This window comes from Myotis yumanensis, unplaced genomic scaffold (assembly GCF_028538775.1).
Source record: "Myotis yumanensis isolate MYYU_CA2020_CCGP unplaced genomic scaffold, mMyoYum1.0.hap1 SCAF_13, whole genome shotgun sequence".
Taxonomy (NCBI): domain Eukaryota; kingdom Metazoa; phylum Chordata; class Mammalia; order Chiroptera; family Vespertilionidae; genus Myotis; species Myotis yumanensis.
Genome location: NW_027223764.1, coordinates 32473151 through 32604573, shown reverse-complemented (window position 1 = coordinate 32604573; position 131423 = coordinate 32473151). Strand labels below are relative to the sequence as shown.

Sequence of the window (131423 nt, the reverse complement as noted above, 5' to 3'; positions counted from 1 at the left end):
GGGGTAGTAAATGAGCTCATAAAGCGCTCGCAGGAATTTGTAATGGGCTGCAGCTGATCTTGTTATTCTTACAGACTCCATTCTCTTCTCAAATATGCGAATTTCTCATCCTCCGCACGTGCACGGATTCACCCCTACTCAGTTCCTATTGCAAAAGGCGCTTTCCTCTATCCAATGCTGACCTCGCATGTCTGCTCCTCCTTGGAACTCCGAATTCCGAGCCTCGCCTTCACCATCGGATCCCTCCCTTGCGTTGACAATCCGTGTCCGAGGCAGTCTGCCCACACTGCTCAGTCCTTCATTCTCAGGAACGTGTGTGCAGATTAAAACTCGGCTTCTGCTTTCTGCACGAGCAGAATCGGTTTTCACCAATGTCACGCTTGAGCTTTTCTAATTACCAAACCCAATCCGCTCCTTATCCTCCGTGAGGTTTTAGAACCCTTTGATTGTGGGCCACCTTGTGCTTTTCACGAACACGCGCCGCCTCTGGCTTCCATGGCCCCCTGGTAGTTGGGTCTTCCCCATCACCACCTTCTCTTTTCAAGGGCTGGAGTGCCCCAGAATTCCAAGCCCGGGTCCCTCATCAGCAGTGTCTTCCTGCAGATAATAGAAATTGAATGGAGGGAAGCATTTCCATTAGAACAGGAATAGAAGAAGAATTTTCTAACTGAAGGAAATGGAAATTAGCATGAAATCTTCCACAGGGGGCTAAGTTTCCTATTGGGAACTAACAAGGAATACAGCTAGTATTGGGATCAAATAAAGACATTGACTGCTAGGTCTAGAAATATGAAGTTAAGCCTAAATGCAATTAGAGGAGGTTTCATCATGAAAGTAGTAGCGTGACAATGATATATTGATTAACAAATTAGTCTAGTAGAGGGACATAGGATGGTAGATGAAGAGAAAATAGAGAAAGGGAAACAAGTTTTTAGGGCCAAGATGACAAGGGTCTGTACAAAGATGACAGGGTTAGAAACACAAAGAAAAATCTTTTGAAAAAAGAAGCAAGGGAACTCAACTACAATTAGATAAAGAAATTGAAAAAAGAGGAGTAAGTTTGAACTGCAAATTTATGAGAGAGAGTGACTGGGATAAAGGCTAATATTGATGATCTTTTGGAGAGGAGATGGTAAATTGAGTTTAGGACATATACAGTTTGAGGTTATCAAACAAATAACATTTCAAAATTAACTCAAAATGGATTAAAGACCTACTGGTAGAGACATGGGCATGGAAATACAGATTTGAGAGCAAGTATATGAGAAGATGAACTTGAAACTATAAAATATAAATAACTCCCCAAAGGACTAGAGGGAAAACAGAGAAATGAAACACACTAGAAATTGAATTCTGGGAAATAGCTATAGTAAATGAGTAAGAGGAAAAAGAAGGGTTAGTGGTGGAAAAGTAGGTAGAAAACCAAGAAAGTATTGTGTGGTGGGAGCCAAGGGAAGCAAACAAGAAGTCAGCTGGCTGCTCCAGAAAGGCTCAGGAAATGAAGCTCTGGTTCCTCGGAAGAAGACAGTGGGAACTGAGAAGAAGGAGATGAAAGTGTGTATAAAAGTCTGTATAAAAAGGGTCTATATAGCCCTGGCCAGTGTAGCCCTGCCCAGTGTTGCTCAGTGATTAGAGCATCAGCTCACACCAAAGGGTCACAGGTTTGATTCCTGGTCAAGGGCATGTACCTGGGTTGCAGGTTCATTCCCCAGCCCTGGTTGGGGCAAGTGTAGGAGGCAACCAATTGATGTGTCTCTCACGTGCATATTTCTCTCTCCCCACCCTCCCTCCTTTCCACTTTCTCTAAAAATTAATGGGAAAATATCCTCAGGTGAGGATTAACAACAACGAAAAGGGGTCTATATAGACCCTTACTTGACACCATACACAAAAATTAACTCCAAATGGATTAAAGACCTAAACATAAGACCAGAAACTATACAACTACAACTCCTGGAAGAAACACAGGGGAAAAGCTTCATAACACTGGATTTGGCAATGATTTCTTGGATATGACACGAAGGGTACAGGCAACAAAAGAAAAAAAATAGACAAATGGTATTATATCAAACTTAAAAAACTTTTGTGCAGGAAAGAAAACCATCAACAGAGTGAAAACACAACCTATTAAATGAGAGAAAATATTCACAAACTTTGTATATGATAAGAGGTTAATATCCATAACATATAAAGAATTCCTCAACTCAACAACAAAAAGCAAATAACCAAATTTTTTAAATGGGCAAAGGACTTGAATAGAAATTCTGTATAAAAAGGGTCTATATAGCCCTGGCCAGTGTAGCCCTGCCCAGTGTTGCTCAGTGATTAGAGCATCAGCTTACACCAAAGGGTCACAGGTTCGATTCCTGGTCAAGGGCATGTACCTGGGTTGCAGGTTCATTCCCCAGCCCTGGTTGGGGCAAGTGTAAGAGGCAACCAATTGATGTGTCTCTCACATGCATACCTCTAAAGAAGCTATACTGATGGTCAACAAACATGAAGAGATTATTAACATCACTAATCATCAGGGAAATGCAAATCAAAACCAAATGAGATATTGCCTCATCTATGAGGATGGTCTCTATAAACAAATAAACAAACAAACAAACAGAAAATAACAAGTGTTGGTAAGCATGTGCAGAAAAGGGAACCCTTTGCACTGTTGGTGGGAATGTAAATTGGCACCACCACTATAGAAAACAGAATGGAAATTCCTCAAAAAACGGGGAAAAAAAGAACTACCATATTATCAAGCAAACTCACTTCTAGTTACATATCCAAAGGAAATGAAAACAGGATATTGAATACATATCTTACTCCCATGTCCATTGCAGCATTATTTACAATAGCCAATATATGGAAACAATCTAGGTAGTCATCAATGAATAAATGTATAAAGAATATGTGGTTATATATCATATATGGAATATTACAATGAAATGTATATATTACAATGGAATATTATTTGGCCATGAGAAAGAAGAAAATCCTGCCATTTGTGACAACATGGATGGAATTTGAGGCATTTTGCTAAGTGAAATAAGCCAGACAGAAAAAGGCAAATACTGTATAATCTCACTTATATGTGGAATCTAAAAAAAAAAAATAGAAACAGAGTAGAAAGGTGGTTGCCAGGGACTACGGGTGGGGGAAACAGGGAGAGGTTGGTAACAGGGTACAAACTTTCAAGTATAATTTGAATAACTTCAAAGGATCTAAATGAACAGCACAGTGACTATTGTTGATAATTTTGTGTTGTATAACTGAAATTTGCTAAGAGAGTAGACTTAAATATTCTCACATAAATCTATATATATAAAAGGCTAATACGCAAAGTGTGCCCACGGGAGTTCAAATGGGAGACTGGGAGTCCTATCAATCATTATGACATGTGCTGACCACCAGGGGGCGGCACGGAACAAAGGGAGGCCCTGGCGGCAGCCAGAAGGCCCCGATTGCCAGCCAGGCCAAGGGACCCTACCCATCCATGAATTTTGTGCACTGGGCCTCTAGTAAATAAATATAAATAAATAAAAGAGAGATAGTGGATTAACTAGATGGGGGAATCCTATCACAATGTATACATATATCAAATCACCACGATGTATACTTTAAATATTTTAGAATTTTATTTGTCAATTATACCTCAATAAAGCTGGGGGGAGGAAAGGCATAAATCAAATGGAGTTAACCATTTTGGAAAAGTTTGCTGGTGAGAGAGAAAGGGGCATGAAATAGGAACCAGAAGAAGCCTGGTGTTTTTTCCAAACAAGATCTCTTTATGTTTGAAGGTAGACATGAAAAAAGTTAGGTCTCTTGTTTATTGCAAAAAAATGATAATTTAACACAGCCGCTTAGGTCAGCAATCATTTATTATCTTGTAGTTTCTGTGGGTCAGGAATTTGGGAGCCACTTAGCTGAGTGGTTCTAACGTAAGGTCTCTCATAAGATTGTTGTCAAAATGTCAGCTGGGGTTTCAGTCATCTGAAGGCTCTAACTAGAGGTAGAGGATGGTTCATCCATAATGGCTCACTCACATGGAATGCAGCATCATCTTTGGTTTTTTTTGGCCTAAGAAAGGGTTTGGTGAAAAGATTCAGGCATTCCTGGCTGAGTGTGATATGGTGGAGCACAGCGTATGCCAGGAGTCCTGCGTTTGCAGTCCATGAACTTGGCCCTGGCCCAGTGAAGCCAGCTGAAGGTGGCTGCCCTGCCAGAACACCACCAGCTCTGCTCTCTCTGGAATGGATGTTACCTGATTTCTTAGGTACTGCTGGGGACAGGCTGCTGATTGCCATTTTGCTTCTCTTCCACCTGTTTTCCACATGAATACGTTTGTCTTTGCAAATGTAAGAAAAGCTGCTTTTGTTTTTTTTCTTTGTGCGTTTGTCTGTGCTCTCCACAGTCCTTGTCTGCCCCTCAATAATCCTTGTCTGCATAGGGCCTCCCTACCCAAGAACGCCCAGGTCTTTTGAACTGTGAGTGCTTTTTTGGGGGGCTAATGAGAACTCTTACTTGTCCTGGGAAAATTCTGGGCATGTAGGCCATACAATCTTCAGATACAACAGGCCGCTTCCCCCCTGTGACTATATTGTCCCATAACTATAAAACCAGAATGGCCAAGAGATGGAGCTCAGTCAAGAGCATTGGGATGGCACAGAACAGGTATTTGGCACACATATGTAGTTCAAGATTTCTTCATTGTGTAGTATTTCCAGAATAGCTGTCTAGGTTGTTGGCTTGTAGATTGTCCTTATCCCCACCCCTACTAACCCTGTCCAGCTACAGGCCATAAGACTTCAGGGGGGCCATTCCCCGGCTGGGGCCTGTGGTTAATGCAGGAACTTCCTTATCCCCAAGTAAATATCCATAGGGTTAGGACCCAGTGTTGAGTGTGCTTTTGCCTGAAACTGGGCTAGACCCATGGTTTGAGAAAGGCACACTGGAAAGAGCCTCAATGGTTGTGAAGGCAACCATAAACTTTTCAGAAGCAACAGACAGGTGCTTCCTTCAAGGGTGTTTCTATTATGTGTAACCTTCTATGACATACATTTCCTTCCAGGCTGTTTCTGTTCATATAATAGCCTATTTTTTGTCATTGTTAATAAAAACCAGTTATGAGCATTGAACAGCTAGCAGAAGAATGCTCAAACATTTTTTGTTTGTTTATTTGACAAGTTATGAGAAGAAAAAGCCTTCTGTGGTTCTACTCATAATCTATTTGAATAAAGTTCTGAGTAGCCCTGGTGTGTATTAGTGAGGGTTCACCAGAGAAACAGACCAATAGGATATACACAGATATGTAAAAGGAGATTTATTATGGGAATTGGCTCATGTGATTATGGTCAAGGGCACATACCTGGATTGTAGGATTGCTCCCTGCCCCTGCTCAGGGTGCATGTGGGAGGCAACCAATCAATGTCTGTCTGTCTGTCTGTCTCTCTCTCTCTCTCCTTCCTTCCCTCCCTCCCGTTCACTCTCCCTCTGAAAAGCAATGGAAAAATTATCCTTGGGTGAGGATTAACAACAACAAAAGAGATAAAAATGTTCTGGAGATTGGTTGCACAATGTGAATGTACTTAATGCTAGTGAACTGTACACTTAGAAATGAATAAGATGGTAAGTTTTCCATGGGGTTTTTTTACATCACAATTTTTAAAAATAAATGTCTTATTAAGGACAAACAAGTGCAGGAGAGGATGTGGACAAACCAGAAGTCTTATACACTGCTGGTGAGAATATAAAATAGTATAGCCAGTTTGGGAAAATATTTTGGTGGTTTCTTAACAAAAACATAAACTTTACCATATGACCCAGCAATTTCATACGTATAAATCTACCCAGGAAAAACAAAACATATGTTTGCAAAAAAGATATGTACATAAATGTTCATCGCAGCATTATTCATAATGGCCCCAAATTGGACACAACCTAAATGTCCATCAACTGGTGATAGATAAACTGAGTGTGGTATGTCCATACAATAAAATATTAAAGCAATAAAAAGGAACAAAGTATTGGCACATGCTACAACATGGTTGAACATCAAAAACATTAGGTTAATTGGAAAAAGCTAGATTCAAAAGACCTGCATATCATATGATTCCATTTATATAAAATGTCAAGCAAAGCTAAATTTATAAAGACCAAAATAAAGCAGATCAGCGGTTGCTTAGGCTTGGGAATGCAATTAAAGATTAACTGTAAGCAAGCACAAATGAACTTTTTGGGGGTGATGAAAATGTTCTAAAACTGGATGGTGGTGATGATTGTACTCTATAAATTCACTAAAAACCTTTGATATGTACATTTTAAGTTGGTGAATTTTATAGTATGTAATTTTTACCTCAGTAAAATAAATATTGCCCAACTGGTGTAGCTCAGTGGTTGAGCATGGACCTATGAACCAGGAGACCACAGTCTGATTCTCGGTCAGGACGCATGCCCAGGTTGCAGACTTGATCCCCAGTGGGCAACGTGCAGGAGGCAGCCGATCAATGATTCTCTCTCATCACTGATGTTTCTGTTTCTCTCTCCCTCTCTCCTCTCTGAAATCAATAAAAAATATTTTTTAAAAAAATAATAAATAAATAAATATTGAAAACAATGCCATGCCCCACCTATGGGAGCCATCTAGGAAGCAGATCCCCCAGCCCTATTCAAGCTGCTATCTTAGCTGAGCTCTGCCCAACAGGAAGATTTGTGAGTAAAATAAAACCACGCACATACACAAACCCACATCCCCAAAAAGTAGCAATAAAATCTCATGTTGCCACAGATTCTAACATGCCTCCTCTACCTTCTTGAAGAGACAGTGTCTATCATGAAAGAATTCCCGCCAGTGAAGTGCACTTTACACACACAATCACCTTTCATCCCCATAGCAACCCTAGGAGGTACGTACCAGTGTACATGTAATATAAAACAGCACAGATGGTCAACTATCCCAACTTCATAAACACTGAAATACAAAAACATCAGCCTTTCAATTAAGGAAACACAGTTGACCCTTGAACAACACGGGTTTGAACTGCGCAGGTCCACGTCTACGCAGATTTTATTTTTTCAATAAATGCACACAATATTGTAAATGTACTTCCCCTTCCTTGTGATTTTCTTAATAACATTTTCTTTTCTCTAGCTTACTGTATTGTAAGAACACAGTACATAATACTTATAATATACAAAATATGTGTTCATTGACTTATTGGCAAGGTCCATAGGTTATTAGTAATTAAGTTTCTGGAGAATCAAAGTTATATGGGATTGATTTTCAAGTGCCCAGCAGGTGGTACCCCTAACCCTCATGTTGTTTAAGGGTCAACTCTACTTATTATCCCCATTTTACATATATAGAGACTGAGATTTAAAGAGAAAAAAATAATTCCACGAGGTCACATGGCCTGTATATGACCGAGTTAATAGCCATGCTATTAGCTATGGTACTTTACTGCCTTCTACCACACTATCATATGCTTTTCCTAAATATATATATACATACATATACATATACATATACATATACATATACATATACATATACAGACAGATATAGATATATAGATATATAGATATAATGATATATAGATATATAGATACATAGATATATAGATATATAGATATATATACACACTCCCCCAACAAATAACCCCCTCTCTTGAAAATAGTCGATCTCTAAGAGGGTAGGATTTGACAATCGCTCTGCCCTGGACAGTCAGGCCAAGAACGCTTGCTCAGCGCTTCTATTACAGAGAGAGCAGATGGGTGACTCTCAACTCTGAGCCAGTCCCTTTGAAAGCCTGTCTCTCTGGCTTTTACTTGTCAAAGAACTCCATCCGTTGCTGTCCTGGGGGAAAGGGACACACTTTTAGATGATCAGGAAATAGAAGGAATGAGAAGAGATGGAAAATGAGGGGGACAATCCACTTGTAAAACTTGAAAGTGAAAAGAGTACAGCTGCCTGGGAATGGTGAAGAGAAAGTACATTTGACCAGGAGAAAAAGCAGGAGACTTCGGGCGTAAGACCTTTGCAAGGGGATAACTGTGCTGTTTTGATGCTTGCCTGTTGGGCAATGGAGAGAGGGCAAGTGAATAGAAAAGGTAAAGAAAGTCACAGTTTCTAAGTTTTGACAAAAACATCCCATCAACGGTGCACTTACATAGGTGACTGCCATGTTGTTAATTTCTTAAGTCTCTCCAGCCCACCACCACCCTGGTGGGGAAGGGAAACAACTGAGTCACCCCTTAACATTAACATCCCAGCCACCTTAAAACAAAGCCAATCTGGGTGTCTGGACTGAAGTTTCTCTTGCCTTTGCAGGAAAAGACGGTAGAATTAGTGTGAATGTAGATGTTGTAGCTACACAGCTGCTGTAGACTTCATACCTTAAAAAAGAAAAATCACCTTATTCTGTTGGTGTTAAAAAAGTCTCAGGCAACTGACAAGTTTAAGAACATTAAGCTTCTTGGAATAATTTGCAGATATTTCTAACACAGAATGCTGGGACGGGGAAAGGGAGAGAGGGAGACAGAGCGAGAGAAAACAGACAGAGGAAATGCAACAAAGACAATTCAGTATCAGAGGCAGGGGAACTGTGAAGTCATCTCTGAGTAGATCATTTAATGCTGGATTCCACCGTCCTCTGGATGACTGTGTGGTTTAGCATCTAGGCACCATAAAATAGCTGCCCCTGCGTGTAGAGCCTGAAAGAATAAAATGTAGTAACAATAACATTGCATAGAATTATAGACACACAGATGGATCCAGTGGTGAGCTAAGGGTGCTGTTTGCCCTGGGTACAAACTATATGGGGCTCATTGGAGAGAACTGAAGAATGATATAAAACTGCCAGTAATTCTAAACAATGTTTGTGATAAAACACTCCTACCCCCAAATCTTTCATTGATTTAAGTTCTAAACTATCCCTGCAGTTCCTCTTAAGTTTTTTTTTTTTACACCTTTATTGTGATATAATTCACCTACCATAAAATTCACCTATTTGAAGTATACGATTCTTTGGCTTTTAGTATATTCACAGAATTGCACAGCCATCACCACAACCTAAATTTAGAACATTTCTATCACCTGTCGGGTTTTAGTAATACACATATAAACTTCTAATTAGCACATTTTCATTACTAATCCTTTAATAGCTTTGCATGCTACATGGAAGTTAATTTGGAGAATTTCCACTTATACTGTTGGCCTCTGACCCAACAGAATTAAGCTACATGCCATTTGTTTTGAAAATAAGTTCATAATGATCTAGAATTATTTTAGGTCATTGAGCAGTTTTTGCCTCCAAGTGCTATAATTTACATATTTCTGTCTTTAACCAATAGATTCAAAATAAACAATGATAGATGTAAACACTTTTCTTTTTAGTTACCTTTTTTTCCTTGTATGAAATTTTTATATGAGGTTAATTAAATACAAAAATATTTACAAAGAGCTAGAATCAGACTTGAATAATATCTGGTGAAACACCAAACTTTAAAATTGTTCCCTGAAGATCTGTACATAGAAATTGAGGAGAAGGTTATACAACAACAAAAGGTAAGGAAATGGGACTTTTACATTACAAAGGAACAATAAAAGTTCAAAGAACAATGCCAAGAGGAAAAAATGAAAGGTGCAGACCTTACCTTGCTAGAGGGAATCAAAAGTCAATGTCTGAACTTCAAACAATGGACACCTATTTTATTTATTTAATTTTAATATTTACTTTTAGGGAGAGGGATAGAGAGATAGAAACATCGATGAGAGAGGAACATCATTGATTGGCTGCCTTCTGTAAGGCCCCTACTGGCGATTTAGCCTGCAACCGAGGTACATGCCCTTGACCAGAATCGAACCTGGGACCCTTCAGAATGAACACCTATTTTAAAGCAAGGATCAAAATATGCCAATATTTATTATTGTTCAGTCATTTTCTCAGATTTTTTTTTTAATAAAATGAAAAGCTAAGAAAGTTTTTATTAAATTACAGAAAAAGTAATTTCTGTTAAAATTAACATCTTGATGGAATTTTTTTATTGTGGAGACATTTGAAAGTCCAAAGTCAATCATGACGATAGACATGAAAAGTATTGCAATTTCTGGAATTCTTGTTAAATCCAATTTTTATGACTGCCAAATTTATCTTCATGTTTAAAACTTTCCCTAACTCTTTATTGTCTATTGGTTTTGTGTGAAAGGAACCTTTCCAAGTTAAAATTATTAAAACATGTTGCTTGCTCTGAGATATAGTGATAAATCTGGCTACACAATCTATTGAATGTGAAGATATGAACAAGGTCAAATTTGATTAAGTCATTGACAAATTTTTCAAAGTAACACTCAGAAACGGAAAACATAATGTTATTCATTTCTGTCACAGACTAATATGTAGGTATTTTCCCCTTCTTTCAAAAAATACATAAAAAAGCATTGGTGCTTTCCTTTATCCTTTATTTTATTGAAATATTTAACTTTTTATTTTTATCAGCATGCTTATATATATAAAGTTAAATAAAAGAAGATTTTCTCCATCTGCATTTTTATACTGGCCATAATTATTATTTATTCACTTTTCTGATATTACTGAAACGAATTTTGTCTTACAGAAGGGGGTTGGGGTGGCTTTTTAAAACAACAAAATAATCTGCTCTATGTGTCAGATATGCAAGATATCTGACCACTACATTGGTCATCTTTGAAAATTACTTTTATGTTTGATTTCCTTTTTTTTCATTTTTAAATCATTTTTTATTTTCAATTACAGTTGACATACATTATTAAATTAGTTTCAGGTGTATACCCCAGTGATTAGAGATTTCATAACTTACTAAGTGATCATCCTGATAAATCTTGCACCCATCCCTGACACCATACATAGCTCTTAGAATATTATTAACTATATTCCCTATGCCGTACTTTTATATCCCCATGGCTATTCTGTAACAACCAATTTGTGATTCTTAATCCCTTCACATTTTTAACTCATCCTGCCAACCCCCACCCCATCAAGCAACTGTCAAAACATTCTCTGTATGTATGAGTCTCTGTTCTACTTGTTTATTTATTTTGTTTTTCAGATTCAATTGTTGATAGATATGTATTTATTGCCATTTTGTTGTTCATATTTTAAATCTTTTTTTCTTCTTATTTCACGTAATACTGATTTGGTGGTGATGAACTACTTCTTGTCTGGCAAGCTCTTTATATGTCCTTCGATTCTAAATTATAGCTTTGCTGGGTAGAGTTATCTTGGTTGCCTTTTCATCATTTTGAGTATTTCTTGCCAATCCCTTCTGTACTGCAAAGTTTCTGTTGACAAATCAGCTGATGTTCTTATGGGAGCTTCCTTGTGGGTAATTAATTGCTTTTCTCTTGCTGCTTTTAAGATTCTTTCTTTGTCTTTAACCTTTTGAATTTTAATTATGATGTATCTTGGTGTGGACCTCTTTGGGTTCATCTTGTTTGGGACTATCTGCAAGTTCTGGATTTGTATGTCTATTTCCTTCACCATCCATGTTAAGAAAATTTTCCATCACTTAAAAAAATATTTTTTTAATGATTTCAGGGAGGAAGGGAGAGGTAAAGAGAGATAGAAACATCAATAATAAGACAGAATCATTGATCAGCTGTCTCCTGCACACCCACTATGGGGATTGAGCCCTGACTGGGAATCAAACCATGACCTCCTGGCTCATAGGTACATACTCAACCACTGTGCCACACTAGTGGGGCTGTCAGTTTTTTACACAGGTTTTCAATTCCTTGCTCTCCTCTTCTTCTTCTGGCACCCCCATGATACAAATGTTAGTATGCTTAAAAATGTCCCAGAAGCTCCTTACACTACCCTCATTTTGGGGGGTTCTTTTTCTTTCTGCTGCTTTGATTGGATGTTTTTTGCTTCCTTATATTCCAAACTAGAGGCCTGGTGCACATTTGTGCACTTGCAGGGGGCGGGGGGGGGGGGGTCCCTCAGCCCGGCCAGCACCCTCTCGTAGTCTGGAAGCCCTTGGGGGATGTCCAACTGACAGCTTAGGCCTGCTCCCTGGCCTAAGACTCCCTCAGTGCTGCTGCAAAGGTGGGAGAGCCTCCCGCCACTGCCGCTGCACTCGCCAGCCGTGAGCCCGGCTTCTGGCTGAGTAGCGCTCCCTCCTGCATTGAGCACCTGCCCCCGGTGGTCAGTGCACATCATAGCGACTGGTTGTTCCGCTGTTCGGTTGATTTGCATATTAGCCTTTTATTAGGATTGCTGATTTGAATTTTGGTTTCATCTAGTCTACTGTTGATTCCCTGTTAACTATTCTTCATTTCATTTAGTGTAGCCTTCATTTCTGCCTGATCCTTTTTGTATGGCTTCTATGTCCTTTTTTTTATGCTGTTGGAGTTCTCACTAAGTTCATTGAGTGTCCTTATAATCAGTGTTTTGAATTCTGCTTCTAGTAGATTGGTTGTTTCCATTTAGTTCTTTTTCTGGAATTTTGTTTTGTTCTTTCATGTGGTGCATGTTTGTTTGTCTCCTCATTTTGGCAGCCTTTCTGTGTTTGTTTCGATGTATAGAGTAGAGCTGCTACTTCTCCCAGGTTTGGTAGAGTGGCCTAATGTAGTAGATGTTCTGTAGGGTCCAGTGGCACAGCCTCCCTGATCACTCAAGCTGGGCACTTGAGGTGTGCCTCCCATGTGGGCATTTTACAGATGAGGTTTAGCAAAGTGTCAGGGCTAGGGAAACTTTCTCCTTACCCTTTTAGTTCTTCTGGTTTGTCTAACAAGTCAAATGACATACAGCGGATTAACAGCAAACCAAATTCTAATATGTGCACATGGGGAAATCACCTAAGCATGGAAATTCCAAAAACAGAGAGGCAAACCAAGGTATATATGTCATTTTGGACTAAGGAGAGGGAGATAAGCAATTCACAGATAGATGAGAAAGAGCAAACATTTGGTAAACAAAATCTTGCAGGCCCACTCAGAAACAATGGGATACAGAGAGAAATCTAGTGAACAGATTTTTTACTTGGATTCTTTCTGTCTGCCAGTTAATTCATGTATACTAGGAAGCAGGTTTTTCTATCTAAATCTCTTTAGTCAGGAAAAGGGGAGGAAAAAAACCACACACCTCTTCCTTTTTTTTCTTTTTTTTTTTTTTCTCTGTTTGATCCAAAGACAGAGAAACAGCGATCAGACTATTAATCCCCAGAGGGAAAGTAGGGGAGGGAGGGGGCAAGGGGAAGAGATCAACCAAAGGACTTGTATGCATGCATATAAGCCAAACCAATGGACATGGACAACAGGGGGATGAGAGCATGAGTGGGGCGGGGGGGGTGGGGGGGGGGAGGATGGGGATTTAATGGGGGGGGATGAGGACACATTTGTAATACCTCTTCCTTTGTTTTCAACTAGAAATAATCTGCATGGTAGGGTGGTACATTCTGGAGAGACTCTCCTGACCCGCACAGTTCCCTCCACTGAAAGTTGCCTGGAAGTTTCCCACATCAAAATCTGAGCTGGTGGCTGTGGAGAGAAGCAATGAGTTAGTAGCTGAGTGGTAAGAGATTGTAAAAAGAGAGAAGAACATAGGTTAGCATGAGGATAGACAAACCAAAAAAAAAAAAAAAAAATCAGAGCATATCCCCACATTCCATTTAAACCAGTTTCCCATTCTTGGGAATAAGTCAGCCTGATAAAATGCCTTTCCTTCATTTATCAGATGGAAAATAGTAGTCCTTTCTTTTAACAGAATTAAGTTAGATACTACTTATCCTGTTTGGTTTATATAGAGACAACACTTCACCAATGATTGCGCAAGTTCCTCCTTGTTGGGCAGTCTGTGTTTCTAGGACACAATGATTCTGGAGAACCACAGAGGCTAAGCTGTTAACTTCTGAATAGAGTATCTTCAAAGTTTACATAGTGGTATTGAACTCTTGTTCCTTTACCATAGAGACATTTAAGATTGCTTTTTCCAATTTGTAGTCTTCAACGCTTGGGACTAAGACCCCTAATGCTGAAAAAACACACACAAAACACAACCCTTGGATTTGTGATACACAAGCGGATTCTTTTTTAAAATATATATATTTTTATTGAAATTTAGAGAAGAAGGGAGAGGGAGAGAGAGATAGAAACATCAATAATGAGAGAGAATCATTGATCGGCTGCCTCCTGCACATCCCCTACTGGGGATCGAGCCTGCAACCCAGGCATGTGCCCTTGATTGGAATCGAACTTGGAACCCTTCAGTCCACAAGCCGAGGCTCTATACCCTAAGCCAAACCAGCTAGGGCCACAAGCGGATTCTTTACAGTTTCTCACCTAGAACGTTTATGTGGCACAACTTGATGAGCAAAGAAGTTTGTTATTGGCTGCCATTTAGGATGGAGTGTTTGGTGACAGAAGGAGTGAGGTATGCAAATCCACATCGTCCTGACTATTTAGGTGAGAACCTTTGTACACCGTGTCACCACATAAGATGAAAAGGCCAGTGTGGTTCACACACAGGGTGAAAGTAGAATCTGTAATTCCTAGGCTCTGAAGTATTCCCTGGCCTTTGCCACTGGTACTGTTAGCATTCACACACCTCTGTTTTCCATGTGCTCCTGTCAATCTGTGAGTGCAAAACAGATTGTGAAATAGCTGGTACAGGAGGGCTGTAGTCTGGTTTTGGCAGTTGTAAAGCTTGGTTCTGTCACTTAGCCAAGTAAGTCCAGGTTTTTGGTCCACCCATATATAGTTTGCGGTATTGGACAACTTAACCAGGGGACAGCTGCAATACCCTAAGTTGTACAAGGGTGGCTTGTGAGCCATCCAGGACATTTTTTTGGCAGGTATTTGTGCTCAAAAAAGCAGTGCTGGAGTCACTTATAATTTCCTTGAGAGGTTTAAAAATACCTTCTGTGGAGTCTCACTGCAGAGTTTGATTGCAATATTGCCCTGATATGTCACCCAGGAAGGTCCAATGTCGTGTCTGTTTTCAATGTAAAGGACTGTCCCTTGTCTTTATGAGCTTTTTTTTTTAAAAATATATTTTTATTGATTTCTGAGAGGAAGGGAGAAGGAGTGAGAGATAGGAATCATTGATGATGAGAGAGAATCATTAATCAGCTGCCTCCTGTATGCCCCCTTCTAGGAATTGAGGCCACAATCTTGGCAAGTGCCTGACCAGGAATTGAACTGTGACCCCTTGGTTCATAGGTTGATGCTCAACCACTGAGCCACGCCGCTGGAGCTTCTGTAGAGGTTTTCTGGGGCCCAGATGACTCACCAGAAGAAGTGGACTGATGTTTGTCTTCTCATGGATACATGGATACCATACTCCTTTGTTCATTCATCTTCCATACTCAGTTCACTAGGTGTTCACATTGACCCGAGTAAAGACTACTTCAGGCTCTTTTGCACTATCCAGATGTTGTCATAACCAATAGTCAGATTGATTAGTTAACATAACCAGGGTTTGGTAAACTGGCATAAGGGGGTGTTTGGTCTGTGCCATACCTATTGAAAAAGAGAGAATTAGTAAGAGCAAGATACAGGTTGAAATGGAATCCATAGTGGAAGCTGAGAGACAGCGAGAGAGAGAGAGAGAGAGAGAGAGAGAGAGAGAGAGAGGAGATAGAGACGACCACTGTCCAGTCAGCTTTCTAAAAAATTGTTCATTAATAAGAGGAGGTGTGTGGGTGTTTTTTTTGTTTTGTTTTGTTTTTTTAATGTCTGTATTTAGGGAGTTTTAAAAGCAGGGGCTGGGTTGGGGAGAGGTAGGTGATCATGATCTTGGAAAAAAGCTGTCTACTTTGCAGTGCTGTCTGCTTCTGGGGCCTGAGAATTAACTCTGGAAATCCTTAGTTTAAGGTCACCTATAGGGACTACCTTCCAGTTGTCTTGAGAGCTATCATGTGGGTCTACTCTGACATAGCTTGCATGGATCCAAGAGGACTTTAAAAAATTTTTTGGATGGCAAGGTAGGTGGTTAGCAGTGCCTCCCAAGGTCCTTCCCATCAAGGAGACAGCACATGTTCTCTTCTGAAGACCTTAATGTATACTTGGTCTCCTGGTCAAAAGGGACGACAAGACTTGCCAGTTGATGGAGGCCATGCCTTTTTTACCTGATGGTGATATGCTTCAAACATACTAGTTAGTTCCTGTATGTAGCCAGTCATAGTATCAAGTTGTTTATTTAAATTGTCATAATGTTTGCTTAATCCAGTAATGGAAGGTTTAGAGAAGCTAGAAGGCATTGGGTGTTCAAAAACTATTTCAAAAGGAGTTAACCCAATGCCTGCTATCTGGAGTATTCTGGATCTTTATAAGGGCCAAGGGCAAAGCTTCTGGTATTTAAAGTCCAGTTTCTTGACATCTTTTCTAAAGTCCTTCTTATGTCTAGATTTTTACATTCCACCTTTCCTAATGATTGAGGATGATATGGGGTATGAAATTTTAAGGAGTACCCCAGAATTTTTGAAAGCAGGTTATCTATCTCTGTTATAAAATGATTGCCTCAGTCTGATTCAATCCATAAAGGAATGGCAAAATGAGGAGTATCTCAGTTATTGGTTTCTTTATACCATGGCATCATCATGTCTAACTGGATGGCATTACCCCACCCATTAAACATGCAGACAATACCAGTGAGAATAGCCTAGTTGAAGGTAACTGTATAAAATCCATTTGGGGTGATAGGACAGTATTGGCTTAGGAGAATTTCCTGAGCTACATTTATTTCTTCCAGAAAGTGCCATTCTCCTTTCCCCATGTTCAGTTACCCCAATTCCTGACTATCTGTAGAAGTCTATTTTTTGTTTTAATATTTATATTGAGATTTTAAAACAATTTTTATTAATATAGAAAAGTTAACAAATAACATCATATATGACTGTAATACTTGCACATATACCCTCATCCCCAGGTTCTTGTTAGTCTTTTGATATTATTTATTGGTATTGGTCACGCAGAGTTTTTTGATTTTTTAAAAAGAAGTCAAAAGTGCCTTCTGTTTTTTGAGTTATAAAAGTCTTTCTTACTTCAAGAGTTAAACGATATTGTCCTGCCCAGCTGGTGTGACTCAGTGGATTGAGTGTCATCCCATGCACCAAGAGGTCATGGGTTTAATTCCCGGTCAGAGCATATGCCCGAGTTACAGGCTACATCCCCAATAGGGGGTGTACAGGAGGCAGCCAATCAATGTTTCTCTCTCATCGATGTTTCTATCTTTCCCTTCCTCTTTCTTTAAAAAATCAGTAAAATATATATATATATATATATATATATATATATATATATATATATATATATGGTTGTTGTTGTTAATGCTCACCCGAGGATATCTTCCCACTGATTTTTAGGGAGAGTGGAAGAGAGAAGGAAAGACAGTGAGCTCATGCCAGACCAGGGCCCGGGCCAAGGAGGAGCCTGCAACCAAGGTTTGTGTCCTTGACCAGAATCAAACCTGGGACTCTTTGGTCCGCTGGCCAATTCTCTATCCATTGAGCCAAACTGGCTAGTGCAAAAGATATTTTTTTAAAAAGATATTGTCCTGCCTTTTCTTCCAGAAATTTACAATCTCTCACTATCTTTATACTTTTGGGGAGGATTACTAATTATCAGGTAGTAATAGATATTTGACATTGTTCTTTCTTTCCAGTTGGCTATTTAGTTTCAGCACAATACTTTGAATGATTTATCCTTTTTTATGATTAAAAATGCCACTTTTATTTCTCATTCTTATTTGTTTTAAGGCCCTTTCTAAGCTTCAATTCTTTTTCAAGGTTTTTTTTTTCTGTGTGTGTGCAAATTCATGCTCCATTATCACATCATTTCAATTATTGTAGTTTAATAATAGGTTTAACTCTCTGAGGTTGCTAATTTGGGGTTTAATAACAGGTTTTGCTATCCTCCTACAGCAATCTGGAGAACATCTCAGTAAATGCTCAGGTCAAAAGCCTTGCAATAATTCTCTTTATCTCACATACTACATCCAATCCATCGCAAATCCTACCCCTTCTACCTTCAAAACATATTCTGGCCCTGGCCAGGTGGCTCAGTTGGTTGGAACATGGTCCCACACACCAAAACGTGGTGGGTTGGATTCCTATCAGGGCACATACCCAGGTTGCAAGTTCCATCCCCATTCAGGGCACGTACAGGTGGCAACCAACTGATGTTTCTCTCTCACACTCATCTCTCTCTCTTCCTCCTCCTCCTCGTCCTCCTCTTCTCCTTCCTCCTCCTCCTCCTCTCTAAAAATCAATAAACATATACTCAGGTGAGGATTTAAAAAATTTAAAACAAAACAAAAATACCCATATTCTGAATCTGAACAATCTTCTCTCACTCCATCCTAGATGAAGCTGCCATCATTATGCATTACTGCAATAGCCTCCCATGGTTTTCTTGCTTCTGTGCTTGGTGTCCCTACATTTAATCTTTGTACAGAAGCCTATGTTATGTGTAAGTCAGATACCAGCCTCCTGCTCAAAGACCCTCCAGTAGCATTAGATCTTAGATTAAAAAGCAACCTCTAGCCAGTTTGGCTCAGTGGATAGAGCATGGGCCTGTGGTTTGATTCCAGTCAAGAGCATATACCTGGGTTGCAGGCTCCTCGCCAGCCCAGGCCCTGGTCAGGGCTTGTGCAGGAGGCAACCAATTGATGTGTTTCTTTGACATTGATGTTTCTTTCTGTCTTTCTCTCTCTCTCTAAAAATCAATGGAAAAATATCCTCAAGTGAAGATTAAAAAAAAAAAAAAGCAAATACACAGCCCCAATGACTTCTCTGACCTTCACCTTCCACTTCCTCCTCCAGCCCCAGGGGCTTCCTTGCTAACATATTAATTGATTTCAGAGAGAAAGGAAGAGGGAGCTAGAAACATCAATGATGAGAGAGAATCATTGATCAACTGCCTCCTGCATGCCATCCCTGGGGATCGAGCCCATAGCCCAAGCATGTGCTCTGACTGGGAATCAAACTGTGACCTCCTGGTTCACAGGTTGATACTCAACCACTGAGCCACATCAGCCAGGCCTCTTTGCTTTTCTTGAAACAGACACATAAAAAACAACAACAACTTACCATAATTTACCCCAAGTCGCACACTTGCTGTTCTGCCACCTACCACTTGCTTCCCTCTGATATCTATTTAGGTTGGTGGTAGAAAGGGCAGAAAGGAAGAAAGAAGTACAAATACACTGTTATAATTTCTGAATAGATAGTAATTAGACACTATCTAAACAAATAGAAAATAGAGCATATTTCATAACAAAGATAAAACAAAAACAAAATGCAGCCCTAGCTGGTTTGGCTCAGCAGATAGAGCATTAGCCTGAGGACTGAAGGATCGTGGGTTCAATTCCGGTCAAGGGCACATGCCTGGGTTAAAAAAAAAAAGCAAGCTTCCCAAATTGTCAGCAGAAACATATACTGACACAAAACAAGCATAAAAGACATAGTGAAAATTTATTTTAAAAAATCTAAAAATAAGAAATCATTTAAAATTAATAGAATCAAAACATCTAACTATGATATCCACAAATGTAAATATACTAAAACCTATCTATTAAAAAAAGGATTCTGCACAGAGAAAAGACAGATGGTTGCCAGAGGGGAGGATGGTTGGGGGATGGAAGAAGAGATTAACAAGCACAAATTGGTAGTTACAGAATAGTCACAGTGATATAAAGTTCAGCATAAGGAATATGGTCAATAATCCTATTAATAAAGAGCTAATATGATAATTAGACCAAACAGCAGAATGACCATCTGGATGACCATCCAGACGATCTTCTGGATGAAGCCAGGGCTGTGAGGGGCTGCAAGGGGCTTCGAGAGCCGAGTCCCTTGCATGAATTTCATGCATCGGGCCTCTAGTATTGTAATAACTATGTACAGTGCCAGGTGGGTACTGGAAATATTGGGAGGCTATTGGAGTCAAACCACTATGCTGTACACCTGAAACTAATACAAAATAATATTTAATGTGAGCTATAATTAAAAAATAAAAATTTTAAAAGAAATAAACAAGAGCCCTAACCGGTTTGGCTCAGTGGATAGAGCGTCGGCCTGAGGACTGAAAGGTTCCAGGTTCGATTCCAGTCAAGGGCATGTACCTTGGTTGCAGGCACGTCCTCAGTAGGAGGTATGTAGGAGGCAGCTGATCAATGTTTCTCTCTCATAGATGTTTCTAACTCTCTATCCCTCTCCTTTCCTCTCTGTAAAAAAATCAATAAAATATATTTTTTTAAAAAGAAAGAAACAAGAAATGAATACATAAAGGATTCTGGTTGAATTATAAAACAAAGAACATTCTACACTGTATATTGCATACATTAAAAAGAGCACTAGCTGAACCGGTTTGGCTCAGTGGATAAAGCATCAGCCTGCGGACTCAAGGGTCCCAGGTTCGATTCCGGGCAAGGGCATGTACCTTGGTTGCAGGCATATCCCCACTGGGGGGGCGTGCAGGAGGCAGCTGTTTGATGTTTCTCTCTCATCGATGTTTCTAACTCTCTATCCCTCTCCCTTCTTCTCTGTAAAAAATCAATAAAATATATTAAAAAAATAAAAAGAGCACTAAATTTAAATTACTTAATTTTTGAAAATAGAAGGATAAATATATTCTGGGAAAATATAAATACAAGAAAGTAGAGGTTGTGATATTAATATCAGATGAGATTAAATTCTGGAAAATAATTACCAAGATAATATTTTATAAAGGATACAGTATCACATGAAAGTCTTACAGATATGTCTAACTTATATGTACAATTTGACCCGAACTGTTGGAAGTCACAGGTGAGGATGGAGCTGGGGAGTGGTAGAGAATCTGGAGGTCCTTGTGTTGTTTTCTGTGGCCTTGAACCATCATTAAGTACCACCTTCACTTTTTAGGCCATATCCAAGTACTGCCTGTGCAGTTATTTACCTCATGTTTTCCTTTAAAGTGATTTATTTTTTAACTGAAATATGTTTGTTTAATATAAAACTTGGTAAATGCAAAAAAAGTTAATGCCTTATCAGAAAAAGACAGCTGTTCCTCAGTTCTGAGAATGCAGTTCTTTTTTAAAAATATATTTGTATTGACTTTAGAGAGGAAGGGAGGGGGAGAGAGAGAAACACCAATGATGAGAGAGAACCTCTGATCAGCTGCCTCCTGCGTGCCTCCCCACTGGGGATCCAGCCGGGCATGTGTCCTCACTGGGAATTGAACCCTGACCTCCTGGTTCATAGATCGATGCTCAACTATTGAGTCATATCAGCCGGGCAGAATGCAATTCTATGTTACCAAATTACTCAAATGAAGCCAGAAATCCATCTTATTATATAAAATCTTCTGATTTTTCAATGTTAGCTGAAAAGGACAAACAAACCTGCCTGTGGCGTTTTTGGCCATGGTCTACCAATTTTCAGTCTTTGTGTCAGTAGGTGCTGGGGACACATAAAAGGAATCTGGTTCCTTGTCAGCTCCCTCCAGTCCAACCAATGGCTCCTACAACTCAATGTCCTCTTCTTCTCCTTCTGTTATCAGGATATACCACTTATGTCTGAGCTGGAATGTAAACTCCTTAAGAGCAAAGATTATGTTTTATTATGCCCCTCCTCCCCCACAGCCTATCAAAGGTTCTGGTACCTAATATTCATTAATTCACTCAACAAATGTTAGATAGCAGGGCAACAGGAAAGACTTCATAGCTTAGGTGAAAAGACTTAAAATAAGGGTAATAAAGACTCAGACAAAAATAAGCAGAGTTCTGTGGGCTGCAAAGAAGGGCCACCTAATTCTAACTAAGGGAGTAAGAACAGCTCCCTGTAGGAGGAATTATTGAATTGATTCAGTGATTCTTGAAGAATTTGAATTTATTCACATACACAGACACACAAAGTTTGGGGAAGCATTTTAACACGAGAGAGTGGCTTGGTATGGATCTAAGTTAGGTTGGAGTAGCTGATTTCTAGACTATAGGTCGGGAATGATGAATGATGGCGACTGTGGGAAGTCAGGCTTGGTCATGAAGAATTGCATTGAATAACTTCATGCAACACTAGCAGGCAACCTAATGCCTCTTCACTTTTTTTTTTTCTCAGTGGGGTTCTCCCTTCCCACCCACCTCCCCAGTCTATAGTTCTTTTTCTTCTTATTTTTTGATTAAGAAAATCTCATTCATCCTTATGTACCAGTTCAAAGCCACCTTCTCTGGAAAGATGGTCTCCCTAGAACCTCCAAGAACAGATTTTGAATTGATGGAACCACTGTACTTTGTACATACTTTTACTTTAGCGCTAATAGTTTGTTTTATAGTTATCACTAGAGGCCCGATGCATGAAATTCATGCAAGGGGCTCGGCCCTTGAAGCTGCGGTGGCTGATTGGCTCTCGCAGCCCCGGCTTCATCCAGAAGGTCGTTTGGAAGAACGTCCGGAAGGTTGTTCGGCTGTCTCGTCTAATTAGCATATTATGCTTTTATTATTATAGATTATTAGTTTTCCAGCTAAGCTGGATTGTTTTAAAGTCAAGGAGTGTTTTAAAGTTCATCTTTATATCAAGAGCATCTGTAAGATATTTCATACTTGTTCCTTGAATGAAGAAAAATATCTGCATATTAGTGCTTTGGGAATGCAAAAGGAACAAGAAATGTCACTGACTTCTCAGAGGAAATAGCATTTGAGATGGATGTTGAGAATTACAAAGTAGAGACAATGAGCGTGAGGGAGAGTATATCATGCAAACAAAATAGGAGGAGCAGAGATACGATTTCTTATGAAATCATTGGGTTAAAATGATTGCCCGTGTTAGTGGGGATAAAGAAAATTTGATGGCATTGGCATGGGAGGAAAGTTGTCAAGAAATTCCACTTTCCACTGGGCTCTTCTTCCATTGCTGTGACCTGTGTTCAAACTTTTTGAGGGGGTGGGGCTATTTGTTTCCCTGCCATAGTTAGTGCAGTTGAACAGGCAACTGTGACAAGTCTGTCTTTCCCTACTGTGTGTGTATTTTAAGACCCAGTCCATAAAGTCTTTCCCAACTATTAAAACCCAAAGGTCTCCTTTCTTTTTTCTGAATCCCTCTGGATTTTTTGCTAATACATCTTCCAATACAAATTATAATCTCCAAGGACGTGTTTACTCCTTTTGTAATTGAATACTTTATACTTTGATTTGTTTGTAAAGTGACTACTTGGCTTGCTGTTGATATGTATATATCTTTATTTTATCCTCCCAAAGAAATAGAAATAGAAGGGATTCTTATTACCAAGAAAATTAAAAACAACCTCATTATTCTTCAGAAAAGTAGATTAAGACTAGAGAAATGTGCTTCACTCAGGAGGTGTATTATTTTAAATATTTCCTATCATTTAAGATGTAATATTTGAAGGCAATGAGAGATCAAAAATTTTATTTAAATTGAGTTTCTTGGAGCTCTTACCCTGCAACTGTGCATTTTTCTGTGTGTACTGATAAAAGAACAGTCTGAGGTTCGCTTGCTTTGAACTTTTTCCTGAGTGGAGTTTGAATCTGCCCTTAGGGTTTACATTCTCTTCTCTCTACCTCCCACCCCCGCCCCCTCCAACACAAATAAAAACAGCTGGTTAAAACTGCTTCTTTGAAGTCAAATGGTACACTCCCATCAGTCAACAGTACTGCAGTTTTTCTAATCTGAAATGTTAATGAAAAACTACAAAAAAAGGGACTTTACCTATTACCTTGCCATAGAAAGGCGTGGCCAGGACTCCCCCTAGTGGGCGTGGTAACAAGTACTTGGGAATCTCCAGAACTTTGCTTTTCTCACTAGGCTTTCATCCTAAGGAGCAGATATTAATAGAAGAAGCCAAAGGAAAAAAGGGGAGAAGAAAAATGTAGGAAAGGCTGGGTTACTTCTCTCAGTTTAAACGTCCAATCTCACCACTTTGTGTGGTGTATTTATTGCTTCTGTTCTTTACCAGTTTCTTCTTCTGGGTCTTTAGACAATGTGGCTAAATAAAGCATATAACAATCAAAGCAACCTTGTACTCAAACCAACTACAATTGATTGATTATAGTTCTGATCCAACTATAGTTTCTGATTAAGGAAAGGGTTTCTTTGAATTGCGATGGTCAGGGCTATGCAGCAGTGAGGATCCCTGTAGCATTCCAGTATGCTGTCAGACAACAATGACTAACTGAGCATACTTACCAGGTGTCGGCACAGTGTAAAGTGCTTCATATGCATTTCTTCTTCCATGAAGTCCTGTGAGACAGCCAGTCCTATTATCCCTGTTTTATAGGGATCACATAGGTTAAGTGATCTGACCGAGGTCACACTGTTGAAAAGGCAGAGTCCTTAGCTCTTGTTTGTTGGGAATCCTCCAGGGTGCTCACTGATGATCAGCGAATACTGAGAATGGTTTTTGTATGTATACTCACTTAATCCCTTTCAAAATTACATTATAAATTAGCTTAAATGAAAACATGACTATGTGTTCTGACCAGTGTGGCTAAGTTGGTTGACCATCGTCCCATACACCAAGAGGTTGCTGGTTCAATTCCTGGTCAGAGCACATGCCCAGGTTTCCAGCTGGATCCCCAGTAGAGGGCATGCAGGAGGCAGCAGATCAATGTTTTTCTCTCCTCCCTTCCGCTCTCTCTAAAAATCAATTAAAACATATTAAAAAACAAAAAAAATCACTACTTGAACTGAGATCATAAGACATTTCCATCCAGATCTGGTATTTCTTCATCAGGCAATGACAATACATGACACCATCGATTTAACTTCTTAGTGTCTCTGGTGACATAATGAAGGTTGAATACAAGATCTTTTAAGTTTTGGCTGAAGCAGTAAGGTCCATCCTCTTCTTCCAGGGTTTAATCCTGACTTTGCTTTGCTTTCACCTGATAGGTAACGGATGATGACTGAATTTCATGTTGCACATTAAAAATCAGGGGAAAGCCCTGGCCGGGGTGGTTCAGTGGCTAGAGCATCGGCCCATGTACCAAAAGGTCTCAGGTTCGATTTTGGCTCCTGTCGAGGCACATGAGGGAAGCAACCAATCAATGTGCCTCTCTCACAATAATGTTTCTCTTTCTCCTCTCTCTTTCTTTCACTCCCTCTCCCCTCCTTTCCACTCTCCAAAAATCAATGGAAAAAATATCCTTAAGTGAGGATTAAAAAAAAAAAGTTGGGAAAAATGCTATTAATGAGATCATTCCACAGGAAGGAGCACTGCAGACCTAAGTGGAAAGACCAATCAGGGCCATTTCAGAGGAGGGGCAAAGTGGGCTGAATTGGTCTCTCAATTCAGAAACTTGGAACTTGCTTGTCCTCCTTCCCCTTCAAACATTTACTCACACTGCAGCTCTTACTGCTCTGACCTCTGGCTCTGGATTTGGGTCCCTTGTGTTCTTCTGCTTATGTACTTATCTCCCTCACCTGATATGTTTAAGCATATTAATAATAGCCTTACTTGTGTCTAACACTAACCTCCCCCACCCCCCTACTAAATTCCCTAAGGGCAGGGGTTGTTTCAGTCTTGCCTGGCAAACAGTAAGTGCTCAATAATTGTTTTTAGAAATTGCTGTAGAAAGACCCTGTGATTTTAAAAACTGGTTCTCCTGCCCCCTCCCCCACAACCCCCTATGCAGAAAAATAAGAGCTATTTCAAGAAAATTGTCTTGGGAATGTTAACAAAATTAATTTGCTAATGTCTGATAATTTGTCGATTATTATTTATGTACAAAACAACTCTGAATCTCTTTCTGTACTGCTTTTAGCAGGGGACATAATATTAGGGTCAGGAACCCAAGCTAGTTTGTATTATATATAAGATTCCATGATAAAAAAAGAAATAAAGTCTATGAATTCAAAATGAGGTCAAAAATAAATAAATAAAATGATTATTTAAACTGCAAAAAAAAAAAAAAGATTCCATGTTAGATGTTTAAATTTACTATCTCTAGCCCTCTCAGTGTACGCATAGTCTTCCTTTTACATGTTTATAAAAATAAAAGGGTCTGCTTTAGTCAGGAATCGCCAGAGCAGCAATAGCACAGTGTGTGTGTGTGTGTGTGTGTGTGTGTGTGCATGTGTTTGTGTGTGTGTGTGTGTGTGTGTGTGTGTGTTGAGAAAGAGAGAGAGAGGGTCCCCGGTTCGATTCCGGACGAGGGTACATGCCTGGGTTGTGGGCTTGGTCCGACGTGCAGGAGGCAGCCAATCAATGATTCCCTTTCATCATTGATGCATCTATCTCTCTCTTCCTCTCCCATCCTCTCTGAAATCAATAAAAATATATTAAAAAAAAAAAAAAAGAGAAAGCCTTCCAGATTGACAAATACCAGAAGTATTTTGGTCTTTTTCATAGCAGCTTCCTCTTCTCCTAAAGCCATGTCCACAGATTTTAAACATCCCAAATGCCACAGTTCCCCTCCCACCCCTGGTATAACACATCATGTGCATACTGCCCTAAAACAAGCTGATCCGGATAGTATTATTATTAGTTTGCTGGCTTTTAAACTATAAGTTTAGGCACAGAAGCATCAGACTAAATTACAGCCACTCTTATCAAGATAAGATAGCTATTGAGTAAATTTTCCTAATAGGCATGTTCAAAAGTCTATAATACTGAATGCAGAGGAACAAACTTGAAAAAAAAAAGATAATCAGGGTTTGGTATAGAACAAGACAGAAATACTTTTTGGGAATTACTTTTGTATTCTTTAAAACTTACATTCAAATCTCGTATGAATTAAAATGAGTACTTATTGAGCACCTGCTGTGTACTTGTAACTGTTCTGGATACTGAATATATTGTAATGATCAAAACTGGCAACATTTTCTTCCTTAGGGTTTAAAAAGAAGTGAGTCCTGTGGCATTACAATGACTTGGCAAACCAGACGCTAAAGGCATGAGGGAGTCACAGAAACTGTAAGCTGTGAGCTGCTGTAAGTGACCAGACTTCTGGGGTTACAAAGGTACTTCAGGATCAGGGCCTTAACTCGAGTGCATACTAATAACTGTAATTTAGAACTTAATACTTTCATTATCAGAGACTGTACACTAGGTGGCGTCCAGGGTCAGGATGGAAGTAGTAACCAGCCAATGTTATTTTAGTTTGTGCTAGAAGCCGCTTCCTGGGGGATCCTAAAAGAGAAAGGATGCAGCTGCTTTAAGTGATGACCAAAATGCTCTTTGTTGGAATGGATGTGGAGGTGAAGAGATAAGAAAAAGGTCCAACTTACAGGGCAGACTGCAAGTTGGAAAGATGAAGGCTAAGAAATTGTAAGTAAACAATCTTAATGGGCTCTAGCCGGTTTTGCTCAGTGGATAAAACATCAGCCTGCGGACTGAAGGGTCCCAGGTTCGATTCCGGCCAAGGGCACATGCCTGGGTTGCGGGCTCTATCCCCTGTGGGGGGTGTGCAGGAGGCAGCCGGTCAATGATTCTCTCTCATCATTGATGTTTCTATCTCTCTATCCTTCTCCCTTCCTCTCTAAAATCAATAAAAGTATATTTTAAAAAATCGTAATGGCATTGAGGTGAACACAACCTCATTGTGTGGAATGATGAGGTGTAGGGGGAGAGGGTAGTGGAAGAAGCCTGTGTCAAGAAAGTCTGTGGTAAAGAGGATTGGATGGAGGACATAAATTGAAGTCTACCTTTCATAGTTGGGAGATTTGAAATAAGTTTAACAGATTTACCTAAGTTTAATGGATGACAGAGCCATAAGAGACATCATCTCTCATATCTATCCTGTAAATGGAGTTAGATGAGCCACTGCTTAAGCCAACAATGAAAGTGTTGATTGGCAGTATTACTAGAAAAAACAAACAATTTACCTTGCCATAATGAGCATGTGGGCAATGTTCAAAATTATTTTAAACATAAAATAAAGCTGGGAATCTAGAAAACTCTGTATACTTACAAATGAAAACAACTTTTGAAATAACACTTGAAGATCCAGATCTTGACAGAAACTGACTTCTGCTTATCTGTGACAGGTTGGAAGAACTAGAAAGAAATTGACTATCCTGAGATATACAGGTCGTTACTGAAAGGGAAGAACATCTAGTTTGCACAATGCCCACTGGACAACATTCTCAGCTTGGCACTTCTGTTTCTCGTTTGTGGTTGAACTGCCCCCCCCCCCCCCACTTTATTTCATTCACAGACCTAAGGAGTGACACCCTATCAATACTTCTACATTATTTATTTATTTAAAATTTTTTGGGGGTTAATCCTCAACAGAGGATATTTTTTCCACTTATTTTTAGAGAGAGTGGAAAGGAAGGGGGAGGAGGTGAGAGAGAGAAACATTGAAGTGAGAGAGACATCAATTGGTTGCCTCCCACCTGAGCCCTTACTGGGGGAGGGGAATCAAACCTGCACCCCAGGTACATACCCTTGACTGGGAATCAAACCGGAGACCCCTTGGTGCGTGGGCCTATGCTCTAACCACTGAGCCACTAACCAGGGCTTAATACTCCTAATTTATAATCTTAATCATATTCTCTCATTTACTGATTACAATCTTATTGCCAGTCTTAACTCTTTGGCAGGATTTCTGGAAACTTCAGTTAACACATGCAATTTTTAAATGAAATACTTCTTTAAAATGCAGGAAAAATACAGACTTTTTTTTTTTTTTTTTTTTTTTTAGAGAGAGAGAGAGAGGAAGGGAGAGGGACAGAAAGCCAGAAACATGGATGAGAGAGAAACACCGATCAGCTGCCTCCTGCACAATCCCTACTGGGGACGTGCCTGCAACCAAGGTACATACCCTTGACCAGAATCGAACCTAGAACCCTTCAGTCTGCAGGCCGACGCTTCATCCAGTGAGCCAAACTGGTTAGGGCAAAATACAGACTTTTCATAGGAAAGGCAGATGTGCAGCTAACAATCATCCTTTGCAAATTTCTGTTAAAGTTATAGGTTGTGAAAGAATTAGGACAGATTGGCACTATCTTAGTGTGGATCCATGATTGAAAAGTGAATTAAAAACCATTTTTTAACATTAATAATTTTGTATGAAGTCTCAATCCATTGTGCTAATAATCTATATAAAAGCTTCTATATTTAAAAATGAAGTATCAAAATCAAACTATGTTGTTTTAATATCATAAAAAATAAGTCTGAAAACTTTATATAGGATCTTGGCTTACTTGTTCCCACACTTAATAATCTTATAAAAATTAAATTTTAGTTGATAACCTTCTATGAGGTGTGTGTGTGTGTGTGTGTGTGTGTGTGCGCTGAAATTTAGTTTTGGCCTAGAATTTGGAAACAATTGCTTAAAATGCCATTTAGTCCAACTACTTCAATTTCAAGGCTGAGAGGTGAGTGGCTTTGCCTGCAATCAGTGTTAAAATCAGGGACAGCATAGTGCCTGACAACTAGTAGGGCAATATGCCCTCACAGATAACCAAGCACTAAACATGTTGCTAATTAGGAACCTTGATTGATGTTTATTTTAAAACAAAAATCAAATGCATAATCAAATAAATCCATCTACTTTGTAGTAGGCTTTGTAGACATGACTGTAGCTGTTATTTGTCAAGGAAAATAACATCAAATTATAAATTATATAACCCAGGTCATAAATGATGTAATCTTAACTGTGAGCTTTTAATTCTCCAAATGTTGAATTCTCAATTACAGTCTACAGTTATATGCTTAATACATGTCTGTTGCATAAACAGACAAATGTCATTCTAAATCACTGCAGAATCAAGTTTCCTCATAACATTAGAAACTTCTCAACCTAGCCCAAAATCTTATTTTGGAAATCACTGGAACATCAATGATATAGAGGATGAAAAGATGGCGGTGGTGTGGTGAAGTTCTACTTCTCTGATTTTCCAATCAATGAAAATTTAGAAGCTTTAGGGTGCTTAAATGAGAACAGTAATTGCACACGACTTTTGTGTGAAAACATCTCACATTACCTTAGCCACACCTACTTGACCTTTTAGGTTAAGTAACACGAAAAGGTTTTAATATCCAAAAAAAATCCTAGTTTAAGAGTATGGACTAGTCCAGCCAGCTCAGTGGTTGAGCATCGACCTATGAACCAGGAGGTCAAGGTTCACTTCCAGGTTGGGGACTCGATCCTGTGCAGGAGGTGGTGTGTGCGGGAGGTAGTTGATGCTATCTGCATTCCACAGGGAGGTAATTATTTCCAACTTCACCATGAACACACACACCCACATTTTCCCTATGCCTTTGAAAAATAATTTTGAGAACTGGTGCTGCTTTTTCCCCTCCACTAACTATGAAAATGTGTAATATAATTTCAAATTCAAGATTAAGGAAAGTTTGGTCTATTAAGAGAATGTCCCTTTATCAGAAACTTTAGGAATTCATGGATTTTTTTTCTTTGAAAGAACCTTTTAAAAGCAAGATGTGCCCAACCGCTGTAGCTCAGTGGATGAGCGTCCACACATGAACCAGGAGCTCAGTTTGATTCCGGGTCAGGGAACACAGGCTGTGGGCTTGATTCCCCATTGGGGGGGGGGTGTAGGAGGCAGATCAATGATTCTCTCTCATCATTGATGTTTCTCTCCCTTCCTCTCTCTGAAATCAATAAAACTATATTAAAAAAAATAAAAGAATGATGCTTTTTGCTGACCCATTCATACTTATTTTAAAAGGGGGGAGGGGCAAAGAAAAAATTTATCCTAAGAAACTGATAGGTAGAATCTGGGTTTGTGATATTTTAGATTTTGTGAGGATGTGCTTTAAAAACATGTCCAAGTAAGTCAAATGGGTTACTTAAAACCAGCACTCACAATTTGGGGATCAACTTTGTCTACCATAATATGCAAAACTGTATATTTTAAAAATATCAGTGATCATACATGAGAACGCTGATGTCTGGTTTCATTGATTTTTGTGACTTCCAAGGTGATTCTGCATTTTAGCAAGTAGGAGCTTGTGACTGACCACTACTGAGAATCCAATGACACTAAGAATGTTTACCTGTTACTTTTGTCAATTTCACATTAGTCTACATTACATATACATCTTGTAATTTTTTTCCTTCTAACCCATAAAACCCAGAATTCTCTTTAAAAAATGTTAACTATGCCTTTCTTCTTTTATTGCTCCTACTTTTCACATTTTCTTTTTTTCTGAATAAGTAATGAATGTAATGCCCTGGACTGTCTTTGAAAAGTATGACATACAGAATGGCTACCATCAACAAATCAACACATGACAAGTGCTGGTGAGGATGTGGAGAAAAGGGAACCCTAGTACACTGCTGGTGGGAATGCAGACTGGTGCAGCCACTATAGAAAACAGTATGGGTTTTCCTCAAAAAAATTAAATATGGAACTGCCATTTGACCTCGTGATCCCACTTATAAGAATATATCCTAAGAAACCCAAAACACCAATCAGAAAAAAATGTATGCACCCACATGTTCATAGTAGCATCTCTATGTTTATAGCTAAGATCTGGAAATAGCCCAAGTGCCCATCAGTAGATGAGTGGACAAAAAAGCTGTGGTACATTTACACCATGGAATACTATGCAGCTGTAAAAAAGAAGGATCTCTTACCCTTTCAGACAGCATGGAGGGACCTGGAGAGTATTATTCTAAGTGAAATGAGCCAGACAGAGAAAGACAAGTATCCCATAATCTCACTCATATGTGGAATCTAAAGAACAAAATAAACTGATGAACAAAATACCAGAGACATGGAAGCATGGAACAGATGGAATCTCAGAGGGAAGGTGGAGGGTGGGTGGGAAGAGATTAACCAAGAAACTTAAATGCATATATGCATGGCCCATGGACACAGACAATAGTGTGGTGAGGGCCTGGGATGGGGAACGGGGGCAAGCTAGAAAGAGTCAATGGGGAAAAAGAGGGGACACCTGTAGTACTTTCAGCAATAAACATGCACTTTTAAAAAAGTGCGACAAAAATATTTGTCTTCAAATTTTGGCTTTTAAGAAAAAGATCATACAATTTAAAAGAGGATGTAATTCTTATTTTTCTCCCCAAAATAGTTTTACTTGAACCAGTCATATGCCTAATTATCAACATGGGAAATAAAAATGTTTTCACACCTTTGATCTGGCCCTGTGATTACTATTTGTCATGGATGTGTGGCTTTGTGTTCAAGAGATTTGATATTACATGCTCCAATTAAATGTCCCCATATCAAGTGCTTGCCACTGCTTGGGCTAGAATCCTGGAACATTTAAGACATTCTTCATGACAACTTGTGTCTATTTTCTCTGTGATCTAAATAGCCACTATTGGCCCTAACCGGTTTGGCTCAGTGGATAGAGCATCAGCCTGTGGACTGAAGGGTCCTGGGTTCGATTCCCGTCAAGGGCATGTACCTTGGTTGCAGGCATATCCCCAGTGGGGGGTGTGCAGGAGGCAGCTGATTGATGTTTCTCATCGATGTTTCTAACTCTCTATCCTTCTCCCTTCCTCTCTGTAAAAATATCAATAAAATATATATTTTTTAAAATAGCCACTATTGGTTACCTTAATGGATCAATATCCATGAAGATGAGTACAAAGAAGTTACCACCCCTTTATTATTTACCTGGCCCATTTCTAAATAAGCAGAATAACATTCAAAGTTCATTTTGATTAAAAACTGGGAAAACACAGCAGCCATATTGTCTCAGTGTCACTATCACTGCCAAGAAGAAAACCAAGGTCATAACAGGTTATTCCTAGATTGCATTAAGTCTTAAGAGACTAATGTAGCTTAACCACACCCAATTTACTTTCTAAGTTAATTAACAAAAGGTGATAATTTTTCTTGAAAATTTTAAGTAAATCTGCACATACACGATTTTGAGAATAATTTAATGTTAACCTGAACATACAACTACATTCTAATGTGATTATATTAAATGCAAAGAAACGGATCCTTACAAAACCAAAATAACCCACAGGCCATGAGGTCAGTTTCACTTTTTCCTTTGTTTAAACAAACGGGCACCACGATGGTTCAACAAGTAAGGCAAATGACATGAATATGAAAGCTGCGGTTTGTAATATACCACATCTAGAACCCAGAGAAGGTGAATTAGACTAAAGTGGCAGTCATTCTAATTAAGCAATCAGGATGACTTGGTTTGCAGCATGGAAACTGTCGATCTAGGTTTCTTTTCTCTTAATGATCAGAGGTCCCACATTATCTCCAGTCTCTTCGTTGTGTTTTGTGTGAGCTCCATCGCAGAACGGAAACTGGGAAGAGAAAAAGAGAATATAAAATGTCTAATCACAAAGTCAATATTATGTTTGGCAGAGTGGGGGTGACGTTCAAGTCACATATATATCATGACGACTGAATATAAAATAGCATTCCTATTTGTGATATTTGAGTATGGATTTTGAAAACCCTTCCATGTTTATATACTAATTATAATTCCTTTTTAGTGAACTGGCTATATCCATTGCCTATTTATTTAAGAGCCTAAGTTCACTTATTTAAGATCAATTTGTATATGATCCCTCTGTTGATCAACTTAATACAATTTTTTCCCCTAAACCTTTTTATTTTGCTTAGTTTTTCATGCCCTTAATTTTCCCATTTTCATACAAATAGGCCTATTTAACATCATACATTTCCTTTCATACATTTCTCTCTTTTTAACATCTTTAATGGAGACTTTTTTCTAGAAATATGGTAGATTCACATTCCGTTTCATGATTTCACATTTTTCATTTTTAAGTAGATTTTTATTGATTTCACAAAGGAAGGAAGAGTGAGAGAGCAATAGAAACATCAATGATGAGACAGAATCATCAATTGGCTGCCTCCTTCATGCTCCACTGGGGATTGAGCTTTCAACCTGGGCATATGCCTTGATCAGGAATTGAACCGTGACCTCCTGGTTCGTTGGTCAATGCTCAACCACTGAGCCAAGCTGGCCGGGCTCATGATTTCACATTTTAGATATAGCTAATCTTTTGGTGTCCAGTGGGAGGGAAAGGACAAAAAATTGTTTAAGTGTTTCCCAGAATATGCTCCAAAGAAGTTAGTGCTGCAATATATTCTAATATGGTTTTATTCTGTGTTTAAAAAACATACAAACGACCCACATACAAAGCTATTTTGATTCACAATATACATTATTATTTTACGAAGGTCCTGCTATAAAAAAACTCTATTTTACCCCAAACTCTTCCAAACTGACTAGATTATGGGCATTTTTAACTTATCCACGATCACAACGTTGTATAGAGTATAGTACACTTTGCAAAATGCTGTTCTAGATCTTGTTGCTTCAATATTTTTAGAGGTTGCATCCTAGATTGTTATACCTTTCTTCATAATTTTATCAAAATGAAATATACAATGCCTAGATACAGGTTTGACATTATTATATTCATCAACCTATTCCACTGGGAAAATAACTGATTAAAATAAGCTTAAAATTGGGCTAGTTTTCCTCTATATTATTACTTTAAAAAATACCTTTCTAATGATTTCAGAGAGGAAGGGGGAGCTAGAAACATGTATGATGAGAAAGAATCATTGATTGGCTGCCTCCTGCATGCCCCCTGGCCAGGAATTGAACCATGACCTTCTGGTTCATAGGTCAATGCTCAACCACTGAGTCATGCTGGCCGAGCCATATTATTCTTTATTAAACCTTTCCTATTTATCCTTTACCTAACTTTATTTAAATTCTATCTATTTATTCTTCCTCATAAACATGAGAATTTTGTTTTTGCCAAATCCTATTTTATTTTTCTTGCAGTTTTCATTCTCAAGTCTCATGTATTTCTGACAAGATTATTCCTCAGGATTTTACACTTAGAAGGCTCAATTATCACTAGATTATTTTGTTTCTCTCTTTCTATATTTATAGCTTCACTTCTATTTCATGTCACACAATGATAGCTAGCACCTGTTCCATTTAATCTAGAGTTTCATGTTTAGTGTAAGGTACACTATTGCATGGAAGGAGCCTGTTTAGAAGAGTATAGTAACAAAAGTCTTGGCCTTACGAGTAAAATCGCCTGATTACTCACTGGGAAGGGGAATATAATTTCAGATACCTGAAACTAGACAATGATGATATATAATCTTAAACTTTGATATTAGCAGTGTCTATTCAAAAAATTAAAATATTTGATGTTAATGAAATTCAATTTTAATTTTACTATCTGTATATAATTCTGAGAGGCAGTAAATTAATTAAAAATTACAGAAAAACTCAAGGTTTTCAGAATACCTTCTATAACCAGGTATAAGTTTCATCTTGGGGCAATATAAATGTAATACATATGAAGCTTGCATTATTTCTTTTTTTAGGTCAATATGATATGGTACACAGTTTATTCATATTAAAAACAAGTCCTTGCAGCAAAAACATGAACCCACGCTTTCAGGTTTTTTGGCATAGATGAGGAAAGAGGCCATAAAAAAAAAAAATCAAACTAAAATGTATTCTACAGCAAAGAACAGCATTTCAAAGTGGCATATGTTTGATAAACACATGATTTTACAGCGAGAATGGAAGTTTACATTGTAAAAGACTCCATTTTTATAAATAGCTCACATAAAACATGTCACTGTAAAGTTTCATCCACACAGATTATAAAACACTAGTGACCCGGTCCACAGATTCAGATTTGTGCACATTGAAAGGAAATCAATTAGAAGGTGGCCGGCAGGGCGGGACTGGGCCAGATGGGCCGGACACGCCCTAGAGCCAACCTCCCACAGGTCCTCCCCAGCCAGCTGCAACATGGGGTGGCCCCATGGCTCGAAAGCCATCTGCAGAGTGAGCGGGGTCCCTCCAGCAGGTGGGGTCCCTCGGCCTGGCCTGAGGGGATAGGGCCGAAACTGTCTCTCCACATCCCCTGAGGGGTCCCAGAGTGCAAGAGGGCACTCTGCAAAGTTGCTGTCATACAGGGTGTGGAACGCAAATGCAAGTGTGCAGTAAACCAGATTCGGGGCCGACAGTGCCCCAGCAACAACATAACCCACAGCCAAAGGTGGAATTGCGCAGTCCCACAAGGAATCGGGCTCCCTCCTCTGGTTTTGGAGTGCATCACCGGAGAACTGCTGCTGTCAAGTCACTGCAGCTCAGGAGCTCCTGCATTGAGTGTCTGCCCCCTGGTGGTCAGTGCATGTAATAGGGACCAGTAGGACGGAGGGAGGGACACTTAGCATATTAGCCTTTTATAAATATAGATATTTCTGGAAAACAAATATCAGTAAGTAAAAAAGCCTCAAATAACTTACTGATGTAGCATGCTTCACTTTTATTTCTTTTTTAATGTCACTGTTAAAAATACTAGAAAATTAATTCATTTTCTCAAATTATTTTTCTCCGTATATAGAATCAAGAACAGGAGAGAAATCTATAGAGAATAAAGAAAATCTTATAAAGATTAAGAAAGCCATACATCAGGATGAGACTATAGTCTGGCTGGAATGGTTCAGTTGGTTGAGTGTTGGCCTGTGCACTGAAAGGTTGTCGGTTTGATTTTGGTCAGGGCATGTATATGCCTGGGTTGCGCTTTGATCCCTGGTTGGGGTTCCTATGGAAGGTAACCAATCTATGTTTTTCTCTCTCTCTCTCCGTTTCTCACTCTAAGCATGTCCTTGGGTAAGGATTTTAAAAAAAGAGAGAGAATATACTTTTTACAATAATCTGTTTCTGCCTAAAAACTGAAATTTACATGTTTCACATGTTCTTAAAAGTAAACAAGTAAAAAATAAATATTTGTTTAAAAATTAGTGAGTAGTAGGACCTATTTGTTAATAAACTTTCATGCTTTTAAAGTGTATAAAAATGCTTTTATGCCTTTAAAATGTAAACTAGGTATTAAAAACCATTTTGTTCAGAGGCACTGATATCTTTTAATACTACTTTCTATTAACACTTAACCACAGGAATTATTGACTTAGGTCAGAATCATCTACCAAACTTCATGTGAAGGTTAAGTATTCCCATCATATTTACACATTAGGGATTTCTTATTTTAAGTTATGAACAACTAAACATTTTCTTTTCAACCAAAGTCATAATGAGCTATTTCAAAATAAGATTAGCAATTTCTTAGGGCTGCTTAGTACATTTCAATAGAATATATTTATTGAAATTACTTCATGATCCTTAATATAGTATAAATGAATGAATGGTAATTACTGGGCATTAAAATTCAAAAAGTAAATTACATAACAATGTTTTTCAGAAAGTGTCTTATTTTATTTTTAACTTTTTTATCCAAGAGAAAGAAAATAAGTGATAGGTAAGTGCTTTCAAACATAATCTAGGAATAGTTTTTTAAAAAATATATTTTTATTGGTTTCAGAGAGGAAAGGAGAGGGAGAGAGAGAGAGAGGTAGAAACATCAATGATGAGAATCATTGATCCGCTGCCTCCTGCATGCCCCCTACTGGGGATCGAGCCCACAACCTGGGCATGTGCCCTTGACTGGAATCGAACCTGGGACCCTTCAGTCCGAAGGCTGACGCTCTATCCACTGAGCCAACCAGTCAGAACAGGTATAGTTTTTGCATTAAATATTAATGTAATGAAAACATGAAAATTTTATTAAGCCTCTTTCTAAAATGTTGAAATTTGTTAAACTTGTCAAGCAAAGAGCTGAAGTTATAAAAACACAAATGGTATATTTAATTCAGTTCATATAGTATCAATACTTAAAGTTAAAACTAAAAAAGATACAATATTTGATGAAAAAAAGGTTAGGTCATAGTTGATTCTAAAGTTTGTTTTAAGATACTAGTCTTTGTTCATTAATATATCCTGGAGAAAAGCTTGTGAATTAAATTGGCTGATTTTCCTGTATGTCCAGAAAATATCCTAGTATGCTTGTTTTTTTTTGTTTTGTTTTTTTTTAATTTTTTTTATTTTTCGCTTAAAGTATTACAAAGGGTATTACATAAGTGTCCTTTCCCCCACCCCCCCCCCCCCGCCCTTGACAAACCCCTACCCTCCCTTACCCCCCAGTGTCTTATGTCCATTAGTTATGCTTATATGCATGCATACAAGTCCTTCGGTTGATCTCTTACTCCCCTCCCTCCTGCCCCCCAACTCTCTCTGGCCTTCCCACTGCAGTTTGACAATCAGTTTGACCTAGTATGCTTGTTAAACCAATCAAAAATCCATTCATCTCAGATATCTTTAGAACAGGGTTGGAGAAAGTATGGAAAAGAGATTGAAAGAAATATCTATAAGAAAAAGAAAAAACACTTGGAAAGCTAACATTACCACGGTCTTCATAAAAAACCTAAGATTTGTTTATTTTTAAGGGCCCCATATCTCAAGTTATGATGTTTCTGTTTTTAGGGTGATTCAAAATGGAAATAAATACATCTCCTCTTTGAATTATCTCTTCTATCTGCAACTGAAGAAAATTTTATCTTCCTTCGCCAAACTTTGTATTTTTAAGGACAGTTTGGATTATATTCCCAAGGAAGTTGCCTGGGGCCATTCTGGCTCATTACCATAAATCACTCAGAGAAACAGGTTTCCTTTGGTTGAGAAAGTAAACAAAAGCAGTGAGTTCTTTGAAACTTCCTGAAAGAATATGACATTTTACACCATTTTTATGTACATCCTTTGGTAAACATAAGATAGTAGATGTAATAGGAAAACATATAAACACAGATTAAGATTTTACAACACTGTCCTTATGTGGATTAACCAACATTCAGAAAATATCCTATTCTGTTTGTTAAATATTCTTTCTATGAAAAAATGGACTCAGTGCAACCCACTTCCAAACCATTAATAGATTGAGACTTTCTATAACACACACACCTCCAAAAACAAAAATAAGCCCACCACTCACCAAAAACCCCAACTCAAACCCTGAAGCTGTAAATAAAAAAATGGTCCTACATAGATCCAAAATGGTCTTCGCATTTCATTTCAATTTCAGTTGGCTTGAAGGACACTTTCTCTTCCTTCTTTTGTATCTGGAGTTAAATTCAGGCTGACTTTGAGCTTTTTGAAATCCTGGAGGTGGAGCTAGGGTTAAGGGTTGAGAGACCCTAGGCCAGTGGTTCTCAACCTTCCTAATGCCGTGACCCTTTAATACAGTTCCCCATGTTGTGGTGACCCCCAACCATAAAATTATTTTTGTTGCTACTTCATAACTGTAATTTTGCTACTGTTATGAATCGTAATGTAAATATCTGATATGCAGGATGTATTTTCATTGTTACAAATTGAACATAATTAAAGCACAGTGATTAATCACAAAAACAATAAGTAATTATATATGTGTTTTCCGATGGTGTTAGGCGACCCCTGTGAAAGGGTCGTTTGACCCCCATAGGGGTCGCGACCCACAGGTTGAGAACCGCTGCTCTAGGCTATAGATAAGGGTCAAGATAACTAAGGACAGGAAAAAAAAGGATGGCTCCTTTTTAACTTTGACTTTTCAATTGGAATTGCTTTCTGAGGTTCTGAACAGGACCATTTTCTGGATAAATGAGAGCCTAGCTCATATGCTTGGGACACCCGGCACTCTCTAATATTCCTAGAAAAGGCTGGCAGGGCCCGAGGTGCTGTCTCGTCTGGTTGGCCAAGACATAGGTCACCAGGAATCTTTGGTACCAACTTCTGTAAGAGCCTCAGGAATGACTTAACAGGGACTCTCCCTTCCCTTTGAGAGGGGTGGCTGCTCTCTCTCCCAGGCCTCTTAAAGGATCAAGGCTTCGGGAACATGAAAAGCAGGCTACAGGTCACTAGCCCAACAATTGGAACCTCAAGGAGATCATTGGGGACCTCAATTTGAGGAATTTACCCAAGTTTATAGGTATTGCAGGAAAACCTGATGGCAACTGGGTGGCTCAGCTTCTTTGCCCTGGGAGACTAATTAAAGCTCAATCATGAAATTCCATCAAAGCAGATTTTAAAGAGCATACATAGCCCTGCAGGTATGGCTCAGTGGTTGAGCTTTGACCCATGAATCAGGAGGTCAGGGTTCAATTCCCAGTCAGGGCACATGCCTGGATTGTGGGCTCAATCCCTAGTAGGGGGTGTATAGAATATAGAAGGCTGCCCATCAATGATTCTCGATCATCATTTAGGATTCTATCTCTCCCTCTTCCTTCCTCCCAGATATCAATAATAATAATAAAAAAATTAAAAATAAAAGAGCCTAGCCCTAGCTGGTTTGTCTCAGTGGATAGAGCGTCGGCCAGCAGACCGAAGGGTCCTGGGTTTGATTCCAGTCAAGGGCACATACCCGGGTTGCAGGCTCGATCCCTGGTAGGGGGCATGCAGGAGGCAGCCAATCAATGATTCTCTCTCATCATTGATGTTTCTATCTCTCCTTTCCTCTCTGAAATCAATAAAAATATATTTTAAAAATAAATAAAAAATTTAAAAAGAGCCTATATAATCAATTGCTATTCTTATTGTGTTTATGCAAATAACCAGGTCAAATTGAAACTAAACTTAATGTAGTAAATAAATTGGTCTTAATTTGGCTCATTAATAAAAATGAGGGTGATTTTAGGGGGAGAATTTGTTTCAGCAGACTCTGTAATACACAGTTGTTAATATTGGTCTCCAATTCAATTAATTGTCTTTAAAGTTTCATTTTTCACTTATGAATTGAACTAAATCCTAAATTTACCTATTTTCTTAAATATTTAGCTAAAACTCTCTAAATTAATGCTTCATTTTCTCCCATCCTTTGACTTGGAATCAGTGGGTACTAAAACACGTTTCTCTCTGCCTACAACATCACAACTCAGCAAATGATGTAACTAACCTACCTGAGGTGAGTGGGGGTGGGGTGGAGTGGGAATCTAGTAAGACTATGTTGCATACTCTTCTCTCTTACATCAAGGTTCCCTCATCTTGTTTCGAAAGTAAGACTATCTTCCTTCTTAAGGCTGAGTTTTACATCTGGGCTTAGTCTCATTTCCTTCCACTCTCTTTCAAGACACCACTGTCTGAAATAGCATTTTCCCCTGTAGTCACTTTAATCATTTCCTTTCTATTGGCTCCTTTCCTTCTCATTGTACATATGGAGAGCCCTTCGGTGAAATATTATGAAATATTATTCAGGCCAGTTTCTGAAACAGCAGAGGGCATACTAATTCTGGGGGGGAGGGGGGGAAGAGGGAGAATGAAATGTGTTAAAAAATGAATTTCTAGCACTAATCGGTTTGGCTCAGTGGATACAGCGTCGGTCTGCGGACTCAAGGGTCCCAGGTTCGATTCTGGTCAAGGGCATGTACCTTGACTGGGGGTATGCAAGAGGCAGCTGATTGATGTTTCTCTCTCATCAATGTTTCTAACTCTCTATCCTTCTCCCTTCCTCTCTGTAAAAAATCAATAAAATACATTTAAAAAAAATGAATTTCTACACGTTACTAACAGATCTGATTCATTAGCTCTGGGAAAACCACTCGTTACATACATACCACAAACCAGCGATTGTACCTTAAGAATGAATTAGGATTATATTCAAGTTTATATTACATATAACTTTTTTGGAAATAGGTAAAAAAGGCATTTAAGTTTTATGATAAAATAATTGGGTTGTATAAGTAAAAAAATTACTGAATGTAACACCTATCTAATCAAAGGTATTAATTACAAGTCTGTGCATTGACATATAAATGTGTGACTTGGCACCTGTGTGTTATGACAACCTTAGGAACCTCAGGAATGTGGGGAGCTTCCAAAGATGCCTGAAGAAGACCATCCATTAACTTGAGTAATATTCAAAGTAATATTTACTTTGGGAATAAAAAGTATCCAAGATTCAGAGAAAATTCCAAAGTGATAAATCCTAGATGCAAAGAGTATCATTAATGGCATAAAAGGTAAACACACAAAAAAGACTGAGAAAGCTGAAAATAAAATGATTGATCTGGCATTCCTTAAAGTCCAGCTATGGGAAATGGTAATCGCTTGTTTATCCATCTGAAAATTCTAAATTGTATGATGCAAGAATAATCCTGGACTGTTATGTTGAACTATAAAGTCTAATAAACATTCAAATCACCACCTTCTGTCTATTTGTGACTCTTCCTGAAATACTTGAGATCTTAGTCCATGAAAGAATATATTTGCTTTATTGACGCTTTACTTTCTGGGAAAACCCAACCAAGGTAAACACACTTTACTTGACCTCAAAGCTAAGCTTTAGAGTCCACTAAAGCTGTCATCTCATTTCTTTTTCTTTCGTTCATTCACATTTACTGAAGATTTGACTTCTAGCATTTTTTATTAAGAATTCATACTTTAAATCACTTGGACACAGCTTCTAATTATTCTGTTGAAATGACACCAAAAGGTCAATTGACTAAGTCTATTCACCGGGTTGACTTTTCACACATGCCGACAACCAAATCTTTGAAACTTTCCTCCTTTCCACTGTGAAGCCCTAATATTCTTAGTTTTCTTCTTAACTCTGGCCCATTTAATCTCCTTTGTTGGCTCTTATTCCTCTTCCCAAAATGCAGAAAATCCCCTAAGAGTTCATACTAAGCCCTTGATTGTTTTTTTAAAAGTATATTTTATTGATTTTTTACAGAGAGGAAGGGAGAGGGATAGAGAGTTAGAAACATCCATGAGAGAAACATCGATCAGCTGCCTCCTGCACACCCCCTACTGGGGATGTGCCCTCAACGAAGGTACATGCCCTTGACTGGAATCGAACCTGGGACCCTTCAGTCCGCAGGCCGACGCTCTATCCACTGAGCCAAACCGGTTAGGGCTAAGCCCTTGATTTTTATCTGTATCCAGGATTGGTTGGTTGCATTCCTATGCCTGGCTCATCAATTTTGCTGATCTCTATCTCTAACCCTGATGTCTCAACTTCAGTCCCACATTTTCAGATTGTCTGCTGTACATTTCCATTCAAACATCACCGTAAGTTCACTCTTTGAAATAAAACTCCTTATTACTGTCCTAGGAAACCAGCTGTTCACCCTGAATTCCTTATTTCTGTTAATGGCACCATCTCTACAAACTCAAAGGCTTAGATACTTCAGTGAGCGTCAGCTGATCTCCCCCAATCTTTGACAAAAATCATCGTTGCATTTGGCTGATCCTTCCCTCCAAATGTTTCATGTATCTATCTGTTCATTGTTTTCCAGTCCCATAGCTAGCATCCTGGTATAAGTCTTTTAACTTTATGTCTGAAATCCCTGACAAGGAGCTCCCCCAAGTCTGGAGGCACAAATTCCTCACATTGGTACACTCAAGACTCTCTTCAATCTGGACTTATTTCTGGCGGCAGACAGTGCAAGGACAAGACTAGATTCTTCATTGATCCCACCTTTGCTCATATGAGTTCTTTCCAGAAGATTTTGATAAAATTTCTAATACTTGCTAGTCTATTCAAATGCCACCAATATTTCTGGGCAATTTAACTTCCATATATATATCACTATACCTTCCCAGAAAATTCTAGCCCACAGTGTAACTCTTCTTTTTATTTAAAGCTCTTGTACTGTATCCACTATACACATCTATGATACCTGCTGTTTTATTACTTTTGCCATGCGTATAGACATTAAATGAACTATTTAAAATCACGGACTAAAGAACTATTACAACTCTGATTTAGAAATGCCCTCATTTCTACAGGTATTACTTTCTATATTTTGATGAGCAATAAAAGAATGAAACTTATTATAGGCATAATTTTTAAAAACAAACCAGATCGCCAAAACCGGTTTGGCTCAGTGGATAGAGCGTCGGCCTGCGGACTGAAAGGTCCCAGGTTCGATTCCGGTCAAGGGCATGTACCTGGGGTTGCGGGCACATCCCCAGTAGGAGATGTGCAGGAGGCAGCTGATCGATGTTTCTCTCTCATCGATGTTTCTAACTCTCTATCTCTCTCCCTTCCTCTCTGTAAAAAATCAATAAAATATATAAAAAACAAAACAAAAACAAACAAAAAAAACAAACCAGATCTAGTCTATAGAATATTATTGAGGATTATTTCCTAGCAACCCCACTGGTACTTCTGAACAATCCCACATTCCAAATGAATAGTGCTCTTAAGATACAACTTGCAATAGCACTATTAATTTTTGGTTCATATTCCATATGTTCATTAAGCATTTTTAGACACTATGACATAATCTAAGCACTGTATCACTGGATTATGCAACATCAATTGTCTTGGGAGAAGGGAGTTAGTGGGATATGCTTTCCAGTGCCTACTATATGATATGTTGATTTGTGATAATGGCTCTGCAGTACAGGAAGAGGTCCCTCACATAATGTGCCTTCAGAAAGTCAGTCAGTGTATGAAGCTTTTCAAGGTGACCTTAGAAGAGTAATTTGCCATCTTTAGATCAGTAGCTGTCATCACTGTCTAAAAGCTGCAGGTATCACAGATGACACTTCCAAATGGAACCTGATGAAATGCAAATCTCACAAAAGAAAGTAAGATTAAAAAAAATACAATGTTAGACATTTAACTATAAAAGCTGCAGCTTAAAGAAAGTTTAGGATACAGGGTTAATATGTTTACCCGATAAAAAATTTCAAGGCAAATTTTCCCAAACTTTCTCTTGAAATTTCTAAAACTTTTCCTAGAATCCAGGAGTTTGAAAACTCAAGAAAACATTTACCTCTTCTGTTTCTTTCTTTTCTTTTTTTTTTTTTTTTTTTACCTCTCCTGTTTCCGTGTTTAGGCTGCATACATCCTTTCGTGGGAGAGCAGAGGCTAAGATCCACTTGAGGAGGAAATCTTTACGACTAAATAAAGAGATTTCTTCCTCTTTTTGGCTAAGAATATGGTTATGTTCACCTGAACTGAAGGAGAATATGATGTAATTTTACTTTATAGTGGTTATACATTTTATTTTAAACCATTCTTGTGTGTGTGTGTGTGTGTGTGTGTGTGTGTGTTTACTGATTTCAGAGAGTAAGGGAGAGGGAGAAAGGAATAGAAACATCAATGATGAGAGAGAATCATTGATGGGCTGCCTCCTGCACGCCCCCTACTGGGGATCAAGCCCGCAACCCAGGCATATGCCCTGTCTGGGAATTGAACCGTGACCTCCTGGTTCTTGGGTTGATGCTCAACTATTGTGCCAAACCAGCAGGGCAGTGGTAATACATTTTAGTAACTATATTCCCGAAGAGTATAAGGAAAACAGAGAAGAACAGGATCCATCAAAAATTTTTTTAAAAGGGCTGGCTATCTTAACATTATCTGGTGATACCTGTTTGATAGAATAGTTTAAAAAAAGAAGTATTTCATTAAAAATGGTACTAATATAAAGGACTTATTTCCTCACCTTTTTGGACCTCCAACAACGGCAGTACACAGCTTTATCTCCCAAATCCTCCATGTCAAAAGCATGTACGACCTTGGGGTCATCTTTCTGAATGTGTAGGTTAACCATATTTTTGTTGCGATGATCTTTAACATAAAATTTTTTGTAAGCTAGATAACCAATTGCGGCTGTTCCAGCAGCAATGGTAACTGCTGCGATCCATTCAACTAGAGCAGAGAAGAAAAACAGGAATAATTATCAAAATTATTGATAAATATGTATAAAATATACACTAATAATCTAATATAATGTTCAGGAAATCCAATTTTTTAAGCATTTAGCATCTCAATAATCAAAGTTGGTTTTTAATATTAACTTTATGGTCAGAACACACTGATGTAAAACTGTTAAGACTTTCCCCAGTCCATAGCAATGATAGCTAAATTACAACAGAAGAGGGAAACTTAAAAATCACTTTATAGATAGAGGAAAAACAAGGCTTAATAATATTTTTAAAGAGTTCATAAAAATTTAAAATAACATGTGAGTCTATAGATACCAATTGCTCTAAAAAATACAGACAAAACCATCCTTAATAGAAAACATTCAAAGGGATAAATCCGACATGATTCTGGGCTCCAAAGTCATTAAAAAGTTGTTTCTTTAAATTTCAAAGTGCCGCCTCATTAAAATAAAAATCAGAATGGACTAGTTTCATATTAAACATGAGTAATATAATTACAGTTATATACTCATTTAATAAATTCCGATTTTTCATTACCCATCAGTGGATGATTATCTAAATTCCCTACAAACTTCATTTTAAATTTAATGACATTTTGGGGGTTGAGGAGCTGGGTGAAAAAGGCGAAGGGATTAAAAAGTACAAATTGGTAGTTATAAAATAGTCACAGGGATATAAGGCACAGGATAGGGGATATAGTCAATAATACTGTCATAACTATGTATGGTGCCAGGTGAGAACTAGAGTTATCATGGGATCACTTTTAAGTTATATAATGTCTAACCACTAAGCTATACACCGGAAACTAATATAAAATAATATGGAATGTCAACTGTAATTGAAAAATAAAAAAAATAAGTTTAATGATATTTTTCTACTCAATTATTTGCTTGACCAACAGGCCATCTATTTATTTTTTTCTACATAGCTTTCTTTTTCAAGGAGCCCTTAGAAACCCAAGCACTTAACAGCTACCCCATATCCAGAGACTGCTGGAGAGGAGAAAGTTCTGCATAGTCTGGTTAGCCTCAGCCTCAGAGGACAGCTGTCTATTCCCAGCACGGAGTGGACTGCAGGAAGAAGTTGAACAGGGGTCAGGATAAACACACTGGACTGCTTCCCAGCACTTCCTGAGTCAGATCTTCATAGTGTTTGAAATAAGTTCCCAGACTATCAAATAAAGCCCTAGAGAGATAAGTATAAAAAACACATTCCAAGGCCAAATAAAAACATATAATGAGTAACTAACTGTATGGCTTAATTTGCACTATTCAGTCAAATGTCTTATTAACCATCGTACCCACCAGTGCCTTACATAAAATTGGAATTAATTCTTACAGAACTCTATGGGAAAAGAATAACTATTCTCACACTTAGTTTCTTTTATCTTGGTCTTCTCTTAGCTTATTTAATAATCTAGTGTTTACCAATGCTTCTAATTTACATGTTCCTCGTATTCTATTTTCAACTACAGTATTTTTCTCTACAAAGTAATTTAGTTTGTTTTCCTTCCCCCAACATTTCCATTCCTCCTGCTATAATCCCATAAAATAAACATTAGTGCTATGTTCTTCCCAGGTGCTGCATGACTGAGAAAACAAGTTAATAAGTCATTTGACAGCTTCAAACCTTTGGCCTCCCTGAAGGATGTGTTTTAACTGAACATTTGGTGTAGGTTTGTCTTGAATTTTAGTGCTGCTTCACAGTATTTCCCCATGGCAATTCCAAGCAGGGCTGAAACTTTGCTCTAATTTCTAGCTTGATTCATGATTTTTTTTTTAATTTTAAAAAATATTTTTATTGACTTTAGAGAGGAAGGATGAGGGAGAGATAGAAACATCAATGATGAGAGAGAATCATTGATTGGCTGCCTCCTGCACGCCCCACACTGGGGATTGAGCCCATAACCGGGCATGTGCCCTGACTGGGAATCACATTGTAACCTCCTGGTTCACAAGTCGACACTTAACCACTCAGCCACACTGTCCAGGTAATGAGCTTTCTTTTTGATGCATTATTTACCTTGGAACCTCTTTAAGAAAATATTCTAAGTCAGGAGCTATGGCAATCCACTTCTTTGCTAATAGAAAGCCACTCTGAATATTAATGTACTTATCACAAAATGGGCTAAAATATTGCTTTATATAGTATATGTTCAGTTATGTTTGCTGAATATTATCTTTAGAAGAAATTTAAAAGGGGGAATATCCTGAAAGACTAACAAAATTCCTTAAATGCTGTTGATCTTAATTGCATTCTACTTTTTAGGTGAATCATGAAGCAATCTCTGATTTATTTTAATGGCGCCTACATATTACAAAAAAGCCTGAGACCCAAAGAACCCCAATTGACTAGTATTAATTTGTCTCACAATATAAAAAGAGAATCTGATAGGATTTTCTACCTGAAACTTATAATAGGCCAAAAGAATCTTTTTTACTCATTAAAACATTCTTCTATTCTCTTATCTTATACTAGAGGCTCAGCGCACAAATTCGTGCACAGGTGGGGGTGGGGTCCCTTGGCTGGCCAGTGATTGGGGACGACTGGGGGGGCTGGCCGGCTAGGGGGAGGGACTGTGGGAGGTTGGCCAGCCAGGGGGAGGGACCTTGGCTGGCTGGGGGAGAGACAGCGGGAGTTTGGCCAGCTGGCCACGCGAAGTTGGCTGTGGGAGCACACCGACCACCAGGGGGCATCTCCTGCGTTGAGCGTCTGCCCCTGGTGGTCAGTGTACGTCATAGCAACTGGTCGACCGATCATTCGGTCGTTCGGTCGCTTAGGCTTTTATATATATATAGATTACCAACTTAATCCATATGGTAACCTTTTTTTTAATAAACATTTTTTTTAAAAACATTTAGTTCCCCTGGATTTTTTGATGGGGAAGAAATGACAGAATAACTGACAAGGAACAGAGGCAATAGTAAATGAAAGAAATGGGAACTGATTCTAGGTATCACCCAAGAGTGACTGTTCCATGAGGAATCAAAACAGGCACTCTGTGACCCTATGTAAATGCCACACACACACAAACACATGCCTGCTAGGAAAATGGCTTTGTAGTTGCTCCAGTGAGTTTTTCTTAGAATTATAGAACTAGAGAAGGTATTAAGAAAAGAATTTCCATTTCTTCTTTTCTTCCTCCCCAAATTCTAATTCTCTAATCTCTTTAGAGACAAATGTAAAATTTCTCAGAATAAGAAAAATGCTGTTTATGATTTTATTACTGCAGCCTCAAACAGCCTTTTCTGGCAAAAAGCTGTGGATGTCACTGGCAACGAGGGAAAAGAAGGAAAAGGAAACTATATGAAGATATATAAGAATGATGATGGATTCAAAAGCTAACAATTAGAATAGAGAAAGAATTGAAAACCAAAGTAACATTTAGTCTTTGTTAGTATATATTAAGAATAAACACAACCTTAGAGGCAACAGGGACTTTACCAAGACCCAATTAAATTTTTTATTGATTGATTGATTTTAGAGAGAGAGGAAGGGAAAGAGAGAAACATCGATTTGCTGTTCCACTTATTTATGCATTCATTGGTTGATTCTTGTATGTGCCCACAACCTTGGTGTACAGGGAGGATGCTCTAACCAACTGAACTACCCAGCCAGGGCCAAGATCTAATTCTTAAAGACATTTCAGTTAACAACTTCCTGACATTATTTCTGTTTCTTCTGGTTTATTTTTATTTTTTTTAAATATATTTTTATTGATTTCAGAGAGCAAGCGAGAAACATTAATGATGAGAGAGAATCATTAACCAGCTGCCTCGTGCACATCCCAAGCCCACAATCCAGGCATGTACCTTGACCAGGAATCAAACATGACCTCCTGGTCCATAAGTCAATGCTTAACCACTGTGCCTCACCGGCCCGGCTGTCTTTTCTTGTTTATGTTCACTTCCATTTTTCTATGGGCATCTCTCAAGGTACAGTATTCCTTATAGTTAGATCAAATCCCAGCTTATCCAACCTTCCTTAACAATGCTTTCTATCTACACAAATACCGTAAGCCAATATAAAGAACAAAATACAGATACATTCCTAAATAATTCCTACCTGTCTTACTCTTCCCTTGGCCTGTTACTGTATAATCTCTGGTTTTATCCGTTAGAATTATTTAGAGATAGAGAAAATATGAACGTGTTCCAAAATCCTACACCGTTATTTATATATAGCCCATTCCTCTGATTTTCTCTAGTGTGAGAATTATTTTGCTTTAATTTACACAGAAATCTCACCCTGCTTCTTTTCCTTTAGTCCCTTTCTGCCCCAAACTGTTCACTCCAGCCGTGTCAACTGCCACAGAATCAAAATGTTCCTTTCCTCTCAGGAGAGGGGGAGGGGAGCTGTGTTTAAATCTTTCCATCCCTTGGTCTCCCACAGATTGGTAGGCTGTTCCTCTCAAGGCCTGGCATACAGGTGGTATTCAATATAAATTGTGTAAGAAGAAATAATAGATTGCTAATTTGATTTTTCGGCTCCATTTGCCTATCAGACCATCACATTGCTCTTACACCAAATAACTTATCTTTGGCCTCATCTTAATCTATTGTTTCAAAGTTTGAAATTTAAACATCTCCTGAGATTAAAAATAAAAACATTTATTATAAAATGTTTCAGACATACACAGAGAATATTCTAACGGACTCTCATTTACTCAGCTCCAAGAAATATCAGCTCACCACAATTTTGTTTCCTCTATCTCACAAACCTCCTAGTTCAGTGATGGCGAACCTTTTGAGCTTGGCGTGTCAGCATTTTGAAAAACCCTAACTTAACTCTGGTGCCGTGTCACATATAGAAATTTTTTGATATTTGCAACCATAATAAGACAAAGACTTATATTTTTGACATTTATTTTATATATTTAAATGCCATTTAACAAAGAAAAATCAACCAAAAAAATGAGTTCGCGTGTCACCTCTGACACAGGTGTCATAGGTTCGCCATCACTGTCCTAGTTACTTGTTTATAATGCATAGGAGCTTCTTTTTTATTGTCAGATCTGGACATTCTTCCTCAAAAAGCCAAACCATTAAACAGTCACTTTAAATGACTCAAGGAATTTATTAAATCCAAATGAATTAGTTTTAGTAAAATAAACAAGGATATAAAAGTTAGAGAGTAAGAATTTATGAAATTTAGTTTTGGTTACACACATTGTAGCATTCAAGGTTTGGGATGAATAATAAAACACAAGGTAGACAGATGAACACCTATTTTGTAATCTGAGGATAAAGCAAAGTATGAAAAAAAGTGATTTGAGGGGACAGGTTAAGGAAGGCCTTTTAAAACATAGGGTGTCCCAAAAAATGTATACACACACACTCTGAATAATTATAAAGGCAGTGTTTATTAAAATCCATATCATTTTCAAAATTGAGCTATCAGCTGTTAAAGTGTGTATACATGTAACACCTGTATTTGGTTAAGTTGGCTCTTTTTTCTTTTTAAAGATGAGGGTGAATTATGAGTTGCTTTGGGCTGACGAAAACCTCTGAGTGACAGGATTTAGATCACTAGATATCATTAGTGAGGCAAGAGTTTAAGAAAGCAGGAGAAAATGGCAACTGGAAGACGTGGAGAATGACCTCAGTTAAGGGGAAGGATTACAGATGAGAGCAGATTCAGTGAGTTTTGGAGGTATCGAGGAGCAAAATATTTAGCAAACTTCGTCTATCAAGTATGTGGAGGAGTCCTTAGTGACTCCTTAGTAGTAAAAGCCATTTAATGATAGAAACTATAATAAACTACAATAAAATATCTGATATGAAATTAAAAGTGAGTTTGGTATAAGCATGTCACTTACACCCCAATAAGGAAATACAAGTTTAGTATAATAGACCAAATGGTCAAGAGCCATTTCAATGAGTGGGATCTTTGGATATCAATTTCAGTCACTCATCCTCATTACTTCTCCCAGATTCATGTCCTGGCCTGAGGCCCATCACTTTTACTTATAACCCACTCATTATTTTCTTTTGAATATAAACAAGAATTTTGTATGCACACACACATACATATACTTATATTGTGGTTACCATTGTCAAATACTATTCTATGCCCTTTATAATTATTAACTAAATTAACTAAGAAGAGGCATGGTCATCTTCCCCAAAATCAAATGATCTAAAATGATTTTCAATCTAGTAAAAACTAATAGGTTTGGTTTAAAACTTGAGAGAACAATGTGAGCTCTTATCATTACAAGGTGGATTCCCAAGACATTCTCTGTCCATACTTTGCCACACAACTATATCTGAGAAAGAAGGTGCTGGTAGAAAAGATTTACAAAGGCGTTGGGCCTTTTCCCAGAATCCTCATAACAACCGTTCTGCTTTTATTTATTTATTTATTTATTTATTTATTTATTTATTTTTTATTTATTATTTCAGAGAGGAAGGGAGAGGGAGAGAGAGATAGAAACGTCAATGATGAGAGAGAATCATTGATCGGCTGCCTCCTACATGCCCCCCACTGGGGACTGAGCCTGCAACCCTGGCATGTGTCCTTGACCAGAACCGGGGACAGTCAGTCCACAGCTACTTCTCATAAAAACCGTACTTTAAGTTAATAACCCTCTTCACCAAGCAATTTCCTACCCCTTAGAAAATTGCAAACTAATGGGAAAGTCACTTTTAGATTCCCTTACGGTTAGATTAAAAAAAAAACAATACAAAAAACAAATCTGTCTTAATTGCAAGAAAGATTAGCCTGTGTAGGTAGTATTAAGAAGCACTATGGCTCACCTATTTCACATTTCAATAGTATGCTACCAAACCAGAGTTTAGAGCCTGTTTATACAAAATGTCCACATTTTAAGGGCACATTTTGGAATCTTTCCACCCATATCACACAGGTGCAAACTGTCTTCCTAAAAAATTACCAGTATCCTATTTTACACAATAGTCTTATTCCTGAGAAAATAACACGTTTGTTTAAAACACACATACAAAAATCAATCCCTACTTTAAATGCACCGAGGTGCCTCTATTTGAGACTCAAGATGAGTCTCCTTTGACATAATTTTTGCAAATAATCACCTCCTATATATACCTCATTAGTAACTTAAATATGTCATAGGTTGTCACCCTCACTCTAACAGTAACTTTGGCAACAGAAGAGGAATTCTCCAATGTATAGAATCTATTACAAAATTAGGTCTCAAACGAGTAGGAATCTTTTACAGACTCTGGCATTCTAGGTGGTCAATATTTACTGAATAAATCAATTGGGCTCGTTTTAATTAACTTCTGGACAATCTCTTTACCTTTACTTAACTACTGTTACAGGTAACCAAACCTTGAGGTGTGGCATTTTATACTGGGCAGAGAGAGAGAGATCACATGTATCGTGTAGCTGGTGCACAGTATTATATTAATAGTTATAAAACCACCAAGAATTGTTACGAAATGAAGTTCACATTAACTGACTTCCAGAAAGTCTCTTAATTTTAATTGGACCTTCTGTGAAGTGACACTTCCAAACGCTAGGTACTAGCACATGGGGAGCAAGGCTGGAAAAAAAAGAAAAAAAAAGAAAAGAAAGGCTCCATGAGCTCGGTTTTCAATCTTCTCTCCTGGACTACAGCCAGGAAGCGCCAGATGCCAGAGGCATAATGAAAAACTGGGAAAACTTAAGATCTCGGATTGGCTTTCTTCCCTTTAAAAAAAAAAAAATGTGCGAAACTAAAATGTGATTAGTCATGCATCCCTTCAGGGTTGCAGGCAATACACGCTCAGACTCCACGGTGATTTAAACGTGAGGAGGGGGAAACAGGTTTTTGTTTTGTTTGTTTTTCCTCTCCTTTTTTTTTTCTTTTTTCTTTTCCCCAAGCCCTATTCCTTCAGAACATAGAGGGGGCTCCAGAGAGAAAAGCTAGCGGCGGGATCATTAGGTTTTAGGGTTTGGCTAGTTAGCGGAAACCTGATCCGGACCTAGGTAGAGAGATGTCTGCCTGGTCCCCACGCCAAAATATGCCCGGGGATACCGCCAATCCACACCGCTTTTCCCCTTCGGCCCAGGGAGCCCGCAAGTCGGCCAAGAGCTTGCCCTTGGGCATCTCAAGGTGACCAGACCGGCGGACGCCCGGAGCAGCGGTAACAGCCAGGAGAGGTGCTGACGAGGCTGCACTCGTGCGCAGGCCGCCAGCCTCACCCGCTCCCAGGCCCCACTTCACCTCGTACGTTGGAAGACAGGCTCATGGCGCCGTCGCTTGCAGGGCGTGTGCAGCGGACACTGAACCCCAACCGGCTAGCGCGGACAGGCCGAGTCAAGGTGCGAAAGGCGTCCTAAGGGCACCGACTCCGGGCAGCGACCGCGGCTACCGCGCAGGCGCCGCGGCAGTCCGTAAGCACGTGCGTATTCTCCACCCCGGCTGCTGCTGAGCATGCGCAGAGCGGCGTCCGGGGCCTCCAGGAAGTCCGCGGTCGGGTTTTGACAGCTGCCGGAGGAGGGGGGAGGAAGGGAGCTAGAGAGGTCGCCACTGAGTTTGCGCAATCTTGCGGGGCGGGGCCCGGAGTCCGGTGGCAGGGCCTCGGGAATAGGGAGTCCAGGCCAGATTTTACGTCTCTCCCAGTGTGAGGGTTTCCCCAGGCACTGGACAGGTGTTAGAGAGACATTTGCCACGATCAGATATCTAAGATCTTACCTAAAAATTTCTTGTCCAGACCGGTACCTGCGAGGCCGGGTCCACCTTTCGTACAGAATGCCAGTGCCAGACACAGAAATCAAGAGCTGAGCCCCATTCCGGAATCTCTCCTCGCTCCCGGTGCACGTCCCTTTCTTCTGCCTTTGACCCAGCTGTTGAGGACCTTGGAACCTGTGCTAAGGGGTCTATTGGGAGAGAGAGAGGAAAGGCTAATTTCCAAAAAAAAATGTGCTTGAATTTTTTTTTCAGTACAACTTGGGAAAAAAAAATGAATTAAGATTATTCTCTCCCATCTACAGTGTGAAATCAGTGTCAGTTCCAAAATTTTTTATAAGAGCCGTTTAGGGGCACCAAATTGCGGGCGAGGGGCTAACAGAGGTTCTCAACCTGTGGGTCGCAACCCCTTTGGCGGTCGAACGACCCTTTCACAGGGGTCGCCTAAGACCATCCTGCATATCAGATATTTACATTACGGTTCATAACAGTAGCAACATTACAGTGATGAAGTAGCAACGAACATAATTTTATGGTTGGGTCACAAACATGAGGAACTGTATTTAAAGGGCCAGAAGGTTGAGAACCACTGGGCTAGGATGAACTTGCAGGGTGTTTTGAAGGCGCGTCTTCTAAGGCGCTGCCTGTCTAGACTATCGTTTCTGTGTGGGGTGGCAGCGGCAGGGAGTGGATGCAGGGAAGGGGTGGCCTCCCGAGCCACCCTGGGCGCGGCAGCGGCTGCTCCTCGCCGCTGGGAGCCCGCGGCGCCTGGGAGCCAACTCCCGGGAGCGCTGAAACGCGCCCCGAATGAATGAAAGCGCCACCGCAGCCACAGCCTCCAAACGCCCACCCGGGAGTGGCGAGTGGGGGACCGTGAGTGTGCGCGCCCCGGCCAGGGGCCCGGCGGCGGCCTCCGGGCATGCTCAGTGGCGGCGGCGGCCGCGGATCGCGCAGTCGGAGGCTCGCGGAGGCGAAGCGGGCGGCGCTGACGCGCGCGCCCCGGCCGCGGGGACTGGAGGACGGCGGAGGGGCGGGGACGCGGGAGGTGGGGCCGCCGTCGCCGTCAGGCCCCAGGGAGCGCGGGGCGCCGCCGCCGCCGCCGCCGCCGCTCCTGCGCTGGGTTCCGTCTCCGGGGCTGGCGTCCGCGGCGGCAGAGCAGCGGGAGCCGGGAGCCGCGCTCCGCCAGCAGTTGGGAGGGCAGCGCCCGCGCCTCCGCGGCGTCATGGGCCCCCTCCCCGGGCCTCAGCGGGCACCCGCCGCGGGAACCCCCGGGCCTCCTCGCGGCCGAGCCTGAGCGACCCCCGGTTCTCCGGCGCCCTCTCCCTCCGCCCTCTCTCTCCCCCTCTGCCCTCGCCGCCGCTGCCGCTTCGGCTTTCCGTGATGGCAACGGAGCCACCGTCCCCCCTTCGGCTCGAGGCGCCCGGCCCCCCAGACGTGCGGACCCCACCGGCCAGCGAGGCGGACTCCGAGAGCACCCCGAAATCGGCGGGCGGCACGCTCCGCTTCCTCAACGGCTGCGTGCCCCTCTCGCATCAGGTGGCCGGGCACATGTACGGGAAGGACAAAGTGGGTAAGTGGGGGCGGCGCGGGGCTGCGGGAGCCCGGGGCCGGGCTGGACGCCCCCCGGGTCCGCGCGCGGGCCTCTTCCGCCCTCCCCCGGAGCCTGGCGACCCGGGCCGCGGGGTCCCGAAAAGTGGGGCGATCCCAGGGCGTGGGGCGCCGGGCTGGCAGCTGGAGGTGGCGGGGGAGAGGGAGGAGTGCCTGGCCTCCTCCCCAGGGAGGGCGCGTGTTGATTGGAGGCGGCGTTGTTGGAGAAAATAAGGAACTTTAATTGGACTGGATGGGGAAGTAAATTCTCCCCCGAGCACGAGGTCTGTTTATTATGAGCGGGTAGCGATTGCTACAGGGAAGGAATGAGATGCAGATGATGCTAATCTAGTGCTTTTTGCAGTGCATAGCTGGAGGGTAGGGGAAAACAGGGGGCAGAGAGAGAGAGAGAGAGAGAGAGAGAGAGGGCGCTTGTCTTATCCGGGATCCCTCCCTGCCCTGGGGAGGTTTTTCTGATAATCTGGTAGATTTCTCCAGGAGGCTTGGTTCCTGGAGCAGAAACTCGGATTCTCGGTAGGAAACAACAGCCCGCTGCTGTGCTAGAATGGCCCACGGATCAGACATTCAGTTATTCTTGATCATCTTTTTATAAGGCTGTATCATGGCATGTGGAATATCTACCGGTTAAAGCACAATACAGGGCCTATCTCCGTTGTTGTTGTTTTCTTCTTCCTCTTGATGATCTCAAGTTCAGTTTAGGAACTCGAACGCACCTAGCTTACTCACACTGGTTTCCTGGGCCACAATGAACTGGGGCGTCTGATGGATGCGTGGGCGAGTAAGGCAGGTCTTAGACCTGGAGGCCACTGGAGACAATTTGGTTTATGCTGGTAAGATGATTTGGGTTTAGGCCGGGCAGGTAATGCTGACATTTTCAGTCAGAATAACTGAGGCTGGTTAGGTCTGGTTAAGTGACAAGCCTAAAGTCACACAGCTGCTGTGTGTTAGGAGGCAGAAACCTAGGGTCCTGCCTCAGGACGGCTTTCCCCACCGTGTATTATTGTGCTTGGAGGTAAAGATGGTGGAAAATGGACGGGCACTCGTTTGAATGTAGGTTATTTCTCGCTGAGCGACACTTCCCACTACGTCTATCTTTACCTCCTTTTCTTTTGTTGAAAGTTGGCATTAATGATAGTGTCGTGTAGTTTGTGTGCCTTTCTCCCCACTCAATTGCGAGTTCCGTGAGGTTGGAGACCAAATCTGCGTATCCCCACAGCCTTGTGCATGGGGCTCAGTTAAACTCCGGGAGGGGAGTGTAATGTGAAAATTGCCCGGTCCTTTAGTACCAGAGAAGGAAATAAGTATCATTCTCAAGGTGTGTATATAGATGTAAGGAAACAGCGTTCTCAAGATGCGTAGCCTATAGTCTCCTGTGCCACTTAAGGTAATGAGAATTTGAGAGTACTTAAGGAGTATTGCTAATAGATGTATACCTATTGATTTATATTGATAATTGTAATGATAATATTCCTAATACACTATTCTAGAGGCCCGAATAAATCATTGTTTCCTAAGGGTACCTAGAGATCTACTTCTGGGTAAAGGAGAAGAGATAAGCAAAAAAACCCCAACATAAGCACAGTCTTCGATGATTGTCACTTAAGACTGTAACCACTGCTTATCAAAGTATATAATAGTGAGCCTATTCAGAGAGTTGTCTCTGACTCATTACAAATGTACCTTGAATGTGACTTACAACTATATTGGGAACAGTGGCTGAAGAATTTGTCACTCAAATTACCTAAGTAAGAGTAATTTAGAATCTAGAGGAAGGAGTCCATTCAACTGAAAATAAACTTTTTTCAATTTTGTAAGACTTTTTTTGTAAGACTAAGGGACTGTCTTTGTATCACCAGTACACAATACCTCAAACATACTATGCTATTTAACAAATGTTTGATGAATTTAATTCTCATTTATTTACACAATCTTGCTTATATTGTTAGTGAAAGAACACTATGACAATCTTCCCTATTCCTAAAATGCATAACAAGATGGTCAGTAATTCAGAGCTCAAGAATTTATGTCTCTCTACTATAACAAACCACGTAAGAGTTGTCAAGTATATCATGTAGGTCATAGTTTGGTTTGGCTGTCAACTGAAATTCTCAGAATAAACTTTCTTAAAAACCTTGTGTGAATATTTGTCTAAAATGTTTGTTACTATCAGTACGTAACCAGAGTTTTCCGATTTAGGGTTGGTATCTTAGTGATTTTCAAAAAGGAGTTGTTGGTGTGAATGAAAAAACTGTTCAGGAAAGTAACCTAACAGTGTGATCTGATCATAAATTCCTAACTGGGCAGGTCATGGTAGGTGTATAACTTTAGCAAGCCCTGTCCATTGTTTTTTTGCTAAGATTAACACATTTTTAAAATAACCACCCTCTAGTCTAGAGAGCACGTAATCTTGTTAACTGTCCTGTAATTCTCTCCTTGCTTTCTTCCTCCTTTTTGTAATCTTCCTTAATTTCAAATACATAAAAGAAACTGAAAATTGCCATTCTTCAGAGTATTTGAAATCTTGCTTCCCAGCAATTGTCATCAGTTTTTGCTTGAATGAAAACATAAAAATTCTCTACCGGTTTGGATGTTTTTTACATCGACATTGCCTTTGTTAAATTAAAAATTAAGAACATGGAACCAATAGCATAACAGTACTTGAACAGAAAAATAGATCTTGGTATAGTTAAGTGACAGTATTTTATAGTTCTGATATCAGTTGTATTTTATGTTCTTCACTCACATCCTATTTCATCAAAGTACATTGAATTTTTCTAAGAACAATAGTTGTTGTTTTTTTTTTAATTGTAAAAGTAGTACATGATCTTTTAGGAAAAAAAAATTCAAGGAGTAAACCAGTATAGTAGTACCCTTCCCCCTATTCTCTCAACTGCAATAGCTGGTAACTATTTCTGGTGTATCCTTTCAAGCCTTTGTTTCTGGGCACATACATAAAACACATAACACATTTCAGACTTTTCTTATAAACATATATAAGCAACTTTTTGTTTTTAGTCTGTATTTTATCATGTAGTATATCCATATTTTTGTACCTAGGATATACTTCATTCTTTTAAAAAATTGTGTTGTATTCTATAGTGTAGATATATCACAATTTATTCCTCTTGTGTTGGATTTTTATCATTTTGTTATTATATTATGTATTAAACATTCTTGTATACATTGCATATTGTATAACTCTTTCTGTAGGAAAGTTTCACAAATGTGTAATTGTTAGCAATTTAAATTCCCAAACTTCACCAAAGTTAGCATAAAGTCCTTTTTGTTTTAATATATAACATGTACCATTAATTTCTTTCAAAAGTCCTTAAAGATTTAAACATATAGTTGATATCTCATATTTGTGCCCTGGTCCACTTTAGGATATAGAATAAGGTAGTCTATAGGGAAAAGGGATTCAAACTGATACTGTTTTTTGGGAAAAACCCACAACTTTTTTAGTTTACTGGTTTATTTTATTAAATATCCTCTGAAACTAATTGACTTAAAATAATTTCAAACTTACAGAAAAGTTGTAAGAATAATACAGAGAACTTAACGTTTTTCTGAATTTTTTACTATGCAATTATTTTTTTCCTGAACTATATACTTAAGTGTATATATCTGTAACTACAGCACATTTATAAAATACTAGAGGCCCAGTCAATGAAATTTGTGCACAGGTAGGGTCCCTAGCCGCTGCTGGCTGCCACTAGCAGGGCCAGAGAGGGGGAGGGGGGGAGTGAGGGGAGGGGCCAGTTGGCCCGGCCCCTGGTCGAACTTCTGGGTCAGGGGACAATTTGCATATTAGGCTTTTATTATATAGGATAGGAAATTTAACAGTGACACAATGCTCTTATCTATCTATAGTCCATATTCCAATTTTTCAGCTGTTCCAATAATGTCTTTCATTGTACTTGTTTTTGTCTTCACAGGATCTAGTTCAGGATCATTTATTGCATTTAGTTGTCATGTCTCTTAGATTCCTCTAATTTGTATCAGTTCCCCAGCCTTTCTTTGTCTTTTATAACATTGTCATTTTTTAAGAATATAGGCTAGTTATTTATGAGATATTCTTTAATTTGGATTTCTGATGGGTTCTCATGATGAAATTCAGGTAATGCATTTCTGGTTGGAATATTATACAAGTGTATCCTATTTATTTTTAAAACATTTTTTATTGATGTTTAGAGAGTGGAAGGGGGAGGGAGAAAGAGAAACATGATGTGAGAGCGAGACATCCATCTGCTGTCTCCTGCATGTCCCCTACGTGGGATTGTGCCCGTAACCAGGGCATGTGTCATTATGGAGAATCAAGCCAGCAACCTTTCTGTGCACAGATCGAGGTCCAACCAACTAAGCCACACCTGCCAGGGCCTAGTGTATCCTCTTTAAGGTATCACATCTGGAGGCTCACAATGTCCATCTGCCCATTATTAAATTTGATCATCTGGCCCAAGTTTGGTCTGGCTTCTCCAGTACATTGTTAATATTTTCCCCCTTTCAACTAATAAGCGTCTGTGGGGAAATGTTTTAATTTTAAGATCATACAGATATCTGGATCCTCATCATACTTTACCCCTAGATTTGGCATCTATTGTTGATTCTTGCCTAATAATTTTTCTAGTGGAAAAATTAGTATTTTCTTCTGGTTCTACCACTCCCTCTATGTTAATAATCAGCATTTCATATTGATACTTTCCCTTGTACCGAGGGTATGTGGTTGGAAACTCTTAAAAAGTTATTTGGATTAGGGCTTTTGGGGGGTTTATTTTTAGCTCCCCCTTCTCTATGGTCATATTCTTTTGAAGTACAGTTGGATTCGTTTGTTTCTGTTTAAACTTAGTTCTTCATGTTTCTGTTTAAACTTAGTTCTTAGTTTATTTAGCTAGATATTTTTGAAAGCCTATTAAAAAAGTCAAACTTTACATAAAGGTATATCAGAAGTGTCATGCCGTTCCTTATCACTGTACCCCATTCCTTAGCATCCCTTGTAGGTAACCAGTTTATTGTGTTTTGATTTTTCATTTCTGTTTTTTGTTACAGAAAGAAGCAGATCTATATAGGTCTTCTCATTTCTCTTTTCAAAACAAAAAACAGGGTGCTATATATATTGTTTTGTATTTTGCTTTTTAAACTTAACAGTATATCCTACAAGTCAGTAATATCAGTTCATGGACAGCTTCCTCATAACTCAGTTGTATTCCATTGTGCACATATACCCCATTCTTTTCAGTCAGTTATCTGGATTTGCTTTTGGACTTTCATGTATTTACTTTCGCTGATTTGTTAATCCTAGAAATAATACCTCACTGTCTTGATTCAAGTTGCTTTAGAATAAGTCTTGATGTACTGAAGAGTAAGCATTCCACTTCGTTTTCAAGGTTATCTTGACTTTTTCTGGACCTTTGCATTTCCTTATAGATTTTAAATCAACATGTCATTTTTCACAAGAAAAGTAGTAAGATTTTGTATCTGCTTTGAATCTACATATTGCTTTTGTATCTGTTTTGAATCTACATATCATTTTCTGTGGTGTATGATAATGATTTTGCAGAACCATTTAAGACTAACTTATAAGCATCATGATTCCTTCCCTCTAAATAACTAAGTGTATGTCTCTTTTAAGAAAATAATGTTTTCTTAATCATGAGAAAATTATCAAGTTCAGAATATTTAACATTTGGCTTTTACCATTATCCTATAATATCCATTTATAGCAATTTTCCCCCATCCAGGATCACACATTGCACTTAGTTGTTATGACTCCATAGGCATTTGGAACAGTTTTTTTATCTTTTCTTTATTTTTCATAACCATGAAATATTTGAACAGTATAGGCATATGGGTTTTTATTTTATTTTTTTAAAATATATTTTATTGATTTTTTTTTTTTTTTGCAGAGAGGAAGGGAGAGGGATAGAGAGTTAGAAACATTGATGAGAGAGAAACATCAATCAGCTGCCTCCTGCACAACCTCACTGGGGATGTACCTGCAACCAAGGTACATGCCCTTGACCAGAATTTAACCCAGGACCCTTGAGTCCGCAGGCTGATTGATGCTCTATCCACTGAGCCAAACTGGTTAGGGCGCATATGGGTTTTTAGAATATCCTTTAAATTAAGTTTGTCAGGCTGTTGTCTCATGATTGGATTCAGATAAATGCATTTTTGATAAAATATATATTAGTTATGTTGTATTCTTGGACCATCATATCATAAGACACAGAATGTCAGTTGCATTACTGGATGTAACTTTGATTTCCTGGGTAAGTGTTGTCTGCCATATTTTCCACTGTAAAGTTTTCATTTTTCCTATTGTAATGAAGTAATTATTTAGAGGAATATTTTGAGACTGTTAAATATCCTGTTCCTAATCAAAGTTTTCACCCAGTGTTAAAAGCATCCATTGACGATATCTGACCAACTTACTTATTGCTATGATAGTTGCAAAATGGTAATATTCAGTCATTCCTGTTACATTTGTTAGTTGGTATTTTCCTTTAGTTTCCCTTCTCTCCTCTTTCTTCTTCCTTCCTTCCTTCCTTCCTTTCCCCCCCCCTCCCTTTTTCATTCATTCATTCATTCATTCATTATTAGGTTTGACTAATAGTCTTTTCAAACTTCCACGGATAGATCTTAGCCATTATTGTTGCTGCTCATTTTGATGCTCATGTTGTCTTAGATTTGGGCAGTGGGAGCTTTTTCAAGCTGGCTCCTGTGTCTTTTAAACATTTCCCTTTTTTTTCTTTGAAAGCATTTTCTCACTTTCTGCCATAATAAGATGTTTGATGTTCATCTTATACTTTCCCTGTCCCAGCCCTGGAATGAGCCAATTTTTCTCCAAGAAATCTGGTTCCTTTAGGGGTAAATGGTATTTAAAACTAAGATCGAGCACTGGGTATACCATTGCTCCTTGTGTGTAGCTGCTGTTTGTCTTCTCAGCAGATTGGACTAAGAAGTACATAATTTTGTATTCTTAAAAATTTGAGTTTATATTTACCTATAATTTAAAGCTAATACTGCAGGGTTCTTCTTTGCTTCTTCTATATTTGTGTCTCTTTTTTTTCTCATTGAGAGCCCTGTCCCCTCAAAACATCAACATACTTACTAATTTTGAAATATTTAAATGAACCTTGCATTACTGGAATAAAGTCCACATGGTCATGATAAATTACCCTGTATATATTGCTGGATTAGGTTTACTAATGTTTTATTAAAGATTTCTGTGACTATGTTCATTTGAGAGAATGGTCTGTAATTTTTTTTAAGCCTTTGTTGGGGTTTTAAAAAATCAAGAATATGTTGGCTTCACAAAATATGTGGGGAATTGTTTACTATTTTTCTGTTTTTCTGAACAAATTTGGTAAGATTGGTATTTTTTTTCTAAATGTTTGATAGAATTTACTAGTGAAGTATTTCAGCTTATGATTGCCTCCGGATATTTAAAATTGTGAATTCAGTGTTTTTTGTAGACATAGGTCAACTCAGATTTTCCATTTCTAATGTGTAAATTTTAATAATTTGTGTCTAAAGGGAAGTATTCATTTTGCCTAAGTTGTTGGGTTTATTGGTGTGAAGTTCATAATTCTCTTATACTTTTAATGTTTGTCGGATTTGTACTGTTATCTTTTATTTATTCCTGGTAATGGTAATTTATGTTTGCTTTTTCTTGATCTGTCTAGCTAGAGGTTTATCAGAGAACTTTTTAGTTTCATTGGCATTTCTCCAGTGTCCATTCTTATTTATTTATTTATTTATTTATTTATTTTTGCTCCTGTCTTTCCAGTTATTTGGGGTCAATATGTTCTTTTTCTAGCATTTTAAGTTGGAACCATTAAAAAAAATTTTTTGTAAAAAATAAATTTTTATTGATTTCAGAGAGAGGAAGGGAGAGGGAGAGAGAGGTAGAAACATTAATGATGAGAGAGAATCATTGATTGGCTGTTTCCTGAATGCCGAGCCTGAAACCCAGGCATGTGCCCCAACCGGGAATCGGGAATCGAACCACAACCGCCTGGTTCATAGGTCAAGGCTCAACCACTGAGTCATGCCGTTCAGGCTGGAACCTTCTTTTTATTTTTCTAATACAAGCATTTAAAATGACACATTTTCCACTAAGCACTAAGCAGTATTTTTTAGCTGCATTCCACAAATTTTGATATGTTTAGTTTTTATTATCATTTAGCAAAAAATATTTTCTAATATTTATCCCTTCTGAACTTTGATTCATGGATTAAATAGAAGTGTATTTACCTTTATTCTATTTGGTATTTTTCCAAATATGTTACTGTTATTTCCATTATGGTCAGAGAATAATCTCTATGTGATTTCAATTCCTTTCGATTTTATCGTCCAGCATGTGGTGTAAGTCTTGGTAGATGTTCCATTTGTCCAGGAAAAAACATTTAATTTGTACTATGTAGCATTCTTTGTCAGTATGGCCAAGTTGCCTGATACTGTTGTTCATGTTTTAGGGAAGAGGGGGTGGTATTCTAATGATAGTTTTCTCAGACTGATATTCCACAGATTTTTTGGGTACTTTCTTCTGATTGTTTGCTATTTTCTTTTTTTTTCCTTCTTGTGTTTCAATTTGAGTAATTTCTGTTAACCTGTCATTAAATTCACTTTCCTCTGCTACTTTGTGTCTACTGATGAGCCCATAGAAAGCATTTTTGTCTCTGTTATGTTTTTTATTACTAATATTCTATTTACTCAAAATTCCTCTTTACTGAAATTCCTTATCTTTTCATGCATTTGTCTACTACCTTTTCTGTTATAACCTTTAACATATTAGTTATGGTTATTTTAAGCGTCTTTGATAATTACAACATCAGTGTCACCTCAAACTGTTCTATTCGTTGCATTATCTTTTGACAGTGATTTTTTACCCTTGCTTTTTCATATGTCTTATAATTTTTTTTATTAAATTCTAGACATTATGTGTAGGATTTAAACAACTTATGCAAACAGTATTTTTGCCTGAAATTAAAATATCTGCTCTGCTAGACTATTAATGTTGATGATTGAACCAGTTTAGTCAGTAGAAACAAGTTTGAATTTTGTAGTTGTTATGGTTACCTTCTGTTATGGACTGAATGTTGTGTTCCCTAAAATTCATATGTTAAAAAAACAACAACCCCCAATATGATTGTATTTGGAGATAGGGCTTTAACGGAGGTAATTAAGATTAATGAGGTCACAAGGGTGGGGGCATGATCCAGTGGGATTCTTGTTCTTATAAAAAGAGACATGAGAGAGTGTTTTCTCTCTCACACTCTCACCCTCTTCCCTGCCCCCCTCCCACTCCTCCTCTCCCTCATTTCCTTCTCCCCTACAATATAAGAACAAAGTGAGAAGGCTACAATCCAGGAATACAGCTCTTACTGGGAGCCAAATTGGTTGGCACCTTGAACTGGGACTTTTAGCCTCTAGAACTGTGAGCAAATAAATATTTGCTCTTTAAACCATATGTCCATGGTATTTTGTTACGGAAGCCCGAGCAGACTAATACACTTTCAGTGCTCCGTGGGCTTGAAATTCCTCTGTTATCCTATACTAGAGGCCCAGTGCACCAATTTGTGCACCAGTGGGGTCCCTTTGCATGGCCTGTAGGATTGGGCTGAAACCAGCTCTCTGACATCCCCCAAGAGGTCCCAGATTGTGAGGGGGCACAGGCCAGGTACACGATCGGGGTTGGGAAGGGACCACAGGAGGGCTCCAGGGCATGTCTGGCCTGCCTCGCTCCGTCCTTACCACAACAGCAAGCTAACCTATACCGGTTGGAGCATCTGCCCCCTGGTGGTCAGTGCACGTCATAACGACCGGTCTTCCCCCTGGTGGTCAGTGCACATGATGGCAAGCGATTGAGTGGCCTTAGCATATCATTAGCATATTACGCTTTGATTGGTTGAACGGACGACTGGACACTTAGCATATTAGGCTTTTATTATTTAGGATAGTAAAAGGCTAATATGCAAATTGACCAATTGGCATATTACGCTTTGATTGGTTAAATGGAACGTCCAGTCGTTATGACACGCACTGACCACCAGCGGGCAGACGCTCAATGTAGGAGGTGCTCCCTGGTGGTCAGTGCACTCCCACAGGGGGAGCGCCGCTCAGCCAGAAGCCCTGAGGCAGGCTCACAGCCTCTCCCACCTCCACGGCAGTGCTAAGGATGTCCGACTGACGGCTTAGGCAGAGAGCGGGCCTAAGCCGTCAGTCGGACATCCCCTGAGGGCTCCTGGACTGTGGACTGTGAGAGGGTGCAGGCTGGGCTGAGGGACACCCCCCCCCACCAAGTGCATGAATTTTGTGCACCGAGTCTCTAGTAATCTTATGTTTAGAGAGGCTGATTTGCCAAAGGATTCCCCCCCCCCCCCCCCCAGTATTCCTGTTTAACTCTCTGCTTTAGATCTTTTTTACAATTTCTGTTTCTCTCCTGAACACAATTAGTGTTTCCCAATAGATGAAATACCTCATCTATTCAGCATTTATAGTCATTTTTTTCTATAACTTTTTTACATGTTTATAATAATTTTAACATCTTTGTTTGCTGATTAAAATTACTTGGTCATCTGTCAACTTCTGTGTTTGTCAGTTGACTTTGTTTTCTCTTGATTATGCATCACGTTTTATTGATTTTTTTTATTGGATTTTTTCACATTTTATTTAAAGAACAGCAGGGAATTTTTTTCCCCACATAGAGTATAAGTCCTTTCCTCTGTTAAGGTAAGAGGCTGATAAGCCATATTCTTCCTAGAATTTAGTTAAGCTGATGCTGGGCTACAGTCTTAGATTTAGTATTTCTGTTATTGGCTCTGTCTCTCCTCTCCCCCCCCCCCCCCCCCTTTTTAAATCTTGATACTTTTTCAGGTGGGAGGGATTTGTCTGCAGTTTAAAATACTGTTGGTTTATTTTTGGATTCTGGAATTCATTCACAGGGCGAATGCCGGGGATTACCATATTCTCTTACATGGCTGCTTTTTCTGAAAAATTAGATGGGGTATGTTGCAGAGTGAGTAGTGTGGGAGAATTGCTGGACCAAGCAATCCGTTAGAACTGTTGTCTCTAATCCATCCTGCTACCACATTGTTGTGTATAGTCAAGCTGATTTTTGCTTGCCTGTCAAAATGTGTTTAATGGCAGGTGCACCTGTATGTAGACTAGGTGCCTGTCCCAAGGAAGAGAAGCTGCCATGGTTCTCTCCTCATTTCTGAATGCTCCATGTTCACCACCTTCTGGAATTGAGTTCATCAAGGTTTCTTTTTATCTTTCACTCTTCATTGGCTCATAGAAAATGTCTCTTAACTATGGGAGTGAAGGTCTTGTTCTACATATCCTAACCTTCAGAATTAGACTTTCTCTTCACTAATTTTTAGTTATTATTAGACTATTTCTTAAAGTCTCCAGGTCCTTTGACTGCTTACCAACCAATGTTATCCACATGGTTTATATTTACCTAGTCTATATCTAGGTATTAAAACAACTTAATTACTGCAATCTTAAATTGAGACTCTCTGCTTCTGTTGATTAATTTTTGCATTTTTATTATGATTAAAAATTCCTGACACTTGGCAACAGCAATAGAAACTAAGTGGCATATTTTATCAAAGTTTTAAATAGATTTATTTGGACTTGTTATTGTGTTCTAACTAACATGATTTCGTGAAAACTCAACATATGAAAATTTAAGATTTTAACATACTTTTGGGAATGAGTCTTCATGGTATGGGGACAGGGCCAGTGCTAGGACATGACTTTAGAAAAAGGCTCCTTCTTTGAGTGGGCTGATTACAAAAAGGTGCCCCTTCCTGCTTCTGACGTGGTGCCCCACTTTCCCGTTGGCTAGATGCCCTCATTCTATCTTTGCAACTGTACACAGTACATCTGAATCAAGAAAAAAAAAATGTGCTTTCTTATAACAGATGAGAGAAACTTATAAGAAATTACAAAGTAGAAGTTTCATATTGGTCCACCGTTAACATTTTTTTCTCTATAAAAGTGAGATCTATTTTTGCTACTGCTTTTAACTTGCTTCTTGTTTAACTATAAATTAACATCTCCTGGAAAGTCTGAAGGAGCTATAAGGGACTAGTTGTGGAGACAATAAAACCAAGCTATTTAGAATTTGTGTTCTGGTGCTTTGCTTAGAACAAGCACTGAAACATGTTGGTTGATTGTTAAAATTTCTGAAATAAGTAAAAGGAAACCCTTAACTTTATGAAAGTCGTTTATCTCTAACTTCAGGAACAAATCTAAATCTATTCTAGGATGCAAGATACACTATTACTAAAGCATTAAAAAATACAGTATCTGATTTTTGTTCTATAGGTATCTTGCAACATCCAGATGGCACAGTTTTGAAACAGCTACAGCCACCTCCAAGGGGCCCAAGAGAGTTAGAATTCTATAATATGGTAAGTGAGGTAAGATTTGTTTGTTGTATTCATAGTGGTTTTCAGTTTTCTGGTGGTGACTTAGTAAGAAATATATTTGATAGCATGTCTTAGTATAATGTGTGTGTGACTGAAACAAAAGCTTAATGAAATATAACGCTTACCTTTACTGATGCAGCTTAGTATTTTCTATTCCGATCCACTAAATTGATTTTTATTAATGGGTTGTGACCTACATTTTGAAAAACACCTGAGAGACTGTTTATATTTCTCAGAAATGCTGAGTTTAAATGTTTTCACGATAGGATTTCTTAGCCTAGTGCTGATGTGCACTGTAAATCTCCAAAGCAGGGTGGTAAGAGACAGACTTAACATCTAATGAACCATATGACTAGGAGCACCTCCTCTGTCTAGTTACAAAACATTCTCATCACCTAAAGAAAACCCTATAACTCTGAAGGCATGATGCTTTGTTCCTCCCTCCTCCCAATCCCTGGCAACCACCAGTCTGTTTATACAATAGGTGACCTTTTGTGTCCAGTTTCTTTTTGGTCTCATATTTTTAAGGTGCACCTATATTATAGTGTGCATTAGTACTTTGTTCCTTTTTATGGCTGAGTAATATTCCATTACACTTACCACATTTTGTGCTTTTGGTGTCATTTATCCATTGATGTACCTTTGGGCTTTTTCTACGTTTTGGTCTTTGTAAGTAGAGCTTCTATGAACATTCATGTACAAATACATGTTTGAGTACCTGTTTCCAATTTTTTTTGGTATATATCTAAGACTGGAATTGCTGGGTCATATGATAATTCTACATTTAGCTTTGTGAGGAACGGTCAAATGTTTAACAAAGTGGCTGCACCATTTGACATTTCCATAGCAATGTATGAGGGTTCTAATTTCTCTACATCCTCACCAGCACTTCTTAGTTTTCTTTCTTAAGGGCCATCCAAGTGAGTGTGAAGTGTTGTTACCTCATTGTGGTATATTTTAATTGCATTTCCTTAATGGCTAATGATGTTGGTCATCTTTTCATGTGCTTACTGACCATGTCTAAATCCTCTCTGGAGTAATGTCTGTTTAGATCCTTTGTTCATTTCTTCATTGGAATGTCTTTTATTTAGTCACTAGAGGCCCGATGTGCAAAATTCGTGCAAGGGGCTTGGCCCTTGCAGCCCCCGCTTCGACCGGAAGGTCTTTTGGCTGTCCAGTCTAATTAGCATATTATGCTTTTATTATTATAAATAGAAGTTCTTTACATATTCTAGATACAAGTCCCTTGTCAGATACATGATTTACAAATATATTCTCCCATTCTTTGGGTTGTCTTTTCACTTTTTTCATAGTATTCTTCGAAGCTTAAAATTTTCAAATATTGAAATTCAGTGTATCTTTTTTCTTTTTTTTGTCTCGTGCTTTTGGTGTCATATCTAAAGTTATATTTTCTTCTAAATGCTATGATGTTAGCTCTTAAGTTTAGGTACAAGTAAAAAGATACACGCTAAAGTTAAAAAACAAGTACTGTTATACATGCTTTACCATTATTAACTCATTTAACCCTCACAACTACCTATGAGATAGGTACTCTTAGCTTCATTTTATACATGTGTACATTAAGGCATGATTAGTTTAAATAATTTGATCATGATCATGCTAAAGTAAATGGTGGTCCCAGGATTTGAATGTAGGCAGTCTAAGCTCTAGAATATATGTTTTTAGCTGTTACATAATGTCTCTTTTTTGAAGAAAGTATTTTATATTTACTCTGTAAAAGTCTTGTACGTAATTTGTTGGATTTATTCTAGGTACCTTATTTTTTCTTTCAGTTGTAAACGGTAGTTCTTGAATTAAGTGTTCCAATGATTGCTAATATATAAGAATAAAATAGATATTTATCTAGTGTTCTTTGTCTAGTAATCTTGCTGAATTCTTTTTAACTCATATTTATCTGAGATTCCCTAACAATTTTAATTGTTTTCTATATAGATAATTATATATTTTGTGATTGGAAGTTTTGTTTGTCCTTTTTGAATCCATATACTTCTGTCAAGGACTTCCATTTCAGGGCTCAATAGAAGCAATGATAGGGGTATCTTCCTCTCATATAACAAAAGGGTTTTTAACATTTCCCTGTTAAAATACGTCTTCTTTCTAAAGTTTTGGTAGATACTTCTTCCTAGGTTAAGGAAATTGCCTTTTGTGGGAGTCAAGGTTCTGACAAGAGATAAATGATGTATTCTGTCAGTTTAATAAAGGGATTGTTTACCTAGGCATGGTCAGAGTTAAGATAATGCTATACCATCCCTGGGCCTCTAAGGGTAAGGAGAGGGAGTGGTTACTGGAACCCAGGGAAGGTAACTTTATGAGAAGGTATGAACTGATAAGGAGGGAACTAGAGAAGTAAATAATCCAACCTCAACTGTCTCCCACTAGTAAGAGAATGACCAGAGGGCAAGGGATCCCACTGATGCAGTTGGTTCAGGTCAGCTTCTTGGGAAGAAAATTGTGGAGGTGGAAAGGGAAAATATATAGCATCCTTTCCATTTTTATTTCAGGAAACAATTTAAAGTATGATATGAATAGGTATTGAATATTTTTTAACTACCTTTTCTGTATCTATTGAAATTAGCATGAGTTTCCTCCTTTAATCTACTAATGTCATAAATGCCGTTATAGCTATCTAATACTATATCACCTTTCATTTTTTGAAATGAAACCTACTAGAATGTCTTTTTTGTTTTTAATAATATGAATTACCGAATATTGTTTGCCAGTGTTTTATTTCAGATTTTTTCCAGCCATGCTCATAAATGAGATTGAATTATTATTTTCTTTAAATTTTGTCTTTGGTTGATATCAAATTCTTTTAGCTTGATAAAATGAGTTGAGGAGCATTTCTTATTGTATTTTGTGGAAGAATTTTTCACATAAAAGATTTTGTTCCTTAAAGGCTTGATAGAACTTATCTATAAATTTATCAGAGCCTTTTGCCTATCTCTGTTTCGTGTGTGTGTGTGTGTGTGTGTGTGTGTGTGTGTGTATCAGAGAAAAAGGGAGAGGGAGAGAGAAACATTAATAATGAGAGAGAGTCATCCGTTGGCTACTTCCTGTACAGCCCCTCCTGGGGATTGAGCCTGAAGCCCAGGCAAGTGCCCTGATTGGGAATCATGGGAATCGAACTGTGACCTCCTGGTTCATAGGTCAATGCTCAATCACTGAGCCACGCCTGCTGGGAATGCCTGTCTCTGTTTCTCTTTCTTCCTTTCTCCTTTCCATCCTTCTTCTTTTTTTAATACTCATCCGAGGATATCTTTTCCCGTTGATTTTTAGAGAGACAGGAAAGGGAGGTGGGGAGAGAGAGAGAGAGAGATGTGAGAGACACGTGCCTGTACGGGAGTGGGGGATTGAACCTGCAACCCCAGTATGTGCCCTTGACCAGGAATCGAACCAGCGTCCTCTTGGTGCATGGTTTGATGGTCATCCACTGAGCCAACACTGGCCAGGCATTTTCCATCCTTCTTTTTCCCTTTTATTCTTTTCTTTGTTCCTGGAAAGAGGCATTTAAAAAAAGTATTTTATTCATTTTTTTACAGAGAGGAAGGGAGAGGGATAGAGAGTTAGAAACATCGATGAGAGAGAAACATCAAACAGCTGCCTCCTGTACACCCCCTAGTGGGGATGTGCCTGCAACCCAGGTACATGCCCCTGACCTGAATCGAACCTGGGACCCTTCAGTCCGCAGGCTGACGCTCTATCCACTGAGCCAAACCAGTTAGGGCAAGGGGCATATTTTTAACCATAGTGGAGTTTTTCTCTGAGCTCTGTTTGGCTCTCAGTAAAGCAGACCCATATCTCTTTCCCTCCTCTATGGGGAGGACAATGTGGATTAAGCTGAAAAATTACCCACTAAAAGTGAGAAAGGGATTAGACTACTGCTTGAGAACTGTGGAATTATTTTGAATGTTTTACAAATAGTTGCCTCATCAACAACAAAAAAAGTACTTACAAAGTGTGTACACCACAACATACTTGTAAAAACACTTTGCATTGTGCTCACATTCCCTTAAATGTTCCCAAAGATGCTCAGCTACTAAGGAGAGGCAGCGACAGCTTGGCGGAAAAAGATAAGGGTGAGGGGCGTGGGAGGCTGTGGAAGGAGAAAGCAGCCTTCCAGTTAAACATCAGCCCTCAGTTTAAAGGTCAGCTGTGCACATGCAGACCCCCGGATGTTTATTGGAGTTATGCTTAATCCCTGGATGCCCTGGCCTAGAGTACCATGTAAACATGTGTCCTCCCAAGATTACTCGCCCTACTGATTGTATCTAAAGATAAAAATTCCAATAAAGGCCTAACGAGGCTGGCAATAGAGGCGGCCTGGCTTTTCAGCTGGGGGTCTGCATAAGCACAAGCTTGTTTGGACAGGTCAGGGAATAATTAGGGGCACTGCCTTCGACACTCCCTTGTCTCCCCTAAGTCAGAATTCCACACACTTCCCTTTTATCAGCATGTCCTCCTTACAGACTTTCCAACCAAGTCTCATGCTCCCCAACATCTAGACATGTCTAATATTTTCTAGAATTATTACTGCTTATAAATCAACAAATTAAGTGAGCAATGATTAGAATTACGTTGAGGTAAAGGATATTTTTTTTAAAAAGGTAAAACCACAACTTCCCTACAGATATCAAATATGTACGTGTTAAAGATTTTGTTAAACTTATTATTTAATGAGGGAACTAGGCAGATGTTAAAACTGGTTAAAAAAAAGTCAAAGAAGCACACATTTATATGAAATAAAGGGAAGTTGAGATGAATTTAGGAATGTTCTCTAAACTCCCACCTTCCATGAAAGTTCTGAGAACCTTCCCTGGCCAGAATTTATTTGTAAGAATTATTTTGCATCTGCTGAGAGTTATCTACAGCTTATTTTGTTGTAAAATAGTTCAAGGACAGTGAAAGGCTAGAATTAGATAACCTAAACAATACATAATTTTTCATTGGAAACACAGTGTACTCTTTTTTTTTGCTTATTCAAAATTTTAGATATATTATGATAAACAGTATTATTTTATTTGAGAAAAGTGTAGGGCACTTGTAAAACAGCATAAGAAACTAATATGCAAGTTCTATTTCTCTCTTTCAGGTTTATGCTGCTGATTGTACTGATGGTGTTCTTTTAGAGCTACGAAAATATTTGCCAAAATATTACGGCATCTGGTCACCTCCCACTGCACCAAATGGTAAGTTTTTAGGTAAAAACTTTTATCCTTTTTTTTATTTTATTGATTTTTTACAGAGAGGAAGGGAGAGGGATAGAGAGTTAGAAACATCGATGAGAGAGAAACACCAATCAGCTGCCTCCGGCACACCCCCCACTGGGGATGTGCTCTCAACCAAGGTACATGCCCTTGACCGGAATTGAACCTGGGACCCTTCAGTCCCCAGGCCGACGCTCTATCCACTAAGCCAAACCTATCAGGGCAAAACTTTTATTCTTAATTCAGGAGAGTGGTTTTATAAAAGGTTTATATAAAAGTGAGCCTAGTATTATAAAAACTGAATACATGTGTGATTTTTTTTCTAATCATTCTCTACTTCATTAAAGAAACTTATTAATACTTTTGCTCTTCATAACCAGTTTCTTAAATGGTATATACAAATTAATGATCAATCTGTTATAATTGAATGAAAATATATATACTAGTACTTAATACTAGTACTTAATTTACAGATGTTTGCTTTTTTGTAATTTCTGGGCAATTTTTTTTTTCTCATTTTGAATAGGAAAAAACATCAGGAAATAGATTTTCCTTGCATAACTTCCTCCCTGTCTCATATCCCACTTCTTCATCCCACACTTCAGGGCTTTAAATTGCAATATTTAAAAAAATACCAGTAAGTTTTATAGAGGACAAACTGATCTATGTAAGGGCACAACATTTCTCTCTCTTAATATTACTTAATACTTGAAGCAGTATTTGCCACTTCTGGGCCTTTGAGCAGACAGAATTTAATTAAACAAGCAGCTTGGCCAGAACCGGTTTGGCTCAGTGGATAGAGCATCGGCCTTCGGACTGAGGGGTCCCTGGTTCGATTCCGGTCAAGGGCATGTACCTGGGTTGTGGACACATCTCCAGTGGGGGATGTGCAGGAGGCAGCTGATCGATGTTTCTCTCTCATCGATGTTTCTTGACTCTCTGTCTCTCTCCCTTCCTCTCTGTGAAAAATCAATAAAATATATTTGGAAAAAAACAACAACAACAAGCAGCTTGACTGTGTAACTATTGAAGAAGGTTGGTGAATGGGGTAAGAGTTTGAAACTTGACTGAGTTTAAGAATAACCATGGGCTTATTAAAATGCATATTAATAGGCTAAACGCCCAGACATTTTGATTATGAAGGTTTATGTTGGAGTTCAGTGATATGCTTGTTAAAAGCGACAAGCTTGCCCTGGCTGGTTTGGCTCAGTGGATAGAGTGTTGGCCTGTGGACTGAAGGGTCCCAGGTTCGATTCCGGTCAAGGGCACATGCCCTGGTTGCGGGCTTGATCCCCAATGGGGGGGCGTGCAGGAGGCAGCCGATCAATGATTCTCTCTCATCATTGATGTTTCTATCTCTCTCTCTCTCTCCCTCTCCCTTCTTCTCTGAAACCAATAAAAAAAAATGTATATTTTTTAAAAGCGACAAGCTTTTTTAATGTAGATAGTACTTGGACTACATTTTGAGAACAGGAAAGAAGGGGGCTCCAGCTTGAGCTTATTCTTTTCCTTAGTTCTTTGTCTTCCTTTGACTTATGGACTGTGTATCAAGTTTCATCAATAGGGAATCATAATATTCTCCTGTGAGTATCCTTAGTTAGGTAATACTAAATCAGCGGTTCGCCTGGGTATTTAGGATTTGCCTATATTTCAGTTGTATGGGAGTGGGGAAAAGTGAGCCTAGGCTCTTTTCCCTCTCCTCTCTTTTTGTCCCCCCCTTCCTTCCTTCCTTGTCTATTAGTCCCAAATGTATATGTTTCTGATTCAGATCAGCATGTTGCTTAAATTATTATTTCACAAGTCATTGTGATTATAGAGATTTCCATTGTAATGTAAGATACCTAGATTTCAATGAATTTTGCTACTGATTAATGTTTACCTTAGAACATTATTTAATCACTAGTGGCCTGGTGCACAAAATACATGCACATTAAAAGGGAATTAATTAGAGGAAATATTTTAATATTGCTCTTTGCCCTTTCTCTATAATAGAAGTGTCAGAGATGAAAGAAAATTAGTAAAATGTATATGAACTATCTCCCTCCTGTCAGAGCCTGGGGCGTGCCGCGAGACCCAGAGTCAAGTCCCCATCCACCGGTGCGTGCCTCAAAATCACATGAGACCCAGACCCGGCCGGCCCCACCCCCTTCAAGCCCCACAGGGCGGGGGGCACGGCCTCAGGTCCCCTGGCTGGAGGGTGTGATGACCATTTGCATATTAGTTCTTTATTATATAGGATTATTCCTCAAGAATGTGACTTCTAAAGGTTGTTGAGGATGGTGTTAAATTGGATATCTAGATACTGTGATTGAGTACTCAGTTTAAAAGATTCTTTAGAAGGGGTTTTATTGTCTCCACAACTATTTCCTTTATAGTCCTCAGACTTTCTAATAAATACGTGTAAATATTTATAGAAATTCTTCGGTAATCCATGAGAGAGAAACATCTGTTGGCTGCCTCCTGCACACCCCCTACTGGGGATTGAGCACAAAATCTGGGCATGTGCCCTGAAGGGACGACACTCAACTAACCAATTGAGCCACACTGGCCAGGGCTCTCATTGTGCCTTTTTAATGTCCTTGGAAACCTTACATCTAGTACTTCATACCTTTTACTAATGGTTGAATATTATTTAATCACCCTCCTGCAAGTGTTTCTCTGTGATATTTATACTAATTGTTGACTCTGGAGTTGTTTTAACTTTTTTTCTCAGTTTTAAGTTTTCCTCATTTTGTTTCTCCTGGAAGTTATTTGAGTGGTAATATGTTTGCTTATCACTAATTAAAGTTTTTCTTTCATAACAGATTTATACCTAAAACTGGAAGATGTGACCCATAAATTTAATAAGCCCTGTATAATGGATGTAAAGATAGGGCGAAAAAGCTATGATCCTTTTGCCTCATCTGAGAAGATTCAGCAACAGGTCAGCAAGTACCCATTAATGGAAGAGATTGGGTTCTTGGTGCTTGGCATGAGGGTAAGAGTGATTATTAGTATAATACACATATTTTTCTTTACATGTTCTTTTCTTGAAAATTATAGATGTCATCATAATACTAATATATAAGATGATATATTTTGAAATTTGGTTGTCTGCAACTCCCCAATGTGAGCAGATATTTTTATTTTTTGTTCACTGATATATGGTCAGTGTCTGGAATGATTATGACACATAGTATGTGATTAATAAATAAATGGATGGACCTCAAGAGTCCAACTCTGGTAATTTTGTTTTAAAGAGGCTTTAAGTTTAGCTGTAATATAAATAACGTGGTAAGTTAATGTTATATTGTTTATGATTTTGCCATGAGGAAAGTACTATGTTTATATATTCAGTAATTTTTCTATATTTTTTAAATGGAAAAGGGAAACTAAAATTAGGTCACTGTGGTTTAAAAACAGTTGTTTTGATTTGCTCATGATTCTGTGGGTTGGCAATTTGAGCTGGCCTCAAGTAGACAGTTCTGCTGATCTCACCCAGGGTCCCTTGTGTGGCTGCACTCATCTGATGGTTCTGCTGGGGCTAGGTGGTCTACAATGACCTCACTTATGTGGTGGAGCTTATTCTAACTTTCGGATGGGCCTTTTTCCATGTGGTTTCTTGTGGTAAATGTTTCCCTCCACGTCCCGCGTGGTTCAGGGTTCAGGATCTGGAAGAGGAGCCGCACACAAATGAAAGAGAAGAGACAAGAGATACTTTGGAAATATTGGGGGGCCAGGCAGGTAAGTCCAACTCAAGAGGAAGATGCTCAGGCCGCACCAACCTTGTATTGGTTTGGGATCCACCCATAGTATAGCCCTTAGGCAGGCAAGTTCCAGTAACACACAGACTATCTTATCAATAAGGATTTACATGAGTAAAGGTGGGGAGGTTGCTTCAGCTACCATTATCTGGATTAACAGAGGTGGTGCACAGCTCTGACCTTTGCTAGGGCTTCAAAGGTCACCAGCCTTCCGGGTTCTCTGTCTACACCTCTCTGCTAGTGAAGACAATAAGGGGTTTCCCACAGTTTCTCATCCTCCAGGAGGCTAGTTGGAGCTTCTTCATGTGCCACAATCCTAAAAGGCAAGAGTGAGAGCTACAAGGGCTCTGGAAATAGAGGTTAGAAGTGTGAAGTTTAAGTTTGATAAATGATTGATTGCTACCTATATAAACATAATGGCATAGTTTTGAAATTCATCATAAAAGATGATATATGGATCTTTTGAGTTTTAAATAGGAGAGTTAATAAATAGGAAGCATTATAGATGGATTGTTAATGTGATAATTATAACAGCACAGTTGAATTTGGTATTCTGATCAAAGGAATTGTTGATGCAGTTTCATTTAGAAAACGATAATTAAATGTGGGTATGTTATGCCCAGATTTCAGGATCCCCAAAGGACCACCAGGAAGCCAGCCGAGTCCGATGCAAAAGCAAAAGAGTCTTTATTTGAGCTAGCTCGAGCTCCCCGTCCACCACACTCGCCGACGCAGCCGCAGGAGGCAGAGAGAGAGAGAGAGCTCTGTGGGGAGAGGGGTTTTATAGGGGGGCTGGAGTAAGGGGAAGAGAGAGGACTGTGGGCCCTGCCGATTGGCCAGGCGCAAGTCGGTGTCTTGTTACACAGGATGTGGTCGTGTCTATGGCGCTCACTTCCCTTGATTATCATTGGTTAGTTTAAAGAAATCCTAGGTGTAGCTAGCAGAGGCTTGGGTTTCTGGGAAGAAGCTCCTTGATGAGCACATGGCTAATGGCTGCTGCCCAAAAATGGAGGATCCAGGGCAAGATGGAGGGCATAGCCCTCGCCCTTTCAGGTATACATGAAAAGGAAAAAGGATTAATGGCATAATGTTAAAACAAACAAGAAATAAACATCCCACAGGAGCAACTATTTAAACATCCGCTGTTTTCAAATTTTACCCTCCCACTTTCCTTTTCACTTTTTTCAGAGGACCTTGCCTTCTGTTTCAGAAAAAAATTAAAGCCATTAGATAGGATTTCCTTTACTTTCCTGCCAACAGATGTGCATACCTAACCTACAAGTGCTTTCATTTCCCCTTTATTCCTTTCTCTCACATTGATGAATTTTCTGTCCTAAGGACAGCCCTTCCCTATGCCCTCTGGATCTCATTCCCTTCCACCTCTTTAGGAATCTAATACTATTGATTCTTTCTTGTCTTATATCTTCAACTTCTGTCTCTTTCCTGACACTCTTCCTTTTGTTTTATATATGTTCAGATCACTCTCAATTTTTAAAAAACAACATCATCAAAACCTACCTTTACCTTGCTCTGCTGTCCACCAGTGGGTTTAACTTGCCTCCCTTTCACAATCAAAATAGTTATTTCCATTGCCTTACTTCCCACTTAGTACTTTTCAACCTCTGATCTGGCATTTGCTCTACCATGCCACCAGATCAGCTTTCACTAAGGTCCCTAATGACATCTTCATGTCACTAAATCTAAATGCCATTTTCATTACTAACCTTACTGCACTTTGAAAAGCAGCCTTCAAGGCTGACTACGTTTTCCTGGAAACATTCCTTTTTGTGTCCTTGATATTACACCCTGTCCTGGGATTTTCAAAGGCTACTTTGCAGTTTTCTTTGCCAGCTAATTTTCCCCCCCTGTTTATTCTTTAGGTGTTGAGGCATTCCACTCTGTTCCATTTTACTGTCTTTACTTTCTGTTTCTTCCTAAGCAGTGTCCTTTGTTCTTATTGGATCAGTTTCACTTACACTGATACTCCCAAAGGCATATCTGTAGCCTCAGCTTTTTCTTTGATCTCCTAATCTGTATAGCTAGAACCCTACCAGACATTTTACTAGGATGACTTAAAAACATCTAGAACTAATATATAAAAAAGTACTACACTCATCTCGCAACCAACCACAAGAAATCTCAACAAATACTGAGATTATTCCTTACCTCATAAATGGCAGCACTAGTTTTACACATGCTAGTTTTACACACTGGAAACCTAGTAGTCACCATTACCTCTCAGAGCCATTTGTCAATCCTATTGATCTTAATTCCCCAGCATCTCAAATCCCATTATCACCATTATCCTTTTACAGAACCTAGTCTCTTAACTGATCTCTCAAGTTCAGTTTTTCTTTCTTTCAATTTGTTTTCCAGACATTGTAAAACAATCATGGCATTCTCCTATTAAAAACTCTTCAGTGGGATTCCATTGCTTTAGGGTACATATACACGATAAGTAAAAAAGGCATTGCATGATTTGGCCCTCCTGGGATATGTCATTTTCTATATGAACTTTAGATTGGCTTATATGGTTATAAAAATTGTTGGTGTTTTACTATTATTTCATTTTAGTTGTGGATTAATTTAAGTAGAATTGATATCTTTAAATTTTTTTATTTTTTTATTGAATTTATTGGGGTAACATCTATATATATAAAAGCCTAAGCGACCGATAAGACTGAGTGGCTGGAACAACCAGTTGCTATGACGTGCACTGACCACCAGAGGGCAGACGCTCAATGCAGGAGCTGTCCCCTGGTGGTCAGTGTGCTTCCACAGCAAACCTCCCTGGCTGGCCAACCTCCCACAGTCCCTCCCCCTGGGCCCCGGGCTTAAACGGGGAACCGGGGTGGGTGGTGGTGAGGCTGGTGGTCAACCTCCCACGGCCGGCAGGCCCCAGTGACGGTGCAGCAGTGAGAGAAGGAGGAGGGGGAGAGGCGGGGAACCACACAGCGGCGGGGCGCCAAAAGCAATGTTGGCGTCCGGCGTCCATTCCTCCCACACCTGGCCCGGCAACTGTCACCTCCTCTCCCAACCCCGCCAGGGCCTTCAGGCCCCAATCGGCCTGGCCCTGATCAGCCTGGCCCCAATCGGCCCTGATCGCTAGCCAGGCCTAGGGACCCCACCTGTGCATGAGTTTCATGCACTGGGCCTCTAGTTGGTTAACAAAATTATAGGTTTCGGATGTACAGTTCTATAATATATCATCTGTATATTGTGTTGTGTGTTCCCCAAGTCAAGTCTCCTTCCATTACTATTTATACCTCTCCCACCTTCCCTCACTGTCCTTTCTTCTGATAATTACCGTGCTGTTGTCTGTGTCTGAGGGTTTTGGGTTTTGTTTTGCTTTATCCTTTCACCTTTATCACTCAGCCCCACAACCCACCTCCCCTCTGATAGCTGTTCTGTTCTCTATGAGTCTGTTTTTATTTTGTTGTTTATTTTGTTCATTAGATTCCACATATGAGTGAAATCATATGGTATTTGTCTTTCTCTGACTGGCTTATTTCACTTAGCATAATACTCTCCAGGTCAATCCATGATGTCACAAGGATAAGATTTCCTTCCTTTTTTATGGCTGAGTAGTATTTTATTGCGTAAATGTACCACAGCTTTTTTATTCTCTCATCCATTGATGGCCACTTGGTCTGCTTCCAAATCTTAGCTATTATAACTAATGCTACAGTGAACATAGGGGTACAAGAATTGATATCTTTTATATTGAGTCTCCCTCTCTGAGACCATGGGTATGTGTTTGTGTGTATGTCTTAGGAATTTGTTAAAAATGTCTTTATATAGATTGTACCTTTATTTAGTTTATTTCTCTTATGTTGCATTTGTAAATGGAGTATTCCATTATGTTTCTAACCAGTTATTTGTGTATATCAAAGCTCATTTCCTGCTTACTAATTTGTACTCAGTCACCATTTCAAGTTTTTATTAGTTTTTCAGTTGATTTTTCAGTATATGTCCATTACCTATAAAGAGTAATATTTTATCTCTTCCTTCCCAAATTATTATTCCTCTAATTTCTTTCTCTTGTCTTATTTGCATTTGCTAGAGGCTATAGAACATTAGATAGTAGTGATGCTAAAAGACATTGTAGTAGAACACATTTTTTGGAAGCTTCTTATATTTTAGGACAGGTGCTTTTTTTTTTTTATTTCCACTTTCAACTTAAGTTGACACTGACCTTTGGTGGATTGAGGTAGATAATTTTTCGTATTGGAAATATTCATCTATCTGTTTAAAGAGTTTTCATCAATAATGGGTGTAAATTTATTAAATGCCTTTTTAGAATCTATTGATATGACGACGTGATTTTTTCCCCCTTCAATTCATTAGGATGACTCATATGAATAGATCTTTCCACCTTTAGCCACTGCTGTGATAAATTCCACTCAGTCAAGAAGTATTCATTTTTAATATTCACTGCTTTTTCTGACAGGTTTATCATGTTCATTCTGATAGCTATGAGACACAAAACCAGCACTATGGAAGAAGCTTAACAAAAGAAACTCTAAAGGAAGGTAAGGATTGGACAACCAGATTTCAATGCTTTTATTACTGCATAAATATCAAAATAATTCTAAAGTGATTTCAATTTTCTCTTGGAATAATGATTCAATTCACAATAAACTTTTTTAAAAATGAAATTTACATTCACACGTAATCTCTGGTTCATCATATACCAAAACCTTAGGTGTATCTTACCTATCTGTCTATCTGTCTATCTATCTATCTATTTATTTATTTATTTATTTGCTTACTTGCTATACTTAAATAAAAATGAACATCTGTGAACCAACCATCTAGTCCAAGTACTGGAACTAGAGGTTGTCTTTAAATTCATAGTATATAGTCCGGGCTGGTGTGACTCAGCATCAGTTGGTTAAGCATCATCCCATGTTGATGGTTCGATTCCCAGTCAGGACACATGTCCAGGTTTGGTCTCTGGTTGATTAGGGTGTGTGAGGGAGGCAACCAATCGATGTTTCTCTCTCACATCAATGTTTCTCTCCTTCTCCCCTTCTCCCTTCCTCTCTCTGAAATCAATAAAAACACATTTAAAAATCGTAGTATATAGATCTTAGTATGTTAAAACTGCTTGTTACATAAGAGACTTTAAAGTGTGTGTTGTAGCATGTCATTTTCTATTTAAATTTCTCTTTTATAGTTGAGCTGTGTATATTCTAGACCTACATTATGAATGAACAAGTGGCATGAAGAGTAGTTTAAAGTCTGTTAATATATATACTTGTAAAATATTTATGGACAAAATAAAAACAATGATATCCTAAATTTCTGGAAGTAATAGTCTATTGGAAGTTTATTCTTAGCTCTGCCTAAGGTGGGAAACAGGTTATGTGTAATATAAAGAGTTTGAAGAAGAATTTTTATTTTATGTGTAAAAAACAGGCATCCATCATGTGATCATAACAATTAGTATTTGCCTCAGCCAATAGCAAGATAATATGCAGATTGGCTCTTTTTTAAAAAAATTAAATATATTTTTATTGATTTCAGAAAGGAAGGGAGAGAGAGAGATAGAAATATCAATGATGAGAGAGAATCATTGATTGGCTGCTTCCTGCACACCCTCCACTGGGGATCGAGCCTGCAACCCAGGCTTGTGCCAGGAATCAAACCGTGACCTCCTGGTTCATAGGTCGACACTTAGCCACTTGTGCCCCTGCGGCTGGGCATGCAGATTGGTTCTTTATTAAAATATTTCCCAAGCTAATGTGAATATTTTTTTTTTTAGCAATTTCTGTCTCAGAGTAGGGGAACAACTATTTAAAGGCAAAAATAAAATTGTACATACCCATAAATTTCCAAATATGGTAAAATAGGCATAAATAATTTTAAGAGGCATAGATAATTTCATAGGTCAGAGCATTTAAAAGTCTTAATTTGGATAATATACTCAAACTGGAATAGTGCTAATCCCTAATGTTTATCTTGTGGAATGACTGATTTAATCAATATTATTGAGAACAAAAAATTTAGTGCTTATTATGACTTGGTATTTTGGTAATAGGCTGTTGACATCATTAAAAATGGTTATGATTTGACTCTAGGTTTTAGATGAGCTCTTACATGTGGTTCTGATAAACAAGTAATCTTTCTATAAAATCCCTCAAAAAAGCAAATGAAATAAATTTCGGAATACATTTCTTAAGAGAATATATGTAGAGAGAACTAAACTACCAGTCTATCTGTAATAAATAGTTTTGTTTAAATGATATTTCACTTTACATAAGTGTAACTTGAATTTTTACCAGCATCTTCACCAGAAATTAAGTTTGAAGTCCAGGTTTCTATGTCTGACTAGAATTCCTCCTAGTTCAGTTTATTGAAAGGGATGATGGGGAAAAAATGATATCTAAGATGAATTTACTTCCCCCAAGTGGTAGCTGTTTCATAATTACATTATAACTGTAATAATATATTACAATGATACTGTATTTTCCTTTCTTTAGGAGTTTCCAGGTTTTTTCATAATGGATTCTGCTTAAGAAAAGATGCTGTTGCTGCCAGTATTCAGAAGATTGAGAGAATTCTGCAGTGGTTTGAAAGCCAGAAGCAGCTTAACTTTTATGCGAGTTCATTACTGTTTGTTTATGAAGGTTCATCTCATCCAACTACTACAAAATCAAATGACAGAACTTTGGCAGAAAAGTTTTTGTCCAAAGGACAACTCTCGGACACAGACGTACTGGAGTATAATAATAACTTTCGAGTGTTAAGTTCCGCAACGAATGGAAAAATAGAGGCTTCAGTAGGCAAAAGCTTGTCCAAGATGTATGCTCGTCACAGAAAAATGTATTCAAGAAAGCATCACAGTCAGACTTCATTGAAAGTTGAAAATATAGAGCAAGACAATGGGTGGAAAAGCTTGTCACAGGAACATTTAAATGGAAATGTACTTTCCCAACTGGAAAAAGTTTTCTACCATCTTCCCACTGGTTGCCAAGAGATTGCGGAAGTAGAAGTGCGAATGATAGATTTTGCTCATGTTTTCCCTAGCAACACAATAGATGAGGGATATGTTTATGGACTGAAGAATTTAATTACTGTACTTCAGAGTATTTTGGACAATTGAATCCTTTGCTGCAGTCTTTTTAAGGGGTGGGGCAATCATTGTGAAGAGCAGCAGTCAGTATCTCTGCACTTGTAATGCTATGTAAACAATTTGTATTGTGAGTCGGCATTTTATTTGTCTTTACACTTTTGGTAGAAGGGTTAACTTTTTTATAATCTTACTCAGGAAAACTAATTATTTGTTCATTAGAAAACTATGAAGAATAAAGAAACTTTGGAATGTTAAGCAGGGAATGTGGTGGTACATGATTTAAACATCTATTTGGCTCAAGCAAAATGCAAAACATTCAGTCATTAAGAGTTTAGTTTCTGTAGCCAATTTATCATGAAATCTCTGTCCACCCAACTGTGACAATGAGCCATATCTAAACTCTTCACATTATGAGAATACTTTCAAAAATCTAGAAAGCACAGGTTGATGTCCTTAGTATTACTTTTTGAAGTTATTAAAACTGGAGAAAATTCTACTTCAGAAATAAGTACTGTTTAGGTTTTATATTAAAATTTAAACCAGCATATCTAAAGGTGCTTCTTAGTGAAATGATTTTGCATTATTTTATCCCAAAAGCAGATTTTCCCTTTAATTTTTATTTATTACTCATATTTCAACATGTTTATACTTCATGAAAAAGGTAATTGAAACAGACAACAACAACAAAAATCTTGAAATTAAGGGCATTAATAATTATTCTTGCCAGGGCAAGAAGAGACAAGTTACTTGGAAGAAACATGTTTTTCTTTTAAAATCTTTCATTTATGGGCAAATTGGAATATATATATTTACTATATTGTGAAAAGTGTTATAAACTCTATGCCTTCTCTAACTGCAGCTTCAAAAAGGTGGGTAATTGAAACTTGGTCTTATTTCTCCTTAAAATAACTTGAATTTTTAAAAATTGTATATATTTTTATGTGTCCATTTAGTTAAACAGTAGAGTAAATCTATGTTGCTAAAAATGATGTTTCTCAAAATTCTAATATGCAGTGAAGGACATCATCCAATATTGTGTTATTAAACATACTGTGTAAATTAATACATCATAGAGAGTGGTGCATATCTAAACCCATGCTTCTGTTTCATTGTTACTCAAAATAGTTTTATATTATGTTCAAGAGAGAAATTATGATTTAATTTTATAGATGGGGGATAATGCTATTTTTCCTGGATAAATTAGAGTCTGTATTATCTGTTTCATATTTACGTTTTTAAAAATAACCAGTTATTATTGAAAACTTTAAAGTTAATTTGCAAATATGTTAGATGTTTATGCTCCCATTGCTTGCATTTTGAATCACCAATAACACATCTAAGTAGTTAATAGTTTTGCCACATTCTTTGGAAAATGTTTTAGAGCTGGGAATTGTTAGGTGTCCCAACACCCCACCCCACCCCAATTTCTCCTAAGAATTATAAATTAAATTTTTAAATCCAATAATTTTTTTTTTTAGTATGGAGGAAAGTATCACAATTTTATGTTTATGTCACCTTCCCAAGCCCCTCTGAGGGCACTTTGCAAAATATCTGAGCACAAACCAAGTACCAAATGCTCTGTGAATTCTAAGTTTAATAAATCTATTAAACACGAATAACTTTGAAATTCATATGCATTTTGTTATAGCAAAATTTAATTGTTTTTAATTTTTTTTATTTCTAAGTTTTATATAGGCACTTCATATTTTTCTCTGCTACCTAAATGGGTATTAGCTTTTGGTTTTTTTTTGTAGGGATGAATTTCAAGTAATAACTAATAGAAATGTTTTAGTTTTACTTGATTTTTCCTACAATATAGACTTTTTGTTGTTGTTATTTGGATAGTGGCTCATTAAATCTTAAGTTCAGATAATTAGACACTATTTTGAATCTGAACAAAACAAGAAGTTTTTTTTTGTAGGGAATGGTATCAGCCTATGTAAAATGAATTTAATACATTTAAGTATTAATCAGATTTTTTTGCACATTTTATCTCAATAAAGTGTGTCAACTATTCCAGATTTTCTTTACCTATATTTGGAAATATCGTTTTGTAAAATCAGTGTCTTACCTTTTTTATAAAATAGATAATATTTTATTTATTTTAATAAAACAAGAAGCCCTTTTATCTTTTGTTTTTCAGGGAAGAGATTAACATTTGTTTACATTTTTTTTATCACTGTTATCTAATGCTTGTTTTATGTTACTTTATAAGTAAGCTTACATATAACAGAATAAGTATCTGTTTATGTAATCTACATGTGATTATTTTACTGTCTAGTCCAGTCATTTAGCATTATGCTGAAATTTACCACTGCTGGAATAGAATGATCACTATTCACCAAGCATATTTAAACATGTAAATGTTTAAGAAGTAATCATAATAAGGATATAGTTTGAATTAATAGATTTATCACTTTTTTTCCACTAGAAAACACAAACAGTGGTTTTAGTGTGTTTCTTACGGAATGCACTAATAAAAAGAACCTTAAGAAGTTATGGGGAGTAAATATTACATTTCTCTAATAAAAATTGAAATTGTATAATAGTTTTATAAGAAAGTATTTACACTAATTGATATTTTAATATGGATGGAAGTTGCATAGGTTCAAATAAAAAAATTGATAAATGCTAAATATTTTATCTAAATAGTTTTTCAAGAAACAGTTGTGAAAATGTGTATATTACATACCTCTAACATGGAGCTTGTGGTATTTTCAATTCAGTATTCATTATTCTTTATGTGTATGGAAAGATTGTACTTACTATGCCTCTTACACTACATTTTGCTATTGTGGGGCTTTAGACTATTCAACTGAGTAAGAACTTTTTAAATTTTATTTTAACAGTATAATTTACTGTTTTATGATTTTCAAGATGATGTTCTTCATATCTTTATAATGTCTATCAAATTTAAAACATAACTGAAGAAAAAAATTAATTTTCAAAGATAATTCAGTTGCATTTTTCTTGTTTCATGCAACTGAAAACATTTGTTTCTAGGATTTGGAATATAGAACACACGTAGGATGAAAGAAAATGGTAAAACAATAAAATAATTTTATGTGTGAAATTATAGAAATTTTGTCAACTATTTTAAAGCATTATTTTAGTACCATTTTCTCATAGCAGTTCAACATTTGATACTTTAAAACTTGATTTGCTTTAAAAATTATTTACCATGCTTTGTAATAATCTTTCTGATCCAGTGCCTTTAACCTTGATTTGATATATGTGTAGCTTCAGTTGTCTTTCCATTACATTCTATGTTATCACAGCGTAGATATCAGTTTCTTTTAAAAAATTGTTAGTTTGGTTGTGCAAAGAGGTAAATTGCCTATTAATGCTTTGGGAAAACAAGTAGAGTTGCCCATGGAGGTCAGGCTTCTTATTAGTTCACTAGAGACCCGGTGCATGGAATGCGTGCACTGGAGGGGGTGTGTCCCTCAGCCAGGCCTGCACCCTCTCTCAGTTCGGGACCCCTTGCTCCTTACCGCCTGCCTGCTCGCTGCTCCTTACTGCTAGGCTCAGTGCTCCTTAGCGCTGTCTTGGAGGCGGGAGAGGGTCCTGTCACCGTCGCTGTGCTCGCCAGCCTGAGCCCAGCCTCTGGCTGAGCAGTGCTCCCCCTGTGAGAGTGCACTGACCACCAGGGGGAAGCTCCTGCATTGCGCATCTGCCCCCTAGTGGTCAGTGCTCATCATAGCGACCGGTGGTTGTGGTCATTCCGCCATAACCGTCACTTTAGGCTTTATTACATAGATTAAAAAATACTGGATATTTACCGTATGCTAACCATTTTTAGCCCCTGAATATACAGTTGTGAACTAATCAGACAAAGCCCTATTTCCAGCATTCTGTCTAGATGGCGTGGGGTTGGGGACTGAATTAAAATAGAGATACAGAGAAATATTTATTTCAAGATGATAAAGTTAACTAGCATTTGAGTTTGTGTAAAGATAAGGTAATAATTATTGAGTTGAGATGAAGCAACTAACAATGTTAGAGAGGATGAAAATAGTACTTTGCAGTATTGTAACCTCTATTTGGCTTTGAGTTCAGATAGTAATATATAGCATATAAAGGCCTTAATTTTTCAGTTTTCTTGCTTGTTGGTAAAGGTACGTTTACGTAGACTGTCCATTTAGAGTAGTGCTTTAACATTACTGTGAGAAATATCCCATTATATTTTCACAAGCAATTTACTGCACATTTTTTACATTGTATTTTATAATTTAGTACTAATGTTTTAGGCCTCAATCTTCAAATCACTGGTATTTTAAATTTGGCAATGAATGTGAAATTTACTGTTTGACTTACAGGATAATTTTATTGTTACTTAAAATGCTTGTTAATATTTTAGGAAGGTTGGAGTTTCCATTTTTGAGGAGTTAATGTTTAAATTATTTTGATAGCATCTAGTAAGAGGAAATAGTATTCATGCGATTAAACAAATTAAAATATACTCTCAAGAATTTTTTTAATTGTTAAACTTTGCTATCATTGGGGCTAAATTTTAACCTGGTGTTCTCTTACAATATATATTAACAAGTTTAATTATGAAGTGAAATAGTCTTAAGGATGATGTATGATGCACCTAAATATAAATGAAAATGGCGTGCACAAAGACACTTTACTCTGGGAGCTGTACTGGAAGATTTGTGAAAGCATGTGAAATTGCACCTAAACTTGTGTTGTTAGTGACTATGCTAAGTTTATTGTACTTGATGAATGAATGTATTTAGTCTAGTCAGAGTTACTTTTTGGTTTAAATGTCTCTTAATGTATTTGTAATTTGTACTATTGATGGGGGTATTCTTGGACTGCAGGGGTTATTGTCAATGTGTGATTTTATTTTATAGAATCATCTAATGTGATACACCAATTTTTATAAGTGATATTTAGATAATTCTAATAACTGTATATTTGACAACCTATTAAAATGTTTTGCATTGGAGCTTTTTTTCTTTAGTTATATACTAACAAACGTAGTTAAAAATAACTTATTCATTCAAATATTTGCATATTAGGTATATATAAGACTCAGATTCAAAGATGATTAAGATGTTAATAGAACCATTTGCATTGGAAATGAAAGAGTATGTTAACTTTTACATAAATATTTGTTTATTTTTCTTTTTAAAAAGATTATTTTATGTTTTTATTTATTTTGGAAAGGAAGGGAGAGGGAGAGAGAGAAACAACAAATGATGAGAGAATCACTGAATAGCTGCCTCTTGCACACCTCCTGCGAGGGATCGAGCCCGCAACCTGGGCATGTGCTCTGACTGGGAATGGAATCATGACCTTCTGGTTCATAGGTCGATGCTCAACCACTGAACCTCGCCAGCTGGGCATTAGCCTCCATTTTACCTACCTACCTACCTATCTGTTTGTTTATTTAGAGAGAAGGCGAGGGAGAGAGAGCAAGAAATATTGAAGTGAGAAACATCAATCAGTTGTCTCCTGTATGAGCCCCAACTGAACCTGCAACTTCGGTATGTACCCTGACTGGAAAATGAGCACACCACCTTTTGGTGTACAGGGTGACCCAACCAACTGAGCTACACCGGTCAGGGTGCTTCCATTTTCCACTTCCTATTATAGTTGAACCTAACTCATCTAGGTTATGCCAGAGGCAGAGAGGACAATGTAAGTAAGGCTAGCCTGACCACTCAGTCAGCAATTAATGCTGCATAATACCTCAAAATGTTCCTGGCTTAAACAACCATTCTTTATAATGTGTGTGGATCTGCAAGTCAGTTGGGTTGTTCTGCTGATCTTGGCTGGACTTACTCATGTTTCTACAATTATCTGGTAGGTCTGCTGTGTGGGGAGGGGGTTGTGAGCTAGTCTAAGGTGGCTGGGGTGATGTAACATATCTTCTCAGCAGGCTAGACCAGACATTTTCCCTAGTGGTAGTAGAGGTCCAAGAGAAGACTCTTGAACATGCAAATAGGTTTCAACCTTGTTTGAGTCAACTTTGCTACTACTATTGCCCAATGCAGAGTCAGTGTGGGAGGACACTGAAGAAGGGCATGATGCAAGGAGGCCACAATGCAGTCAACAACATGTCTAATCTCAGACCAATTTGCATAAGGCACCAGGACATTGAGTCTTGGCTTGTCACGGTCATGATTTAATCAGGCAGCAATGTCAGACCAAGGGACACAATGTGGGTATTTAATTCGGCTGATCAAAACAGGCAGCAGGACAGCAGCATATGCAAATTTTAAAAATCTCTTATTCTTTATCTTAAAAAAAAAATTCATCCATGTTTCCACCCCTTCCCTTCTCTAGGTAGAACTCACTGGGTAGTTTCACAGTATTGCCATCTTCAATTATATTACTATGTTATAATCTGGGGAGTGGTTGTTAAATTTGAATGTTATTTGATGTTTTTTCCAAGTGTGTACAAACATGTTTCCATGACAAAAATTATGCAAAGCCATGTACTTTCTATTATGTGTTATAGCTAGATACCACTTCAATTGATGTTAAAACACCTTTTTTGAACTAGTAGTTTTGGCTCAATTTTAGGTACAAAGACTAATTTTAAAATGCTATTTGAACTTGAATGTACTGTTTTATTGTCAGTTTAGTTGGATTTAAGTTCCCCATATCAGAATTTCACATTAACTCATTAATTGTAATTTTCTCCCTACTATATGTCTCTATTATTGGTATATAATATACTAGTGAGGGTGAAAATTCTTAGGAAGATTGTCTGTTTACTTAATAATTTCCCTTTCCTATGCACTGCCCTTCCATTTTCTCCAGAGGGGGTACTATTGTTTTATATTTCTTGGGAAAAATAAAATTAGTAAGTCTTCTTTTAAGAATGAGAACATCTAGTCCTAGCTGGTTTGGCTCAGTAGATAGAGCCTCAGCCTGCGGACCAAAGGGTCCTGGGTTTGATTCCGGTCAAGGGCATGGACCTAGGTTGCAGGCTCCTCTCCAGCGGGGCCCTTGCAGGGGCTCGTGCAGGAGACAACCAGTCGATGTGTTTCTCTCACATCGATGTTTCTCTTTGTCTTTCCCTCTCTCTTCCACATTCCCTAAAAATCAAGGAAAAATATCCTCAGGTGAGGATTAACAACAACAAAAATTTTTTTTAAATATATATATAAAAAGAATGAGAGCATCTAGCATGCTGGACTTATCCAAAGCAGATAGCGGGTTTATCTCTAATTTCTAGTTTCCAGGTCTGGTAATTCTGTGTACCATCAAGTAGGATGATTAATCAGACATGTGCTCAGTAAATTCACAAATATATGTGATGTAGCTTTTCCTGGTTGTTTAATGTTTATTTTTTTTGTTACAGCTTTTGTAGAGACCTTGCTTTTACAAAAGGACTCATGTATTTGACTGTTTGAGTATGATATTTATATACTTTTGAATTAAGCCATACATAGCAGATAACATATTAGGAACCTCCACATAACAAAATCTATAAATAACTTCAAGTATCACAATTCCTTATATTTTCAGGAGAGGATATTGAAGGTAAGTGGTGATTGTTTTCCCCCCATACCTAAATCACTTTAGGCTAAGAGGTGATGGGTGTTCTGCAGCTACTTCCAGAAACATTGTTATTCCTGCCTCCCTCCCTAAACCAAACAAAGCAAAAGCAAACTCCTGTCAATTACCTGCTCTCCTTCCTTATTATAGTCATCTATTTACAGTGCCTTGTGATGTAAATAAGGCACCTGCTTACTAGTACAGTCAGGAGTTTTTGAAGTTATTGGTGATTACTCAGTCCCTGACCACTCCATTTCTTATGATTTTGTTTTCACCCCCACTTGGCCACCACTCATTGTTATGATCATACCCTAGGCATGACTAATTGCTCTCTCACTCTGACTGCCTCCTGTACTTTGTTTCCTCTCTCTACTACTTGTAGGTCAACTGTTGGTGTTTTTCCTTCCTCCACTAGGAACTCGGGTGCATTGATCCTAACTTTGCCTTGTCTATCATCTTCACGTTCTCATTTTCATCCTTACACAACTTGGATTCCAGACCCTTCATTATGGTCACTCCCAAACACACAGCTACACACTCCCAGTTTCCTCCCATCATATTCACCTGGCAAATTCCCAACACCGATGACCTTTAGTGTTTCCACCAGCTCAATATCTGTACATTAGAGTTAAAAATGGTTAGAGAAAAATACAATGCAGCCATCCAACTGGTCCCACTTGAAATTGTGACTTCATACTCCAAGCGATCTCTCAATACTATCAAGGCAATCCTACATCAATTGTCCATTCTTCAGACAGCCCATCACCACGCTGCCTCCCTCAGCTCTTAGTTCATGATTTTACTTTTTCCCTAAGACAGTGGTAGCAGTTAAAGTAAATTTTATATCAATCACTTCCCCCTCACATGTATCAACCAATCTACCTCCTAGACCTAGACCCATACATGCTTTTCTTCTCTACTGTTAGAATGGATGAACATTGCCAGATTCCCTTTGAGGTCAGCTTCTCTATTGCTGCCCTCAGATCTGACACACTCTCACATATTTAAAAAAATCACTGATGCAATTGTGTCTCCTCCTGAAACTTGAATTTGTTCCTCCTACTGTACTATTTTCATCAATATACAGGTGAGATATTCCATATTGTAACAGCCCTACTTAAACATCTTTTTAACTGACTTCCTCTGAAACAGGATCTTTTAGGGGTGAAAAAGACAGGTTTTAGTAAATTTTAAAAATTAAGGGGACCATGGAAGAAACACAGGGCTACAGAGCAGCGGAAGGTGTATTTTCATAGAATAGGGGAGCTGAAAAGCTGCAACAGGTACATTTCCATAGAATAAAGAAGCTGGGAACAGCAAAAGGTCTATATTTAAAAAAATAAAGGGAAGGAAGCCCTTCATCCAGAAGAAGAGAGAAAAGCCCCCCCAGAATAGGAAAACAATAAGGAAGGAGGGGGAGAGAGGAGGACCTCACATGTCCCATGTGAGGTTCAACCTTTAAGCCCAGGAGTTACTATAGTAACCAGTCCAAGGGAATAGTGACCAATCAGAGAGGATAGCAAGGTACAAGAATCTGCAGCCTTTATAAGCCGTAGGGCAAGAAACTCAATGGGACTCTTCCCCTCCCCACGTGGTAGTCTGTGCTGTGGGACTCTTCCCCTCCCCACGTGGGAGTCTATACTTGTTCTTTAATAAATTTCCACCTTTACTATACCACCTTTTGTCCGTGAGCAAAGAATCAGGGCAAAGAATCCTGTCCAGTCCAAAAATTCTACTTCATCTCCTTGCCCCTTCATCTACCACCCCATTCTCTTTGTCCCCTTTCAGCAAATTCCCCCATTTATCTCTAGTTCTCCTAGTCTCTGTTAACCCAATCCAATTAGGGTCTGTAAATCTCTCTCTCTGCCACCCCCCCCCCCCCCCCCCGTTCCCTCTCCCTCTCCCTCTCCCTCTCCCTCTCCCTCTCCCTCTCCCTCTCCCTCTCCCTCTCCCTCTCCCTCTTTCCCTTTCCCTCTCCCTCTTTCCCTTTCCCTCTTCCACACACTCTCATCCAGACCTTGCCCTATGTGTCTCTTCTTTATAATAGAACTGTAATCATACCGTAGCGCTCTCCAGAGTTCTGTGAGTCATTCTAATGAATTATTGAATCTGAGGGGGTCATTGGAACCCCTGAATTTGTAGCCAGTTGGTCAGAAGTGCGGATGGCCTGGAGCCCCCCAAAACTTGTGTCTGGCATCTGAAGAAATGGCAGTGTTGTTGGGGACTGTGCCCTTTAACCTATGGAGTCTGATACTAATCCTGGGTGGTCTGTGTCAGAACTGTATTGCAGTGTTTCTGTTTAAAGACACCCTAGTTAATCTATATTGTTGCTTCATTAACAGCACCATCACTAAATACCCGTACAAATCTTGTTTAACAGGTATTTTCTGTGTCATGCCTCTGTGCCTTCTTCACTTAGCTACTTTCAACAACAGTTCAGTATTGCACTTGGGGGGCCATTTTAAACAGCAGCATCACCAAAAAAGAAAGCACAAAAATGTGAAAAATGTAGCACTAAATAAACTGCAAAAGATGTTTATGTTACGAGAGCTAAAACAAGAAGGCAGAGCGTTGCCATGGTCAGCCTCAGCTGGAACGCATGTATTGGGTGAGTCAAATTTTTTGCTGCTCTGTGCATGTCTGCAAATGATTGCAAAATGTCATAAGTATTGTTTGGGGCTACAGATAAATTTTAATGATATGTGAATTCACAAGTATAGAACCATGAATAATTAGGCTCAACTGTATACATATTGTGTGTGTGTGTGTGTGTGTGTGTGTGTGTGTTAGCCACTGTACTAATAATTTACATATTATTCCATCTATAATCCAGTTCTTTTAGTTTGGGATCTAAACAGTGCAATGTGCTTCCCAAGACTTCTGTGAAATCATAAGAAGTTCAATGTGCTTCTCAAGACTTGTGTTCAGTAAGAGCTAGCCCCGAGATGGTCTTCCTCCTAAGACTCTGATCTTGTTTGTCTCTGCAGCTGCTCTTTCTGCTCCACACAAAGCCATGGGTGGGACTCAACTTATTTGCCTTGATTTTCTCTGAAACTACTCACACAGGCTTTTGTTTGTATAGCGGATTTTAGAGGAGGCTTGGGAATGAAAAACTTGGTTATGATACAATAACAAACAGATAAGAATAGAATATGAAACATCCTTGTCTTAAACTCGAGTGCTTTAGTCCCTCCACCCCAACCCCTGGAATTTGTAATAGTTGTTATATCTGTGTCTTTATTTAAAATAAGAGGCTATTTGCCTACTTCAGATTGTAAACTTAACATCACTGGCCAAGGCATTCGGACTTTGTTTGTTTCCTCTTTCCCAGTAGTATCTGTAAATAGAGCACAGAGATTTAGTTTTACTAAAGAGAATTATGATAACACTGAAAGGGCGAAGGCTACGCCCTCCACCTTCCCCCAGGGTAAGGGCTACGTCCTCCATCTTACCTTGGCCACGTGTTGGGCAAGGAGCTTCTTCACGGAAGTCTAAGACTCTGCTAGCCACACCCAGGAACAGGACATCGACTTGTGCCTGGCCAATCGGCAAAGCACAGTCCTTTCTCCTCCCTTACTCCAACCCCCCCCCTATATAACCGGTCTCTGGGAGGGGTTCGGTCTCTCTCTTGGCCACTTGGCTAGCCGATGTGTCGGTGAGTCTGGTGGATGGAGAGCTCAAGTTAACTTGAAATACAGATTCTTATGCTTTTGCATCGGATTGGATGGCTCCCTGATGTGGTTTCTTGGGAATATTGAAATCTGGGCATAACAAACACTCTTTGAGAAGCATAATTGCCATGTAGTTTCAGTAACATCCCCCCCTTCTCATGTTATTGATGTCAAACCCAGTAAATCCCCACAAAATCTCTATGAGAAAGTTTTATTCCAAATTTACAGATTAGGTAAAGAGCCAGAGAGGTTAAGTAACCTGTGCAAGTTCATAGAGCTTATTACAAGTTCATCCTAGAACTAAAAATCAGGTTGTTGCAATTTCTATAGTAGTATATAACCCAGAAAAAGCGATACTAAATATGTATTATACTGGTTAATTAGTTACATGTAGCATTATGGTGATTTCCTGATGTTGTAAGGCAACTTTGAAAAGGTGCAGATTAAAGGAATAAAAGTACAGTGGTCGAAGCATTTCAGATTATATAAATGAATTTAAAATTTTAACTTGTAGCTAAGTGGAGAGCTTTTTTTCTGAATATGTAAAATAGTATAAGAATGCTCTCAATATATACCATGAATAGAAAAGTTTATTTTAGCAATTTTTTCTTTTTATACTTTTATTTGCTGTGATTCAAGGCTTTTTAGTAAATTTGTGATTTAAATTTGCGAGTCGTCAGCACAATCCAATTTTAGAACTTTTCTATCACCCCCCCAAATTTCCCCCAAGCCTATTTCCAGTTTTTCACTGTTCTTAATAGCCTCGAGGGAGGAAAACACTTACAGTCACACACAATGATTTTACTACTTGAAGAGAAAAGAAAAATCACCTGCTACCACCTAGTGTTGTTTAAGTAGATAGCAAGTTGATATTAGAGTTGCTGAAATTCCCATATGTGAGATTCTTCCTAGGGACTCAATAGATCAGCTACAAATACTTATGGTTTACAATTGAAGTTCAACTTTAAAATATCCACAAGTTCAGCTAAAATCTTTACCGGATAAAAATTTAAAGCTTTAATTTAAAAAACTAATGATACATTTTCTTCAAATGACAGTTTACTTGAAGCCCCAATAGGTTTAGCTAATCAATGCTTAACTTTAAAAAAAAATGTTTTTATTGATTTTTAGAGAGAGGGGAAGGGAGACAGAAAGAAACATCAACCGGCTGCCTCTTGCATGCCCCCTACTGGGGATCAAGTCCACAACCTGGGCATGTGCTGTGACCAGGAACTGAACAGGCAACCTTTCTTCCTTCTTCTTTTTAAAAAATCTTTATTGTTGAAAGTATTACGTATGTCCCCATTTTCCCCCTATTGACCCCTTCAAGTCCCTTCCACCCCCGTATCCCAGACCTTTACCACCCTATTGTCTGTGTCCAGGGATTATGCATATATGCATACAAGTTCTTTGGTTGATCACTTCCCACCCACCCACGTTCCCTCTAAGATTCTGCATTCAGAACAGGCAACCTTTAGGTGCAGGGAAGACACTCAACCAATTGAGCCACACCAGCCAGGGAAATGCTTAACAACTTTGTTCGAAGCAGGGATGGGGGAAGGGGTCAGGACCTTGACCCACTTGTTCCCACACTTACTGCAATTAACTTTATAGAAAAAACTATGGTTGAATAAACACAAATAGAGTGGTTATCTTTGGGTATTGAAAAAATGAATTTTTCCGTTTGGCTTTTTTCCCTCTTGAATATGTATTTATAATGGAAAATACTTTATTTTTAAAAGTAAATATTAAATTTCAAAACATTTCAAAAATGCCTAGCAAAGTCTCCGAAAGATAGTAATTTTCCTTGACTTTCATTCCCCTCTTGGATTCCTCCCTATTGGTGGCAATAACTCACAGGGTAAGATTGAAGGCAGTGATTAAGTGGGGGATCCTGCCTCAGTCTTTTTAAAAAATATATAAATATATTTTTATTGATTTCAGAGAGGAAGGGAGAGGAAGAAAGAGCTAGAAACATCAATAATGAGAGGGAATCATTGATTGACTGCCTTGTGCATGTTGGACCCAGCCTGCAATCCAGGCATGTGCCCTTGATCAGAATTGAACCTGGGACTCTTCTGTCCTCAGGCCGAAGCTCTATCCACTGAGTCAAACTGGCTAGGGCCTGCCTCAGTCTTAAAGTATGACTCCTTGCTTGGGACTCCACCTATTACCTGGCTTCATGGGAGCTCAATAACTCAAGATTAATTATATTTTAACTAATGGTCTCAAATGGTAAAGTGCACATAATTCTGATAGTGTTACTAGAAAACAGTGCTTTATTACAGAAAAATTATTCAGAGAATAATTTTGGCAAGCAATTATGTAATTAGAGATGTCAAATTCAATAGAAATAATAGATGCCTAATTTAGATTCTAATTCTGGCCCTAATATGTACTACCCATGTGACCTTAGACAAGCCACTTGACCTCCTTCTGAATTTGTTTCTCAACTATAAGCTGGGAAACTTACAGGGTTGTTATGAGAATTTAAGAAAACAATACATGTATTGCTTCTATTATTTTATATTACTAGCATTATTTTCTTAGAGTGATTTGTGAGAGATCTGACTTAACCTGTGACTTGGGGGAAATTTGATCACACAACTCCTGTAGGTGTAGATAGAAACGAACGGGAGAGGTGGGGCACGGGCGCTGTCCTTGGTTCTGAAACTACCATTACTCAGCAGTGCAAGCCTGTTTTGAAACCCCAGGATACTGGTGATTGCTGTCCGACCTCTTCCAAGAATTTTGAAGCAGGTGAGGGCAGAAATGAATGCAAATGCAGGCATGTGTGCGTGTGTGTATGTGTGTGCGCGCACACACATACACACACACACAGGGAGGGGAGAGAGAGAAAAAGGGCAGAGCTCTTTGGTATTTCTTCTTTTAAGGACACTAATCCTGTCATGCAGATACCACCCTCATGACATCATCTAACCCTAATTGCCTCCCGAAGGCTCAGGGCTTCGACATACAAATTTTGGGGGAAGTGTGAGAATTAAAAATTTCACTTAAGCATGTCATATGTGACAGAGCATGTTGGCTATCCATTCACTACCTATTCTCTTTTCTTTTTACAGTAATAGGAACCTCAGTTTTTACCTGGTAAATGGGAGCCTTGCAACAAAGTATACATTTCCTAGACACTTGGAAAGCTGTGAGGTGTGGTCATGTGACCAACTTCTGGTCCACGGAATGTGAGCTGTGGTTAGGTATGTGTCTTTCAGGCCATGCCCCTTTAAAAGGAAGGATTTCCTTTTCTTCTCCACTTCCTTCCTTCTTTTTCTGATGGCAGGTTTGCAAACACTATAGTAACAACTAACTTGGGCTATTCAGATGCATGTAATAAACCAGCCTCTATCTCATTGTTTTCATTTACTTATCTCTGAATACTAGCAAAGTTGAGCATCTTTTTTCATATGCTTAATAGTCATTCAAGCACAGCATTGAACTAAATGAGTTGAAAAAGAAAAACAAAGCACATCCAAAGAGATAAGGAGGAAAGAAATAACAAAGATGTCTATTTTTAACCTTTATTAATTCCTAATGAGTACATGTAAAACAGTAATTTTTTTCCTAAGTCACTCTTAGCTATGTCAAACATATTTTTACATGAACTGTTTCATTTTATTCAGTTCTAAGTAGATCTTAATTTCCTTTAGGATTTATTTTTAACCCTATGGCTTGCTTGGTCATATGTTATTTGGTTCTCAAAAATATGAAACATCTTAATAGCTATATCTGTGGCATTAATTTCTAATTTTATTGCAATATGGTTGGAGTAAATAGTCTGAATTATATATAGATATTTTTTTAATTTATTGGGATTATTTCCAGGGCCTAAACTGATTTATTTGTATAAATGTTGCATGTGTATCCAAAAAGCACATACTCCTCATTGTAGTATGTTTAATAGATCCAATTTGATATTGATTTGTCATGTCTTTGATAAGAAGGTTTTTGAAGAATAATAGCCTTAATCTTGTCTGCTTGTTATATCAGTTTCTGAGGGGATTATGTTATAAATCTACAACATAATTTTAGAATTATAGGTGTTCTTTTCGCATTTATCTTGACAAGCATCTGACACTTAATTTTTTTTCAAACAATTATAGAAATTGATTGCATTTATAGGTTGTCTTGATTAGTTTTTTTTTCAGTTATTGTGGCAAAAAGACTAATAAAACAATTTTGGAGGGACACAAAATTTTTTCATATGACTACTATATCCCCTATTTATTTAGATTGTTACGAATGTTTCATATGTGTCGTTTTACTTTAATTCTCAAAACATATCTATCGAATAGGTAGGCAAACAAAGACTGAATCTTGCTCATTTTCATACTTCTCACCGGGCAGAGCAGTGTTTCTTCCAAAGAGCAGGTACTTACATGAACAATGGCATGATCAACAATTGTCACACATCTAATTTTATTTCAACTGGTTAGCACTCATAGAATGCCTATTTTATTTTCAGAGTATTTACCTTGGGGTCTTTAAATATCTTTCAATAAATATTACTGCTACTGAGTAGTATACCTGGAGAAATAGTCTTATGAATTACCTTCCACATATGAGGCATTTTTTTTCTTTGCAATTCAATAGTGATAAATCTTCATCCTATGAAAATGACTTGACTTCTATACATAGCCAAACTTCTGTTGAAATTAAGTCTGCTAAGTCTGGAAAGAAAGAGGCTGAAGGGTAGAAGTGAAATAAGAGGAAGTAGAAAGGAAATGAACTTTTATTAGGTTTTGTTAAAAAACCTACTAATAGGCATTATTATCTCTGGATTACCTATGGGACGTTGTATGAATGGTCTGAGGATACAGAGTCCATGTTGCCAGGACTCAATCCCAGATCTGTCTCACTCCAAAGACTGGGCTTTTCCTTTCTATTCTTCTGACTCCTTACAGTTGACTTTATTTGGAAGAGAAACTACTATAAAGGGAAGAGAATTAGTCCTCTTGAGTTTTGTCAGATAAGTGTCATGCCATCGGTCTGGAGCAAACACAACGGGTAAGGTTTGTGACAAAGTGAGGATTATTGAGGAAGATTTAGCAAAGGCCAGCTCGTGAGTGTCGGGTGCTTAGTTTAGGCACAGCCGGATGCACCTTGGGGATGTGCTCCACGAGAAAAATCCTGCCTTGGTAACACTTCACATATCTAGAGAGAAAGCTGTGGTCTGAATTTTTGTGGCCCTCCAAAATTCATCTGTTAGAAAGCTAATGCCCAAGGTGATAGTACGGTAAGTCTGTACTTAACATCACTGATAGGTTCTTGGAAATGGAGGCTTTAAGCGAAAGGACATATAACAAAGCCAGTTTTACCACAGGCTAATTGATATAAGCACGAGTTAAATTCCTAGGGCATATTTATAGTCACAAAAGCATCACCAAACTTCTAAATGAAGATCCAAAGCCCTCCTAATGGTCAACATTAAAATAAACGTGAGCTGTACATACACTTAAGAAAGATGAATGAATCATTATTCTCCAACCCACTTATTCCAGGTCAGGGTCACAGGTGGCCAGAGCCTACCCTGGCAGCTCAGGGAGCCGCAAGGTGGGGTTCACCCTGGACAGGACACCCTCCACCACAGGGCCACTCACACCACCCACACTCACTCAGATTGGACAAGGTAGACACTAGTTCACTTCACGTGCACAGTTTTGGGATGTGAGAGGAAACCAGAGTCCTCAGACAAAAACCATGCCCACATGGGGAGAATGTGCAAACGCCACACAGATGGTGACTCCGGAGGGAAGGTTTTTTTTTTCTTTTTTCTTTTTCTTTTCTCAATGTTATAAGGAAACAACACTGAATACAACAACGTTATTTGAGGAAGTGCTATATTTAGGAGGTGGGTCTTTGGGATTAGCCACAAATCTGGCTCAGTCCTCCTGAATGGGATTAGAGCCAGAGTAAAAGAGGCTCCACAGAGCTAGCCCACACAGCGAAAAGTAAAAATGTTGGCCATCTGTAGCCCCAAAGCAGGCCCTCACCAGAACCTGACTGTGCTGGCCTCGACCTTGGACCTCCAGCTTCCAGAGCTGTGAGAAACATTTCTGTTGTTTATAAGCAACCCAGCCTGTGCTATTTTGTTTTAGCAGCCTGAACGGACTGAGGTGGTTCTTCTGGTCTCAGAGGGGCCTTGCTGAAAGAAGGGAGTGGTCTGGAGCCCAGAGGTCAATATTTGGGGAGTTCACTGCCCGCACCTGAGCGAGCTGGTTACTTTAGTGTCGTCAGTATCAGCCAGGCCCGCTGAGCCAGCTCCTTGCTAGACTGTCCAGAGGGCAGGCATGTGAGGGGCACAGAGGGCTCCGGTGCAGGTGGAGCCACCACAGCCATCCAGCAGGCACATGGTCTGTCTCTTTTCAGGAAGTGTGTAGTTTCCTGACATGACTATTTTATTTGAATCAACATGTTTGTCTTTTTTGGGGGGGGGGGGGGGTGGTCTCATTCATTTTCATTTTATCTTTTTCTATTACTTGCTAGACATTGCATATTTCTAGGGTGTGCCTCTAGTAATAGATTCAGTTCTCTCTTGAAAATGAGCTTCTGGAAAGTGTCTCGGGCACATACTATCCTGGACTCACCATTTGCTGTCTATTTGAAAGTCTCCCAGGAGATCCAACAGAGAAAAGGAGTGAGTATCTCATTCCTACCTTGAGCATCAATGGAGATAATCAGTAGCCAGCACACCTCAGGGTAACAAAGACTCAGGGTTCTCTGATAGCATCGTAGTCTATTTACTTCTCTGACTAATCCAGAGACTGGAATAGAGGCAATGAGTCAGGTGTCCTGATGGGTGCACATGCTGTTCTCTGCAAATAGAGGTGGATGTTGTTGTTTAAAAGGACAGCTAGCACTTTGGGCAGGGGGCTTTCATTTCACCTGCTTCTTCGCTACCACTCGATGAAATAAATTTCCCAGTGGTGACTGTCCCGTGGAGCACTGTCACATTCTGTAACACTGTGTGTCTGCCTGCTTAAGAAGTGGCTTGGACTTGTCTGTGATCAAGGCATGTAAAAGACAGCTCCTCTGTGGTGCCATAAAGATAAGAATGGGCCAGGCTGCTGCTGGGTTTTAATGCAGACCACCCGAAACAAGACCAGGGCCACAGTGTGGACAGGAGTCTAGACGCAGGTAGTCAGGAGGAGAAGGGAAGGCAGATGTAATGTGCTAACAGGCATCTCTGTGTTTGCTTCCATCATTTCCTGGCTGTAGGATCCAGCACAAGTCACAGAACCTCTCTCCGTGAACCTACTGCAAACGGAGATGCAGGAAATGTTTGGAAGAGCTCAGGCTGCAGACCGTGGACAGGACCAGAGGTGTTTACCTCAGGGAAAGTTTTCAGGGCTGAGCAAGTCAAGAAGCATCACATGCCAGGCACACACGTCTGCAGGTAAGACCAACCCTTCACCAATGAGGAAGCAAGTCTTTTAAAGACCCCACAGCTTCTCTTCTGAGTCATCATAGAAGCATTCAGTAGCCTGTCCTGCTTGTCCCTCAGGCCCAAATGAAAGTTTGTTGGTTTGTTATTTCAAACCCCATGACATAGATCAGACGTGGAGATTTCACATTTTAATTAAAAAAAAAAGTTTTTTAAAAATTGATTTCAAAGAGGAAGTGAGAGGGAGAGAGAGATATCGAAACATCAATGATGAGAGAGAATCATTGATCAGCAGCCTCCTGCACGCCCCACACTGGGGACCGAGCCCACAACGGGTGCCCTAACCGGGAATTGAACCGTGACCTCCTGGTTCATAGATGGACGCTCAACCACTAAGCCACGCCAAGCAGGTGAGAACTCATGTTTTTATAAAGCTTTCACAGAACAACACTGCCCACAACTCACCTAATTTTCATTTGCTCGTGTCTTTCCTCCCTTCCTATAATACCATTAATTCTTTCTGAAAGGAACTTTAAATTTTATTTTTCAGTTGCAGTTTACAATTAATTTCATGTTGTATTCGTTTCAGGTGTATAACATCACTTTAAAAAATCCCACATCCTTCTGTTCTCCACCAATTCAATTTACCTCCTCATTTTGCTCTTATTTTGTCCTCTTTGAAACTATGCTCATCTCTGAAGTGCTGCTGTTTGGTAAGTTTCTAAAACTTCACTTTAGCTGGTAAGCTAGATGGCAGAGCTCTGTTTTATCACTCCTGTCTTGCTCCTCTTACGATCCCTCAAGATTTGAATATGGCTCCTTGCAACCAGAGGCTACTGCCTGAGGCTCTGGCTGCTTCAGGCTCCATCCAAAAACTGAGCGGAGCCCTGGCTGGTTGGCTCGGTTGGAGCATCACCCCATACACCAAAAGACTGAAGTTTGATTCCCTGTTAGGGCACATACCTAGGTTGTGGGTTTGATCCCTGGTCGGGGCATATATGTGAGACAACCAATCGATGCTTCTCTCTCGCACCAATGTTTCTCATTCTTTGTCTCTGCCTCCTTCCTTCCTCTCTCTCTAAAAATCAATAGAAACATATCCTCGGGTGGGAATTAGACAAAAACCAGGACTAAGAGGATCAATATGGCAGCCTACCCATGGCCCATGTGTAGCTCACCACTGCCTCTGCACAGGGATTGGGAATCTGGGTTTATGGAATTCTGGGGCAGCAGGGCTCCTGAGGGCAGACTCTCTTCTTCCTATGAGCCTACCTTGAGGCAGGATTCAGCTCGGGGCAATCCTCAGATATACTAGTATCCACATTTCTCCTGCGTTCATGAGAACTGAACAGTCTACTGAGGATACGTGGATGAGGATTTACATGGCACAGCAGAATGATCAAATTCTGTGTTTGTTGACTGGTTCTTTACCTTCACAGCTCCGTTATGCTCCATCCTTCTTTCATTTCTTTTAACCCATAGTCTCTCTGTGATCCTGAACAACTCATTTCTCTCCCAACTCATTACTCCGCTCAGCAACACAGAACCCCTGCACGTAACTGAACAGTGACCAGGCACCTTGGGTGACATGGTTCAGTCCACAGCATCCGCAAAGGGAGTTTTTTTGTTTATTCCTGTTCTTTTTTGTTGTTGTTATTAATCCTCACCCAAGGATTTTTTTCCCCATTGATATTTAGAGAGAGTGGAAGGGAGGGAGAAAAGGGAGGGGGAGAGAGAGAGAGAGAGAGAGAGAGAGAGAAACATCAGTGTGAAAGAGACACACTGATTGGATGCCTCCTGCACGCATACACCAACCAGGGCTGGGGATTGAACCTGCAACCAAAGTACATGCCCTTGAACGAGAATCGAACCCGTGACCCTTTGTTGTGCAGGCTGATGCTCTAACCACTGAGCAACTGGCCAGGGCTGTTTACTCCTGTCTTGCCACTAGGCTTCTTAGTTTGACTGGCTATGACTCCAGCTCTGGCAGGGTGTATTCTTCTGGGTCCAATCAAGAGACAGAAACCATAAAATGATTTAACCAGGGGAAGTATAATACAAAGAATTATTAAATTATGATGAAAGAGACACTATAAGACAGTGGTTCTCAACCTGTGGGTCGCAACCCCTTTGGGGGTCGAATGACCCTTTCACAGGGGTCGCCTAAGACCATCGGAAATCACATATATAATTACATATTGTTTTTGTGATTAATCACTATGCTTTAATTATGTTCAATTTGTAACAATGAAATTGGGGGTCACCACAACATGAGGAACTGTATTAAAGGGTCGCGGCATTAGGAAGGTTGAGAACCACTGCTATAAACATAAGAAAACCTTATAGGGTACCCTGGGTTGAGAGAAAGTGCCCAAGGAACGCAAACTTGGAAGGGGGGCTCACCCTGAAGGGTGGGTGTCAGATTTTGTGGAGAAGGTGTAGTGGCGGCCCACTGGGTGGAAGAGAATTGTGCTGGTTTGCATGGGCCAGAGCTAGTCTGCAGAGCTGGGCAAGCAGGAAGCTACTCTCCAGGAACTGCAGAGAGTGGCTGGGCCTGCGCTGTGCAGAGGGAGGTGGGACAGCAGTGCGGGGTGCTGTCCGTGTGGAGAGGGCTCTGGGGGGTGAGTACTAGGCCAGACCGGGGCTGCAAGGTCTTTGAGGGACTGTGCATCTGGGCACATGGCTGAGGCCAAGCGTTTCCTCCTGCCCTCCCACCAACACCACTGACTGACCCTGCAGTTACAGGAATCAGAAGGCCTCCTTCCTTCTACTGAAAAAGCTTAACATTGTGCTCTTTGTAAAAGAGAAATGCAGAAAAAAATCCATCCCTTATTGCAGAGCATGTATTGGGGGGCAGGGGGCAGATTTAAAACTGAGAAGCAAGTACATTGATAACCAGGGCTTCCTTGTCTCTGCACATAGTAAATGTTCAATAAATGTTAGCTTGATCCTTTGTCCCAAGTTTGCTGATGAGCTAGTAGGTATTTGACTTAGAAAGAGCCCTGGTTTGAGAGCCAGGAGACATGGAGTTCTAGTCCTTTTGTTGCATTAATTTTGTAAACTTGAATAAGTCACTTTACTTCCCTAGGCCTTAGTTTCCTCATCTGTAAAACAAAAATGGTGGACTAGCTAGGTGGTGCCAATGTCCATCTTTAAGATATAAACATAGTAAAATGCATTGTAATTTAAATAGCACAGTTTCTTTAGTGCTGCTGTGATATGATGTTATATCAGTTGTCTAGTTGAACATCATCTTGCAATGGATGAGATGCTGATTTATTTCCTCCCACATTGAACATGCCAAGGAGTCCTCTTCACACAGAACACTACTGGGGTGGTTGTAATTGTGTTTCTTGTGACCATGGAATAAGAATTTTACTCTTTCCTTTTTATCCTTTTTCAATGAGACATGCAGAAGAAGCATAAGGATACAATGCATTTTTTTCTTGGCACCATCACTCATCAATTGGTTACTCTCTAAGAAGAGAGATTTAATAAACAGCAAAAATTATTTAGAAGGGTTTCTTTCTCAACACTTTCATAAGAAGATAGCAAGTTAGGCCCTAGCTGGTTTGGCTGAGTGGATAGAGCATTGGCCTGCTGACTAAAGGGTCCCCGGTTTGATTCCAGCCAACGGCCCATGCTGGGGTTGTGGGCTCAAACCCCCCCTCCCCCCCAGGGGTGTACAGGAGGCAGCCAATCAATGATTCTCTCTCAACATTGATGTTTCTATTTCTCTGTCCCTCTCCCTTCCTCTCTGAAATCAATAGAAAATATTAAAAAAAGAAAATAGCAAGTTAGTTAAATTTCCCTCCCTCTAGTTGTGACTAAATATTCTTTATGGATTGCAGTCCACTTTTTTGATTAAAAGTATATGAAAGGGGTAATCAGATTTCCTGCTTGTCTTATAAAGGCATCTGGCAATATAGTATTTATGCTAAAGTGGGAAGTTTATATGGAAGAATACACTTTTGATGCAAGAGAGGAATAAATTTGAAATTTGGTGGGAGAATTTAACTTCCAAATTTTTGAAATTATAGTGCAAAATAGACTCTAAAGGTCCAAATGAGATATTTCTCTGTGAATCAGTGATCTTCATATGAGCAGGTCAATATTCCCGTAGGTGAAAATACATTTTCTTTTCCAGTTAATGTGTTTTCTTCACCTTGCTTTTATGAAAAATTGGGTGATTTCCAAATTTTCCATTAAATCATATCTTGCTTGGGATGTCATTTCTCCACATAGCTTAAGAATATCAATGCGTTTGCAGTGAGGCATATTTAAAAATGGCAGGATCAAATCTTTAGTGACCCTTGGTAAATATAATATATATAATGTATTGAGGCCACTTATTTCTATTAGCTACAAGGTAGACAATACATACATAATTGCTCTTAGTTAAGGAAAGTGCAAAAGAGCCCTGTCAGGAATTTAGATGAACTGGGTGAAAACATCTATGTAAATTGAATAAATTTGAAAAACAATTGTGACTGAATTGCTGTTGAATCTTTTCAAGTGCTAGCTTGCATTCAAAGCTTCCCAGAAGGCTTACTTTAAGAAATAGATAAGTTTGTGAAATCATAAGCCTAAATGCATTATGGTTACATTGTTTATATGTATATAAATAATTATAAAACTATGTATAGGGTGTTTCCCAAAATGTATATACACACTTTGAATAATTATAAAGGCAATGTTTACTAAAATACATTTCATTTTTAAAATTGAGGTATCAGCTGTTAAAGTGTGTATACATTTTTTGAACAGTGCAGTTTGTTAGAGCTATGTTTCAGTTTTGACTAGAACAGTATGCCAACCTATCAGGGCACAGTTCTCACCAGCCCAAGACCATCTCCATGTTGGTCAGTTAATTTCCTCTGGGTTGGGGTCCTTGTTCCTTACAGATGAGTCCTGCTGGTCAGTAGGAGACCCATGGGAGGAAATGAGAATGAATCATAGTTCATTCACTACAGTGGGAGAAACTCGTTTCATGGCATATCTGTACTTTTCTTCTCTCCTACTGCTAAAGATCAGCGTATAGATGTTTGTATGTAATGACACTATGGTGTTCGCCTCATTACTTTTTGCAAAAGAATTCTGTAAAGTTTTTGAACACTCTTTGTTTTTCCAGTTAAGAAGCACTCTCCCATATATGCTATCAACACCATTGATTTTCTTCATAAACCCTTTCTCCCCATAGACAAGCAAATTTAAAAACCAACCACCATGTAAATTACAATCAATATCAAGTTGGCCAAGTCAAGTTTGAGGCATGTTGATTGTGTGTCTGGTAGCTAAAGGTGGATGGAAGATGGTTTGTAATATCAGGAGGCTGTTGGTTCTATCTTTTGACGTCAGAGTTGCTTCCTGGTGTAATGATTCTAGCTTTTTTTCTTCTTGCTACTTCACCAGTACACTCTGAAGCTCTTCATAAAAACATCCCCGACACAATTTGGGTTGAAGAATTTTGAAAGATGTGTTGACTTCTCTACAAAAAGCCTTTCTAGTTCTATAAAGAGTATTTATCTTTAAGCTGAAAAAACTTGGACACATTTTTTAATGTGATATAAAAATTCTGTTTCTACCTGCAGTGTAATGGCGTTTGTATAAAGAAAGCTGATATAAAATAGGAGTTCAAAGTATTCTTATAGCAATCATTTTAGAAAAGCTGCTATTGATGTTGTGTGCAATAATTACATATAAAATTCACACTGAAACACATTCAGCAAAATTGTGTGCCCAATGCACCTGTTTTTGCTGGGTCAGGTGATCTAGTCATGGGCATAACCTTAAAAATTAGTGTGTGTGTCCAGATGCTGGTGAATCTGGCTCCACTTTAGAAAAATAGATGGGAGAGAGTCTTTTTTGTTTTGCTCCCCACAATTCCTTTATTTTTATATTTCTAACCACTGGATCCTCCCTTGCTGTATCCCCTAGTCAGGATCTCCTAATGCCATCAGTGAGGTTTGGCAGCGGCAGTCCGGAAGGGCACCCTCCACAAAATACTTGCCTGCTTCCATTCTGCATGTGCCCTGACCGGGAATCAAACCATGATCTCCTGGTTCATGGATCTGTGCTCAACCACTGAGCAACACTGGCCTGGCTGTATCCACTTCTTGATTAATGGTGAACTGTAGCATGGGCATGAAGCCTATATTTTTAAAAATTTAAGCAGGAAGTGCCAACGCTTAGTCAGGTCTTGAACAACTGACTTAAATTTGGGAGCTCTGCCTTCCTACAGCTTTGCAAGATCGCGTCACATGGCATTTTGTTTGTTTGCGAATTGAAACCATAGCACATGGTTAGTCATAGATTTAGGTTGTCTGTAAAATGTTTGTCTTAAACGGCTTGAAAAACTGTAAATATTTGCAAATGTGTAAATCAACATGTGGATGCATTATTGTCTGACCGAGTAGAAAAGAAATGAAATTATTGTACAATGGCCGTGGCCTGTAACCAGAAGGAGAGCTGGGAGAACAGAGAGGTGACAGCCGACCGGGGTGCTGATGTCAGGGGTGGTCTCCCGGAAGTGGTTTGGTGGTTTCGTTCTTCATCATGGCACTGAGCCATGCTTTCAGGAGCCAGCTGTCAGAAAAAGTTATGCCACTGTGAGAGATTTGGACATTTCTATGACTTCCCTCTTCCTTTATTTTTTTAATTTTTAGGAAACGGGAACTTGTTTAGTTTCTGATTTACGTTTAAGTAGTATCACATGGAGATATTTCCTTTTTGTTTCTATTGGGCTGAGAATAAGCTGTCAAGGGAGAATGTAAATGCTTTGTCACAGAGGACAGTGTGATGGAGTGTTTAAGGGCCCAGAATCTTAAGTGGACTGCAGACTGCCTGTGCTCAGTCCTGGCTCAGCCACCGATTGATGTTTTATTGACCTACTGCCCAAATAATGAAAGGTTCCACCACATTTCCAGATTTGCCTCATTGAAATTTCATGACATTGCTCAGCTCCTTCCCACACCCTCATATTTTCCATAAACTGGTAGTTAGATCTAGAAGTTTAGTTTTTAGGAAAGAATTCCTTATATGACTATGTTCTTAAAATTCAAAAGGAGGGATTCTCCTACAAGATGGCCTTTATTTGGAAGCTTCAGTTGTCCCTCAAAGAAAAAATTTTCTTTCATGAGATCTCTTGCCAAGAAATGTTTACCCATGATAAAGACAAGGCAGCATAGTAGGAAAAAAAATGGAGACAGGAACAGCTAGCTTTGTTCCAAACTTAACCACATTTTAGGTAACCTTTGGTAAATTTTGGAAGTCTTAGAATATTGGTTTTTCGTGTACAAAAATGGAAAAATACTTTCTTTCTGGGGTGATTTTTAGAAGAAATAAAATAAAAATTTAGGACAAATAAAATACTGTATGTAAAATATCATCACAGAGATATGCCTGCATATCTTAGCTTCCTTTCTTCTACAAATATTTCTTGAATACTTACTTTACACTCAGCTGTCTATCAGGTGTTATGTGGGGGGTTATAAGAGGTATAAGGCCCTAGCCAGTTTCACTCAGTGGATAGAGCATAAGCCTGTGGACTGAAGGGTACTGAGTTCGATTCCTAGTCAGGGCATGTGTGGGAGGGGAGGCAACCAATTGATATGTCTCTTTCACATATATATTTCTCTCTCTCTGTCTCTCTCCCTCCCTTCCACTCTCTCTAAAAAAATGGCAAAATATCCTTGGGTGAGGATTAACAACAACAAAAAAAGGTATAAGATAGTATGGAACATAGTGCCTGGCACAAAACAGATGATCAATAAATGTTTTTTAAATTTGAATTGGAAACATGATCTTTGCCCCAAAGGTGCTTCAGTACAATGGGAACACATGCGCTTGCGTGCACACACACACACACACACACACACACACTTTACTAGTGATGCCAACAATAAGGGCTGGAGGAGTTCTGTGGTCAGTCAGCACTGGGAGCTGACACAGGGGAAGTTCTCATGAGGGAGGTGAGACTAGAAAAATATGGGAGCATCAGCACAAGCAGGGGGGTCATCGCCAAGTTCATTTAGAGCCGAGGAACATAGCAGGTAGGGAGCAGCGGAAGGTAAGCAAGGACACTTTCTCACACGTAGATATAGGTGCTGATTCAAAGGAAAGTTCATAAAGCAGAGCAGCAGGAAGGACTGAGCTTCTAGACTGTGGCAAGAGCGAGGAAAACCTCAAGTGCCACATTGAGCCGTTTCCATGTTATTCTAGGCCACAGGAGAAACCTGAAAGCTCGAATGTGTTTGATGAAGTAGAGAGGTAGAAACATTAATTTAGAGCATAATGAACTGGGGGGAAACCCTAATGGGCTGAGAAATGTCAGTTAGGAGATTATTGTTCAAATCCTGGCATGTGATGAAAGGCTCTTGGGTGAGTTTTTGTTCATAAGGGTTTATATCATGAGAGTATTGGTACCAGACTATATAAACAAGATTAAGTAAGTCATATTGGAGGCATATTGGTTTGGAGTTCTCATAAACTCTTTCCCCTAGTGCCTACAGCCAGGGTGACTTATGGTCCCGAGGATGAACAGATGCTGGAATTCCCTGGATGGTGGGAGACCCTCTAGATCCCTCCAGTATGATGGGCGCAGGGTATTGGGAGGAGAAGGGGCCTTGGTGTCAGATTGTTAGTGCTACCTCACTGGTAAGATGGGAGTAGTAATGTGGGTAAACATGGCGCCTCGTACATTGTAAGTGCTTGGTTGATGCCTGTTAGTTCCCTTTGTAGTCAAATGCAGTAACGAGAGGAAGGGCCAGGTTTAGACTCCTTTCACAGTGGTGGCTGGATAAATTCCCTGGATGGCTCTTAGTGCCTTATTTGTTCCCAGTGGACAAATAGCTAGTTTATTTTTAACTTGGGTGAATGCAGAGAGAACAGACTGTATTGTAGAGGTGGAGCCATGAGGAGGAAAGGTCTGGTTTATTCTCACAGGCTTCTCTCTCTGAATCCATTACCTGGTCCATCCCTAGCTGCAGTAGCTATAGTAAGGTTCCTACTGTGGCTGGGGAAAGGGCAGGACACCAGTGACTTTATAGTCTTCAGTGACTGAATGCATGAGTATGGGGTGCAAGTGTTTATGTTTTTTTTTTAAAAAAATAGGTTTCACTCGGAAATAATACCTCTCCCTACTACCCCAAACATCCCAGAACTGACCTTAGTTAAAGAAGGTAACACTGATGTTGGCCTGAGAGACAGAAGCTGCTTTTCCGTGATGCTGACAAGGTATGTCAGGTACATCTTTGTTTCTACAAGAACTTTTACTCTTGCATATGGTAGCTGTTCCTGAACACCTCGTTGTGAGCAGGCTCAGGCTTATTTTCCAGCTGAGATTGGGAGAATGTGTCATGTATCATTATCACCTGGTGGACAGGACAGTTCAGCCCACTGATCCATGAGCCCAAGCATTTTGTAGGGACAGAACATTGTGAGGTGAATTGTATTGTGTGAAATGTGAATTTCAGCACCAAGTATGGCAGCCTTCATCAAGGTTAATTTCTTGTCATGTGAATTACTGTAATGGGACAGACCACCTTAAGTCAATGAGGAGCAACACTTCTCAAGGTTATAGATACGCACGGAAACCACAGATCACTCACTAGGCAAGAGTCTGGCTCTGCAAACAGCAAGATCTGGTTGCCAATGTTGTGGAGGCAATTTAATGATAATGAGGGTCAGGCACATGGATTGTGACTCTTTTTTTTTTGTTTTTTTTTTAGCTTTCTTTTTTTTTTTAAGCTTTCTTTTAAAAAAAATATATTTTATTGATTTTTTTACAGAGGGGAAGGGAGAGGGATAGAGAGTTAGAAACATCAATGAGAGAGAAACATCGATCAGCTGCCTCCTGCACACACCCTACTGGTGATCGAGCCCGCAACCAAGGCACATAGGTACATACCCTTGACCGGAATCGAACCTGGGACCCTTCAGTCCACAGGCCTACGCTCTATCCACTGAGCCAAACCGGTTAGGGTGGATTGTGACTCTTTTGATTAATTTTTATAGTCTTCGGTGACTGAATGATGAGTATGGATTGCAAGTGTTTTTTTTGTTTTTTTTTTTTGATAGGTTTCACTCAGGAATAATATCTCTCCCTCCTACCCCAAACATCCCAGAACTGGCCTTGGTCAAAGAAAGTAAAACACAAGTCAGCCTGAAAGAAAGGAGCTGCTTTGCTGCGATGCTGACAAGAATTTAATGCGGGCTTTGAACACTGGGTGGCAGACGTGCTCCTGTTAAGATTTGGTGATCACAGGAGGAGAGCCACTTTGTCCTAAAAGGGATGATGCGCCCTCCTAGTTAGTCACCCCCTCACACACAAAGGCCACACGGGATGTTCCCCTGGAAATAGGCATCTATTTTGCAATCCCCGGGGAACCTGTTTTTTACATTATTGATGGCTTGGTTGGGGATGCTTTCTTGAGGCCTTTCAATCATGTTAGCAATGGAGTGAAGTCAGTGGGGCCTCAACCAAAGGTGAGTATTAGGAGAAAATGAAATCTGATTGAAAACCTGGGTCACCTTGGTACTACTTTTTTTTTTTTTTTTGCCTAAGAAGCTTAGGTCCTAGAAGCGGTTAACAGAACAAACTATGGGATGTAATTTTCCCTTAGGAGGGGAAGAGAGAAATGTTTTCACAGAACTTCAGGTTCAGGTTGGTCCCCAGGACTTGTCTAATGACTGGAATCCCTTTGAGAGGGCGTCAGCCGGGCTGTAGCTGGAAGTCACCTGCGTGTTTTCAAAAAGTACAGATGCCTGGACACAGAGATGCTGAGGTGAGGAACAGGCACGGGCATCTTCCGTTGGAAAAGCTGCACAGTTGATTGTGGAGTGAAAACTCCTTCCTCGGAGTAACATTATTTTCTTAAGCACTAAGTACGCACTCTCAGGATCAGCCTCCCCAGAGGAACAGCCCACAGCGGTGGCTTCAGGGGCACAGAAAGGGCCCTGGGGCCCAGGTCCATTCTCCCCTTCAGCCTCCTGGGGGCCGGCGGGGGGGTTGGAGAGTGTTGTCAGTGGTTCCTCCTTTGTGTCTCCTGGGCTGAGGTGTAATCGCAATGAGGGAGGTGGGGTGACATTCATTAACAGCCTTTAGCTTTGTGGTTCTGAGTTGTTTACTATGCAATCAATAAAGCACCATGTGGAGGTGAGAAAGGTTTAGGGTTAATGTCCTCGGGAAGGGCAGGCCTGACTATGGGGAGGCACAGACATTCCCTGGTCGCCGGAGGGTGACAGGCAGGAAAAGGGTTCTGATGAGCAGGTTTAAGGTTCTCCGAAGCCGACTTTGTACGTTTTCCGATTTCGTGGTGCTGCCCAGACTCACTGCTTAGCGTGGAGGCGTCACTTGCAACGGTGTGATTCTTCCTTGGGCAGGAACAGAGGAACCGGGTCTGGTGGTGTCAAAGGCAAGCTCTGATCTCTGAGCCGGGGTGGAGATGAGGTCAGCGCGCCTGGTCGCGAGCACAGGGCTTCTCTTGGTGGCGGTCCTAGGGTTTGATAGAGTTGTGCTGAGGTTGTGTCTCAGATACTGCACTCGTAGATTAAAAAGTGAACATTTTGTCCATCAGCCAAATGCATGAGGACACAGTCTACTTGATCATTATTTTTCCTCTGGGGTGATTGATTATTTCAGTGTTATATAAACACTTCCTGAGTAACTAGTCAATTTGAGTTAGTTGTGTCTAAAACTAGTCAGTAATGTGAAAAAAACCCCACACAAAACCACCCACAAAACCAGTTGAACCTTTTATTTGGCATGCAGGTAGCATAGTATAGAGTACTAAAGAATTCTGGTTGATTCTAGTTTTTACTTTCAGCATTGGAATGGCATGGTAGGCAGTCTAGGCTGTAAAATACCTAGAAAATGACCCTGTATTATTCACTTTAAAATGATTTATTTTGTTATACTAGAGGCCCGATGCATGAAATTTGTGCACTGGGGGGGGGGGGGGGTGTCCCTCAACCCAGCCTGCACCCTCTCCAATCTCCAATCTGGGACCCCTCAGGGGATGTCTGGCAGTCGGACATCCTTCTCATTATCTGGGACTGCTGGCTCTCAACTGCTCGCCTGCCTGCCTGCCTGATTGCCCCCTAACCACTCCCCTGCCAGCCTGATCAATGCCTAACTGCTTTCCTGCCAGCCCAATCGCCCCCAACTGCCCTCCTCTGCCAGCCATCTTGTGGCTGTGGGTGCCACCATCTTTGAGGGCAGGGCAGTCAATTAGCATCTTCCCTCCTTATTGGCTGTGGGCGCCGCCATCTTTGTGACAGCATGAGGGTCAATTAACACATTCCTTTTTTAAAAAAAATATATTTTATTGATTTTTTACAGAGAGAAGGGAGAGGGATAGAGAGTTAGAAACATCGATGAGAGAGAAACATGGATCAGCTGCCTCCTGCACGCCCCCTACTGGGGATGTGCCCGCAACCAAGGTACATGCCCTTGACCGGAATCGATCCTGGCACCCTTGAGTCCGCAGGCCGACGCTCTATCCACTGAGCCAAACCGGTTCGGCAACACATTCCTTTTTTATTAGATAGGATAAGTTTCTTCTCAATTAAAAAACACACACACCACACAGAATAACGAGAATAAGCAAAATTTCCTACTCGGGGGAAAACCTCCTATCTATCAATTTTAAATTAGCCATCCATCCCATTAGAGTCTTTCTCTGTTGTGGCTTTATTACTCCAGGAACACAAACGTAGACCAGGAACGGTGTGCTTGTGACATTTGATATTCTCTGGTTGCCCATGTGGTTAATCAATCTCAGAAATAAATGCTTTGGAAACAGACTTGCTTAGCCTCCCAATGTTGACAGTGATCTTGTTCCAGTTTCTAATCCATGGACAGGTTTTAGCCACAATAACGAGAATCAGGATCTACCCAGGAAGCCTTCAGTCACGGCAGCCAAACAGGCTCTCATAGCAGCCCAAGCCTCTAAGTTTTGCATGTGGCACCCGGGCAGAGATCAAGTTTGAAAAACGAGCCCTAGGGCCTCTTGTACCACCCATTCCAAAGTTTTGTGAAACCTGAAAGAAACATGTATTTCCCACACTCTTATTTTTTACAACAACTATTTTTGGAGATTGCAATTTTTTTTTTCCCTTGGAAAAATAGCTCATAAATATTCCTTCAGAATTTAGTCAAATATTTATGATGTTAGCTCAGAGACAGAATTGTTGGCAACACTTCATAAATATTTCTGACATTGTGTCTTAACGCGTCTCCTCTTCAAAGTCACAGGAAGTGCAGTGCAGTGCTCATGTTCTCTTTGGAAAGAGCAGGACACAAAGCCCATTGATAGCACGGAGAGTGCAGGGGGATGTTGGATGTTTGCAAAGTCGGCTTCTGACTATCAGGCTGAACTCTAAACTAAAGCTAAAATCATCAGAAGGTCAATAGTCATAGGTAAGATGAACCAGATGCCTGAAAAATCCTCCTCTTAAAAAAATATGAAGGCCCGGCCAGGGTAGCTCAGTGGTTGAGCATTGACCTATGAACCAGGAGGTCATGGTTTGATTCCTGGTCGGAACACATGCCCAGGTTGCCGGCTCGACCCCCTAGTGGAAGGCATGTAGGAGGCAGCCGATTGATGATTCTCTCTCATCGTCGATGTTTCTCCCTCTCCCTTCCCTTCTCTGAAATAAAGAAAAACATATTTTAAAAAATATGAAGGTGATTTACTTTATTCGTGGAGAAAACAAATTTCTCTCCTGTTTTTGATTTTTCAGTGACTAATCAGTTATAAATAAATTAAATAATGTGGGCATTTTCTATTTCCTCATGATTGATTGAATGAAGAGTTTAGCTTGGCTTTAGGCCTTCACAGTCAGGCTCCTTTGCTTAATGAAAGGTACTTTCAATGATTAACTGACTGAAATACCACATTTGACAGAAAAGGTTGAAGTATTTGCATAGTTCCTCATGGCTTTGCCTGATAAATGTGAACCTCTTTATCTGGTTTTCCAATAAATAATTTGCCCACATTGTAATGAAAATGATAATGGAGGGTCCTGAATGTTATGCAAATGCCCTGCTCATCATGAATTATCTAGGTAATTGTAACAGTTCTTTGCATTGTGTGAGTGGTAGTGATCGAGCCAACAGGTGCGTAGCAAAATGGAAATTTGCTAATATAAGTTGACTGGAACGTAGGGAAAGCTGATGATAAATAGTGAAAATCTCTCTCCCTTAAATGCCCATAAATCATAAAGCACATTATGGCCTGAGAATTAATTTGAGCTGAGTTTTGAAATGAGTCAGAAAGAAAGTTTCCTATGTTTTGTGTTACTTTGTTAATTTCATCTAGTTTCTAGTTGTTTTATATGCCCCAATCCCCCTACAGATGGTTCTGCTTAGCCTTCCTGTTATTGTGCCACAAAGTTTCCATTTATTATCACCTTGCTTTTCTCTAGCAGAGTAAAAAGGAAAATGCAATTAGGTCTTATGAATATTTTTCCATCAAAAGTGGGACAGTAAAACACAAATCTAGAAGGTAATAGCTCTTCTAGAAAAGTCAAAGAATGTGTGTGTGTGTGTGTGTGTGTGTGTATCTGAAGAGTAGATTACATGCAAAGCGTATCTTTTCAAAAGCTAAAGCTAAACTACCATCATGTATCAAACCTTGTCTATTTCTTTTCTTAATAAAAGACCACATGTCATTTTGGTTTGAGAACACGACTAAACAGGAATGGGGTTTTCTCTTGATGTTTTGTACTTTCCTCCTGTTCTTGCTTTCTTCTACTTGTTTGTTTCTTTAGTAAATAGTAATTATTCAAAAACAGCATCTCAAATAATTGTTTTTTCTTCCTATGCCTAGGCTGCATATAGTTGTCCAAGGTCCTGAAGCACTGCATACAGCAGTGATTTTCAACCTTTTTCATCCCATGGCACACATAAGGGAATCACTAAAGTTCTGGGGCACACCAGTTGAAAATACGCTGGCTTAGAGTATTGAATCTTAATCTTGGCCTAATATTGAAGTCCTCTGGGGAGCTTGATGGACCCCCCTGCTTCACAAAACAAAATAAAAAAACAAAACAAACAGAACTTCATATGTGGGTCTCATCCATACAGATTTTGGTTTACTTAATCTTTAAGAAGCTCACCAGGAGATTGTAACGTTTGAACTAAGTTGAGAGCCACTGTCTGTGGTCATGGCTGTTTTGTTCTGATACTGCTGTTTAACTTCTCTCTCTGTGCATAATTTATTATTGTTATTTAAAAATTTCCTTCCTTGGTGAAGATAATTTGCGATTTTTAAATAGTTATAGGTCAAAAAAATAGTTATAGGACCATTGTTTTTTGTTTCATGGTACACATAAATAGAATTTTTGGCTGGCCTATTATGTTTCTGTCAGATACAAACATTTCCTCCTGTTGGAAGTGTTTTTCTGATATTTTAAAAAATTATTTCTGGTATTTCATGGAACCATATCATAATTAGATAGAACCTGTTTCCAGCTCAAGTGTTGCTGAAGACTTGAGGGAATCGGGAAAGAGCATTTATTCTAATTAGAGAGAAATGTGGCCTCTGCAATTTGAGACAAATATTATGGGGTAAGAGGGTGAGACTTGTATTTGACCCAAACCCTGGAATACGATTCCAGTTTAATCATTCAGAGTCCCCAAAGGGAATATATAGTAACAGAATAAAATGGTAGCACCAAGGAGCATTTTTTATTATGCCCTGGCTCTAAAAACTACTGTAGAACTTTAATGGTCTATGCTGAGCCACAAGGAAAACTTATTTTTTTCCATCTTAAGCTGTATGAAGACCATTCCCGCCCCCCCCCCCCCCCCCCCCGCCCCCTCAACTATTTTCCTAGTTGCCCTTTGGAATGATCTGGGGTTTAAAAAAAATACTGTTGCCCTGACTGGTTTGGCTCAGTGGATAGAGCTTCAGCCTGCGGACTGAAGGGTCCTGGGTTCGGTTCCGGTCAGGGGCATGTACCTTGGTTGTGGGCACATCCCTAGTAGGGGGTGTGCAGGAGGCAGCTGATCAATGTTTCTCTCTCATCGATGTTTCTAGCTCTCTATCCCTCTCCCTTCCTCTCTGTAAAAAATCAATAAAATATATTTTAAAAAATACAAAAAAATACTGTTGTTTGAGTTCTCTTCCTTGCCACCAGAGATATTGGCCAAGTTGGAATAATATGTAGCTTGACCAAGGGAATTTTAAAATTCTAACAAGGTGGATTCTAATGTGTAGTGAGGGATAATAACAACTAGTTTTTTTTCAATTAAATGTACCCCCTGAGTCTGAGATCCTTGTGCTTCCATGGCAAGGCCTGAGCACCAGCAATGATTTAAAAAAAACAAGAAGTTCTAGAAGCCCGCAGGAAGCAGTCATCTCCAGACTCACCTTCCCTCAGGTAGAGGTAGGTCTAAAAAGGGAGAAGAGGGTCAGGAAGAACAGAGACAACAGATCTTCCCCCAGGACATAGAAGGACCTGTCTTCCTTCTCCAGATCAAAGGAATCAAGAGGTTGTGGTGAATAATAAATAATAAATATAAATACATAAAGGTTGAATAATAAATAAATTAAAAATATCTGTATCCTAGCATTCAGTGTAGAGCAGGGGTCCTCAAACTTTTTAAACAGGGGGCCAGTTCACTGTCCCTCAGACCGTTGGAGGGCCGGACTATAGTTTAAAAAAAAACTATGAACAAATTCCTATGCACACTGCACATATCTTATTTTGAAGTAAAAAAACAAAATGGGAACAAATACAATATTTGTATTTGCATGTGGCCTGCGGGCCGTAGTTTGAGGACCCCTGGTGTAGAGCCTAGCACATAGTTAAGAACTGAGTCTGTGCTAGATGTTTCTCCTCCTCCTCTGCCCCTCCAACCCAGCTCACCACATAGTGTTTTACTATTTGCCCCAGAGCAAAGTTTAGAGAAAGGTAATAATAATAATGGCTTCTAACATTTATTAATTATATGCTAGGCACTTTGTAGACATAATTTAATGCAATTTTCACATTAACAATCTGGAATGGTTAGTATCATTGTATATCTCATTTTATAGGCGAGAAAGCTGTGGCTCAGAGATGTTAAGTAATCTGCCAAACAACCTGTTAATAAATATCACATGATCTCACTCATTTATGGAATATAATGAACAACATAAACTGATGAACAAAAACAGATCCAGAGACAGAGAAGCATTGATCAGACTGTCAAACCTCAGAGGGAAAGTAGGGGAGGGTGGGGGTAAGGGGGAGAGATCAACCAAAGGACTTGTATGCATGCATATAAGCATAACCAATGGATGCAGACAACAGGGGGTGAGGGCATGAGTGGGGGGGGGGGGGGTGTGGTGGTAATGGGAGGATAAGAACACATATGTAATACCTTAATCAATAAATAAATTATAAGTAAAAGAAAAACACACATACAAAAACAACTAAGAGGCAATTAAAAAACAACAAACTGTTAATAAATATGGACATAGGGTTTTAAACCCAGGCTTATCCACGTTATAATTCTTTGTTTTATCCAAGAAATTAGATTTCCTTTCTTCTTGTTGCCATAGAAATATTACAGCCCCTAAATATTATAAAAACAGCCGTTTCCCCCATGTTTTTCTTGGTTGACCTGTTCTCTGTCAGTGGTGTCTTATTTGGATTCTGGGTTTCTTGTACAGCAGCTGCTTTCCTCTGGTACTGCTCCTTCAGCACTTCCAGACATCTGAAAATTTGGGTTAATTTAATTCCACTTCTACGTGTCTTCTGGTTCTTAAATCCCAGCAGTACAGAATACATAAAACAACAGCAACAGATATCCCTGCTTTAGCAGTCAGAGCAGCAGTTTCCTCCGAGTAACGGGTCCTTTGATAAAGAATTGGAACTTAACATATATTGTATCCTAGATTTACATCGTTGATAAGGGCTGTGGCCTAAGGCCGAGTTTTCTCTGGGAGAAGTTGATTGATAGAGGAGAGCAACAGGAAGATTTCTTGGTTCCAGCTGTGCCAGGTGGTCATCAATCTCTGTCAGTTTTCCAGCATGGAGGACCTGTGAACCTACAACTCAGCTGGGAGGACTCTCCCATCAGGAAGTTAATTGTGACACGATAACTCTTGTGCTTGGGAGGGTTACAAATTGTCTTCTCTCCACAGGTGGCATCTAAAGCTCCTGTCTTTTAGCTCCTGTCTTTTTGCTCCTGTTTACGGCTCCTATAGTGGCGTTGCCCATCCTCAGATCTTTCCCGAAGTCTCTTTCTTCCTTTTGCTGTTTATTTTGTTTCTTTCAAGCTCCAACATTTTCTTTCCATCTCCCTTTTGGGTTTATGGGTTCTATTTTGTATTTCTGCCTGATTCTTTATTCTCCAAATTCCCTGGTTCTGAAAGTATGTTTTAAGGATTAGAGATATGGCTGAAGACTTCATTGTGTGGTTGGTCCTAGAAGCAACACTAGACTAGAGATCTAATACCCTGGGCTGTGCCCACCTACCAGTAAGTAGCTTTGGAGAAGTAGATTTGGAGAGATGATGTTGTAGTCCAAGCAGGTCAAACTCAAAAGCTAACATGGGCCTAATAAACAAGGTTTAAGTTTATGTGGGCCGCAATAACTGCACAAATTAATAAGCGTAATGCAAATAAGCCTATTTTTCTTGTTCTCTGAAAGCAAAATATTTCCTGTTGTGCACACCAAACAAGTCAGTCCAAGACTAATGACGTGGCAAGTGGCTGCTAAAATATTCGCTGCTAGTATTAGTGGAGAGAAATGGTGTGCCTGTGTGTAAGGTGTGTAAGGGAAGTGAATGCAACATGATTATAGTAATCAGTCATTAGTGAATGTTGCAGTTCATTATTAATAATCTATAATAATAAAAGCATAATATGCTAATAGACCAAATGTCCTTCCAGATGACCTTTTGGATGAAGCTGGCTGCGAGGGAAGCCCAGGTCCCAGGTGCCAGAGGGAAGCCAGTGCTGTCAGCTGGGAGAAGGAAGGCCTACTCTTGCACAAATTTCATGCATCAGGCCTCTAGTTATGTATAACAGGATATTGTAAAAATTAAGTTACAAAATTTTAAAAAATATATATTTTATTGATTTTTTACAGAGAGGAAGGGAGAGGGATAGAGAGTTAGAAACATTGATAAGAGAGAAACATTGATCAGCTGCTTCCTGCACACCTCCTACTAGGGATGTACCCGCAACCAAGGTACATGCCCTTGACCGTAATCGAAACTGGGACCTTTCAGTCAGCAGGCCAAAGCTCTATCACCTGAGCCAAACCGGTTAGGGCAAGTTACGAAATTTTTATTAAAATGTTTCTTAGACATTGTTATATTGGCTGGGTCGCAAAAATATTTGTTGTAGACTGCATGCAGCCTGTGGGCTGCGAGTTTGACTTACTTGTTGTAGTCAGTTTGTTCATGGTACGGGACATGAGGTACTCTGACTGGGCCTGCCTTACTTAATCAGTCAGCTATAGTGTCATGAGAACTGTTGTCCTTCTGGGATGGATTCCGTTGTCCTGGACTCCTTTACCAACCTTGGCCAAAAATGAAGTTAAGGGTGTGCATAGTAGTTTTCTAGGCCCTTTATGAGTGTATCTTTCAACCTCTCTGAGCAGAGGCAAATGACTGAGTTGTGTATAAAATAAGCACCACAAAAATGGATAAAATAGGTAGTTTTTCTTCCCCTGACAAATTCTGTTTTATTTTCTGCCTAGAATAATATTAAGGACTAATTGAATTTTATTCCCATCAGCTGGTGAAGTCCCTTTCTTTGAATAATTTATGCAGCAGAGCAGTGGAGACCACACCCATGTTTCACTCGTGGGTAAGCCCCGTAGGCATAACCTCAAGATTGTTCCTTGGTGCCCTAGCTGGTTTGGCTCAGTGGGTAGAGCGTCGGCCTGCAGACTGAAGGGTCCCAGGTTCAATTCCGGTCAAGGGCACGTGCCTGTGTTGTGGGCTCGATCTCCAGTAGGGGCCGTGCAGGAGGCAGCCGATCAATGATTCTCTCTCATCATTGATATTTCTATCTCTCTCTCCCTCTCCCTTCCTCTCTGAAAAAAAAAAAAGATAGTCCCTTGGTGTCCAAATGGTCTGTCCCCCCCTCCCGGCCCCCAATTATAAATCAAGATGATATAAAGTGATGACATTATAGGAAAACATTTACCTTCTCATTTGTGCAGAGAAGCAGGCTTCATTTTTTCCCCATGAATATTTACAGAGTATCAAACATGCAAAAATTCATGTGATGCTAGATAGAGTAAGGTCTAAGACTGAAGAACTGTTCATGTTTTTGTTTATGCTACTTTCCATAACTTGTGGGAATAGACCAGCCTAAACCCCATGGTATCATGCTCTCCTACTGAACGTTTTTCATATTTAGGTGCTCCCAGATGAAGGAAGCTTCATGATACAACAGCCATGGCCTAAGTAGGCTGAAACAGATTATCCAAAGGCTCCCAGAAATATCACTACTAGAATAAAATTTAATTTAGCTTAACCAGCATTTCTTGTTCATTATATGCGTCCAATATTTGCTAGTGTAGGATGAGCATTAGTAGCCATGGCATATTTTAATATTCAAGAGTAGTTTCATGGTGTTACATACAAAGTATTGTGTTTTTTGCACAATTCGGGAATTTGTTTTCTGTTGACTCCAGTTGGATTGTGACTGTCCGCTAAAGTATTGACATGCCAAAGTACACTGAGAAAGTGGTGTTGAGTTTAAAGAAGGACAGCTTCAGACAGACAAATCCATGGCATTCCTTTCCTGGCAAGTAAAGTTATATTTACAGGAAATAATAGGGGAATAATAGGGACTCTAAAGAGAACTTTATGTATTTGTAGGTTCAAAGTCTAAGAATTGTATACAAAGAATCACAGGAAATATGAAACAACAAAAAGGCCTCCTCACACCAAACATTACTAGGAGAGACATAGGGAATACAGAGGGTAATAATGAGGAGGACATCAACTTGAAATTTCCTTATCAACATTGTCATCATCATCATCATCACCACCACCACCACCACCACATTGACCTATTTAGTGTTTACTGTGACGCAGGCTCTGTGCTAATGTATGTGTTTTAGTTTACCTAATTTTCCAAAGAACTGAGATTGTTCCTCTTATGCTGGTTTTATAGATAGGAAACTGGAGAGGTTAACTACTTTGTTGAAGATCCCACAGCCATATGTAGTGGAGCCATTACTCAACTAGATTGTTCTGCCTTAAGATCTATCTATCATCTATCTATCTATGGATATAGATATATTTACATATATATAGAGATAGAAACATCAAGGATGAAAGGGAATCCTTGATTGACTGCCTCCTGCACTCCCCCACTGGGGATTGAACTGCGATCCGGGCATATGTCCAGATTCGGAATCGAACCATGACCTCCTGGTCATGCTCACTGAGCCACACCGCCTGAGCTGCCTTAAGATCTTAATTATCAGACTACATGAGCTTATCATTAAATGCTATATACTATATAGTTTCCATTTCACCATTTGGGCTCATCTTTCTCAACAAATCTGTTTGTCACCTTCTGTTTATGGTTAAATATGCCATTCAGGTACATTTATGTATAGCTACCCACAAATGAATGGACACTTTTTACCCATTGCACTCAGAATTCTGGTAACTGGAGTTGATACACACAACGTTTTCTATGGAATGGTCTGTTTACAAGACTTAATTATTTCTGGACATGCTGCTATTATAGTCTTTATTACAATAATTTGAAGCCCTTTTCCATTTATAAAGGAAACTACGAAGGCAAGCATGTAAGATCAGCCACAAAGGCATTTCTTCTGTTGAAGCAATTGAAATGTCTTTTAAAGTGAGAATACATTGAAAATCTTCAACGCTTCCTCTTTATTGTTCCCTTCTCAACTGGTTGGATTGTCATTACAGAGTTTGGGTTCTCTGGGAAGAACTGTCTTGTATTCAACTATCTTGATAGCAGGGCTCTTGTTGCATCAGCAACGACAGCCTGCCAGACTGTTTTCTTCTGTGTAGAATGCTGTTGCTAGCTTTTTAATCATCGTTTTCTTCTAGAGATTATTCCTCTTCTAAATAATAAGAAATAAAGAATCTGGTTTGTTTTTGTGGACATAATTGTATTTTGAGTATGGTTTTGGATATTTCATTTAAATATGATTCTATTGAAGTGATTATCTTTGGATCTTTGTGTCAGAAATAGTGATGCTTGACTGATAGTCTAGTTCTTCTGGTTGCTCTTCTCTCTTCCCATCATTTTTAAATCATGCATGTTGTGGTCTAAAAACATTAAAAAATGTTCCTTTTATAGCATATTTCCCCTTTGGAGTTTTGCCTTCCACTGAAGGTTCAGGGACAAAATGATCCACTTTTCTCTTTCTGTACTTTGTAAAAATTATGAAATAGCCCTGGCCAGTATGGCTTAGTTGGTTGGAGCATCATCCTATGCACCGAAAAGTTGCAGGTTTGATTCTCCATTGGGGTGAGTACAGAAGGCAGCTGATCTATGTTTCTCATATCGATGTCTCTCTCTCTCTCTCTCTCTCAATGATAAAGAATAATAAATATTATAAATAATAAAGATTATAAAATAGCTATTTATTTATTTATTTATTTATTTATTCATTTGTTTGCCTGTTCAGATTTTCATATCTAGGATTCATCTTATTGAATTCATCTTATTGACAGATAGGTATCACTGCTTTTCTCTTAGGTATTCAGAATATTTTTTGTTATTTTGAAGCATGAGAGAGAGAAATAAAAAGGGATGTTTATCAGTGGAATTTGAGGTCATTTTGAGCAATTGTCATTTGTGGTTGAGGCTAAGTTTAGCCTTCTGAAAGGCAAGAGTTAAGTTTGTCCCACTTAACACCAATGATTCTATAATATTTTATACTGGTTTACATGTGTATATGTATATGCATGTTCTTTTAGAGTATCCTTTTGGAAATTTGTTCTTAGCATTGTCTCTTTTCCCAGAGTTGTCTTACTGTCTCTAGAAGACAGTTCTACCCATCCAGGGGCCATCTGATTGTAGTAGGAATATATTAGGGGAATATTAACCCTTTGACTTTGAGAATTTGACAAACCTCATTGAAACACAGTACCTGTAGATATTTCATACAAATTGTGACTGAGGACTGCTATGCCATCAGTTACCAAGGCAGCTACTCTTTCCTCTCCCTCTTGAGCCACAGGCTCTCAAGTGTCTGCCTCTTTCTTTATGTTGCTCCATTCTCTTCTTCTACAGATTAGTATCATCTATTTACACATTTATCTCTACCCAAGTGCTGAACTCAGAGTCACATCAATTATATTATATTTTAGTTCAATTATATTCTACCCACTGAGTACAACTGAGATATCTTTTAATTTATATTCTTTTTTTTTTTTTTTTTAATATATTTTTATTGATCTTTTACAGAGAGGAAGGGAGAGAGATAGAGAGTCAGAAACATCGATGAGAGAGAAACATCGACCAGCTGCCTCCTGCACACCCCCCACCGGGGATGCGCCCGCAACCAAGGCACATGCCCTCGACCGGAATCGAACCCGGGACCCCTCAGTCCGCAGGCCGACGCTCTATCCACTGAGCCAAACCGGTCTTGGCTAATTTATATTCTTGAAAAGGTACTTGATTGGTTGTTGGCTAGACAATGGATGGCCAGGGCTTGGCCCTGGTGTCTAATATTGATCCAATCAATTACAGCAATGTTGCAATGGATAACTTTTGAACTTCAAACTGCTTTGGGGTTGAGGGCTGTGCAGGCGTATTGACAGACTAGAAGTAATAGGAACGGTGACTGGCTAAGGAGGGAAGTGCTCTTGAGAAAACCTATTTTGTTTACAGACCAAATCGCCCTTTTTGTTTAATTTATAAATAAACTCAGCCGTGTGTTTAAAGAAAAATACCTCATCATATCTGTAACCTACTTTCACTGACCTTTTAGACCCTTTCAATTACATTAAAAGCAATTGTATAGGACTCTCCTTGCTTTCTCCCTATTTTATTGTTTACTTTCTTTCTACCTGGCTGTTGGCCTTCCTGTTCATGTAGATACCAGTGCAACCCTTTTGGTTAGAAGGCAGATCTGTTGGCTTTTCTGGACCCTGACTCTTTCCTCTTCTAATCCCTCAGGGAGTTTATCCCACTTTAACTGAGGTTTTTCAACCCAACTCCAGTACTAGATTATTTGGACCCCCTTTGAGGAGACATCGTTTGAATGTTTAGCTTACTTATGCCATTTTCCAATTTCTAAGAAGAGTGTATGGAAACTTTTTTTTTTTTTTTTTTTTTTTTTTTATAATAATTTTTATTTCTTAAAGTATTACAAAGAGTGTTACATATGTCTCCTTTTTCCCCCCCATGACATTCCCTCGGCCCCTACCCCCCCGCCCCCCCCCGTCCCGTATCTTGTGTCCATTGGTTAATCTTATATGCATGCATATAGGTCCTTCAGTTGGTCTCTTAATCCCCCCCCCAACCCTCCCCAGGCTCCCCATTGTAGTTTAACATTCTGTTCAATGTTGCTCTGCTTCTGTATCTACACCTGTTCATCAGTCCATACTGGTCCCCTTTATTTGTCCCAGCCTCACTGGAGTAGTCTCAACCTCACCAGGGCCGTCTGAGCCTCACCAGGGCCGTTTCAACCTCACCGGGGTTGTCCCTACCTCACGGGGGCCGTTTCAACCTGACCGGGGTTGTCCCTACCACGCCGGGGCCGTTTCGACCTGACTGGGGTCGTCCCTACCTCACGGGGGCTGTTTCAACCTCACCGGGGTCGTCCCTACCTCACGGGGGCCGTTTCAACCTGACCGGGGTTGTCCCTACCACGCCGGGGCCGTTTCGACCTGACTGGGGTCGTCCCTACCTCACGGGGGCTGTTTCAACCTCACCGGGGTTGTCCCTACCACACCGGGGCCGTTTCGACCTGACTGGGGTCGTCCCTACCTCACGGGGGCTGTTTCAACCTCACCGGGGTCGTCCCTACCACACCGGGGCCGTTTCGACCTGACTGGGGTCGTCCCTACCTCACGGGGGCTGTTTCAACCTCACCGGGGTTGTCCCTACCACACCGGGGCTGTTTCAACCTGACCGGGGTTGTCCCTACCACGCCGGGGCCGTTTCGACCTGACTGGGGTCGTCCCTACCTCACGGGGGCTGTTTCAACCTCACCGGGGTCGTCCCTACCTCACGGGGGCCGTTTCAACCTGACTGGGGTTGTCCCTACCACGCCGGGGCCGTTTCGACCTGACTGGGGTCGTCCCTACCTCACGGGGGCTGTTTCAACCTCACCGGGGTTGTCCCTACCACACCGGGGCTGTTTCAACCTGACCAGGGTTGTCCCTACCACGCCGGGGCCGTTTCGACCTGACTGGGGTCGTCCCTACCTCACGGGGGCTGTTTCAACCTCACCGGGGTCGTCCCTACCTCACGGGGGCCGTTTCAACCTGACTGGGGTTGTCCCTACCACACCGGGGCCGTTTCGACCTGACTGGGGTCGTCCCTACCTCACGGGGGCTGTTTCAACCTCACCGGGGTCGTCCCTACCACACCGGGGCCGTTTCGACCTGACTGGGGTCGTCCCTACCTCACGGGGGCTGTTTCAACCTCACCGGGGTCGTCCCTACCACACCGGGGCCGTTTCGACCTGACTGGGGTCGTCCCTACCTCACGGGGGCTGTTTCAACCTCACCGGGGTTGTCCCTACCACACCGGGGCTGTTTCAACCTGACCGGGGTTGTCCCTACCACGCCGGGGCCGTTTCGACCTGACTGGGGTCGTCCCTACCTCACGGGGGCTGTTTCAACCTCACCGGGGTCGTCCCTACCTCACGGGGGCCGTTTCAACCTGACTGGGGTTGTCCCTACCACGCCGGGGCTGTTTCGACCTGACTGGGGGTCGTCCCTACCTCACGGGGGCTGTTTCAACCTCACCGGGGTCGTCCCTACCACACCGGGGCCGTTTCGACCTGACTGGGGTCGTCCCTACCTCACGGGGGCCGTTTCAACCTCACCGGGGTTGTCCCTACCACGCCGGGGCCGTTTCGACCTGACTGGGGTCGTCCCTACCTCACGGGGGCTGTTTCAACCTCACCGGGGTCGTCCCTACCACACCGGGGCCGTTTCAACCTGACCGGGGTTGTCCCTACCTCACGGGGGCTGTTTCAACCTCACCGGGGTCGTCCCTACCACACCGGGGCCGTTTCGACCTGACTGGGGTCGTCCCTACCTCACGGGGGCCGTTTCAACCTCACCGGGGTTGTCCCTACCACGCCGGGGCCGTTTCGACCTGACTGGGGTCGTCCCTACCTCACGGGGGCTGTTTCAACCTCACCGGGGTCGTCCCTACCTCACGGGGGCCGTTTCAACCTGACTGGGGTTGTCCCTACCACGCCGGGGCCGTTTCGACCTGACTGGGGTCGTCCCTACCTCACGGGGGCCGTTTCAACCTCACCGGGGTTGTCCCTACCACACCGGGGCTGTTTCGACCTGACTGGGGTCGTCCCTACCTCACGGGGGCTGTTTCAACCTCACCGGGGCCATCCCAGCCTTACCGGGGAAACAGGAAGTTTGGCCTTCTGTCCCCTGCCGGCGGCTCCCCACTAGACAAAATCTCCAGGCGTTCCTGGTGGTTGCACATCCAGCGCTCCTGCCCTCCACCAAGTGCACAGACTGCTTGTCTGCTGTCCCGCAGCGCCCCACCAGAGACTGGGACCAGTGGGCATGTTTGTGCGCTTGCTGGTACAGCAGTTCCACAGTGCCGGCCGAGTCAAGCCCAGCCCTGGCCGGCCCCGGACCCGACTCTGCCCCCCGATTGCGTCCCTCCCAGATGCAAGGAGCTGAAATCTGCAGCCTGCTGGGATGGGCTCTGTACTTGGTGCTTCAGCACATCCTACTCAGTCTCTATGCGCTTCTTTCTATGCGAGGAGTTGAAATCTGCAGTTTGTTGGGTTGGGCTCTGTACTTGGTGTCACATCCTACTCAGTCTCAATGTTCTTTCTCTCCTTCCAGTTGTAGAGCTTCCACTGGGCCAAGTTTCCCATGGTTCTGTATGATAGGTGTTTGTCTGATATTTGGTAGTTTCGATGTTGTTGTGTGAGGTAGCACGCACAGGTCTCTTGTATGGAAACTTTTAACTGGCAGAGCAGTTAGTTTCTTATAACTTTTTGGTTATGTCTCAAAAGTAGGAGATAAATTATTTTCTTGAACATAAATGAAAAGTAAATTAGCACTTAGGCAGGAAGCAGACAGGACTATTACAGGGAGAAATCTAGGTCAGCAAAGCCATCTTGTTGGAAGGGCATCCTAACCAGGACGACATCGCTTCCGGCTACAGATATTAGTTAATTGCACTTACAAATTCCTCGTGTTCAGATTTTTGACATTTTATCTTGGCTACCTTTGAGGCCTATATTAGAGTTTTATTTGAGGTGCAGAGAAATCACTCACTTCACAATTATCTCGCAGGCCTCTTGATAAATTCATCATTGGTCTTTCTATTCAAGGACTCAATAATAAATCTGCATCCCTTAATGGCAACATCAAAGCGCAGATGCTCTCCCTCTTCTGCCCAAGATCTATGCCCTGACACAGGATATTGTGTCACATCTAATCCCAGCACACCAAGCAGTTATTCAGTGTGTACAGCAGCCTGAATGAATCGCTTAATCAGCCTTCAAAGTCAGAGTTAGGAGCAGAATTGCTTATGGAAGTTTCAGCGCTCAGCCGTACTGCACAAAATGATTTAAACTGGAGTCAGAGGGCAAAATTTGGGGACTGATGTGAGCAATGATGAGGTGTCCTACATTCCTCAGGCTTTTTCTACCTGTGCTCAGGGAACGTGGCTAGAACAGAGGATGATAGGTATGAGGAGGAACAAACAGTGAAGTTTCTGTGTCACCTTTGGTGAGCCATTTGGCCTCTTTGGAGCTCCATTTCCTCAGTAAAATTAAAATGGTTGGATGAGATTAGCCGTTTCTAGCTCAGGCAGTGGGTTGCTTGGGTGTATTGTGATTGGTTGCAATGTGTGTCACAGGTAATTTGTTACAGATTACATTAAAAATAGAGGGCTCTGGCTGGTGTGGCTCTGTTGGTTGAGCATCATTCCAGGCACCCAGAGGTCGCTGGTTCAATTCTGGTCAGGGCACATGCCAGGAAGGGAAAGGGATAGAGAGTTAGAAACATCGATGAGAGAGAAACATCGATCAGCTGCCTCTTGCACACCCCCTCCTGGGGATGTGCCCGCAACCAAGGTACATGCCCTTGACCGGAATTGAACCTGGGACCCTTGAGTCCGCAGGCCGACACTCTATCCACTGAGCCAAACCGGTTAGGGCTAAAAATATATTTTAAAAAATGAGTGAAGTTTGGGAAATAATTTGGTTTTTAAAGAGTGAATTCAAGGCTGTTCCTATATTATGATTCCTCTCATTTGCTTTCATTAAGGTCTGTTTTCACAATTAAAAGAATAGAGAGGTGTATTAGTTTCCTAGGACTACCATAATAAAGTATCACAAACTGGGTGGCTGAACACAATAGATATTTATTCTCTCACAGTTCTGGAGGCCAGAAGTCCAAAATCAAGGTTTTGGCAGGGTCCTGCTCCCTCGGAGGCCTGTAGGCTGCAGTCTGGGGAAGCATGAATCCTAAATGACATCAGTCTCCTCAGCAG

The 131423-nt window shown here is 39.7% G+C and overlaps 2 protein-coding genes across 3 annotated transcripts; one reads left to right on the top strand and one right to left on the bottom strand.

Moving 5' to 3' along the window:
• Positions 1 to 32767: 32767 nt before the first annotated feature.
• Positions 32768 to 53773, bottom strand: CISD1 (CDGSH iron sulfur domain 1). Its single transcript, XM_070432788.1, has 3 exons — positions 53610 to 53773; positions 45199 to 45404; positions 32768 to 33170 (listed from the first exon to the last, which is right to left on the bottom strand). Exons 1-3 carry the CDS (start codon positions 53632 to 53634, stop codon positions 33081 to 33083), a joined length of 321 nt encoding a protein of 106 aa, XP_070288889.1. The 5' UTR covers positions 53635 to 53773; the 3' UTR covers positions 32768 to 33080.
• A 1407-nt stretch (positions 53774 to 55180) lies between these two features.
• Positions 55181 to 89122, top strand: IPMK (inositol polyphosphate multikinase). Of its 2 annotated transcripts, none has more exons than XM_070432786.1 (6): positions 55181 to 55644; positions 68019 to 68104; positions 73233 to 73329; positions 76152 to 76324; positions 81541 to 81622; positions 83576 to 89122. In XM_070432786.1, exons 1-6 carry the CDS (start codon positions 55455 to 55457, stop codon positions 84196 to 84198), a joined length of 1251 nt encoding a protein of 416 aa, XP_070288887.1. In that variant the 5' UTR covers positions 55181 to 55454; the 3' UTR covers positions 84199 to 89122. The 2 variants fall into 2 exon arrangements, with proteins under 2 accessions (XP_070288887.1, XP_070288888.1); XM_070432787.1 differs by having other exon boundaries at positions 55182 to 55644; positions 76152 to 76270.
• Positions 89123 to 131423: the final 42301 nt, after the last annotated feature.

Coding starts and splice junctions, on each gene's coding strand:
- CISD1 (XM_070432788.1), bottom strand. CDS start 53,634: ATGAGCCTGTCTTCCAACGTACGAG. Junction 45,405..53,609: donor CCTGTCTTCCAACGTACGAG/GTGAAGTGGGGC, acceptor TCTCTGCTCTAG/TTGAATGGATCGCAGCAGTT. Junction 33,171..45,198: donor GTTGTTGGAGGTCCAAAAAG/GTGAGGAAATAA, acceptor TTCTCTTCCCAG/TTTCCGTTCTGCGATGGAGC.
- IPMK (XM_070432786.1), top strand. CDS start 55,455: ATGGCAACGGAGCCACCGTCCCCCCTTCGGCTCGAGGCGCCCGGCCCC. Junction 55,645..68,018: donor GTACGGGAAGGACAAAGTGG/GTAAGTGGGGGC, acceptor TTTGTTCTATAG/GTATCTTGCAACATCCAGAT. Junction 68,105..73,232: donor AGTTAGAATTCTATAATATG/GTAAGTGAGGTA, acceptor TCTCTCTTTCAG/GTTTATGCTGCTGATTGTAC.